Below are 118,550 nucleotides of genomic sequence, written 5' to 3' on the forward strand. Positions count from 1 at the left end.
CTTACCACTGGGCACGAGAGTTGGAAGTGGATACTCTGGACTAGCTTCTTTTCCTCTAGTTTATTAGTTTAAAACTAGGAACGATTACGTACTGGTAGCCCTTTGTGTAACTCAACATTTTGATAAAGTTACTTAAACAAAATCACAAGAATGGACTGCGTTAAAAACAGCAAATCCAAACTTCTGACTAATTATATTAGTTTGTTATAACTTAAAACAACCCGAAACAAAAATAAATTGAACCAAAAACACCGCACTAATTGAAAAGATCTCAGGGTACAAACTATAGTGTGGAATTAAAAAATGTATACTAGGTTTTGGAGGTAACTTCAAAATTAGAACTCACATTGTGGTGGGGATAGCGCAAATAGCCCTTGTGTAGCTTTGCGCGAAATTCAAATTCAAAACAAACAAGCGGTGGGATAAACTGTCTATTAGTCTTAACCTCCATTCGCCAGTCTCACATAAGAAATAAAAAATAGCAACAGATATAGAAGTAGAAATTATGAGAGCGAGATGTGGGTGCTAAAGCCCACAATGTCCCACATTTATATCACACGTCATTGCCTGAACTATATATAGCAAGCGGTTTACAAATACTAAGGCGGAAATATTATTTTCGACACTGTTTATATGACAGTAAAACAATAAAATTTAATAATAAAGAGATACTGTTACGAGACTAAAGTTGTTTAAGATAAACAAATATTGTTTCTTGCTACAATTCGAAGTTATTCTAAATAGAAAGAAAAAACTAGTTTATAATTATATTAATTTTTTTTATGGTTACAAAGTTAGTCAAATTGACCAACCTCGTATAGAGTTACGGTACAGGAAATAACAAATAAAATATAAAATTTTACTAAAAACGCCTGCAATTTATGTAGGAGGTATTGGAAAATAATCTATAAAACTTGAGACTTTTTAGATAAAGAAAAGTATTTTAAAAGTATTTATAATCTTAAGAAGAAAATTACTTAGCACTCAGAGCAGTCAATACTTTTTCATGAAGAAACTTTTAGTGAAAAATTATTCATTAAGAATTCTTATTTTGTGTTTACAAATAATTCTTGATGATTGCTGAAAGATTGCTAAATTTCACGAAAAGAGAAAATACGTATTAAAAGTTATAGTACGAAAACTGTAAAGTTAACCTGTAGCAAATAAGTTGAAGTGTCTTGTTTACCAAATTCAAACAATCCAAGTGTATAAATAACAATAACTTATTTTAACTCATAACAAAAACCTTAACAAAATTTTGTTTACCGAACTGAAGCGCTTTAGAGTAAGTGTTATCAGTAATAATAAACTCATATCACCAAGTTATAAATGTTTGGTTCTTACACAAAGACTGAGGAATTGAAAATAACAAATCAAACATTTGGTTACTTAGATTTCCAAGACTTCTTCTAATTTCCTGTAATGTTGTTTGGTATTGTATTACTTTAGGTTATTACTTTAGACAACAGATTTACGAGCTACTACTTGTCTGTTAATCGATTTACTCTACGAGTTCTAAATTTAGATTATTTTTGATAGCGCCCACTAATAGATATAGAGGGATGTCACTACTGATACATTTGCGGTAATATTGAGTTATAATAAAACAATTTCAACATTCACCTTAAACAGCCTAATGTGGAAACTGTATTAAATATTCAACCATCATATCTGAAGGTCTTGCTGAAATCAACTCAAATGGCATAAAGTAAAAGAATGAAACGATTGAAAGATTTGTATTCTTACACCATGCGATTCTCTCTCACGTTTGTTGTCCGTGCTCACAACATCTCAAGATTATTTCTGTTTTTCAATGAAACATGAATGCCACATCCTGCTGAATATTTGCTATTCTTGTCTTGGTACAGTTAGCTCGTTCTCATAAATATAAGTGGTTGGGTTTTCTGTGTGATCTGTTACCAACTCTTAACCTTTCCAAATCTTTATATATACCTTCAACGATGGAAGACACTTTCATTCTTGTTTCATTTTCATGATCAGGAACCATGAAGGTGTTTTAGAAGTTAGGAATGAATAATTTCTAAATATACTAGATAAGATTAAGAACTCTCAGAAGATAAATAAAGATTACTGAAAGTTTCATAAGATAATATATATGAGTAAAAAGTTTAAATTTATCGAACATGAAAAATCTACATCTATATAAGAAATGTATGAATTACAGAAATAACTTTTAGGCATACTGGACACGACTATAAGGTCTTTCATATATACTAGACATGACCCTAACATCTTTCAGATATACTAGACATGGCTGCAACATCTTTCAGATATACTGTACATTACTCTAATATATTTCAGATATATTGGACATGACTCTAACATCTTTCAGGTATATTGTACATGACTCTAACATCTTTCATGTATATTGTACATGACTAACATTTTTCGAGGTTTACTAGTCATAACTAAGAGTTTTAGTACGATCGAGTTGCACTTGAAACAATACTATTCAATGTTATTCAATATTATTTTACGTGTCTTCGCAAATTTTCATCAAAACAGGCTATAAACATTTAAACTCACAGAAATATTAGGCCTGGCATGGCCGAGCGCGTAAGGCGTGCGACTCATAATTCGCGGGTTCGCGCCCACGTCGCGCTAAACATGCTCGCCCTCCCAGCCGTGGGGGTGTATAATGTTACGGTCAATCCCACTATTCGTTGGTGAAAGAGTAGCCCAAGTGTTGGCGGTGGGTGGTGATGACTAGCTGCCTTCCCTCTAGTCTTACACTGCTAAATTAGGGACGGCTAGCACAGATAGCCCTTGACTAGCTTTGTGCGAAATTCAAAAACAAACAAACAGAAATATTATGTTAGCACAACAAGCTACAACTCTAGATAAAACTTGGAAAAACCAACTATAAATTTTTTTAATTGTTTACAAGAAAATGTTACCTTTGGTGTTATGAAGTAAAATAATGGAATCTCTCCTAGTTCGTCTTGCATTAAATTATAAATCAATTAACAGAGAAAATAGAGCAAAGTACAAGTTTTACTTTTAACATACTACATGTATTTTCAATCTGACTTGTTACTTTGGATCTTAAATTTAAGGTAAATCTCACTGTCTCTCTTACGTTTCAAAATTTCTAATAAATAATATAATAATGGGCCAGTATGACAAACTGTTCTACAAACACGTTTATAGAAAGGTAAAGAGTCATACGACATGTTTACAGAAAGGTGGAGACTCATGCAACATGTTTACAGAAAGGTAAATATGTACAAAACTTATTTACAGGAAGGTACAGATACGTAAACCATTTTTACGGAAATGTAAAGATTTACACATGTTTATAGAGAGGTAGAAACACAATAAACATGCTTAAAGAAGGGGGAATATTCCTACATCATCTTTACGTAAATATAAGAATCCGTCCAAAAAATCCTTTACAGGAAGGTAAGATTCATATTACAATATATAAAACCAAGGATTCATAATTTAGACTTTTTAACGAAAAGTACAGATTCATACACCAACTGGTGGAAGTAATCGCAACTATTTTTTTTATTTTGTTGGAATGTTGTTGATGACAGCTTACATTAACTGAACCCGATAGGATGATTCCATGTTTATAGTGAAAGTTAACAATAATGTAATAAAGATCCTCTTATAGACGATAGCACAGTCATGTAAGGATGATACAAATACGCCAAGTTTTCTTTAGAAAATCACCATTTTTACATGAGTTCTGCCATAAATAATGACACAGGCCTGCAATGGCTTTATCTTCTTGAAGTATTTTCATGTTTTTCGGTAATTCAGAAAATGGTATCCATTTTACTCCATCACGTACAGTTTTCACAAAACGTCATAACGCAATACATAAAAGATTGTGCTTGTGCTTTTCTTAAAGCAAATCCACGTCTGGCTATCTGCTGTGTCCACCGCGGTGAATTGAACCCCTGATTTTAGCATTGTAAATCCGTAGACTTACCTCTGTCCCAGCGAGGAACCATAAAAGAAAGACCCCAACACGTAGTTTTGAAACCAAAACACAAAGATTTCACAAAATCAAGATGAAAGAGGTTACATATCCATATGACATAAATGTTCTTTCATTTTCTAGTTTGTTTCTATTTGCGTTAACAAACATAATAATTAAAAATGTTCATTGTGGTAAACATAATAATAATTTGATATAAATAAAAGTTTTTCCCCACGATTTGTAAAACAAAATATTTACGTGATAGAAAAAAAATGAATATTATTTTCTTAGTCTACGTAGTTGAATTATGGAAAATCCGTTAATAAAACCAAAACAACTTTTATGAAATTTAAATTCGCAGGCCTGTGATATCGTTATAGAAAAACAAACTTTATCGATTTCGACAAAAAAGATTTTATATATCAACATTACAAACTACGAGCATTTCAAAATTTAAACATATTTTATTTCAAAGCTTCGAGTATTAAAGTCTGAGCTAAGATTTTACACTTACGAAACAAGTTAAATAGGATTCATTGCTTTCGTAATGTCGTGAATCTGGGTTCAAGAAAGAAAAAAAAACATTTTAATTGGATTGAATTGTAGCTTTTCGACAAAAGTGGTTAAAAATAGAAGTTAGATTGTATACACCATCGCTGAAAGGAGTTACAAATCACGCGATAATGGTGCAAACTTAGCCCCAGATACTAAAAGTAATTTGTGTATAAAAGGTTGCAACCTAACAAAAGGAGAATCAGACCTGTGTGTTCTAGAAAGAAGGTTAAACACACGCGATATGTATTTATGTCTTTTATAAACTTCTTATGAGTGTTCATAAAGGTTGAACATGGAAGAGTCCAGAGAGCCATTTTTTTAATAGCTGGCTGGTATCTTTGCCAGCTGTCAACTTCTATATTTTTAAAACCATGTAAAGATATCTGTCTTTCTAAATATATGTTATCATGCAAGGACAGGTGGTTTTTCTTTAAATACAATGTAAGGATAGGTGTCTTTCTGAATACTTATAACCATGTAAGGATAGGCGTCTTTCTAAAAACGTTTAACCAAGGAAGGATGAGTATTTTTCTATATATTTGTAACCATGTAAAGATAACTATCTTTCTGAACAATTGTAACCATGCTAGGATTGGTACCTTTCCAAGTATTGTAGCCATGTAAATATGGGTGTGTTTCTAAGTACTTGCAACCAAGGAAGGATCGATGTAATTCTAAATGTAAAATTACAATTAGATTTTCATAAGATTTTCATATTAGGCCTATTACATTCTTAAACTGTACTTTCTTTATCTAGTTTGTGTTCGGCATGGCCAGGTGGCGCTCAACTCACAATCTAGGTCGTGGATTCGAATCCCCATCCCATTAAACATGCTCGCCCTTTCAACCATGGGTGCATTATAGTGTGACGGTCAATCCCACTACTATTGGTTAGAAAGTAGCCTAAGAGTTGGCGGTGGGTGGTGATGACTATTTGCCTTCCCTTTAGTCTTTCACTGCTAAATTAGGGACGGCTAGCGCAGATAGCCCTCGTGTATCTTTGCACAAAATTTAAACCAAACTTTACCTAGTTCCTTGAGGATTGCCCCTCCTTCAATTGCACAGCGGTATGTCTGCAGTTGTAAAATGTTAGAAATCGGGTTTCAATAATCGTGGTGGGCAGAGCACAGATAGCCCATTGAGGAGCTTTTTGTTTAACTACAAACAAACAAACACTTAGGGATTACGAAAATTAGAAGAGTGTGTTATATTTGTATTTCAGTACGCTGACTTCTTGAAAATTCCTATTATAGAAAAAATGTAAAGTTTAAAAATGTAATAGGAATGTTAAGACACAAGCATTACTGTAATAATTCTTCGCCAACTTGTAAAAGGTGTACACACCATAACTTCTATGTTTATTGTATTACTACTGGACTGAAGACCTCTGGATTAAGCATCGTCAGCTATGGATTTGACAAATACAGTGTTGGAGTACTATGACTATAAACCCTTTTTTTTCTTGAAATTCTCTAAGGAACTGGATTAGGAATACAGTTTCAGATGGGTCGCTAGATAATTAAAAGGTTCGGGGCTCGGGACTTGAACATGTGGAACATTCGGTGTTTTAGAATGATATCAATCATAAGTTCCTATTCTGATTTTTCAAGACAACAGATGGGAATTCAGAGCACAAGCCCCATGTACCAGCGCCGCTTCTGGTAGTGTTTAAAAATATAATATGTCTAGTACTAATGTCTTACGATAAGTGTTATTCGCCAGCCTTTAATAGGAGTACACACCATAAGAAATGTGAAATTCTTTTCATAACGAATAACTTTCTTATAAAGAGTACTAAGTCCCATTCTTGATGTGTTGTTCTTGGTAAAAACTTAACAATCATGTAACAATGGAATTGTAAAAGGACATCTTGAACAGAGACTTGTTAGTAGAAGACAAACAAAAAGATAATCAGAAACGTTGCTTTTCCTGGTATGAACTCTGATATTTGTAATAAACACTGCCCTCTAATATCAGGCTTTAAAAAAAAAACTGTGTTATCCTTTTAATTAGTATTTTCCAGTCCTGGATAAACGGATCAATTTTAATTGACTTGTTTGAACTGTAAGTCAGATTAGCTATGTCCACTTCTTAACCCGTTGGCTCCCACACGACTCACCGGTGGGTCCAGTAATTCGTGCTGTGTTTTCTTTTTAAAGAGCCACTTATTGGCTGGGACACAACGGCTATATATACACTCTTCCTAAAAAATAATTGTAAAATGACTAGTGAGACTCTGGAAAGTATCAGCAAAATAGGCTTAGCAGCCAACGTGTTAATTAATTAATACATATTAAGTGATTTAATTAGAACAATTACCTTAATCATAGCTTTTCCGAGTAGATTTATTAGTTGAAAACTATAAATGTAAACGAGAGAATAAAATAACTTAACAATTACGAACTGTTTAATTAGATGATTAAAGAGTTGAAAAGCTGAGGGCATTCTAATGTGTCAGTCAATCCCATTAATCGTTAGTGAAGAGTCGATGTTGTTAGCTAGCTACCTTCCCTCCAGCCTGTTACATCTAAATTAGGGAGGGCTAGCTTAGATAGCCCTCGCGTAGTTTGGAGAGAAATTCAAAAACGAAAGATTGCACCTGTTCTGCAAAAAAGAAAATTATTTTACTCTAAAATCAAGTTATTCGGTTATGATCGTAAAAACACTTAAATACACACACCCTTTTAAGTCTCTTCCCTTTTGGGCGGTGTGCTCGGAATGGCAGGTTTGTTGATTTTGTTCTAAGAAAGAGAAAATTGGTTATCTATTTTCGCAACTATCTTCCCTCTATATTAAAGTTTAATAACGTTGGTAGTTCAACCAAGTAATGAGAGACAAGTCTGCGATGTTTTTAGAAGAACAGCGTAAGATAAGAAAGTAAACACCCAACAACAAGATCAAAGAAAGACGCCAGCACGCGCAACTTTCACGTGAACTTCTAAATTCACGATCCTTACTACGCAGACTCCAAAATTATCTATTTTATTCTGGATCGTGTAGTTTACGTGTTACTCAGCCCGTTTCGATCAAAGCAGTGTCAAATGGCGAGTAACGCTTCTTTCGTAAGTAAATTTTTTTTTCATAATATATCGTATTTTTGTCGAGGTAAAAATGTCTACACTGACAACTTTTTGACGGTCGATGTTAATATGAATTATTATGTCTTCTCACACAGATAGACATGCTGTGTTTCTATTGTGTTCTTCTTCCAAACACTTTTTAATCAACCGCTATTCCTTCCTTTCTCGGCTGATTGTCTTGAAACTAGGTAGGGTTAAACCTTTGTCCAAGGCCCGTCATGGCCAGGTGGTTAAGACACTCGACTCGCAATCCGGAAATCGAGGGTTCGAATACCCGTCGCACCAAACATGCTCGCTCTTTCAGGCGTAGGGGCGTTATATAATGTGATAGTCAATCCCACTATTCGTTGGCAAAAGTTGGCGGTGGGTGGTGATGACTTCCCTTTCGTCTTGCACTGCTAAATTACGGCTAGTACAGATAGCCCTCGTGTAACTTTGCGCAAAATTCAAACCTCTTTCATTTTTTTATTTAGTTTTTTTTAAGTATTTCATGGGGTCAATGGTAAAACAACCAAAAACTGTATATTTTGAGCTTCTATGTGGTCATAATTAAAACAGTGAAGATGAAAACTGGCACAAATATAAGTTTTCTTTTGCCTAATACATTGACTTACAAAAAAAAAAAAGTGTTTCCATTTTTGAACCTTTTTGGAAGGATCAGAGCTCACAAAAAATATAATTTTGGGGTTTTGGTTCAATTAATAGGCAGCATTTTGACCAATTTACATGGAATTGAGTACAAGAGTACTGTTTTTTATAGGTCCCAAACAAAGATATAGACATTTTTTTCTCTTTTATTTAATTTTTCAGCAAGGAAAGTAAAATTTAAGGTTTTCGTGAACTATTCATGTTTTTGTCAGCAAATTACTTACAAGGTATTTTATACAATCTTTCTGCTGTTAAAGTTGGCCATTTGGGATTGTGTGACGGAAACATGTTGACCTCTTTAATTTCACTTGATGTAAAACCTGATATCCTACACAGTTGATGGAAGCAAAGAAATCACATCAATCTCATTTGTATTTTTAAATTATTGTTAAGTTCATTGACAATTTTTCTCTGATGACCAAAATTTCAATTTACGTTAGGGTTAGAGCTCTTGTTTACTCTAGCTTGGTGAACCCCAAAAAATGTGTTCAGAAAACAATAGACTATGCTACACAGTTCGAAGCAGCGAAGTTCCGTGTGGATTCTCACATACCGTCATTTCCTATGATGTTCCTCATTTATATTACAATAACATAGTTAATTACAGATTTTTTTAATAGCGTGACATGTTGCAATACCTTGACCCATTTACCTGATCACAGGGAATATATGGACCTTTCGAATATAGTATCTTTGAACATCTAGACCCATTTACGTCATCACAATATCCTTAGAGCATCTACACCCATTTACATAATCATACGGGCCACAGTACTCTGGAAATACTTGGTCCCTTTTACATGATCATGTCGGTCATAGGCCCTAGGAACAAAAAACAAAAACAAGCGAAATATTAGCACGTAGATTCAATACTGTTCAGTTGGTAAGACAACAACTTAGCCTGGAATAAAATTCTGCCAGTAGAACTTGGTGCTGATTCTGTATTGAAATTTCAAGTGGAGAACCGGATCCTAATGGAGGGCGGCCCGTTATTATTGTTAATATTTTTGTGTTTTCGGCAGTTCAATTTTAATAGTTTACGAGAAGGTACAGTTAACTTGTATAAAACGTGATAATTCACACTGAAAAACCAGGTATTCTTTTACAAGTACAGCTTGACCAACTACTTTAGCTCGTTAGACTACAATGGTACATTCATCATTTGTCTCATTATTTATCTCACGTAGTGACGAACAACAAATGTTTTGGAAATTTGCATATCTCATAATATATAAATTAAAAAGTGTATCTATAAGGATGTGTATGAGAGTTAACGAGAGTTTAATAGCAAATATTAGTTGGAATAATTTAAACCACGAAATTCTAGGAATTAGAAAAACTGTGTGAAAGTGTACATGATTGATTTCACAACAAAAATATTTGCAAAAAGTGTCATACAACCTCCTTTGAAAATCTAATTCCATACCTGTATATAACATGTCTAAAAATTTAAGAAATAATCAGAACACAAATTCAACCAACAGAAGGCGGGAAATGTACAATGGATTAGTTTCGTAAAGTTCCTTATATTATTTTGTTCGGTAAGACTTGTTGCAGGTCTCTTACTGAATTATCCTGATACCCCAAGTTGTTCCATATTATTTTGTTTTCCAAATCTATTACGTACAAAAGATATCCCCTTGGATATTCTAAATCCACAATCTGAACACTTCTTTACGACATAAGCATATGAATATCGTGCACTGGAAAGGACTTTAATTACCCCTCCTAAAAGGGGTCAAATATTGGTGATGTCACAGTATGAAGGAATACTAAACATACTCTCGCGACTTTATATTCAGTGTGGTTGTCACGTGACATATTAGTACTTTTGCTTATTCATGTTGTTTAATCTAAACGTTTGATAGTTTGTACTCACGTTTATGCATGACTGTATATATTTTATCAGTGCTTTTAATATAATGTCCTTCCAAGTTCATATGTTGGCATTCATGTTTAAAATTTCTGTTAACTTTGCCCACATTAACCAGCAGTCCCGAAATATGTGGTGGTTACAGTATTTTGTCTACCCATTTGTACGTGTGTGTTTCCGGGACTAGATGTCACAGTTCGTCTAGATCCAGAATAACATGTTTCCAAACTTTTCATGTTCTTTTCCGTTCACTGGAAAATAACAACAAACCTCGTTTGTTTGTTTTGTAAATATCACTGGTGAATCTTTTGTATTTATGTCTTCTAATTCTTATTTGTTCAAACAATCCGTTCCAGTTTATACTAAATGAATCGTCCTATTTCAAAGCGATGCCAGAAAGCTAACTACAGAGAACGTTTTCTTTGTGAACCAATGTTTTACGTTATGACCCTATTCATTGTGGAAACTATACAGCCATAACGGAACCCTGGTGTAGTTTAAATAATAATTTGTGTACACGTTATAATGACTTCTCTAATGGAATAATTTATTGAATAATGTTTCTTAAGAAAGATTCGACTTTATTCTAGTATTTCAAGCAATATAACTAACTAACCCTTGAGTTTTTCAGTTATAAATAACGTTATAAACTTTTCGCCCCCTGCCGTGCAGTTTATGAACTATTATCGATTTCTACTCTGACGTTTCAGTGCTAATGAGGTTGTGAAGTTTATCATAGTTTTATTTGTTTATTTTTCGTTGGTCCTAATTGCTCACTTATTACAGTGTACCCTGCAGTTATATGATTAACTTCAGAGAGATTACTTTTACCTATCTTTATTGGAGCAATCGTTCGGATATTAGCTTGAGTATGACAGTTTTAACTCGCGTATTTTATCTGATAGTCACAATTTATTTTTCGAATGAATTAAGATTTTTTTTTTTTTTTTTAATGTGCGGCTAATCGCATTTTAGTTCAGCTACTACATGAAAATAACGTTATTTTCCTATCCATCGAAGACATAGTCGATTATTTATTACTAATTCATTTTTAGTGTTTTATTGGGTTTTTATCCATTACCATGGAACCTTTGACCTTAATGATGTGTCTCGAACTTCCACTTTAAATCTTGTCAACCGCATGCTCTTTATGAAAATCTGAAGTCTGAAAACGTAAAAAAAAAAATTATGAATTAGGTCTGAAAATGTGAAAATAAATGTAGAGCTATGCGTGAAACTATGAGAATGAAATGAAGATTTAGATACGAAACTATGAATATGAAATGAAGTACCTACATAACCGATTCACATTTTAAAACAACCTTCAACGTTCCACTGAGTAACAAACAGGGGTAGCCGATTCTTGTTTTGTACACTTCCTATTGGAACGCCAATTTAACGTGTACTTGAGATTGATTTGGTGATTGGCTACCTAGAATGTTACAATATTCAATCTAGCGCTGACAGTTAGTATTTTTAAGTACTGTTTTCCTAGTGAAAGTTATCTATCATAAATTAGTTGTTAGCATGCCTAGAAGCTTATCGAAGGGCCCAAGGCTCGAGTTGCGCTGCCACCAAATATGTTCCTCATTTTGATTTGTGGGTGCATTATATGGAAGTGATGGTGAGTGCTGTTGACCGACCACCCTATACCGCTAAATAGTTCAAAATTAAACACGCCTACATTTATGAGCCTTGGGAGTTTTTAACCTGTTTATTTTGGACATGTGCGTCCGGTTAGGTGCCATTCAGGTTGAAAGTGCCAATTCTTCTCAGGAAGAGAATATTAATAAACAAATATAATTAATAAATATAAAACCTACTAAAGCAGTTTGCTCCTGAAGAACAGATGTATATCTTTCGAAAGTGCTCAGGTTATAGGGTATTTCATTTCTATCAAGACTTCTTGAACCTACGTGTTTTTCTAAAATCATGAACACCAAACATACTTTATGTTTGTTGTTACATTTCGTTTTTCACAGTTATAAAGAAAAAAAAAGCTTTCATTATGTATCCTGAAGTGCATCAAGATAGTTTCCTGATGACGTTTTATAAAAATTTTATTTTAACCCAGTCTTATAAAAACGTCACCCCAGCACGGACAGCGATAAATTTATGGATTTACAACCTTAAAATCAGGGGGTCGATTCACCTCGGTAAACAAAGCAGATAGCCCGATGTAGCTTTGCTATATAACAACACACATACACTTATAACATATATGTTCAACAGTTCTTTAGTTACATAAATTAATTGTTTAGTAACGCTGTTTTGTGGATATTTTCTTATATCACATGATGCGATGTTTTCGTCACTTCTTTCTTATATTATCTCATGCAATTGTCTCTCCGCTTTTCCCCACGAGCATCGTGATGTAGTTTTTTTTTATCTTTCCCTGTATGATGTAATTCAGTTCTCTCTTCACTTTTCCCCGTGTCACCTCATTTTTTTTCTCTCTCTGTTTTTTCCTGTATCACTTTGTGCAGTTTTCTCTCCACTTTTTCCCTGTATCACGGCCTGGATATAGCCAGGTGGTTAGGGCGCTCGGCTCTTAATTTGCAGGTCGCAGGTTCGAATCCCCGTCACACGGAACATACTCGCTTTCTCAAGGCAGGGGTCAATCGTACTATTTGTTTGTAAAAGAGTAGCCCAATAATTGGTGGTGAGTGACGTTGACTAGTTTCCTTTCCTCTAGTCTATCACTGCTAAATTTCCTTGTATCATTCAACGCACATTTTTTATCCTTATATTTCCTGATGATTTTTTTTCGTTATTTTCCCCTGTGTCTCCTATTTTAGTTTTCTCTCCATTTCCTTCCTCTATCATTGGTGCTGTTTTCTTTCATATTTCTTGCTGTATACAATTTAAGTGTTTTTATACTCTTTTACCCTGTGTCACATGATGTAGTTTTCTCTCCATTTTATTCCGTGTCGAACCTGGCATGGCCAGGTAGTTAGGGCGTTAGACTCGTAATCTAAGAATCGCAGGTTTGAATCCTCGTCACACCAAACATGTTCGTCCTGTCAGCCTTTGGGACATTATAGTGTTATGGTCAGTCCCGCTATTCGTTGGTAAAGGGATAGCCCAAGAGTTGGCGGTGGATGGTGATGACTAGCTGACTTCCCTTTGGTCTTCAACTGTTAAATTAGGGACGGCTAGTACAGATAACAGTCGTGTAGTTTGCGCGAAATTCAATAACAAACAATTATTCTGCGTCTCCTACTTCAGTTTTTTCTACATTAAGATTATCATGAGAAACATTGGGTTTACTGTCTTAGTCGGTTGTTATACATGGCCAGGTGGTTAGGGTACTCGAATCGCACTCTGAAAGTCGCGGGTACGAATCCCTGTCACACCAAACACACTCGCCCTTTCAGCCGTGGGAAGTTATAAAGTTACAATCAATCCCACTATGCGTTGGTGAAAGAGTAGCCCAAGAGTCGGTGGTGGGTGGTGATTACTAGCTGCCTTCCCTTTAGTCTCACATTGCTACATTAGGGACAGCTAGCGCAGATATCCTTCGTGTAGTTTTGCACAAAATTCAAAACAAACAAACTGTTGTTACATAAGACAGGAATAAATTCGGAAAACGTTGTTAAATTTAGATATCTTTCTTTCTTTACTTTTTTACGTGACTTAGGCTAAATCTGACATAAAATATATGAACTCAGAAGTTGTAAAATCATTCAAATTAAACGGAACAGCGTAGCGTCCAGATGTTATCACTTGATAGAGGGAGATACTGTATGTTTTATTTTCTTGAACTGTTTTTTAAGAGTGGAACAAAGATGCCCTTGTTACATTTACATGTAATTTGTAACGGATCTAAGTTTCATTCTTTTAAGTTCTGTCTCTTGATTGAAAGTAAAATGGTTTAAATTTAGTGTTTGAGCGGGTTTGCACATTCACACAGTGAAACACAGCACTGTAAATATTTAACATCCTTTCAGACGATGTTCCTCAGGACATCTCTTTTGCTTTTGAAAGTGAAAAAGAACCGTTATAACGTATTCTGCGTGGACGATGATATAAAACTAGCTAAACTTTGTCTGTTAGAATACCACTTACCCACAACTTAAAACTGTCGTGTTACCTCCAAAATATGTAAGTAAGAACTTTTCAAGTATCACACTTTCTGAAACGTTGGGTTTACTGTCTATTAGATTAAACTTTCAACCAAAACAAACTCTATGCTTACTACACATTAACTATGACAATGAAAAACGAATTTTGTATGTCACTGAACTTTACACAATACACGTAACTAAATGTACGTTATACATATATACACACCAAGGCCGGATTAAGGGCTTTGTTGGTCCAAGGCTTTTCAACTTATAGAGACTCTCTCGAGACATAACCTCTACATGCAATACACTTATAGCCTTAACCTGAGACCCCTAATTAGTGTGAGGCCATGGGCTTCAGCCCGGTTAGCACATGTCTTAATTCGGAGTTGTGCATAGTCTAAATTCTTGAAGGTGTAATCGCATAGACATGTAAAGAAATATCACTGTTGTCCATTTTACAGTTTGGACAGTGTTTTAACTTTTATCACAGAGACACTTTCCTCTGATAACCTGATAACCATTGATATTTACAAATAACACGAACTGAAATATGTATGGATTACCAAGATTAAATGAACTTTCACAATTACGGTACATTTAATTTACTGTAAATTATCGTTATACTTTTATTGTTATAATATTTATAAAAATTTAGTAAAGTTCACTGTAGTAACAAGAATGAATTAAAGTTTTGTTTTGTTTTTATTTTTGTTTCTTGCACAAAGCTACTCGAGGGCTATCTGCGCTAGCTGTCCCTAATTTAGCAGTGTAAGACTAGAGGAAAGGCAGCTAGTCATCACCACCCACCGCCAACTCTTGAGCTATTCTTTTACCAACGAATAGTGGGATTAATTGTAACGTTATAACGCCCCAACGGCTGAAAGGGCGAGCATGTTTGGTGCGACGGGGATTCGAACCCGCGACCCTCAGATTACGAGTCGAACGCCTTAACCCACCTGGCCATGCTGGGCGCGAATTAAAGTCATCACATACAATCACTCGGTTCTCATTAAGTTACAGGTGCCTATGTTCAGTGATTACAGAATGTTATACAATTTTAAAATCGTCTTGTGGTAATCGATAAAACTATTCTAAGTTAATAAATGCACACCAGGCTTGTATTCTTTGAATTATATATGTTATCATATTAAGCAACTCGAAGATGTAAGATAACGCTCACTGGGAGATCACAACAAGATGAGGTTTTGTAATTAAGAACTACAAGCAGTGATAAGGGATAGGGGAAGCTCGTTTGGAGAAAAGATTACATAAAAGATTAAATTTGTTTTTAAATTTCGCGCAAACCTACACGAGGGCTATCTCTCTCCGCTATCCATCCCTACGTAAGCAGTGTAATACTAGAAGGAAAGTAACTAGTTATCACTACCCACCGCCAACTCTTTGGCTACGTTTTTACCAACGAATAGTGGGATTGGCCGTCACATAATAACACTTTCACGACTGAAAAGGCGAGCTTCTTTGGTGTGACGAGAATTCGAACCCGCAACTCATAGATTACGAGTTGAGCGTGCTGACCATTTGGCCATGCTGGACCAATTAAACTTGTTTATGAAATCATGATCCTGGATATCAAATCTGTTAGTGGAAAAGCTGAAGTGATAATCAGACATAGTAGACAACAGACAATTATCAAATCCGCTGAGTCTATTGAGGAAAAATTACTGTAGCCTTATTTCAAATACGATTTGTGAGAGAATTAAATAACGACATTTCCACACAATCGAGGGCCTTCAGTCAATAAGGATGCTCTCTCCAACATGCCAATGTAGCCAGATGCCGTTTGACGCCCCTGTATAAACTGAAGTTCCTTTGTTCCATGGAAGGAGAAAGCACCCCAGATCATGATGGAACCTCTTCCAATGTGTCGTGTAGAAAATGTCTCCGGTGGGATATCCTTATTGCGCCAGTAACGTTGGAAACCATCTGGACCATCAGAGAACAAAACCTTCGTCCACTTTTCTACGTCCCATGTTTGGTACTTCTCAGCAAAGTTTAACAGAGCTGTATCATGGAGTGGAAGGAGGCGTGGCCTTTGAGGACGTTTACGGTTTTTAAAGCCTTTCTCTCGTAGATGCCGTCTTATTATTCTTGAGCTGCATTTTGCGTCCGTAAGGGCCTTAATCTGGTTCGCCGATCGGCTGGTGTCTTGCCGGACAACCCATTGAATCCTCCTGCTCAACGCCAGCGAAATTTTCTTGGGCCGACCACTTGAAATTCTTGTTCCATATCCCTCAGGGTCTTTTAAAAATTTTGCAACAGCAGTTTCACTACGCGCAATCTCACCAGCGATGACACGTTGAGAGAGACCTTGCTTTTGCAGCTCAACAATTCTGCCACGTTCAAACTCTGTCAACGTTTTAGCGTTTGCCATGTTTTTACCCAATGTAACACAGGAGATGCCAGTGGGAGATGTTGATAACGCTAATGCTTGAACAAAAATGACTAAATTTCGTTACGTGTTTACCAATTAACGCTTCGTTTCAGTATGGTCTTAAACTTTTGACCAGCTAGTATTTAGGCTAATTTCATAGTGTTCACATTTTCCCTATTAAATGCTAAAAAGGTTTTTTATTTTTATTTTCCCTTTTCTTATTTTCATCTTTCGAAGCTTTACTCAAATAAGTGGTTGAGTCTAACAACGCAAAATTCATATTTTTTACTTTATGTTCATTGGCCTTAAGATTTTGGCCAACAGTGTATAATTCAGAACAAATTCAGTATAGCTCAGCACAAACATCTTTTCCAATATCATCAATACCTATGTTCAGTGATTACAGAATGTTATACAATTTTAAAATCGTCTTGTGGTAATCGATAAAACTATTCTTTTGATGATAAATCGGTATACAACTCTAATATTTTGACGGCAGTCTTGAAGATTCATGCCGGGCAAAAATTGCAAATGAACATCGAAATAATACGAGTTTCCCCTCGTACACATCTAGAAAAACTTACACGTAATCGATATTAAACATACGACGAATTTCTTAGGTTACGTCAGAACATGTCAACCTGTTGTTGATGGAGGACGAGACCCAATGTAAAGCACTCGAGTTCGTGGGTCGGCTGGAAATGTCAAATCTAAATTTAAATATATCATTAAATGAGGTAACATTAATAAGTGATACAGTATTTTGACTTATACTTTGATTCCGAAGGGAATCCAACCCCTGATTTTAGCGTTGTAAATTCGGAGACATACCGCTGTACTAGCGGGGGGCTTGAAAATGTAAATCAGCAAGTAACGTAATAAACACAGACGATATAAAGTTCTTGTGAAATGGTATCAGTCGGAACTACATTCGATATTGGTGTCCACCAGATGGTATGATGGCATCGAAAATAATCTCGTTCGGGAATGATATGTAACAGAACTTTTGAGGACAGTATCAAGGCTATAATACCTCATATTTAGAAGAGACAACCGTGGTCTGTTTTAAGCTTACCGGTCTGTGTATTCGAGGATTTGTGGTTCACATATCGTTGTCGCAAAACTATGCACTGCGCTTGGAGAGGTAGGTCCGTTGTAAATTCCAATATTTAATTAAAGTTGTCCAACAGTTGGCAGTGGGTGCGTAGATACGACTCTTCAGGACTCAAATTTTAAATTTAACACTTACTAAACCTGAAAAAAATAGTTAGTTTATTCGAACAACTTTTAACTTAGAAAAAATATTTCTGTCTTCATTCGTTTGTTGTTAAGCGCAAAGCTACATATCAAAGGTATCGAAATCGGGTTTTTAGTGTCATGAGCCCTAAGACTTATCCCTGAGCCATTGGAGGGGGGTATTGGTAAAATGCTAGATAAATTAAAATGTAGTGCAACTGTATTACTAAAACGTTGTGAGATTCTAGGCTGTGGTTTTAAACAAAGATCTCAGGACAGAAGTTCAAAGGTCGTCCTGTTTCTTCTAGAAACAAACAGAATTAATTTAAGCTCTGCTTTGTTAAAGATGTTTAATGTGATTTTCGTTATTGTGAATCAATATATTAAGCCTGCTGTAATATAGTCTACAATACAGACGAAATGTGTAAGATGACATGGTAAACAGGCAGTATAAATGTGCTTTTCACCTTCTTTCAGACAATAAAATAATTTGTATTCAACTAATACATAGTGAGAGTCGGCACACTATGACTTTGTGAAGGACAAAGAAATTCTCGCTCTTAAGGTAACCAATTTTACATAGCTTAGAAGCGTTATAACTTTGAATAACGACGGTTTCTGTCTGAAGTAGCATTGTTACTATTTAAAACACAACAATATTATAGTCTTAACCTAAAGGTAAGCCTTGTTACTATGTAGAACACAACAATATTACAGTTTTAACATAAAGGTAAGCCTTGTTACTATGTAGAACACAACAATATTACAGTTTTAATCTAAAGGTAAGTCTTCTTACTGTGTAAAAGAGAACAATATTATTGTTTTAACATAAAGGTAAGCCTTGTTACTGTGTAAAACACAACAATATTATAGTTTTAACCCTCAAGGCAACGAGGATAACAGTGATTATTACCTTTGAGAATTTTTTTAAATTTCATTATATCATTATTACAGTATTCTTGCCTTATTTGTCCGTACAACATCGTTTCGTTACTTTATTTTGACTTATATATTTGTAGGAGAAGTATCCATAAGGCAGACCACAAACAGTAGGATGATCGTCGATCACTATTTGCAAGTTTTACACGTGAAATGAAATTCAAATTCTATCTCATAACTTGTTGCATCTAAAATTCCACCTTACGTCTAAGTAGTTGTCGTTCTTTGTGAAACAACAAACAAGTAGGACTTTAAAATATATCAATAAATGTGAGTCTAAGTTTTTGCTTAAAGTGTGAACATTGTGTAAAAATGCAGCTGATAGTTAATAGTTGAAAGTTAATTTCAACTAATTGTTTAACTAAATAAGCAGTTTGATAATATAAAAATTTACATAAATAAATTATTTCCTCTCATATGTACCATATGTTAAATAAACAGTTGGATAATCTAACTCTGTGAACCACGCAGCAGGTAGTTAATTTTTGAAAGTCAAGTCCAAATTCTTGCTTAATGTGTGAACCACGCATCTGGGAGTTAGTAATTTAACACATTCCATGGAAGTATTCAACCACAACTCTTAACTCTTTGTTACCTTAAAGTTAGATCTCTTAACCTTGGCTAGATATAACTTAATGGTTTACGTGCCAGGCTGCGTATCAAAAAGTCCAAGGTTTAAAACCACCAAATGGCGCTAAATACATTTCACATTTTCAACTGTTTGCGCATTATATAAATGACAGTCAGTTCGGATGTTACTAACAAGCTGCTTTTCCTCTAGTTGGTAGTTAAAAATGAGGAACGGCTATGCCTAAGCCCTGGGGTCTGTCTTGCTCATAAGTCGCATCTGATGCTTTTCGAGATTAAAAATACTAGATATTCAATCTAAATTAACAGCTTATTATCGTGCTGAAAAATATATTTGTCTTGTTAAAGGTGAAAGTGTCCGAAGACGACTTACAACAACACTACATGGATCAACAAGCAAAACTGGAGGAGAAGAGGATGCAGTGTGAAGCAAAGATGATTAAGATGTTCCCGCTAGATGGCGGTACGTTAGTCATTAAAATTAGGTTAGGATTTAACCTCAAATCTGCACCATCAACGCCGTGCTCATTGCAGGAGTAAAACCCCGAATGTTTGTGTTATAAGCAGCGAAATTTTCCGCTGAGCGACCAGGGTGGTGTTAATAAAAGAAATGATCAAGGGATGCCAAGCTAAATACTTAACAAAATAGATAGCACGATTTTCTATCCATGTCCTATAGATATTGACACAGGTTGATCCACTGGTACAGGTCTGGATTTCAAAAAAGGCGAACTAGGATTGAATCTATATGATACTATAATATATTCCATGTACTTTAAGCTGGCAAGGTGCTGTTGATTGGTCAATTAGTCAAATTTAGAGACGGCAACAGTTACTTCTAGTAGCTTTGCTGTATATATAAAATAATATACTTATGTAGACAAAATTAAAACAAATTTTGCTTAATAAATTCTGTATCGCTGCCATGGTTTGTTGACATTTATAATGATATATGAAGAAAAACTGAGAGGCCTTTTGTTTGGATAATTTTTATTTTATCGTAGGCTTTTAGTTGAGAACGATTGACTGGCTCGAATTCAAATTTATGATCATATTCGTACTTATAAAGATGAACAAAACAGCTAGTCCAGAAAAGCATAACGGCAAACAGATTGTTACATTAAAAAAAAGTCGCAACTAGAAGCGATGTTATTATAACAAATCAAAAGTTCAGGGGCTGTATAGGAACGATCAAACATCAACTAAAACCTTTTTGTTTAAACTGTTACAAAAACTGTAATTTAAAAGCCATTCTTTACTTTCTATTAGTTCATTACAGCTCCAGCGGGGAAAAATAAAATATTCGCCAGTCTTAATGATTCTAAGGTTGCTAAAACGGTTTCTTAATTTTACCAAACTATTTCGGCCTAATGATACCAAGGTTTTTAAAAAAAAAACAATTTTTTTCATTATGCTAGGAAAACTGAAAACAGTTTCTTATCAATATAACCAAAGTTACAAAAACTTATTTTTTTCTTAATGGTTGGTTGGTAAAACAGTTTATGAAAATGTAAGATCTTTCTCTTGAAAACGTATTATATGACACGTTTTTTTAATTCACTCACCGGTGACCTTGAAGAAAGACGTTCTTGGATTTTGATAAACTTGCATTTAGTGGCCATTTTGATAAGATAAAGGGAAAATATTCTTAGATTAAAGTCTGTTTAAGCGATAATCAGTGGTATATAAAAAATTATTTTATGAGTAATAAATTTGAACAACATAGTTGTAACACAATTCGCACAATTAAATACTACCAAGTCTGTGAGTATCGATTAATATGATACACAAAACGTAAGACATGGATCTGTGGTCCGTGTATTATTATATCAGAAAATGACAGAAATAAATTTAAGCAAATTTTTTTTATTGAATATACATAGTTTTACAGAAACCATATTGTAATAGCGTTTCAACTGCACATTTTATGTGTCGTACATCGCTGGTAGGCACATAGCCTCGATATTAGTTTGCAATTCATCAATATTGTAAAGAAATCTTGAGCAAAAAGACATGTATAGCATTAATTATCTCAAAACCTCTCAGCTCTAAAATAAAACGATATGGAAAATATCTTAAGCCCATAAAAAAAGCTTTGAGAAAGGTTTATTTGTTTTAAAACGAGCACAGTGAAAAATATCTAAGGTCAAGGATAATGTACTGTAAAAGAAGCAAAAATCATTTTATAATAGTAAAAACGAAAACCCAGCGTTAACAAACGTTATAGTAGAACACAGCTAATAAGATGTCAAGAAACTGGAAGAATGGAAAGCAGAAGAAAACGTTGAGGAAAGGAAAGTATCGATTGAAAAAAAACAGCTATTGGCGCAAGGACACTGAGGTTATATACTACTAATCGTGCTAAGCCGTTCAGATCCAGACGTAAAGAAGGACAAACATTACCATGTAATAACATTTAGTAAACAATGTCCACGCAGACTTCAATCATGCTAGAGCGTCGCTAAACCACCATGTCTTCATCTCCGTAGGAGATATTTTATTAAGACTTCGACAGTAATGAGGTTTGAGGAGTGAAGGCCTTTAAGGTAACCCTTGAAACACAATAGTTATCTTCCATCACACGCATCCATAGGCCATTTTCTCCATAAATTGACTTCCGCAATTACTTTATTTTAATAATAATTTACACGACCTCAATTTTCTAGAAAATTTCCCAAAGTGTTTGTGACAAAAATACTGCTTCAAAAACAATTTCACGGGTTTAATGAACACATGACGCTGGAAAGATTAGGTGACAAGTATAATATCGTGCCTGAGGTAATTTACAGAGAGAGCAGTTACAAGTTTCTTGCCAATCCGAACTTTACTAATAATCGCCTACTCGTTATTAAGAGCTAAATGACTTATAGAATAGATGGAGAAAAGTCAAATGTCTCGCAAATATCACAAGTTTGACTAGAAATACAACACACCATACAATTACTTTACAAATATACATTTCAAGAATGATTAAATTATGCAAGGTTTTTCAAAACGATTAAGTGATGCAAGGTTTTCAAAACGATTCAATGATTAAAGGTTTTATTGGTGCAATGTTTTCGTAATTACAACCTCATAAGTTTTCATAAATTCAAGTTATTTTTTTTTACTTAAAATTTTGATAAAAACATTAAAGATATTTCTTACGCTATTCTTTTTTGCCATAACTTTTATTGTAACTTTTATTCTTCAGCCAGTGGTAATAAACAAATACAAGTTTACCCTTTGGCTACTTTTTCCCATGCTATATATTTCCAAACATTAAAAAAAACAAACAAATGTATGATGCTTATCATTGATTGTATTTTCTGTAAGCAGTTTGACAGAGGGCTGTATTCAGTTACTTCTGATAAGGGAAGAACACATTGTCCTCTCACGATATACCTTTTCCTTTCTATAATGCAACTGTAACTTTGTACATATTCTCATGTCATAACAATCCTACGTTTCTTATAAACTTGGCGCCATTCAGAGTTTCACCGGTAAGTCTCAGGGCTTATAACACGAAAATCTGGTCTCAATACCCGTAGTGTGCGCAACAAAGATAAACTATTCTGTAGGTTTTTACTTAACCAAAAACAAACAATTTACCTACTTTGGTTTTATTCATCTGTTTTTCAGGTCTTTACTGTCCAATGATTTGGGATGGCGCCATCTGCTGGCCATATACTCCAGCAGGAACCCTCCATGAAATATCTTGTCCTTCCTACGTGCATGGATTTAATACAGAAGGTGAATTAGAACATTTATCATGTTTTATCTACAACTGAGTTCATTATTTCTTGCTCATAGTTACTGTCTATTAAGCAGCATTACAATATATATACATATATCTGTTCGAAAGTTAATATCCTAATTAATAATAACTGTCTTGTGAAAACAAACAGCTTTGTGTTTAGCCACCGTTTCTCAAACTTCATACTTACTAAACAAATTATTTTTAAATTTATAAAAGTAAAACAAAGAAATATATGAGAAATCTTAAAACAGCAATCGAACTTTTGTTATGTACGACGCTTGTTAACATAAAATGGCCGTGTGTGCACTATAGTTCACAGACCATCATACATCCTGCAACTCATGTCTTTAACGAAGCCAATTCTGAGAATATTTTCGAATTTTTTTAATCGCCAGTCACGTAGCTGAGTTAAGATAATGATTATATACGCAGCGTTTGTTACCGCTTAAGTAACTGGTTTGTTTGTTTTGGATTTCGAGAAAAGCTACTCGAGGGCTATCTGTGCTAGCCGTCCCTAATTTAGCAGTGTAAGACTTGAGGGAAGACAGCTAGTCATTACCACCCACCGCCAACTCTTGGGCTACTCTTTTACCAGGGAATAGTGGAATTGACTGACACATTATAACGCTCCTACGGCTGAAAGGGCGAGCATGTTTAGTGTGACGGGGATTCAAACCCGCGACCCTCGGATTACGAGTCGAGTGCCTTAACCATCTGGTCATGTTGGGCATAAGTAACTAGTGGGACACCATTAACCAGTGTTTCTATTAGAATCGATCTTCACCCCTTCCTTTGCTGATCAGCTGCTTCTATCTTCCTTGCCCCGCGCCATTTCTTCATCTTCCATCTGGGCTCTTTCTGCTTGGAAGTCGTATTTTCCTTTCCTTATAACACGAGCCTATCAAATATCCCCTGCCGCATTTAATTCTGCAATGTTCCTTCTCTTCTGATTTCTTTATCTCTACCCACCCTAAGTCGCAATCTATCCAGCTTCGAATATTAAACATCCGAATAAAGCACACTAGTATTTAAATTATCATTCTCTGTTACGTTAACAAAGTCGAAGGTTAGAGTCACAACTGTAGAACTAGGACTAGTTAAAAACGTAAATGGTCCCTACATGGTCAGGTGACTAGGGTGCCCTCGACTCGTAATCTGAGGGCCGCAAGGTCTAATCCCCGTCACGCCAAACATGCTCGCCCTTTCAACCGTGGGGTCATTATAATGTTTCGGTCAATCCCACTATTTATTGGCAAAAGAGTAGTTCAAGAGTTGGTTGTGGGTGGTGGTGACTAGCTGCCTTTTCTCTAGTCCTACACTGCCAAATTAGGAACGGCTAGCGCAGATAGCCCTCGTGTAGCTTTGTGTGAACTTACACACAGATAATAACGTAAATTGTTATTAATAATTCACTAAGACCTTTATTTATCAAGTAAGATTCAAACTAGGCAATTCAAATCCAAAGAGGATTAAAAGAACCACCATGCTCTAAATACAATATTTGTAGATATATCTTTAGTTTGTTAGAAGAGTCTTCACAGTTTACAGCTGTTTCAGTCAATATAATTAAATACAATATACAATAGTTTCTGTTAAACAAAGTCAAAATGATTATACAATAAATACATCCGATAAAACAATATAAAATGAAATTTGTTATTTATAATCCATAAATAGCGTAATCTTATACATAGTATATATATATTATTTAATATTCATAAAATAACCTGTAACGTAACTAAATAGTTAAAAAAATTCACAAGTTATTCAGGTAAAGGTAAAATTACTTCCATGTTTAATAATAAATAAACTTAGTATTCTGAAAATTGTTTAATTTCAAAGTCTAAGATCAAGGATGGTCCAGTTCCATCTACACTTTGATCAACGTGTGTTATTGGTTATAATAGTTTAGTAGAATTCCAGTCCTCATCGGTAAACCTAAACACAAGTTAACCAGAGATAACTTGGACCTATATCATAGTGAAAACTATCAAACATATGGTTGGTGTGAACATGCTTTGTAGTCACTATGAAGAAAACCTAAACAATGGATATATGAAGTGAAGAAAAATTACATTCACATCAACAGTATGTGATACTTCCAAGTTGTTTACGAAGTAGCTTCCCTACATTCCCCTAATGGCACAGTGGTATGTCTCGGGACTCAAACCGCTAGGAACCGGTTTTCGATACCCGTGGTGGGCAGAGCACAGATGGCCCATGGCGTAGCAATGTGCTTAATTCCAAACAAACAAAAGTTTTCATATAATAATATCCTCTTTATTATTATCACAAGACCAAAATGAAAAACACGAAAAGAAAGATTCTTACAATATACCATAGACACTTAAGATACAATTGTAGAAATATTCAAAGTATGCTAATGGACTCTAAAATGGGGATTTTAACCAGAAACATGTGTTAATTCATTCTATATCTTAAATTTTTCACTTTTGCTAGTATAACTTTCAGAGCATACTGTATATTTTAATCTATAGAAACAATTCTTATAACTACAAGAAAAAGTCTTTTGACTTTAAACATAATGATTTTATATATGTTTTTAACAATAATATAGCCTACATGTTATATCTTAACACTGACTGATATCTCTTTGAGTATTTTCAGTTTTGTATTTATAACAAAATCAACGATTCATATATTTCAGTCGTCTGTAAGCTACAACAATGACATTACTTACGGCTAGAGACGTACAATGACTGATGACACGTTTACACCGCTTGACAACTGGTATGATTTCTGTGTTATTAATACCCTATGATCTATAAAATTTGGCGTGAAATATACAGCTGTCAATTAGTTCGGTGAATAATTTCTATTTAAGCAAAATACTATTAATTTATGCAATTTAGTGTTTATGCAGATTTGAAACCTGCTATCGTCACTATTAACCACAATTGTAGGGTTATTTTGTAACAGCTTTTGCAAGTAAGCTGTGTACGAATGACGGCACCTGGTGGTTGAAGAAAGAATTTAACCAGACTTGGACGAACTTCTCCATGTGTGTGACTCACTTCGTCGACCAACAAGGAGAGACTGAAGACTTGGAGCTGAACGTGTACAGCAATGGATTCTTTGAGGTAAGAGTGGCTCACAATGAATTATTTGAAGTAAGAATGACTAACAATGGATTTTGGGGGTAAGAGTAACTAAAAATGGATTCTTTGGGGTTAAAGTGACTAACAATGAATTCTTTCAAGTAAGAATGACTAAAAATGAATTATTTGAAGTAAGAGTGACTAACAATGAACTCTTTCAAGTAAGAATGATTAAAAATGAATTATTTGAAGTAAGAGTGGCTAACAATGAATTCTTTGAAGTAAGAGTGGCTAACAATGAATTCTTTGAAGTAAGAGTGACTAACAATGAATTCTTTGAAGTATGAGTGACTAACAATGGGTTCTTTGGGGTAAGAGTGACTAACAATGGGTTCTTTGAAGTAAGAGTGACTAACAATGGGTTCTTTGGGGTAAGAGTGACTAACAATGAATTATTTGGGGTAAAAGTGACTAACAATGAGTTCTTTAGGGTAAGAGTAACTAACAATGCATTCTTTGAAGAGAGTGACTAACAATTGATTCTTTTGGGGTAAGAATGACAAACAATGCATTGTTTGAAGTAAGAGTGACTAACAATGGATTTTTGGGGTAAGAGTGACTAACAATGGGTTCTTTGGGGCAAGAGTAACTAACAATGGGTTCTTTGGGGTAAGAGTAACTAACAATGCATTCTTTGAAGAGAGTGACTAACAATGGATTTTTGGAGTAAGAGTGACTAACAATGAATTCTTTGGGGTAAGAATAACTAACAATGAATTCTTTGGGATAAGAGTGACTAACAATGAATTATTTTGGGGTAAGAGTGACTAACAATCCATTATTTGAAGTAATAGTGATTAACAATAGATTTTTTTAGATTAGAATGGTTCACAATGAATTTTGTGAGGTAAAAATGGCTCATAATGCATTATTTGAGGAAAGAATGGCTCATAATGCATTGTTTGAAGTAAGAGTGACTTACAATGCTTTTGTTTTACATAAAACAAGATGGTGTCTTTAATTGCTACAGAACTTATAATTTTTTAGACAGGATTAAAGTAAGTTAATCTATGAGTGGAGCACTCATTTATCTGGTTCAATTTTATTTCTTATCCGAATTTTTACTAGGCTACCCTCAAACTGAAATTCTTTTAGACAGGATTTGAGTAAATTAATCTGTGAGATCTTGGGCGTGGTCACATACATGAACTGAAAGGGTTTAACTTCCCAAGTCCAAAAGTGTAATTATATCTGAAATCGGTCAAGAGATGAAGGAGTTATGATCTAAAGTCTAAACGTTTGTACTCGAAACAATAACAACAGCTTAGAGCCTATTTATGAGCCACTGTGTCGAGGCGGAAAATACTTTGGTTTTAAACTGAAATATGATGTCGTAATGATATATATATCAACAGATGTTTCTTTATGAGTGCTTGTGTACCTCAGACTACACGTATGAAATATGATGTCGTAATGATATATATATCAACAGATGTTTCTTTATGAGTGCTTGTGTACCTCAGATTACACGTATGAAATATGATGTCGTAATGATATATATATCAACAGATGTTTCTTTATGAGTGCTTGTGACTACACGTATGAAATATGATGTCGTAATGATATATATATCAACAGATGTTTCTTTATGAGTGCTTGTGTACCTCAGATTACACGTATGACTCCCATAAGCTGACTTTGCTTCTCTTTGTTATTGAGCAAGAACAGCTTTTAAGATCTGAAAGACAAACATACTGAGTGTCTTTTCGAATTATGTACTAAAATTCAAGCCTTAGCTAGTTAAAACTGATACTACTGGTTCCATAGTAGCTGTTGTAAAGTTTTTAGGTACGAAGTTTCTATTATTGTTTCAGTTCTTGATATTACGTTTCGTAGAAGAGTAAGTTTTTGTCATGTGTACGATTTAAGTAATAGTCAGTTGCGGTTTAACATAAGAAGTTTTTGTAATTGGATTTTCATTCCGTACAAAATAATATATATATATATACATATATATTTGCATGTTTTAGTAGTCCATATAAATTGGTTACTTATTGATCGTTTCACTAGTTAAACTGTGCAGAATAAATATATCGTAGCTAGTCAATGTGTCTTCTCATTTAGAAATGAATAAAAGCATTATAACCCGACCGCTTTCGAAAGGTGGACCTTTCTTCTTCAGGGGCAAACTGGGATTCTTCTTTTTTAGTTAGTCCTCTCCATTGTAAATTTGACAAATCGCACACTATGTTACAGGATTATTAGAAATTGTTAATTTAAAAAGAAGGCTATACGAATATTAAAAACAGAAACAAGATGGGTAGCTTAAAGTGAAAATGGAATCATGAAAAATTAAATAAACAAGTATAATGTCTTTTTAAGCTACTAACATACATGCAGCCTTTATAGTTTTTTAATTGTAAAGCTGTGTGAATTTTTTAAGTTTATTGGTGTACACACATGCATTGCTGGCCAAGATCTTAAGGGCAATGAACATAAAGAAAAAATATGCATTTTGCGTTGTTAGACTTAACCACTTATTTGAGTCGAGCTTCGAAAGATGAAAATAAGAAAAGGGAAAATAAAAATAAAAAACGTTTTAAGAATTTAACAGGGAAACTGTGAACACTATGAAATTAGACTAAATTCTAGCTGGTCAAAAGTTTAAGACCATACTGAAAATCCACTCAACTACTGTTGATGTTGATGCCCTTTTTAATTTGCCATTAGGTGTCAAAGCATAATGGTCTTTATTCAGCCAAACATCATAATACTTACGGATGCAATCTTTGAATGACTTGTTAATGGATACATCAAGAGGTTGCAACTGACCTGTCATTCCACCAGGAATTATCACCAACTCACTGCTTATGTTCCTCAACCTACTCTTGATTGTATCGGAGAGATGGCTACGAAATGCATCCATTACAAGCATGCTCAGTTGCTATAATAATGTTGAATGCTGACGTTCCCATATGCATCTCAGCCACTCTTCCATTAACTCTGATGTCATCCATGTATTTTCTGTGCAGGAACTATTACATCTTTGCAAACATTTTCTTTTGGCAATGTTCCTCTGTTTGATATGACATACGGTGGTAATTTATCTCCATCTGCAGTTACACATAACATGATACTAACTTTTAACTTTCATAACAAGTGTTTGGCATTTACAGTGTAGTTGCGCGCGGCATGTCGAAAAAAACTGCTGTTTCATCTACGTTACATTAGGGAATATTGTTTCCTTTGTCGTAGATCAATAACGTAACGTTGATGTTTAATAAGTTTTGTTTCAAAATCTGGCGTCAATATTTGATTAACTGTTATCTTTCGTTGTAATGATAAATCATCTCTTTTAATAAATTTCTCACACCAGTCACGACTAGCCTTGAAAAAAATATCATTATTTCCTGCACATTCTTTTACTTTTAACATTAAGACTTCTCTTGTTGAAGGCAGTTCTTTATTTCATAACTCTCTGAAATACGTTAAAACAGCGGCGTCAAATTCAAGATGTCTTCCTTTTCTTGGGCCAGAAAATGACTTTGTACTTTTCTTGCAAGAAAACAAGTTGGTTTTCATACCACGCCAACGACATACATTTGCCTTACTCACTGTGTACTTTTTACTGGCTGCACGATTCCCATTTCTGTTTGGCGCACAAAATAACTTTTCTTTTAAATTCGACATCGTTCGTAAAACACTTTTCCATGAGTAAAAATGCAGTAAAAATAACACAATAAAATAGCATCTCAACAACAGGAAAGTGAGACAAAGACTAGAGACGGTGATATCCAATTATACCGCTATAGGCGCTCACATCAACAAGTTCGACGTTTTGTAAGTGTTTTTTGTCTTTCTAAACTAAGTTATCTTTAAAATATTTTCCAATCTGTTTAGAAACTTAGTTTAGAAAGACAAAAAAACACGTATAAAACGTCGAATTTGCTGATGTCAGCGCCTATAGCGGGGCAGATAGATATCACCGTCTTTAGTCTTTGTCTCACTTTGCTGTTGTTGAGATGCTATTTTATTGTAATCCTAGAGGGAAGGCAGCTGGTCAATCATCACCCATCGCCAACTCTTTAGCTGTTCTTTTATCAGCGAATAGTGGGATAGAGCGTAGATTTATAACATCTCCACGGCGGAAAGGGCGAGCATGTTTGGTGTGGAGGGATTTGAACTTATTCTTATGACTGAATATTTACCTTATTGCCCAGAATTAAAGTGTGTAAACCCTGTTTATTATATAAATACCAGTGAATTCGATTCAAACGAATTATTAAAATGTTTTTTTTTAAGTGAGTCTTTCTAGTTTGTCATGAATGTCTTCACTTATAAAAAAATATTAAATATTTTTATCTTTAATACATTTTACACTGTTTTTCTTAATTTAGATACTTGATTACAACAAGTTTTTTTACGATTCGGATAAATATATTTACACGAAATTGTAAATTATTAAATGTGTTTTATGAAATATAGAGTTAAATAATTACATGAAACTTGGTCAGTTTAAAAATTTCTAAACTAATGTTTGTTTGTTTTTCTTAGCCACATATATCCACCATCAAATTGATATCTAAAGTCGGCTACACCATATCATTCTCTGCCTTGGTTGTTGCGTTTCTCATTTTGGCGTTCCTGAGGTAAGTTGAACCAACTGACATCGTAAGATCTCTATTACGACCGTTGCGTCCCTGAGTTGAGTTGAACCTACAGAAATAGTAAGATCTTTGTTATGCCCATTACGTTCCTGAGGCAGGTTGAACCTACATAAAGATTATAAAATATGATCTGTGTGAATAATCGGACCTTGAATACCAAAAATTAGATTTTTAATTCTGTGGTTTCTTGCTGGTAGCAATATTGTTGCTCATTTTTCTTGTTGCTAATAATATTGTTACTCTTTTTGCTGGTAACAATATTGTTGTTTATTCTTCTTGTTGCTAACAATATGGCCTGGCATGGCCAAGCGTGTTAAGGCGTGCGACTCGTAATCTGAGGGTCGCGGGTTCGTATCCCCGTCGCGCCGAACATGCTCGCCCTCCCAGTCGTAGGGGCGTTATAATGTGACGGTCAACCCCACTATTCGTTGGTAAAAGAGTAGCCCAAGAGTTAGCGGTGGGTGGTGATAACTACCTGCCTTCCCTTTAGTCTTACACTGCTTAATTAGGGACGGCTAGCACAGATAGCACTCAAATAGCTTTGTGCGAAATTCAAAACAAACAAACAAACAACTAACAATATTGTTGTTTATTCTTCTTGCTGTTAACAATATTGTTGTTTATTCTTCTTGTTGCTAACAATATTATTGTTGTTAAACTTCTTGTATCAAAGTTTTTTTTTTGTTTGTTTTTAATTTCGCACAAAGCTACTCTACTACTGTTAGAGTTGTCGACAAAACAATACAGTAAGTACTGACAGTCGAGTTCTTTGTTATTTCATGTTGAACCGTAGAAAGTACTAATAATACATTTGTTTCTTTTAATACTCCTAAATATTCTCATGCTGATAACACGAAGAGAGTAAGTACTAACAATTTATTTCTCTGTTTTTACAAACATTCGTTTAACGTGTGACACTTTCCTTTCAGGAAAATCCGTTGTCCAAGAAACAAGTTGCACATGCAACTGTTTTTGTCGTTCATTATGAGAGCCTTGATGTTTCTCTTGAAAGATTCCCTATTCATCACCGGGATGGGACTCCAAAGTAACGTGAAAGTTTCTATAGGTGGCGTTACTAAGTTCATGCAGTCTAGAAGTGTACGTTTTACTTGGTTGTGTTTTGAACCATTTCTTAGTATGAAGAAACATTAATATTGCTTTGATTTTTATTGACTCGGCCAGTTAAGGAAATATTAGATATTTTACTATAATTAAAATATCTGTTTACAATTCAATAAGACGGTGTTCTGTTATTGGTTGTTTTTGTTTTGTTTTTCAGTTTGTAATGGCCACAAATAGAAATGCAATACCATTGATAATTATTCTGCGTACACTTTGTAATCTGAAACGTATACTTTTATAGATACTGTGGACAAAATCGGTTTTCACTGAATTCTTGTAGATTATTTAAATTACTACAAGGAAAACCTCAGTGGAAAAGATATTTCTATGAAAGTTATAAGTGACAGAAAGCTTCTAGTTTGAATTGAATTCTTTATATTATTGTAAAGTGCTTGTGGATGGATAGACGTGCCTATAACTTGTAGACATAAAACATCTGTTATAAAATTAAAAACTTCGCTAATTTTTAGAAAGATCTTGAAGGTTTGCGAAAGTTGTGGGTTGAAAATAGTTTATAAACCGTGTAGCCCCCTTCCCCCAGTGGCATAGCGGCAAGTCTGCGGACTTACAACGCTATAAACCGGGTTTTCGATACAAGTGGTGGGCATAGCAGGGTTAGCCCATTGTGTAGCTTTGTGCTTAATTTAAAAAAACAAAACAATCCATTTAATATATCAACATCGTTATTATTATTTTAGGTGTATTTTTAGATCAAAGATTCTGAAATGAAAATTTAATTGTTATATATCTGTAAGAAAGGAAAAAAAAATGGAACCAAACAGCTGCTAGGTGGTGCTGTTAAAAAACAAAACAACGAAAAACTTTTCCAAAAATGTTCCCAAATCGAAGCTTTCTTGTGTTTGTTATTCCATTACGTCACTGACTGATGTAATTAATTAAATTTACAAATAATATTAAGGTCTTGGATGCTGTTGATTTACAAAGTAACTTAGGTCATTTAATGAGTTGGGTAAATAAATGTCAGATGGGTTTTAATTATGATAAATGCAATATATTGCATGTTGGTTATCATAATTTGAATTATAAGTATAATTTGGATGGAAATAAACTGAACAATGTCATGTAAAAGGATTTGGTGTAATAGTTGATCAGTCTTAGGCCAAAAAATCACTGTTGCTAGTGGTAAAGTAAATAGGATTTTAAAATGTACCTACAGAAATGTTGAATACAAATTTAATGAGAATGTAATTTCATTGTATAGGTCACTGGTTAGGCCACATTTGGAATATTTTGTCCAGTCTTAGGCTCTTTACGTTAGGAAAGATTGAATTGCTGGAAAGAGTTCAAAGAAGAGTTGATAAAAATGGTACCTGAGATGGAGGGATTGTCATATGAGGACAGATTAAGATCCTTAAAATTGTTTTTTCTTGAAAAAAGAAGGGTTAGCGTGGATCTTATTGAAGTGTTTAAGATTGTAAAAGGAATTGATAAAGTTGATGCATCAATAATTTTCACACTTAACAGCGAGAATTATAGAACTAGGGAACACAAATACAGATTTAGGCAAGGAAGAAGATATCTTCAGCTAAGACATTTTTTTTTTGTATGTAGAATGGTTCGCCAACCAAATGGGTTGTTTTCAGATGCTGTGGAGGTAGTAAATGTGAATGATTTGAAAAGAAAGTTTGATAAATATATGAATGATAATATACAAATATGAGTTATTTGTTGAAGCTACCAGTTCACTGGCAGCTAATAAACTAAATACATTTTAGTAACTGGTGTTATAAACTCGTCGAATATATGCGCATAACTTATGGAGGTATTTATAATATGTGTATAAAAAACCAAAACAGAGTTCTAGTGCGAAATGCAACATTGTTACTCAGAGCATATTTCAACTGGTTTAATCGCCTATACAAAGTTGATGCAGTTTATAGTGTTAAGCCTTGCTTTTTATTTCAAATAAAGCTAAATTCTTTGAAAAAGAATGAGCATTTGTGATTGATCAACGAATCACTCAAACTGACCGCAAAATAACTTAACGAAAATTACACACGTACTGAATTTGAATAATTTACAAATAGTATCTTTTAATTTTAAATGAAAACAAGCTGTAATGTATAGTTTCGTAATACTGTGTGTGTGTGTGATGCGCATGAGCGAAAAGACGTTTTCTTTTTTTTTAAAGGATTTTATATTTTATCAAATTCTGTTATCAGATTTGGCAAGCCTAAATACGTCACTTACAGAAAACCTGTAGACGCACTAAACTGGTAAAAGGCTTAGTTTATTCTCACAATTCGACCGAAAAGTCTTAAATGTTAGGGTTATTGCGACTTGTACCTTAATTACGAGGGCTGTTCAAAAAATACGCGGACTGTTTGAATTGCGCGGCTCCAGTTGGTTCCAGGGGAATCTGCTTGGTGTCGCTAGGTTCGCACAGATCAGCTGTTTACGACGCCGTTTCCCGATTGCAGATATCTTCATTTGTGTATTAGCTACGCAGTTTTAAGTGAAGTGCGATTTTTTCGTTTGGCGGATTTCAGAATGAATGACCTGAAGGAGCAACGACTTGCTGTGAAATTTTGTGTTAAACTTGGAAAATATGCGACTGAAACTTTTGCTATGCTTAACACGGCTTACGGTTATGTTGCTATGAATCGTATGGCATGTTTCAAGTGGCATGAACATTTTAAGGATGGTCGACAGTCCATTGAAGATTATGAGCGTCCTGGACGTCCTTCCACGTCAACTGACGACCCACACGTCGACAAAATCAACACCCTGGTGCGGGCAACTCGACGTCTGACTGTCAGGGAGCTTGCTGAAGAGTGTGGGATATCAGTTGGATCTTGTTACGAGATTTTGACCGAAAAAATTGCAGATGCACCGCGCTGCTGCAAAATTTGTGCCTCAGAACTCGTGAGTTTTTGGCCAAACACTTGATCACTGTTCTTCCCCACCCCCCTACTCACCTGACCTTGCTCCTTGCGATTTTTTCTTGTTCCCCAAACTCAAAAGACCCTTGAAAGGAAGAAGATTTGAGACGATTCCCGAGATTAAGGCAAATGCGACGAAGGAGCTGGAGGACATTACAAAAGAAGCGTACCAGGACTGTTTCAACAAGTGGAAACACCGTTGGGATAAGTGTGTGCGTTGGGAAGGAGAGTACTTTGAAGGGGTCCCAGACCCGTAACTTCTAAATAAAGTACATTTTGTTTTATGACGTCAGTCCGCGTATTTTTTTAACAGGCCTCGTAAAAACAAAATACTAACATTTAATATAAAGATAGAGAAAATGTAATAAGACATTGTTACAGAATATAAACTGTTCAGCAGTTTTTTGGAACTATTTTCTAATGGTTAAATGCCCTATTATTACAGAATATAGACTGTAAATTGTTCACCAGTTTCTGGCACTATTTTCTGATGGCTAATTACAGTTGGATCCTCATGGAAGGACTTTACCTTCACAATCTCATATTTTTGGCTATGTTTACCGACAACAATGGTATCACCATCTACGTCGTAATGGGATGGGGTAAGTATATCAATCAAACCAATATCACATTATGAAACGTTTCATCATGTAAGATAAATCTTAACATACGCCTAGGGCAGCTAAAACATTTCCAACTATTTGAGAAATTCATGAAGAAAATAAATTATATTATCCAACCTTTCTCAACACAAAAAAATCTGTTTAGTTTCTTACTTTGTAGGCGAAAAATAAACTGTTAATCCTAACCCAACATATAGTAACATCATTACGTAATTCGCAAAATATAGGTTTTCCTTAATAATGACTTAAATTGAAAAGTGTTCTCTATAGAATCGCAACGCTACAGTTTTAGTCACTAGGGGTGGTGTCTTTATGAAAATGCATTATTTATTTCACATGTAATATCTGTATATTTACTTTGTGCTAAGCTAATGCTAGAAATATAAAAAAAACAACTCATTTCGTCAACAACATTTAAAACACCCAGCAGTCACTAGCTATGAGGATTAGCATGATAAAAATCGGGTTTTCATACTTGTGGTGACCGCAGTGCAGATAGTACATTGTGTATCCATTATTTATTTTAAAAATTGAAATAAATAAAAGATCTATCGCATCATCATTCCCATCAGTGTTTCGATATTTGGATAACGTCAGACGTTTCGATTTTTAAAGATAATTTTTTTTTAACTGATACTGATTTCAGAATACTCAAAAACGTCATAAAAAAAACAACAAAGCAGACCACCTTAGTATAACACTACGGAAAATAGCAAACAACCACAACTTACTTTACACAAATTATCGAACAACCACTGCTCACTTTACACGAACTATCAAACATTAAAAACTTACATGGGATATTGTTATTAAGATGCATCACCTTCTTTGATTTGTGTAGGCTGTATATTTGCGGAAGAATTTATATTTCTTCAGAACCTCTATACTTATTGTAGGAGAAATCAAATAACTAAAACAAATTCGGGAATATCGTAAGTCAAAAGATATATGTACATATATATATATGTGTGTGTGTGTGTTATAGAAACAGCTTCCAATAGAAAGTTACTATATATATATATATATTTATATATTGTCATAAAAACAAAATAACTACAAGTTTTTCTGCATTCTTTATCATAATTCTAATGTAACTCAAGATTAGAGGTGTGTAAGAATATATAATATTTCATTTATCTTTTGCCTCCCATACGTCAGTGCTCAAGAAGCCTTTCATGTAATGCCAGAACCCATCATCTGAGATGACGAAGATTGCAAACGATTTTTTTTTAAATGCTACTTACATATGAATGTAATATAACGCTTTAACAATTACTCTTTTAATGCCAGAAGTTGTCCAAATGTTGGGAATGGGCTTCCAATATGATGGTACAATGGAAAATTTAAGAGGAATGTATATATACATATATATAAACACCACCTGTAACTGATTTTTAATCCTATTGGTTTTCCAATATTTTGTCGTTTAGCTAAGTTACACCAGGGTTTATAATATGTACCTTTTTGTTGTTGTTTTAACAGGTCTTCCGATTCTATTTATCATTCCATGGGTTGTAGTACGCGTACTACTGGAAGACACCTTGTAAGTTGTCGTCCTTTCTTTGAATATTTCATTTAGTTTCAGATTATTATACTTAAAAACAAACAAGGCTTACGTATAAAATTCATGCTAAAAATGTTTCTTTATTAATCACCTCAAAAGCATGAAACGTTTGACACATTTAACTTTCTCTGAGCTGAGTTCAATCAATTATTGGATTATGGTTCAAATATATCACAACTGCTAAGGTTCTTTGAACAAATTTACATGGCGCCTAACTTTAAGTTCCTTCCTCTAGGTGTTGGACAACCAATGATAATCTTGGATATTTTTGGATCATCCGGGCACCTATCACGACGACAATTATTGTAAGTTTGTTTCTTTGGGACTAATGAACTCTCATTGGAGATACATCATGTTTGGGAATGTCAGTGTTCACTCTTTCTTTTGTCATCTCAAAGTTGATTAAATGTAATTTTCTTTTCATAGACTGATGATGATAACATGTTTCCAGGTCTAAAGTTACTATTCATTGTCTGTAGCTCACAACGTCTCAGATCTAAAGTTATTATTCACTGTCTGTAGTTCACAACGTCTCAGATCTAAAGTTCATCATCTTTTAACCTCAAGACAACCTAAGAAGGTCGAAAATTGTTCTCTGATTTACTAGTAAAAGTATTAACACCCATACCTGCCGTTTTGAGATACATGTTTTCCAATTAGTTTCCAGAGATCAACCCCAATCATAAGCATGTTTTATATTATTTCAGAGTTCTCTTATCTCTTACATATTGGTATGATAGATTTTAAAGAGGTTTTTCTAATACGTAGTATTCCTCTGGTGAGGATGCCTGATACATATGAATCTCAAAATATATTGTTATCACCTCTAAGGATGTAATGTTATTTTTTACAATGTCAGATGCGCCATTGATAACACTATGTAACAAAATTTTTACTTTTTCTTATTCCTGGATAGAAAGTGTTATTTCTCAGTTGCTTATGCCTAAAGTAAATGGAAAAACATATTTTTCTCTTCAAACTTTGCTTTTCTGACATGGGTAATAAAATTTTCAAATTTACCCATTTTCCAGAACATACCAGGTAGATTCAGTGCTGAGTAGCTGATAGAGAATTTTCTAGAACCTTTTAGAATTTTCTAGAACTTTCCATAGTAATGTATATAGAGGGGCTCACCACTTCAATTTAGTTCTACCTGCTTAAGTGAACGTATAGACCTATTTGATTTTATGAGAGATAGCACCAAGAAGCTGCAAGCATTCTCCAGACGCATTCTGCTATATATGTGGCCAATTTATCAAGACAAGAGCGAAAAAGTACTCTGTGACAGTATCTGCTAAAATGTGTGAAGCCTACAAGGCATGCCCGTCGGGGATCTTGGCAAACCCTGGGCACCTCATTTTACTTGCGAGCACTGCAAAAAAAAACAAAACACAACACACAACAACAAAAAAACTAGAAGGTAAGACAGACAATCTTTGCTTGTTTGAATAGCAATATTTTATATTATACAAATTTTAGACCTTTTTAAAATTTAAATATCTTTTAATTTGTTTTTTTATTTCCAATAGTATAGAAAAAATATCACATATAAAATATTTTGCATGAACCTCTTACACATTAGTTGTGGATGAAATAAATTTATTCTTCATAATAACAATTTTATTTTGCTCTTTTGCAGGATTGTACAGAGGGGAAAATAAAGCCACGAAGTTCACTATTTCAAGAACTTGGCGTGAACTCACTGACCACTAAAGCAATTGCTACTTCTGCATGATGGACCATTTCAAACATTTAGCTGGCAAGAATGCATCTGCTATCATGCATCCGGACATTCCATCATCCATCGCTCCAGTGCTACACTGCCCTGAGCTCCCTGTATTCACTCCACCAGAGAGAAAGCAGCCATCCTCAGAAGAGAGCAGCATATCAGAAGAGGAGGTAGACGTTGAAGATCCAGATTACAATTTCAGAGGTGCAGCTGGTGAGAGAAACCCATACTACCCCAACCAAAGAGACTTCAATGACTTGATCAGAGATCTTGGTCTAACAAAGTCGAATGCAGAGCTTTTGATATCTAGGCTCAAGGAGTGAGATTTTTTAGATGAAAGCGTGCAAGTCGCAAGTCAGAGGAAGCGTCATCGACATTTTTCAAGCTTCTTCACTCGTCAAAATGGGTTCTGCTCCTGCCACAATGTATCCGGTCTGTGCGAGGCAATTGAGTTGCCTGTAATCCGAACGAGTGGCGTCTCTTCATTGATAGCTCATCCATAAGCCTCAAAGCTGTGCTGCTCTATAATGGGAATGAGCCGCAAATCTTGAAAATCTACTCACTTCTAAACATTTTTGTATAACTTTAGTACAAATACATGTAAATCTTGATTCATATGTTGTTTTATTCAGACCATATGTAAAGGAAAATTTGCAAATTTGCCCGTTTTTACATAGAAAATAGGTTAATTTCTAAATTTCATTATTTAGGTCACAAAAGCAAAGTTTGAAGGGAATTATGGCCATTTTCTGTACTTTTACAACATAAGCAATTGAATAATAATAACATACGCTCTCCAGGAACAAAATTTGTGTTACATAGTGTAATCGGAGCTAAAAACAAACATATTATCGTTTACGTTATTAAAATCTATAATATTTTAAGATAGTTCAAATAAATCCAACAGAAACACAAGTGTCTCTTCCAAAATGTATGTAGTTAAATTCCTACTTGCCTCGTACCCACGAACACGCTGCATCAATGACTATTTCATTATGTTCTTTCAGTGATTAATATTGACCACACATTTTTAAACTGGCAACGACTTTATTTAACCACAACAGTCCATTCAGTTTTAATTTTACACTTGTAATTTAGACAACGACAATAGTTACAGAAATTCAGACGAAACACCCAAAGCAGAAAATGTAGAAACGTCATGAGTTACTTATTAATGATAAAATGAAGTAAGTCTTTATAGTTATCGACAAGTTTTGCAACAGATTATTCAAAACTTGATTCAATTAAAAAATTCAGAACAGTATTGGACTGCCTGTGTTGTGTCCTGTGACTTCTACGGTTCGTATAATCCAAACCCTTGTCATAGCAAAATGTAATGCAACCTGGCATTGGGTGGAAGGTTTAACAATGTGGTTGTTAGTCCACATAAGAACAATCCTACACACATGTATGCAAACAGGTGTAAGGTAAAGCAAGTATTAAGCAAGCTGTGCTAATTTTTTTTCATATAGACCACTACGCTTAAGCATATATTTGGCAATACCGTATTCTTCCTCGATTTAAGATTATGTTGTTATTGTTTATAAACAGGTGAACTTCATATTTTTTGTGAACGTTACTCGTGTCTTGTTTCTGAAGATATTCGTGACGTTAAGATCCCAGCCTAACAGATACGGATACCGGTGAGTCAAGTTACAAAAAAAGATTTGCAATAACTTGTTAAGTGTGTGTGTTGTGGGAATGCGAAGACTTTATATGTCTGTAGTTGTGATGGGAGATGTAGAGAAGACTTGCTATGTGTCTGTCCTGGTAGAAGCGTGTGGAAAGGACTTTTCCTTATGTGTCTGTAATGTTGAGGGGTGTGGAGAAAACTTGGTATGTGTATGTAATGGTGGGGGATGTGGAGAAGACTTGGTATGTGTCTGTAATGGTGGGGAATGTATGTGGAGAAGACTTGGTATGTGTATGTAGTGGTAGTGGGTGGATGTGGAGAAGACTTGGTATGTGTCTGTAGTGGTAGTGGGGGATGTGGAGAAGAGTTGGTATGTGTATGTAATGGTGGGGGATGTGGAGAAGACTTGGTATGTGTCTGTAGTGGTAGTGGGGATGTGGAGAAAACTGGTATGTGTATGTAATGGTGGGGGATGTGAGAAAGACCTGGTATGTGTCCGTAGTAGTAGTGGGGATGTGAGAAAGATCCGGTATGCGTACGTAATGGTAGTGGGACGTGAGAAAACCGGGTATGTGTCCGTAGTGGTAGGGGGATGTGGAGAAAACTTGGTATGTGTCCGTAGTAGTAGTAGGGATGTGAGAAGACCTGGTATGCGTCCGTAGTAGTAGTAGGACGTGAGAAAGACCTGGTATATGTCTATAGTAGTAGTAGTGGGGACGTGAAAAAAAAGCCTGGTATGCGTATGTAATAGTAGGGGATGTGAGAAAGACCTGGTATGTGTCCGTAGTAGTAGTGAGGGACGTGTAGAAGAACTTAGTATGTGTCCGTAGTAGTAGTAGGGGATGTGAGAAAGAGCCTGGTATGTGTATGTAATAGTGGGGATGTGAGAAAGACTTGGTGTGTGTCTGTAGTGGTAGTGGGGGATGTGGAGAAGAGTTGGTACGTGTATGTAATGGTGGGGGATGTGGAGAAAACTTGGTATGTGTCTGTAGTGGTAGGGGATGTGGAGAAGACTTGGTATGTGTCTGTAGTGGTAGTGGGTGGATGTGGAGAAGACTTGGTATGTGTCTGTGGTGGTAGTGGGTAATGTGGAGAATGGTGGTAGTGGGGAATGTGGAGAAGAGTTGGTATGTGTATGTAGTGGTAGTGGGTGGATGTGAAGAAGATAATATTAGACTTATATTTTGATACTATATTGAAACTGTAGAACAGTAAGAGGCTTGTGTCAATCAATTGCCACTTGTGGTGATAAAAACTGGTTCACTATCTAGGATCATCCCATTAGAAATCTGTAAGTGATCGAATTGCTTTAATGTCCATTTTCTCTGGACAGGAAGTGGTTCCGATCCACTTTGGTGCTAGTTCCGCTGTTTGGTGTGCATTATGCTGTGTTGCTGGGGATGTCCTTCTCTGCTGATGTCAACAGGACAGTAGAGGTCATCTGGCTCTACATCGATATGCTGTTCTCTTCATTCCAGGTGAGTCTTGGCTGCAATGGATGAACAGCTTGAGTCAAGATTCTAATTGTATAGTAGACAGAAACTGAAAGTGAAAACAGATTTAATATGTGAATTTATCATTTCAAACACATACCATCAACAATGCCAAATTTATAAACACTCTCTTATTTGACTAGCACTCTCCTACTTAATTGAAACCATGCTTTTTATTGACACTCTGCTTTTATATTGACACTCCTGTTTTATACTGTTTTTCACTGGCACTCTTCTGTTATATTGACACTCTTCTGTTATACTGACACTCTCCTATATTATTGACACTCTTCTGTTATACTGACGCTCTCCTATATTATTGATACTTTGCTGTAAAATTTGCTCTCTCTTCTTTTATTGACACCTTACTGTTATATTGACACTCTCCTGTATTATTAACATTTTTCTGTAATATTGACACTCTCCTGTATTACTGACACTCTCCTATATTACTGACACTTTTCTGTTATACTGACATTCTCCTATATTATTGATACTTTGCTGTAATATTTGCTCTCTCTTTATTGACACCTTGCTGTTATATTGACACTTCTGTATTATTGATACTCGGGTGTAATATTTGCTCTCTCTTGTTTTATCGACACCTTGCTGTTTTGTTGTTGACACTCTACTGATTTACTGCTCGTCCTTCATAACAAAAATGTTCCAAGACATTCTGCAATAATATTATGAAAAAATATCATTTGCGACACGTTAAAGTATTTTCCCGGTCACACCAAACATGCTTGCCCTTTCAGTCGTGAGGGCGTTATAATGTAACCGTCAATCCCACTATTCGTTGGTAAAAGAGTAGCCCAAGAGTTGGCGGTGGGTGGTGATGACTAGCTGCCTTCCCTCTAGTCTTACACTGCTAAATTATGGACGGCCAGCGCAGATAGCCCTCGAGTAGCTTTACGCGAAATTAAAAAACAACAACAAACAAATAATAAACTATTTTATTTGATTCTGTTTTTCATAATTTCAACACACTATCTTTGTTTATTATAGGGATTCTTCGTTGGTCTGCTGTATTGTTTCTGTAATGGAGAGGTAAGTTGTTTAGACAAACATATGTAATGTAGCTACGATTATTACCGGAGAAGAGAGTAAGTGGTTATGTGACTACGTGAAGTAAACCTTGGGGTATCGATTCTCTAACGAAGAGTTGATTTAAGATCTGTTGATATTTTGTATTCTCACTGTGTACTGACGACACTTTAATAGTAGTATCACCACTTGAAGGTACTTTACTGAGAACTGACTGATGTACGGGAAAGATCTAGCTAGGATATAACGGGTTCTGATCCGAACACTATCCCTCATGCCATTCTAGGTTTGTTGACAATCGGTTTAGCAGTTCACAAGATATAAGCAGACACCATAGTCAAGATATTTGTTAAATAATAGTTTTTCATGCGGTAAACAAGTAAGTAAACAGTTCTGTTACCGTTTCTTTATGGCAGAGAACTAATAGGAGTTTTACTCCACATGTATGTATTAGTATGTGATAAACAGGTTAACTTGGTCTTTATCAACTGATGGTCATTAATTACAGGTTATTCAATATTAATGTTATCTGTTTATACAATTATTGAAATACCAAGGCGTCAAACCTGATTTTAATCAAATGTTAAACAATTTACATACCTGCAGCAAATGGACTATCTTTACTTATTACATCTACTTGTGTATATAAAATATATAGGGAAAGTTTTATGTTCTATTTTATGTTGTATTTGTTAATTTCATAAAGGTACAGCAAGAGCTACGTAAACTATGGCATCATTGGTGGATCGAAAACAGTCATTCAATTCGTTCGCACCAGTCCATCCTAACACAGTCACTTACGTATCTTAGCCGAGGTCGGAGTTCAGTCCAGTCCTTTCACTCTTGTTCTGGTAAAGTTTAGTTTTAGCTGTGTTTGATTGTCAGTAATGCATTACTTTTTGTGTGATACACTCATGTCATAGTAGTCATCTATTTTAGTTGTCATTAATATTCGGAATCAACGTCGTTGCCCTATGAAACACCAAAATAAAAATTAAAATATTCAGACCCTTTGATTTAGAAGGCTTCGTAAAAGTATACATATATATTTATTTATGTATAAGTTAAAATGCCAAGAACGGTTGTTCTTATAGAATATATATATATATAAAGTTATTTTCACTGCAACGTTGGTGGATCAGAAACCATCTAAAAATATTTACTCGTAATTTGTTTATCCTAAACATCCCGATATTATTGGGCATGAGATATAGATTTTTAAATTACGACTTTCAAAACTTAGTGTTGATAACTAACGAATATTTATGGAACATCTCGAAAGAACACTTGATGCTCTTATGATGTTTAAAACCTGAAATATTGTATATACTGTAAAGACAACAAGGGTTTTGTTGCTCCCACTAGGCCTCCTTTCACTATACTAAATTTTAAAATGAAATACAAAATATTCAAACCCAGCCCTTATCATTCAAGTATTTCTTTAAAATCCCTTAGATTTTCCGCATATAACACATATGAAGACAACCCAACCACCATGTTAGAAAAATAAAGCTGCCTCATATGAAAATGGCATATATAATTCTAAAATATATTTATGTCCCATAGTCGTACTATTCTTACCATTAAGCACAAAATTAAAAACAAATATGATGCATCAATACTATCGATTCATTTAGCAATCTTACGTATCTCAATCATATAACCTTCACAACTTTCCTGGTAGCTTTTCTATGAACCCTTTCTAACATTTCAGTTCCTTCATGATTGTACAACTATATAACATTGAATTATACTTTATGTTGTACAAAATTACCTGCGGTAATAGCGGTCTTCTTTCGTTTTATGACATAACAAAGCTATGCATGCTAGACTTAACCTATGTCATCATAATTAATTTGACTACATTATTTTACGGTACTTTTTCCAAGGATAAGGAGCCCAGTACTGAATACAGTACTCCAGATATGGCCCTACTATTAACCTATACAATTTATTATAACCTCTTTAATGTTTGAAAAAATGTTCTCCTAGAATAAGGAGTTCTTTAAAATAGAACGTTTGCGTAGAAAGTTTACCTTAACGGAGAAAGTTGTTTATTATGTTCATCTGTACGCTTAAAACAGAGTAAGTTTCTTGCAATTACCCAAAACATTTAATTATTTTTTATATATATTTTCATCTTCCTGTCATTTCACAGCTAATATCAAACTAGAATACGTTCATTTTATTTCATTTGTCAGCTATACAAAATTATATTGATATAGTAGTGGTATCCTCTTTCGTTTAATGGCATAACTATACAATGTACGTTAGGCTTAACCTTTGTTATCAAGACCAATTTCTTACGGTTCTTACGTTATCTTACGGTACTTTTCATCTCTTTATGAGTATGCCAAAGTACAAAACCTGATGATAAATTTCATCTCTTCCTGGTCGTACGAAAATTTAATAAAATGACCTCCATGATTGTACAAATATATATTTAGTTATACTTTATCTTATTTCACAACTAGAGCAAACAGCACAATATAAAACTCTTCTAAACCTTTATCTAGAAAAAAATCATAATTGTTCTTATTTTATCTTTCACCATAGTAATAACAATGAAAAGTTTTATTTTTATATTATGATTTAAATATGCATAAACGTTTAAGTACAAAGTATGAGTATATTCGGTAAAGTATCTGATAATGCAAGATTACTTGGAAACATGCATAATTTTGTGATCCATTCCGCGTTTTAATTCTACAGCAAGGAATGGCTTTCGATGTGATAAAGAACAACAAGTTATCAAATGTTTTGTTATTATTTCATCTTCATAATTTCTGATTAAAAGTAAGACTAATAGAGCTAATTATACAGAGATTTGGGTATATTATATTAAAATGATTCTATATATGTAAATCAACAAGTCCATGTGACAACTACAGCTGATATAAAGTCGCGGTAGAGCGGAATGTATCGGAACAACATTTTGACATTGTGATACCACTGAAATTAATCGCTTTTATGAAAGGTGTGTAACAGTTATTTACAGTGCAAAATATTCATACTCTCAGACCGTAAAGATATGCTCAGATTGGAGATTTATAATTTCCAACTTGGGAATATATCTTCTATTTAAAAGCATTGGACAACAAAGGAATATGGATCAACGTGCGATACGAAGGCCTTCCAGAAAGAGACCTGCAACAAGTCGTACACTAATCATGATGAACGAGGTGTGACATCCTGTTACAGATGAGAATCAACAAATACAAAGACCAATGGCGAAAGCTGCCCACAGGGTCATGGCAATTGTATACAACATAGTCAAGAGGGATCTCCATGTGAAAACAAGGCCAACAGGCTCACCAAGATAAAGATTTGTAGTCATGCCTTTCTTTTAACCATTACATACCTCAAACATGTGAATAATAAAATGAATATTCATGCTCTTTTATGAGAAAATATACAATCAAGTCATTAATGTATTTTTATGTGATTGTTAAAGTGAGCGCTTGAAAAAACCACCGTCCTCGTACACGAGATGGATTATAGAAAACATGCAGATAGGATTGGTGTGTGTGTGTTTTAGATATGATAGTCTTACGAAATGGAAATTACGATACAAGACTATTGTCAAAATGCACAACAATCAGATAGAGCATGATTGGCAATGACGACATGAACTGTAATGATGTGGTCAGGCACCAAAATCATCATAATATAATGTATTTAATCTCTCTATATAAAAGTTATTTAAAACTAACTTACTTAAAGAAAATTTCATAAATCAAGATACAAGAAAATTGTAATCATTTGAAGAAACGACGTCCTACTTAAGGCGGCTGTTTGTTTCAGCAATTACTAATCGTAGTATTCATATATCATTAAAAAGTAGAAAAGATGGACACTGTAACAAGTGTCCAGATTGTACCATTTAGCCATTATATCACAATGATTCAATGTACGGAACTGATATAACCTGTGATGTTTTTATATATTAAAAGTTGTAGCATTTATTGCAAAAAAATTTAAAAATAACTCCAGTTTCTCAGTACTACATTTAAAATTACATAATATAATTAAACCTTTGGGTATAGTCGTAGTGAAAGTCGCGTTCTTGTTATGGGGAGAGTACATTTATTTAAATTTGTGTTCTATTATAAAGAAATGGTTGGTGCACATACTATAGCTATTTTTATAGTCGTCTGAATCTTGAATATACAAACTGTGAATTTTTTCACGAATTTTTGCTTTTAGTATCATTCAATAAATGACACGTGAGGTTCGGTTACATACATACATATATATATATATATATATACTGACATACACACTACGTCCATTACAGTAAGACTACATTGATTCTTCAACTTTCTACGTTCACTATAAATGACATTATCCGCCTTAATCCAAATAGTACCTCACGAAAGATTTAGACTAGTCTTAAGTTCAAATACTGAGCTAATAATGCATAATAAATAATCTTTATTATGAGTGTAAGACAACGATAAAAACATTTTTCTTTGTTGTTACTCTCCCAGAACTAGCTTTTTTTTTCCAGTCAAATGTATGATTAGGATTGTTGTCTTCTCTCACGATCAGTTGACAAACGAGACATCATCCAGAGTACAACCCCCTCACCACTTATCCCACGTAAAGACCACCACGGAAAGACCACGCCTCACCTGATTCACAGTTTTACGTTTCAAGACAGCAAGACACTAACCTATCCAACTCAACCCAGCTCCAGTTGTAAACCTTGTGGCTCCTTGCACACTTCGCTATTGGATGTCAATTTCAAATGTAAAGAAACTCCAGATTCGACGAAACCGAAGTATGACTCGCCAGATCAACAAGAAAGTTGCCTGTGACGAGCATCAGTAACTAGATTGACCTGTCGTATTAACGTGCATGTTTTCGAGATATGGTTAATTTATTGAAAATACTGTTAATAATTATTATAAGCAACAGAACATTGTATTCAAACCATTTATAGTTACATCTTAGATAACTGTTGTTATTAATAGAACAAGTTGTCGTTTTGAAAAGTTGTATATTTAACAAGGAAAAGGCTTTATCATGAAACATTCTGGTTGTTTCGGACGGCCCGGCATGGCCAAGCGTGTTAAGGCGTGCGACTCATAATCTGAGGGTCGCGGATTCGCATTTTCGTCGCGCCAAACATTTTCGCCCTTTCAGCCATGGGAGCGTTATAATGTGATGGTCAATCCCACTATTCGTTGGTAAAAGAGTAGCCCCAGAGTTGGCGGTGGGTGGTGATGACTAGCTGCCTTCCCTCTAGTCTTACACTACTAAATTAGGGACGGCTAGCACAGATAGCCCTCGAGTAGCTTTGTGCGAAATTCAAAACAAACATGTTTCGGATACTCGCTCAGAGTTATACAATGTTTATTTCTGCTTGTCTTCCCTGATATTGTCCTGATAGACTACACTGAAGGCAGTTGGTAAACAGACTTAAAGAACGTGACATTTTGTACGCGTTATATTGTAAAACCTGATATTTCAGCCCATACGTTACACGATTTTTTCACTAAATTTTCCAGTAATATTGTGTGTCGTTTATTACGTATAAGGTCTGATGATCTAAAGTTTCTTCTTTTTTCTTTTGCGTTAGCCGCCCCTAATTTATAAGTGTAAGACTAGAGGGAAGACAGCTAGTCATCACCCACCACTAACTCTTGGGCTGCTCTTTTACCAATGATTATAATGCTTTACAGCTGAAAGGGCGAGCATGTTTGGTGTGACTGGGATTCGAACCCGCGATCCTCAGATAGTTGAGCGCCCGAACCATCTAGCCATGCTATAAACTAAAACTACTCCTCGTGTCTAATTACACACACTCCCACAGCATAATGGCATCACATGATTTATAAAATAACGCATTCAAAGGTAAATAAGGTAAGAAACCCGTTACTGTATTTGGATTAAGGAATGTATCACTCCAATTCTAATTAATCCAGTTCACCGTTTTAAGTATTTTACCTAATTTAAGATGTGCAACAAGATTATTTGTAGGGGAGGAGGCTTATTTTTAAATCGCCATCTTCTGAATGATACAACTATACTTAATGTCTTTCCTGTTATAATGGCTATTGAACGGCTAACATAACAATAAACGTATTTCTTTATGTTAAACTAGTTCAGGTAGGAGATAAATATTCAGCTATTTAAATGCGAGTTTTCCTACTATTAGTTGTTTTGCACACAATTTAAAAGGTTGTGGTTAAGGGAAGCATTCAAGGCTTTGTTACGGGAATCGTTAATTGTCAAGTTAACCGCCTATGTTCATTTTTGGATGACACATGGTGATGTCAGAAAGTCCCCGTCGACCCTAACTATGGCATATATGTGTGTGGTGTTTAACATTGTTTTATATATTCTATTTCACTCTATGTTTTTAGAATTATTTACAGTGAAGTAGACACAGATATACAACATATATATAGCCATTATTATTATGTTGTATGTGATGGTCAGCGTACACGGGCTCAAAGTTCGAGGTTCGCGTCCTTTGGTGCAAAAAATGTTCTGTAATTTTGACCACGCGCTGTAAGTGATTATCAATTCATAAGATCTCTCAAACAGGTGGCACTGTGAGCTGTTGATTAGTTTTAAACATCAGTTTAAATCAGGAGCGGATAAAAAAAGACAGCCCTTCTGTAAATTTGCGCAAAAATTCTAAAACAAGTAAAGAATTACGTTTCATTTGAATATCAAAAATTTACCAAGTAAAGCATACCTACTGGTTGACCACAAGAACTCTTACAAAATAAACAAGTATTGGAAAGATTGGAGCCGCGGTTTGTTGCAGAAGTGAAATCAAACTGAATACTTCCTTATGGTTTATACGCATGGTTGGCAAATGTGAGATATTTGAATAGCTCTATTGCAAATATAACGAAATGCGAATAAATAAAGAGGATTAAAGAGTATTTTTATAACTAAGAACAGAATGGCTTTTATTTGTTGAGCACAAAACTACTGAACAGGCTACCTGTGTGCTATTCACTGCAGGTATCGAAATCCAAGTTTTAGCTTTATAAGCTGAGCCACTGAGAGGGGGTGGGGTGGGGTAAATGTAATCATTTGGTTAAGAAAGGATAGCAGTATCACGTTACAACACGTTCTTGCTCTATCAGATAAAACAAAAACGAACCACCTTCCTCAAACGTTTAAATGAATTGGATATGGGAACGTGGCTAAACTACACATAACCTGTTGTGCTCATCTCAACCTTATTAAATATCATCTTGAGCACATGAGGGCTAAATAGGCGTTTTACAATTCCGATACAGCCATCTTTAATTTGAAGTAATGACAAGAGAAGGCAGCGAGCAAGCAGAACCCTAAGCTATAAAGGGCTGACTGTTACTTTTATAACATAACAGCCGAAGGTGTGGAGTATATTCAGCGGTGTCATGATTCTAGAATTCTGGACTGTAGCCCAACACGCTAACCACCAGGCCACGTTTAGCTCAAGTTGTACAAGTATGGTAGACAGTATTAAAATGAAACAAACTCTGTGTCGAAATTCTGAAGTTTATTGAAATTTGATCAAACTGTCATCCATACAAAAGCACTAGTAAAACTTTATTAAGACCCCGCTGTAAATTGAAGGAAGAAGATTATTAGTGAAAGAATACTATAGCCTAAAACTATTAAAGACCTTACTTTATTAAATGCTCTTTATATAAAGATTAAAAAAAAACCAACTTCATCACAGCTATAATAAAATATCTCAATTGCACTAATCTGTATATTAGGCCTAATTTTAAAATGGCACGTATAAAGTCAATGACAGTGATTTCTTGGAATCTTGTAATAGTTTTATTATTAAATAAAATCAAAGCATATAGCTTAAAAAACCACTAAGTGTTGATAATATGGAATGTCTATGCTTTACACTTCCTGTATTTGGAAACACTTAACTAAAGAATGTAATAGTTTGTGTAGTAATGAAACTTTTCAATGTGAATTTGAATAACTTTGATACAAATCAGGTAGATGTTTTAAATATATTTACAGTACTTATAACATCAGTATAAAATCAAAAGTCATTTCAAATAATCTCAATTAGATTTGTTTAATTCCAGATTAAAAAAAAAATTATCAGGGGTACTCTGTTTCAGGTTAAAGCAGAGATCCTGAAAACTATTACCATGGCAACCACATAACTCAACTCCTATAACTCTGCTAGTACAGAGTGAAGAAGGAAATAAACTGTGGTCACGAAGATTTTCCATATTGTCCATTCTAAGCCTCTGTTCCATTTAACTAACTAGCTAGACTGTGTAAACCAAATTTGTTAACTGAGGGTCCCAGACATTTACATACAAAATGACTGCAATATGTCAGAAATTTAGAATGTACATCAGTTTTAAAACTTTCAAAAATAACTTGAAATCGTATTCATTCCAATTGTACATACATGATGTTACCATACTTGAAGGTTTTCATCTTATAAATTATGTTTTCAATAGATATTTAAACAAGATAATATAATAAATTCGTACAGACTGAGTTAGAAGTAAACATTATTTAGAAACAGAAAATTTCGTTTTATATCCACAGAATATGGCACAAGTCACTTAATTCTTGTATCAAAAATACTCAACTTTTTTATTATTAAAGCCCATATCGACACACAACTCAGCCCAATTTCTATAAAGTGCTTCCTAAAGTTACAATTTGTACCCTCACAAACTTCACTAAAAAAAAAAAGTTAGATGTACATATACACAAAAAAGACAGAGAGATCCATACAACTAATACATAGTTTATATACAACCCAGTCAGTTTAACAGAAGTAACAGAATTTGGCTATCTCAGTTAAACTGGTTGGAATCTATCAACAAAAGCCAACACAAATATTTTGCTCAAACAGTAGTTTGTAGTACAGAATTTTAGCTACATAATGAAATAACCACATCAAATAATATCCAAATGCAGAAAGATATTAAATATGAAGATGCCATGAGAATGTTAACCTATATAAATTAGAGTACTAGTAATAAAAAATGTTATTACTTGCACTACTTTTAACGAAGAAAACACATTTTTTTTAAAAGAGTAAAAAATTTCTTTCTTGATGTGATTACATGTACAAGCATATAGAAGCATTTCATTTACTTTCTAAAACAAATTTGATGCCATAAAACAGCTACAAGTTGGTTGTGATAAAACCCTGAATTTTATCTTCATGTCTACTTACTGAACCAAATGCTAATATTTTAAAAAACAGTCCACTAAACTACTAACCACTTTGAACACTTATTAAAAAAAACCCTTTCCATACAAATGTAATTTGTAAAGATGACTGACAGTATCACCCTTACAGAACATTAACAAATGTTTCTTTTTTATTAAATATGGTAATGATTTTACACTAATATCTGTAAATATTTTATCCCAAAATATTATCTACTGCTTATTGTAAACTACAGCCAGAAATAAAATTTACAAATTTGAAATCAAAATAAAATATTTGGTTAGTGAAAATCTTGTGATGCAACAGTATTTTACTACAATATTATGCCAAACTAATTTAACAGATTACATATTCATTCTTCCACAACGAATGGAATAAGACAGGACAGTCCGTGATTCTCCTGAATCTGTTGTTTTTGTCTTATCCTGTAACACTTTTAATAATTAAATAGCTATAACACAATAATACATATATTTTACACAAAATAAAACCACGTCTAATATAACAAGATTCTGAATTCATAAATGTGTATTTTACAAGACATAATAAAGCACGTGTGTCAAGGAAATATCAGTGCTTACCTTATGTAATAAGAAAACAGAGCACAACACATAACAAAATTATCTGGGAATGTAAACAGCAAAGTCATAATAAGGAAATATTATTTACTAGAAACGTTAATAGAAAGTGAATATAAATGTTTTAGCAATAATGGAAAGTCATAAGAAACAAATCATAATTCTGTGGTCATTACAGTGCGATGATGGAGTCTCTCGCTCTCTCGTCGTGTCATGCTCTCACCAGTGGAAACATGCCAAGGTGAAAGAACACTAGAATTGGAAGAGGAAGGTGTCTTCTTCAATAATGCAACATTGCGAGAACTGGCAGACGACACAGATCTAGTTATAGGGTTTGCTGCAGCAAAGGACGTCTCCTATAATAAGAAGTTGAAAAATAAGTGAAACTACTGTTACAAAAATGAGCCACTCCTGTCTTTGAGTCTGTTCCTTTTCCTCTATTTTTTTTTGTGTATAAACTTTACACACAGTAAAAGTCTATAATCTATTAATGTCACATCATTTTACTGAAGTGTTTTTACTGACTTTGAAAATTAAATTCTCAAATCTGAATAAGATGACAAACTACACTGAATTTCTGTAATTGATTACATTTAACTGTTAAAATACAGTCATAGTTGGTACTCTCTTACTTGCCATACATTTATATCAAATTAAGTGATTACAGTTTTTGTGAACACCTTAATACCAATGAAACATTACTCTATGGCTACATCAACATCTGAAATTATAAAAAATTTCAGTTTTATAACATTTGCAAGTTCTTGTCTAATTTAATATTTTACTCTAACATCAACTGGTCTAAGGCTTTAAACTAAATGTAAAGCATATTAAACTGGCAATTCAGAGAGTGTTTTAATGTATCTTCAGTTTTCCCTCACTCTTTGAATTAACACCATTAAACTTTGTCCGTCTTCTCATTTTCGATAAAGTCTAGATTTCAAGATACCTGTATTAGTTAACTGACAAAAGTGTGTGAAAAAACAAGCTTAGAAAAACCTAAATTATTTCATTATCATCAAGAAAGTCTTATCTAAATCAGCTACAAATTATGTTTATAAAAATCTACTGTTCAGTTATGATGATAACCACCAAGTAAACAAACAAAGTAACCACGGCAAATTAACAGAACATTCTTTGACATCAATCATGTCTTGCATCAAGTACTAAATAATTATTGTAAAAGTAATTTTTACAAACAATTAGTGATATTAATTAGATTCAATACATGCAACTAGAAAAACAGAGAGACAAGCAGGGATATAAAAATCATGCAACTTTCAAGCTATAAATAATTTATTCTACTACCAATACAACTTGTTTATAAAGTAACCAAGCTGAAATACAACAAATAAAAGTACTGTGCAGCTGAAAGAACCTAAAAATGATAATTCAATTAATTTCTTTTAAATCATTTCTCACATACAAGCAATTTTATAAATAAAAAAATTACTACACCTTAACACATAATAAATCATCTTGTCCAAATGTTAAGTCATTTAAACCAGTTAATGGAAAACAAAACCAATAATATAAGCCCCACTGTGTTTTACTGTAACTCATACACCATGAAATTAGAATAATTTTTGTCCATTTTCTGCTTTTGTTTTTGCAATAATGTGAAAACTCGACACTTTTTTATTCCTTGTTGTACATGTGCAAATGCCACTTTTCCTACATTAACATTTAATCATTAACAAGATATTCTAACAAACTACACTAAAAGTGATACTATTAATAGTTTCTTTTGTGATAGTTGTACAACTAGAATTTATACACAATATTTTTATGCCTAACATGTTCATACATTTAAGTAAAATAACTTTTTCCTATCTCCCCCCAAAAAAAGAGAATGACCATTTTAAAACAAATTTTAATGATAATTTTAAACAAATTGAGCTCAAATAGTTTATATGTGTAATAATCACTGAGTGATAATGTTCATTAATGTATGGAAACAAACTGTATCATAACAGTTTCTGATAAAAGTAGCAATCAGACAACCAACAGAAACATTATGGTAAAGGTAACAAGAATGTAGGTTATTTTCATTCCTTAAAGAACTGAGTTGATTACAGTGTTTACAGCAAAGAGGGTTAATGGCAAAGTGTTATGCTCTTGGTCAGTTGCAGATACCCAGCGAGAATGTTAGTGAGGAAGTTTTCCCGTGTTAGAGATGGACAGATCACACCACTTACAGTCAGCACTTTAGTTTGTATCCCATCTTCCTCAGAGTCAGATCCACCTTTTTCTGCCCCAGCAGAAGTTATCTGGTTGCAAGCATTATCTTGGGGTTTAGGCCTTGTACCACAATGGGGACTTTTATGTTCGTGCAACTGCTGGGGAATCTCACTATCTTCAAGGGTTGAGATTACAACTTTAGGAATGAGGTTCTTGGTAAACGAACACTTCTCTTCATGTGAACCAGAAACAGGGACAATGGTGATATTAGTGATGTAAGAAGGACTTACAGAGGATGATGCAGGGCTACTAGGACAACTACCCAACAACGGAACAGTATCATCATTTTCAGATAGCCTATTTTCTGAGGCATGATTTAAAATTAATGGAATGGTACAAGGTCTAGCATCAGGAGATCTAGTGGTAGTAGTAGCTGTACTCAAAGTCTGATCCTGTGAAGGTGGTGGTACAGAGAATTTTGATCTTGAATCATACATTAACTAAACCTTTGCTATATTTTACTAATCTGTTAACAACAATGACTTCTTACTACTTAAGAATATTCTTAATAGCACTATGAAATGTTTAGAAACAAACTAATTCATAACAACAATTCTACAAAAACTTGTAATTATAAACAAGTACACATGGACAACAACCAACATATTACTGTTCTATCCTATAACAGTCATTATGTATACATATTTCACACAAGACCAATACCAACCAGAAGATGTATAGATATCTGTTTACACATCTGGTGTTATACCTGTTCATTCACAATTACATTTATATTTTCTTGATTCAAAATGTCAACATATAAAACAATTCAAGTTGATTTTTCCTAAGAGGGGTTTAAGAAACAAAATAGTGAATAATTACATTCTTTTGTTCATGTACAAGTCCATGATTCAAGTGGTTTTGCATTAACATTCATTCTAGTAAGAAAATAAAAATGTTTTTTTTTGGATCCCTAACAATTTTATCTTTACAGGAAGTTGTTAAAATTTCCTTTTGAATCTACACCATCTCTGCTCTCATAATAAGGTTTGATTAGCTAAAATAAATGTTGATACATCAATATTACTTCAGTAATTGCAATATATCATCCTGCTTGTACACAAGTTCCACAGTACCCGAAAGTAAATAACTTTCAATTCACGTGTTTTCTCCATTGTAGTCAAATTGATTAAAAATGAATTACTTAGTAATTCTATAATAATTTTCTTATTATCATTGTCTGAAATAAAAATTTATTAAACAGTACAATGCTTTTAATTTTTTAACTATAAGTCTTGATTTAAAGTATTAACACAAGCTTTTTCATTTGTAGAAAAACAATTCTTAAATGAAAATAAAGAAAGTATGGGTTTTCATCAATCATACTAGGTTTTCACAGCAGTAGATGGAAGATAAAAATAAAGTTTCCAGTACTAACAAAAAATGAAACCTTGTTCCAATCCTTAGCCTTACAATCCATGTTACATTAAATTAACTTAAGACTTGTTCTACTTCATACCATCTTGTCAGCAATAATTACTTATCTTCAACATTTGTTTACTGTTTCCTCTTATCTGCTTTCAAGGTGAGTTTGATGTAAGCTGATACTACCAGAAAATAATCCACAAACAGCAACACAAACCTAAATGTAGATTTTTTTATCTACAACTTTGGGGCTAGATATACAAATAGCATCTTTCTAGAGTTAAGTAGCAAATATTATATCCATTTTTTTTTCTCAAAACTTGAATTACTTGAACAAGAAATAAATTCCTGTTGACGGAGTAAAATATTTTTAAAAAATCACTTTAAAACAAGAGTTACATACTGTTTATAGTCTAAATTATTTAATAAAATACACAATATAACAAGAGGTAGATTACTGTTCATAGTCTACATTCTTTAATAAAATTCACAATATAAGAAGAGGTAGATTACTGTTTATAGTCTAAATCATTTAATAAAATTCACATTAGAACATGAGGTAGATTACTGTTGAAAGCAGGGGTGGCCAAGCCACACCTTGTAAGACACATGCAGCTCTTCAACATATAACGTGCAGCTCATGGAAATGTATCGGATGAACTCCTTTTTGCATCACAATTAATATAAAAAGTAAATAAAAACTTTAAGCTTTATAATTATTTATCAGCTATAAACCGAGAGTCCAATGGATTAAAATGTACATTTAATGTTCATGGTGAGTAAATATAGTTAAGAATCTAAATCCTAATTTTATTGCTAGATTTGAATCAGGGAAAAAAGAAATTTTGGATCAGCAAGGATTACAGAGGAATTGTGCTGGAGAATCAGTAAGCAAACAAGCAGGTGCTGACAATGTCAGTTTTGGTGGGCGTGTGGATGTGTTGCGGGTAGTGAATTAGCAGAGTGTAAGTGATATCGGGTGCTGTAAAGGATTAATTGTACTTATGAGAAAGTGATCTCAGCTTTCCAGAGTTTCTCCCTGTTTGTTGCATTATTCATCATGAACACCTGGCAGCCAGATACTTCAAGCATGAAAATGTTATGAAATTTTTTTTGAAATTGTTAATTTCATATGCTTAAATGGGAAGACCCACTGACAGGTCACAAATTTTATTGAAGAACTGGAGCTATAAGATAAACCCAGTTATATCTCTTTCTACTGCATTGTGAGATGGCTGTCAACCAGCAATATCTTAAATAGGTTTGAGCATCTGTTAGAGCCCATAATTACTTTTCTTGAATAAAAGAAAAGATTCTATGCTAAACTGTGAAATGATGAATGGATGCAAGATATAATGTTCCTTACTGATATAATGAATCATCTACAAACTCTCAACTTGGCAATCCAGGGGAAGGATTGTTTCTAATCTTACTCATACAATTTTCAGCTTTCATAATAAAATAAAACTTTTTCAAAGAGACATATTGTCAAGAAACTTCAGTTACTTTCCCAATCTCAAAAGAAGAGTAAATACATTCCCTGATATTGAAATAAAAGACCACAAACTGGAAGAATACAAAAATTAAATTACAAAAACTGCTCGATAACTTCCTAGACAGGTTTGAGGACTTGCAGAAGCTGAAGCCCTGCTTTGTTTTTCTTTTAAATCCATTCATGGTTGATGTGATAAATGATGGTTGTCCAATTCATGAACTTCTGGTTACAGAATCATCTGCTGTGGAAATGGAACTAACAGAACTACAGGAGGACCTGGGTTTAAAAATTGAGTTCTGGAAGCAAGTTTCAGAAATAAAATATCCTGAACTGAAGATAACCAGTGTGCAACTCATCTCAATTTTCAGCACAACATACTGCTGTGAATCACTGTACTCTGTAACGAAGTTTGTGAAGTCGAAGTATCGTGCAATCCTTACACATCAACACCTGATGGAGCTATTTCGTACAGCCTTGACAACATATCAGCTGGAATTTCGACGACTCACAACCAAGATGAAAACTCACAAGCCTTCTACTAGCAGTAAATAGCCTAATAATTGTATCAATGTCTGTTTGTGTTAGAAAAATATTATGATAAGACTAAAATTTTGTAAGGTGGTATCCAATTAAAATATCTCTAATTTTATTATTTTACATATTTTGCTCCATGTTTTGACCAGATATTTACTAAGACAAATTTATATCATTAAAAATATTGGTTTTTACCCCTTATTTTTATTTTTGGCAGTCTCATTTAACCTTAATGAAATGCAAATTTCTTAGATGTTTCATAGTTCATTTTCGTATTAAATACACACAATATAGTTAAACAATAATCAGCCAGGATTTTGAAAACATTTGGTATACATGTGTACTTTGCAATTATTGAAACTAATACAAATTAACAGTTTAAAAACTACATACATGAATAAATATTACATACATGTAATTATTAATATTTATATAACAAAATATACATGTAACAATAAAACTGTATGTGTAACATCTGTTCATGTTTTGTGGCTCTCAAACATCTGAAGTTTATTGTATATGGTTCTTATGCTAAGCAAGTTTGGCCACCCCTGATTTACAGCCTACATTCTTTTATAAAATTCACTATACAACAAGAGATAGATTTTTCTTTTGAGTTTAAATTATTTAATAAAATTCACATTAAAACAAGAGGTAGATTACTGTTTACAGTCTAAGTTATTTAATAAAATTCACAATATAACAAGAGGTAGATTACTGTTTACAGTCTAAGTTATTTAATAAAATTCACATTAAAAGAAGAGGTAGATTACTGTTTGATAAAATTCAGAGTACAAATCTTAAACATACAAATATGTTGTTCTACATATTTAGTAATCCAACGTGAGATGTCCATCTTGAATGAAATGATGTAACTTGTATGTTTTATTCATTCAAGTAACTTCCAGGGTTATTCTTCATATGTACCTAATGTTACTGCACCGAAACATTCCAAGTTTATTCACTACTTGTGGCTTTACAAAAGCCCATATTTAACCATAATTTGTATTAAAAAAACAAACAAACTTCACATTACTTTCCAAATTTAATAAACAAAAACACATTATTAATTACAAGACTATGAAAATTAATAAATCCTAGAACAAATGGTGCGTAGATCAGTTCGAACAGGTAGAAGAAAATAAATACATTGCAGTGCCTTGTTTTAAAAATTTGCTTTTATGCTTTTATATATCATGTACTGTGACCATAATGTCATAAGAACTTGCATATGACTGTGTAGGTTATCTTCCATAGGTTCAAACTGATCTACCTACAGTTTCAGAACATTGTATCAGTTAATTTTGTGAATAAAATCTCCTGATCAGTAGAAATAACTATTTAAACATCTGGTATTACAATGTTAGATAAATTAAACACAACTAATTATGTGCACAGTTTTCTTTCACACATAATTCAAGTTTGTTTTAACAGTATATCAACTAAATAAATTACCAGTAAAACAAGTACACCATTCTTGACACAATGAACAACAAAATCTTCATTAGATAATTCAACCAACTAGTTTATTACTAGTAAAACAGGCACCATCTTTGTGACAAGTGAGGACCATGTTGCAAAAAATAATCAGCTGAAATGCATGTCAAGATGCTGGTATGGGTGTTAAAACTTTTATTAAAATATAGTACTAAACAATGTTTCTAACTTCTGAGGTCACCTTCAGGTTAACCAGCTGTCTTGAGATGCATTTTTACTTCAAGTGGGTTACTCATCATCATGATTTAAATAAAATATCTTATGATGAGTTTATCTTTCGTTGTGCCACACAAAAAACAAAGCAACTTTTTGTGTTCTTTGTTCTTAATAGCCTAATGTGCCTGAAAGGACAGTACAACCATAGAAATGTTCATATACTGATTCATTAGCAGATTATATTATAGTAATTATTTCATGGCTAAAACAAAATCAATCTAAATTTACCAGAATTATCACAAACGTTAACATAATGTCAAAAAAAATTCCAAATATAATCTAATTTATATGAGAAAATACTGAAGATTAGATAAGTTATTAATATTTTTATATGACATAAGTACAGTACAAAAACACAGAGAAACAGAGATTTTAATGTGTAAGAAAAGTTTGTGTGGATATACTAACAAATAATACCCACCATAGAAAAGAAAGGGTTGGAGTTCGACAAGTCTTCTCCAATACTAGAACATCCATTCCTATTGTAAAACATATGGATATAAACAGTACAAAAATGTATGTAATACAAGTAACAGAAAAAGTTCAAAAATTACATAGCACTTTAAACATGTGTAGCAAAATACACAAACAGCATAAACTTAAGTGTAGCAGTAAGTGTTAAACAAATTTCACTGTTAAAACCATGTAAAAGAGCAAATGTAAACATCAAAAATTTGTTAACAAGTTTACAAAAAAACAAATACCTTTAAAAATTAAAACAAAATTTACAGTGCAGTAGAAAATATAAATAGATATACAGACAAGTTTGTATAATACTGCATAATTAAATTAACCAAGAAACCTCTTTTAATGAATACATCATTAAACAAGCATATATATTAAATACATTTAAGACAAAACAAACCTGAAGACATTCACCAGCAAAGGTGACCTTCTACAAATTATTATCTGAAATAACACAGACACACTCCACATTTAAAAAAAATATCTGCCCAAGCTAATTTAGACAAATTATTTCTCATCATAGTTTTAATTATTTACCCAAATTTATTCATGTTATCATGCATTAGCATCAGTGTTCCATTGATGGTATTGGAAAAGATGTTTGTGCTGAGCTATATTGAATTTGTTCTGAATTATACACTGCTGACCAAAATCTTAAGGCCAATGAACATAAAGTAAAAAATATGAATTTTGCGTTGTTAGACTCAACCACTTATTTGAGTAAATCTTCGAAAGATGAAAATAAGAAAAGGGAACAAAAGTAAAAAAACCTTTTTAGCATTTATTAGGGAAAATGTGATCACTATGAAATTAGCCTAAATACTAGCTGGTCAAAAGTTTAAGACCATACTGAAACGAAGCGTTAATCGGTAAACACGTAACGAAATTTAGTCATCTGTGTTCAAGCAATAGCGTTGTCAACATCTCCCACTGACATCTCCTGTGTTACATTGGGTAAAAATATGGCAAAGACTAAAAAGGACTTTTTCATGGTGAATAATGTGATTCATTTGGACCATCCAGTGTGTTCGCCCAAACTGAACCCCACTGAAAATGTTTGGGGTTGGATGGCAAGGGAAGTCTATAGAGATGGACATCAATTCCAAACAGTGCATGATCTTATGAAGCCATTTTAACCATTTGGAATAACATTCGAGCCAAAGCAAATGTTTGAAGTTATTCGCAATGATGGCCATGCAACTCACTACTGAGACCTATTTTTGGGCATTTCCTACCCTGTTTAGGACTTTTTTGGTATGGTTTTAAACTTTTGACCAGCTAATATTTTGGCTAATTTCATAGTGTTTACATTTTCCCTATTAAATACTAAAAAAATTTTTTTTTTATTTTCCCTTTTTTTATTTTCATCTTTTGAAGCTCTACTCAAATAAATGGTTGAGTCTAACAATGTGAAATGCATATTTTTTCTTTATGTTCATTGGCCTTAAAATTTTGGCCAGCAGTGTATTTCATAAACATTGAACAAACACATTCCTAGTATTCATGATGAAACTTAGCTGAATGGACAGCAACTGTCTGTCATAGAAATGCAAGTGTAGAAGATAACATTTCAAAAGTCTTCCATCTTCAGTTTAGTGTGTGTATGGTGTTGTTTGTTCTTGGGGAGAGCACATTATGACTGGTTGGTATATTCCTGTTTCTGATTGATGGAGATACTTCCTGCAGATTCAACCAATGGTAACCAAAGAGCTGAAAAATACCTTTGGCCAAAGTCCTCTGCACTTGTGTTTCTACAACAGTTGCCATCCATTCAATTAAGTTTCATCAAAAGGATTCTGATTTTTACCTGTAGTTTTCTGAAAATAATATGTATTACGTATAAATCCAGATACATAACATTTATTCCTTAAGTAGATACTATTCAGAAATATAATAAAAGATCATAAAATAATGGTTGTTTCATTAATATATATGTATAGGCTACCAAAAATCGAAATAAAAAATACAACAACATGCCTTTTCTGTACCTCATTTCCATTAAAACCTGACATGGAAAGAGTTGATCAAACAAATGCACACAACTTACTGCCACAGAATATAGACTTGTATTCTTCAAACTGTTTAACTTATAATATTAAAAGAAACACAAAAGACTGTAATGTTCATGAAAGAAATACCAGAGAGCAAAACTCCCCATGCACGAACAACCACGTGCCCCTTAATGTATACATTCTATTATCAAAATAGTCATCGGTGGTAATGGTCTCTTTCAAGTCACCACATCTTTACTTATTTATATCACTTTGTTCTTTTCTCTAATACCTGCACCATTAATTCACAAAACTCATTGGGGACAAAATAAGTGTTTAGCAACTTCTTTTTAACCAACTGTTTGCAATTTAACTTTCAGTAAAACTAATTTTACTAAAGAAAAGTCTAAACAATTCTCAAGCCTACAGACATTTTGTATTCTTCTAGTTACATTGAGACCAAGTATTTCCAAACAAAATGTTTTGAACTGATCAAGAAAGATTTCAAACTAACACATAACACAACAACATTTAAAAAGTATTATTGACTTTGATACATACTGTTTTTGGATATCTTCAGTTACCAGATCACTGTTTTTTAGTTTTCCATTGCATCTGCTATCACTGAAAATGTTCAAATTTAAAAACAAGTGAAATATTTTCTTCAATATACAGAAAATAGAAAGAAAAAGTTAGTTAATATACATATATCCTGGTTTGCAACCATTAATAAAAGACAGCAAGTTCATAATTTCAAAACAGCACTAAATCCATGGTTGCCAGCAATATCCAATTTGTTTATATATCAAATATAGATGATTTATATACAAATATTGATTTCTTTGTTAAAACTCAAACTCATTAGATTATTAAATGGATCATACAAAAAGAGCCATACACAAAACTGTTTGGTCAATTATGAATAATTATGTTCCCAGTCTGCTCGTAATCTTATTCTAACTTGAAGAATGTACATTTATTTTGTGATGTGTAAAGACAGTTAGTCTAGACCGGAAAATCAGTAAATTGAGAGTTACTCATTTTTAGAACTTTGCTTTCTATTATAAACACTTTTCTTCTTTCACAGTTAAACAATGATTTAGGTACCATTCTCATTCATCCGGTTACTACGAAGTGGAAGGTTGATAAAACAGTTTTAATCAAGACATACTTTCACATAAACAGTTGAAAATTACATTCAAATTCAGTAACAATAACTTATAGCTCACAAACCCTAGCTCAAATTTTGTTTTTAAAATCCAACTTTTATAATATGAACAATCACTCACCTATTTAACAAAACAATTGTTTTGGAGTCTTTTGTTGTCAGTACTGTTTCTTTATTTAATGAAGAATACAGATTTTCATCTTTATCAGACATTTCAGCTGAAAAACAAACAAGTTGAACATACAGTTACATTTCATAAACACTTAATATCCATGTTGTGTGTACTAACAATATAAAGTATAAATTGTTTTATTAAAAACAAAAAGGTTAGTGAACAGTAGATTTAATATTTAAAAATAGCATCTACACAAACTTTAGCTATTATAGTCACTACATCTTACCAGCTTGTAATCTACACACTCTTTAACTGTTATAGTCACTACATCTTACCAGCTTGTAATCTACACACTCTTTAACTGTTATAGTCACTACATCTTACCAGCTTGTAATCTACACACTCTTTAACAGTTATAGCGACTACAACTTACCAACTTATAATCTACACAAACTTCATTGACTCTTATAAGGACTAAATCTTATTTCACACAAACTTATTTAATTTTATCCAGAAAAGTAATATTTATTATCTGTTGACCTAGTACTACTTTATTATTAAACCTTACTTCAGTGATATCTTCTGACAAAATTCAACACAACATCAGATACTATTAAATTTGAAACACATTCTAACAAAGTGCTAAAGAATCAACTGATTATCATACATATCCCTATGTTTCTAATGGATTATCATATGTACATTTGTTCGTGCGTATGGTGTTCTGTTAGAAATCACACAGGCGTGCGTATGGTGTTCTGTTAGAAATCACACAGGCGTGCGTATGGTGTTCTGTTAGAAATCACACAGGCGTGAGTATGGTGTTCTGTTAGAAATCACACAGGCGTGCGTATGGTGTTCTGTTAGAAATCACACAGGCGTGCGTATGGTGTTCTGTTAGAATCACACAGGCGTACGTATGGTAATGTATTAGAAACACACAGGTGTACATATGATAATCCATTATAAGCACACAGGTGTATGTATGGTAATCCATTAGAAACACACAGGTGTACATATGATAATCCATTATAAGCACACAGGTGTACATATGATAATCTATTATAAACACACAGGTGTACGTATGATAATCCATTATAAGCACACAGGTGTACATATGATAATCCATTATAAGCACACAGGTGTACATATGATAATCCATTATAAGCACACAGGTGTATGTATGGTAATCCATAACAAATACACACGGATGCATATGATAATCAGTTAATTCTTTAGCACTTTGTTAGAAAGTATGATTCAAAATCCTAGGTTTGAACACATACAAAAAATTATTCCAAACACATACCTTTGCTTCTTTCCTCATCAGCTTTAGCCTTAAGAATGTTGCATTTCATCTGATCTGGAGGGATAGGTCGAGCACCACCACTGCTAGGCCACATCTGGTTATTTTTTAGAATGCTCCCATCTTTAGTAACAGAGCTAGCAGCACTTGAACTGCTGGCATTAGACACAGATCGCTTGGACTGAGGAGAACTTGTGGAATCTAAACCTTTCATCTTGGCTGCTAAAATCTCGGATTCTGTCACAATCGAACAAAGAAATATTTTAATTACAACAAATTAATTATTTTAAAAACATTTTAAAGTACAATGCCATTATTTGACAGGGTAATCCAAACTCTAATGTTCTTTACTTACTGATTTAAGAAACTGTATTCATAAATAAGTCATTCTCTATTTGTCTATGACCCCAATGAGTATCAAACACAAACTTTATTTCAAATTTTTGTTAAATATGTAAAATAAATTGAAACTAGAAACATTCCATAGCAGTTACAGTGCAACTATACGTAGCAATAAATGGATGTATGTGTACTAGGAGACTAAGTAGCATCCAGTGCCATGCATCATTAGCCTGACAGTTTAATTTTCACAAGAATATCAAACCTCCTGGTCTACACAGAATGTTAAAACACTTTGCACCTGAGGCAGATTGTATAGTTTCAATTGTTAAAATTATAATAACAAACCTAACTGTGTTTGTATTGTCTACAAACCTGACATCGTTGCTATGGTTATATCTTCATTCTTCCCAGAAACAGGAGATACTGCATACTCATTTTTTGTATCTCCTTTTACTTCAGTACCCTTCTCCTTAGATAAGGATTTGATAAGTGTGTCCAGCCTCTCCTCTGGAGAACTGTCCACTGTTACAGTACACATTGGAGCACTGCTGGTTATAGATGTGACCATGGATAGTGAGAGAGAACCAGAAGACACTGTGGTCAGAGTTGATGCTTGGTCTTCTGAGGCTTTAGTTACTGGTGATGGTGTTGTTGTAATTGGTGGGCTGTCAGTAGCAGCAGTAACCTCTGGCATTGAAGCAACATTAGTAGTAATAGTTGGAAAAACTGCAGTGACCTCTGGTGTTGAAGCAACATTAGCAGAAACAGTTGGAAAGACTCTAAATTTCAGAGAAAGTTGAGAAGATTCAACTGATCAAACACTACAACTGCTTTTAGTTTGTTATACATAAAAACATATACCTATAAGAAGGTTTAGTCAAATGTATGTTGCAGTGTCATTCATTTGGATTTAATACATTAGACAATATTTCAGGTTGTTCAACTGTTCTATAGTGGCCATTTGAAGTTTCATCCCTATACTGCTAAAGGTGAAAGATACTTACTACAATATCCAAAATTACATTTTTTTATGAATTTAGAAATAAAATAAACCATGCTTATATTTCAGAAACAGTTAAGATAGATGTAATTCATTTCACCTTTGTAACACCACATTATCCTTACCTTTCTAAACTATATTGAAACATATCACTTTACATTTAATTCGTGCAACGTAGAATGTTGTATGTACACACATTGATAATTTTGTAAATTGTGGACAAAAAGAAATAACACACCCTCTGTAGTACATTATATCAACAACTGCTCTTTGGACAAGGACTAACATCCTCTGTAGTACATATCAACAACAGCTCTTTGGACAAGGACTAACACATCCTCTGTAGTACATATCAACAACAGCTCTTTGGACAAGGACTAACACATCCTCTGTAGTACATATCAACAACAGCTCTTTGGACAAGGACTAACACATCCTCTGTAGTACATAATATCAACAACAGCTCTTTGGACAAGGACTAACACATCCTCTGTAGTACATAATATCAACAACAGCTCTTTGGACAAGGGCTAACACATACTCTGTAGTACAACAACAGTTCTTTGGACAAGGACTAACACACACCCTCTGTAGTACATAATTTCAACAACTGTTCAAGACTAGGAAAGTTTACACTTTCTATCATGACCTAATATTTTCCTGACAATTAATATTCAATACTATACTAGTCTATTACATGTGACAAGTGAAATGTACAAATTTTAAACAAAAGACTTAATGTAACAGGACATTATTAATTAGACCACTTGTTATAGTCACACTGGCACACAATTACAACAGTAAAATAATGCTTATGTTGTATCTGTCTAAAGTTAGGGCAAAAATACCAAGTCTTGGTATTGCTCTATACTTAGTAAAAAAAAAAGTCAATTTCAAACTGTGTCTACCCATATCAGACACCTTTCAGTTAATAACTGAACAGTCACACACCTAGAAAAATAAAATCTGTACATATGGCACAATAATGAAAACATGAATTTGAACCTGCTCTTTTCAGGTAAATAACCTAACCATGACACCACAAAGATATTCATACTTGATTTTAGGATTTCATGGGTAATATATCTTTTCATTATGCTCAGGAATCCCACAAAATAGACCACACTGGCTCTAATTAGCTGACCACCAATAATATGTGAGAAAAGGTATTCTGTAAAACATTCCTTCAGTGTCAGTGATGATTTTATTTTGTACATGTTGGATTTCCTTCAATCTCTGTATTCAAACATCATACCAAAACATGAAACATAAGGACTCCTGCTAATGAAACAAACACAGCCAGTATGTAAGCATACTTGTTGAATTCCTCATGATGAAACAAACACTGCCAGTAAGTAAGCGTACTTGTTGAATTCCTCGTGATGAAACAAACACTGCCAGTAAGTAAGTGTACTTCTAAAATTCCAGAGATGCCAACTATTTCAAATGACTGAGCGTAATGATTGTAGACAGAGCCCTTTATCATCTGCAGCTACTAGGCCTGGTCAATGTCTCTAAGTTGTTTATTATTATATTATTATTATAACTATTATTATTTATTACTGCCATAGATTGCTCATTTATGACTGTGTTTTGTGTATTTAATAAATAAATTTTTAAAAATTCTTTTGAAATTCTTTTTCATATTTTGAATTCTTACTCATAAATGTCATTATCTGCATCGTTTTTATCTTCGCCTCAGCCTTTTGTTGGTGAGATGCCGATTTCGTATGTCTGGAACAATCATTTATCCCGTCATGCACCACAGAAAACATCAATGTGACAAACTGTACAAAATGCACAACTGTCACTGACTTTTGATGCAATGACTGGATATGTTGCACTATACTCTTTCCTAAATTTTTGATTCACATTTTTAGTCCTTTTAGATTTGCCAGAAACAAGACAATCTGGTGAACGAGGCCTCTTTTTTCCATCTTGTAAACAATTGCATTGGTGTTTCTATGCTGCTTAGGAAATGAAAAATACCCATCTACGCAAGCTCTGATTGGCTGACAAGCACTGATGATGTAACTACAGATTCCCCCACGTACCCAGTATGAAGAAGCACCACACTCAAACTGTTGGTAGAAGTCAAAGATACAAATATTTTTTTTATTATTTCAAGCACAAACATGATTATTGCAAGTAGCCATTTGGACTATGTCTTTTATTTATTATCAAAATTTATTTGTATCTCACTAGAAATTTTCTTTTCACCCCTTTCAAGCCCTGGGGGAACAATTTATCACTTTACTGTATAGGCCTATATAATATATAATAATTTGGGAGTTGCAACAAGTCTTAATATTTGTTTGTTTAAGCGTATAGTCGTAATATATACACCAAAATCATAATGATTATGCTAAAATCTTAATGGTTGTCATCTCTGAAATTCCTTCTAATGAAACAAAACATCAACAGTAAGTAAGCGTACTTGTAGAATTCCTTGTAAAGAAACAAAACATCAACAGTAAGTAAGCGTACTTGTAGAATTCCTTGTAAAGAAACAAAAATTACCAGTAATTAACCATACTTGTAGAATTCCTCATAAAGAAACAAACACTATCAGTAAGTAAGCGTACTTGTAGAATTCCTCGTAATGAAACAAACACCACCAGTAAGTAAGCGTACTTGTAGAATTCCTCGTAATGAAACAAACACCACCAGTAAGTAAGCATACTTGTAGAATTCCTCGTAATGAAACAAACACCACCAGTAAGTAAGCATACTTGTAGAATTCCTCGTAATGAAACAAACACCACCAGTAAGTAAGCATACTTGTAGAATTCCTCGTAATGAAACAAACACCACCAGTAAGTAAGCTGCTTGTAGAATTCCTCAGAATGAAACAAACACCACCAGTAAGTAAGCATGCTTGTAGAATTCCTCAGAATGAAACAAACACCACCAGTAAGTAAGCATACTTGTAGAATTCCTCGTAATGAAACAAACACCACCAGTAAGTAAGCATACTTGTAGAATTCCTCATAATGAAACAAACACCACCAGTAAGTAAGCGTACTTGTAGAATTCCTTGTAATGAAACAAACACCACCAGTAAGTAAGCATACTTGTAGAATTCCTCGTAATGAAACAAACACCACCAGTAAGTAAGTGTACTTGTAGAATTCCTCATAATGAAACAAACACCACCAGTAAGTAAGCTGCCTGTAGAATTGTAGAATTCTCCAGTAATGAAACAAACACCACCAATAAGTAAGCGTACTTGTAGAATTCCTCATAATGAAACAAACACCAACAACAAGTGAGCGTACTTGTAGAATTCCTGCTAGTGAAACAAACACCAACAGTAAGTGAGTGTACCTGTAGAATTCTTGATTATAAAACAAACACCAGTAAGTAAGCATACTTCTAGAATTTTGCTAATGAAACAAACACCACCAGTAAGTAAACATACTTGTAGACTTCCTCATAATGAAACAAACACCAACAGCAAGTGAGCGTACTTGTAGAATTCCTGCTAGTGAAACAAACACCAACAGTAAGTGAGTGTACTTGTAGAATTGCTGCTAGTGAAACAAACATCAACAGTACATAAACGTAGTTGTAGAATTCCTGCTAATGAAACAAACATCAACAGTAAGTAGGCATACTTATAGAATTCCTCGTATTGAAACAAACATCAACAGTAAGTAGGCATACTTATAGAATTCCTCGTATTGAAACAAACATCAACAGTAAGTAAGCGTACCTGTAGAATTCTTGATTATAAAACAAACACCACCAGTAAGTAAGCGTACTTCTAGAATTTTGCTAATGAAACAAACACCACCAGTAAGTAGGTGTACTTGCACATTCTGCTCTCCAAATTAGTCTCTGTTGCATTATTCTATTGGCCAAATGCAAAGATATATTTAAATACAAATACAGTTTCTAATTCATTATAAATTTGTATAATAGATCTTAACACTAATGGCTGTATAAGTTAAGGAGACTGAGCTACAAACCACATAACTTCAACCAATACAGATAACTCTTACCCTCAGAGAATGGCAAATCAAGAGTGCTTTTCTTGACCTACATGTCACAAGTTTTTAAAATCACTATAAATAACTCACCTATTAGTCTTTGTTTCATTACTGTCTTTTAAATTTGCAGTTTCTCTACGGCGATCATGAGTAATTCGACGAGAATATCTTTGACTTGGACGACGTTCAAACTGTACAGTACGTCTAGCTCGATTTTGGGTAGCTTGTAACTCTGTTCTACCACTGAAAAAACATTAATAATGTTTTATCAAAACTCTATCTGACAAACACCAAAATTTAAAGTAGTAGTTGGAACAGTATAAGAACAAGAATGAAACTTAAACCTACACTTACGTTTTTTAAAATAAAATTTGAAACGAATGAAATAATTAGCTAAATTAGCATGAAACATTATAGAAAAGTTATATATCGTATAAAGTGATTTATAAATTTAAAAATAGCCTTAAAGATTTTTCGTTGGGTGTCATGCCATTTAAGAAACAGCTTGCAAGTAAATATTGTTTTGCCCTTATGTCATTTGACATGTGCGTGTTCTGTTATATAGCTGAAAGGAAGTTTGCTGTAATGACATTGTGATGGTCTTGATATCTTTAATTTTCTAAATAGTTTAAGAAACAATTTGACACATATACAGAAGATGTGCTAGGCTAAAGTTAAGTATTAAATTTGTTAATCAGTTACTAAGTAATCAGTACAAATTTAGTCAGACTTTTGAAAATAACCAATTAGACAGTTAGTTAAATGCTGTAAATATGACATTTCTGTTTAAGCAACACAGGAACACAAAAATACAGTTTTCATGTAAAATCTGGTTAAGAAAGCAGCACACAGGATCACACATAAGAATTGAAATGGTTTTCAGAAGAGACCAAAAACTCAAGCACTTGAGTTCGGTTCTTCTTCAAGAGAATAAAGGGTAAATGTTGGTTAACTGTTGTATCTGACTTCTAGAAACAGAACATTTTGCCACTGTTATGTACTCTGGTTTTTACATTATACATTTTACAAAGATGTTCAAAAAAACAAATCAAACATTAGAATTATTACAGCAATGTGTATTTATGAATATTAATATTGACTGTCACCATACTAATTAATGGTCATAGACAAGAAACAGTGGTAAAGGCATGAAAAAAAAAAGATTAAAAAAGCAAAAGTACTTAGCCATTTCCACTTAATTGGAATGAGGTTATTTGCACCTTGTCAACTGAGCAACATCTGATAAAACATTTCTATCAATTGCATTAATTGTACTTCATACATTTATTATGTAATTCCTGCTTAATACTTGTATTCTAAAATATTTTTGTTTGGTTTGAGATGAACTTCAGTGAAAAGTAAAAGCATACTAAAATATGTGTGTGCATGCATACATGTAAATAGTTTATTTTCATATAGAAGATATTTAAAGATCAACCTGTTAAATAGAAAAATACAAAACAAAATTACTGAATCCATCAATTATCATACAAATTTTATCACAGTTTCTTAAACTTCAGACATTAACTTAAAAAAAAAAAAAGTTAAATTTCATATTGACAAACATGGAAGTGAAATTTTTGGCACTTCTTAACAAATATTTCTCTTTTAAAGCCTAAGGTAATTAAGCAAGAAATCAGAAAATCACCAAGGTATGGGAAAAACTATGAAACAGTTGACTCCCTTCAGTAAACGTAATCCACAAGCTGGACCTTATGGCTGTAACAACTGGAAGATTTTCATACACTAATAAAATAAAACACTGCATTAGCAGTACGTTTCACCTTGTGCTAGTGCATTTAGTCCCATGTTCAATCAACTGTAAGTTCATCAGATAATGTTAGATCTACAAGACATCAATAACTGATAACATGTACTTTTTCCTCTATAAACATGGAAAACAAATTTAAAATACCCAATAATAATTACTGTCATATTCATTTCAAACAGAACATGTGTAATGGTATCTTATTCTTTGAACAATTTATAAGCAAGAGTTGCTCTCCAACTTAGCAGTACACATTTTACAGTGACTATTTCAATACAATTAAAATATATGAACATGCTGCAGATGAGTTTGAATGGTTTCAGAAATTTATATTTTCAATATAATGCTCTGCAGGAATGTTTACAAATGAAGCTATTTTAAAACTGTTTTGATGATTATCTTTTGTCATGTGAACTCAGAAACATCAAAAACAGATACAAATAAATAAGTGGTCCCTAATTACCTGTATCTAAATCTAGATCCCATCCTGAAAAAGTTCTGCCTTGTTGATATACTTTTAACAGGTCCCTTCAGCCTAAAGAAAGCATGATGTTCCACAGAACATTTCCATAGGTGTTTACAGGCTTTGCCATTATACAAACGAAAAACAAACGTGTGTTCCTGTTCATGACCCTAGGAGCAAAACCATCGTTTAATATCTTCCTACTTCGTATCTGTATAACCACAGGTTATTAATTTCACAAATCTAAAATCTGGTCTCAACATTTATAATATCCTAATTGGACTGAGGATATTAAATGTACATACTTACAAAAAATAATTTTGGCACTCATATTTTTGTTGTCTTTACTCTGACCTTCTTAAAAGTACATGGCTTGCATTGGTCAGAAATTAATACTAATTGCCATGTAATGAATTTCAAGTGAGGCTTTTCTAAAGTTCAAGTTTTGTTGTTTATCTTGATAAAATTAATACTTAATTAATTTCAAACACTCATACAATCAAAGTGACTACCAGCATCTTTCTGTAAACATAACTTTTTCAAATGACTTCACAGAACTTTGAGACATTTTTAATTTAAATTATTTTGCAAATATCTAAAAAATCAACTTGGACTACCAGTGGAGCTGTTTAATAAACAAAAACTCATTTTATTAGCGTATATTTTAAGTTTTATGACCCCACAATTTTTTATTAAATTTATTAAATAATTTTTCCTAGTGAAACAAAACTACAGAAATGATTACTTCTGACTAAAGATTTCAGTTATCGTCACTTACCTCATCATCATCCTCAACCACAACTAAGGTCAGTTTTTTACTCTTGAAATCCAGTCTTGTTATTTTAGGCCAAAAAAATAAACCAATTTTTGTAGAGTTTTCAAAAACAAGTATACCTGTAGGTGTTAGGCCTAATGAGTATTCATTCCCATCTTTACCCTATAAATAAACAGTTTCATGTATTAATGATGTCACACACATGAAACATTATTAATCTTCATAAAATTGCACATTATATACTCATAAATATATCGTACGTGTAGAAGTCAACTGATTTGACACAATCAGTAGCTTGTGTGAATTTCAATATTTCATACAATAAATTGTATTAATTAAACCAGTTCATAATCCCTTATCAACAACTGTTTTATTTATGTATAACATTCCATCTATTTGCAAATGTAATTTTGTAAAGTTGTTACTCAGTAGAGACAAAAGGAATTGCTTTATGTTTTCACAATTCTGTTGTGAGAGATAAAAAAACTATTACTTCTTTGTGCAAAGTGTAATAAGAATAAATTTTAAAACCAAAAAGTTATTATTTTACAAACTGTGTTAAATGCACTTATATTTGATTTTGATCACTAACATAATAAAATGATGAAATTTAAATTCATATATAGGCAGTGAGATAAGTTTTTAAAAACAATGCTTCATCACACAAACTCTGGAGGTTAGTATGTAAATATCTTACTTTCTTATTTCATATCTTCAAATTCGTAAAAGTTTTTTTTTTCCAAAATTCAATTTGGAACTTCCTAAATCTAGTTGAAGCCACATTAGACTTATTTTCAAGTGTTAAATTTTTGTATCTTAATTAGCTAAGTAACTTATCTGCTGTCTCATGTAATACCAGACTTACAGAGGAACAACTTATGACTTACACGAAATAAGGATATTTACATGTTTTGGTGCCTGCTTTCTAATTGATCAATTACAGTGAAAATGTATAGCATGACTCTCAAGAGAAAGACTCGCATTAACTTCTGAGTGAAACAGTTTGTTTTTCTGAGAAAGCCAAGATCTGTTGTGGAAATCCCATTTTTGATTAACTGTATTTCTACCTGCTCATTACATGTGTTACAGTTTACTACTTCTCATTGCTTTACAATTTATTTTATTTAACATTTCATTCAAATAATTGATTACAAATAAGTCTAATCTTCTTGATTTCAGCTTGATTTGGTCATTTCTAAAGATATTTCTAAACTAGCAATATAACAGACATCCCAGATATAACAGTTAAAATTGTTTTTTCAATCCTAAATTGTTGTACTGCACATTGTCCCACTGACAAGAAAGGTTTAAGTTAACTTATCAATTTAAATTATTTCATGGACTGTAATAAGGTTAACTGTGTTGTACTCTTGGTTTCACTCACAGCTACTTATATTGTCCACTATAAAAGTAATTGTTGAGCATTTAAGTCATGCTAAGAGCCACTCAACAATAACATGTGGTAAATCTACATTTTTACTGTTTAAGTTGGATCACATTTTGAAATATGAATGACAGTGCAATTTATTCCTAACAGTTTACTGTAGAATAACCTGCTTACAAATTTTTTTTTTTTCATCAACACTATTCATGTCTGTTCTCCTGTAATTTCAAAAGTGAGTGTTGAGCTTTGCCTGTGTCAATGGCTTTTCAAATACAGCATGGCAAATGGCCTCCAGAAATACAAGACAGACAACTGTTAGGACAAACACCATGGTTTGCAATACATGCAAGGTTAAACAGAAAGATACTTGTTCATGTAAATACATAAACAACTTACATGTATTCAATGTTGTCAGACAGTTATTAGTCCCTGTCTAACAATTTATGAAAAACATAGCTCAATAAGCAAGTTTTGAAGGAATAATGAATATTCACTTCCAACCAGTTCCTTTCTTTCATTAAAGCCATCTTACCCTAGGTAAAATTGATTATATTTATAGCTGGGAAAAAAATTGGCATAAAGATAAATTTGCCCTTTAATTTGGGCATACAAGGTAAACATGAACAACGGACATTGTTGCAGATATTTACTTAACTATTAGCCATTAAAAACACACCTCACGTTCATAAAATGTGTACAAAGGTGAATGCACGAAAACCATCACATACAATTGTACCAACAGAATTGGTAACAGCTAATATTCTAATTACTTAACAGATGTAATATTTGAAAACAGCAAATCAGAAACACACACTTTGTCTTTTGTATACAAAAAATATATACACATATACATAGTACCAAACTAATGTTGATTACTTTGATGAGCCCTGAAACTTGACTAAATCTAAATTAGTTGAAAATAATAAGAAATCAAAATAATTGAAAACAGTAACAAATGGAAACCGTAATTTCAAATAACAGATTAAACATAATTTTTGTTAACAGATTACTTTACACGACATCAACAGATGTAACAGATTATCATAGGTAAATGAATGCATCCATTAATCAAGCTAATTAACCAGCTCTATGTGGCATCCATCATGGCTTTCCTTAATTCATTTTAGGATATAATCTATGCAATTAGATAGTGATTGATTTATTTTAGAGCAAAGCAACATTGGGCTATCTGTTGTATCCACTGTGGGGACAAACCCACAGATTTTAGAGCTGTAAGTCCATAAACATACCACTGTCTCACCACAGGACATGCTATTAGATTCCTCACAAATTACTAAAGTGAACAAAAACTTGAGATCTTGCATTTATGACTTTACTTCCTTATTTGGTTAGTAGTGTCCTAGTTATGATATAACTGAGTAAATATCCAATATATTACAATTAAAAATACATACAAGAAAATTTTCATAAAACTTCTATTCATTGTACTATAGTTCCTCAATTCACTTCACTATGTTGAAAAAAAAGAAAAGAAAAAATACATACCAGTACAGTGTGCATGTCAACACCATACATTTCTAACCACTTGGCTTTACTGAGGTAATTAAGTTCTGACTGAGCTGGTGTTTGATCCCTAAAATATTAAAATATCCACACTACACTGTTACCATAACATCAACAACCTATAGTTTATATTAAACTCTAACAATAAATAAGTTAACCAAACTTGAAGTTTTTTTATGATACATCCATATTACTATATCCCTTCTTTAAAAAAACAATTGCAAATTTAAATTGAACATTAAAAGAACTCACACAAAATTAAAGTTTACTATTACAATTAATTAAAGCATCCATTTTCATAATTAGTCCTTTATCATGGCTGAATTTTTTAAGCAAGCTTTAAATTTATTGGGCTAAATTTCAAATTACAGTGCATCTTACAAGTCTTTGGGAGGGTCATTAATCTAGAGTTACGATTGAGAAAACAAACACTGTATAAATCTTAACATGTTAAAAACTATAAAATAACACATGTGTTACTTCAGATTTTAAACCAAATGACTTACTTGCACATTTTGTACTGGTTCAATATGTCTAGTTCCATTTCTTCAGTTTGTTCAGGCACAAAACGAAACTCTGAAATGAAGCCAGGTGTGTGAACTTCTGGATCATAGTCTCCAAGTTCAGCTGGTGTGGAATTAAACACATTTTAAGAGACTAAAAGTCACATGCATCCTTAACATGTATTTTTCAAGCAGAATGCAGCACATTGTGTGTTACACACACTTCACACCGCACAAATATCACTAATAGCTAAAATGTTGTTAACTTAGTATGTATAATGTGATGCTAACTTATAAAAAGAAATAATTACCATAATGTAGCTACACTAGTATTAAGCCCATGAAGAGAGACAAGTAGGAATGTGTGTGTGTTATGTATACAAAGGAAAACAAGTCATACAGTTCCATGATCAAAACTGCTTTCCAAACATCTTTTACCGATTTTGATTAGTCGAGATAAACCAGGTAGATTAAGTGGCCACTAGGGTAAGAAAACTTGAAGGAATTATAAAATTGGTTAAAAACGTGGACAGGGGCAAAGTTAAATATACAATCAAGTAAAAGATAACAAACCATAAACAGATAAAAAAGAGTCACTCTTGTATCACTAGGTAAAAACAAATTCTCACAGAGAATTTAACCAACTTTCTCTGGTCATTCTAGAAACAATTACCTCTAACTGCTTTTGAAATAGTAGCTCTTTTAAGATTACTTGGTGGCTTTCACACAAGTCAGACTGGAACAAATACATATATAGTGTCTGACCACATTCTTATCATTCTTTATAACTAAAAGAATTAAACACCACAATACTTATTACAGTTAGCATTTCACACCTAACAAACACCAGAAAGGTTCAAAATAATTTCACTTCACCTTTGGATAAACTACTTTTTAAGACTGATGACACACAGAATCAAACATATATTTACATATTATGAAGTACAAATATAGCTAAGCAACAGCCTTAACAGCCATAGCATTAGTCCTGTATAAGACAGGTTGCTTTTAAACTATTTTAGAGGTTATAACACTGACACTGATAATTCTGTAATAATCAAACATGAATCACAAGTTGACCTAAATGTTTTAGTACACTTATTTGTAGATTATGACACTGTACTTGTGTTTTGAGAAGGTTTACCAGCAAAAGGTCCCAATACAGCTATATTTGTGTAAATATGTAAAAGCCTCAGTTAAATTTAAAGCCAACTAGTTTCAGAGATGGTCTGTTTGCAGAGCTGTGACTACTTTCCCCTTACATATTATACTACAATATACCTAAAAAAAATTATAAGCATTGTTCAGTGTGTTTCTCAAAGCATTCACCTTTTCAGAAGACCTTAGTCAAGTTCTTAATTAAAAGTTAAACTATTCCTGTCTATATATGATACTGAACTATAGGCATCTTTAATTCCAAAGACAGATAATATAAACTACATTAAAATATCTTTTGATGACATTCAAGGATTCAGGTAAAATACACCCAAAGTCACCTGTACTTTAACTCTTTCACTGCTAGATTTATATTTAGATACATGAAAACAAAGTGACATGTTCTAATATTTTATTATTGTACCATACTTGGAACTTGTTAATATTGTGCTTTTCAAAGTTAAAATAAAGGTTTAATAGCATGCCTCATACACGTGGCCATCACATTTATTCAACAGTTTCTCACTCAGAAACAAAGTTGAGGTACACATACAAACCTATCACTTAAGAATATTATAATAAATCAAATCAATTTTCTAACCTGATTTAAAACAAACTCTCAAAGTATCAGTGTCTTATAAAACATATCATTAATAATTTTAAACGCACGTAACAATTCAACTTAATTAAAACATCCTAAATCTATGTTAATATGGAAAGAGATGTTTCTCCACAAAAAATTAATATCAGTAATCGTTCTCAATAATTCATTCTTTTAACACGAGATGGCGTTTTCCACATTGTCTGGCACAACTATTATTTCTATTTTTTTTAAACAAATTATAGGTAGTAGTTACTGCACCTTCAGATTACATGGGATTCAACTGCTTGGTGTGGAATACACAACCACATTTACTAAGTTGAAATCTATGAAAAACTGTGTATCACTGGGTGTTTGTGATGTGCAAAAAACAAAGTTCACCTTCAAATATTTAATATTTTCGTCATAACATACTGCAATGTCGAATTTCACTTACACTGTAGAGCATAGGCGGCCAACTCGACGGCGGTCTGGTAGGGACAGGGTAATTTGCCCGACAGAATGTCCTGCTTTAGCTGAAGGAAGAACAAGTACCTGTGGGGTCAGAAGGTCAGCGTGGGAGCGTTAAACGAAGCGTGTCGTGTGAACAAAACAGACATCTAAGTTTTATCTATACACTGTACCGTCGTTGATATACTTGGTTACTCTCGTTTGTTACATGCGTAATAAAATAGTTCACATCATTTGGAAAAAAAAAAAATTTAGCTGTTAGAAGTGTCCAATAACACCTAAAGAAAAATCACTGAATTTTTATACTCGTCATATTATATATCTGGTCCAATTCGACATTTTATATTTACCACACTTTTCTGAATTTTTATGAATAGAAAGAAAGTTACCTTGTGAGCTCTTCTCGGAGAATATTTGGTTCGGAAGAATAAAACTTAACACGAAGTCGAAATGTGTACGGCGGTCCAACTTGTAAAAAAAAAATAAAAAAAAATTGGTGTATAAATATTTTTACACAACCTGTTTGGGAAAAACAACTGCTCCAAAAGACAAGTATCTGTGTACGTATTAATTTCTCGAATGCATGCCACCTTTACTAATAAAACATAACATACACAAGTTTGTGCAAAATAACGAAATTATACGTACGTTTTGATGGAGGAGAATTTCCCAGTTTCAAATGCAAAATATTTTTTGCAACAGTTGAAGAAATTTTGCAAATTTAAAATTTTTAGTCCGTATGAAACACGTCATTCACTTGTACCCCTTGTTTTATCTCCGAATTAGTTATAATATCAGTATAGTAACAGCCCAACTTCCGACGGAAGTAACTATATGTATATAACACATCCGGAAGCTATTATCTCTATTGTCATATATACATACTTATACAGTTGAACTAAACGTTAGAATGTCTATTTTGTTGATAGATGGTCATTCAGACAGTTCAAATTTATATGGATATTGGTGAAACTTGTTTTGCATTTTCCCTAAAATGTTTGTTATAGATAGCTAGCTATTCAGAAATGTCAGTTAGTGAACTGAGAAAGTTAGTCCCAAACCTTGTCAATAAATAATATTCTATGCTAAAATCTGTCACATATTACTATTTTTTTTAATGAAGTTTACTTTTTTGTTCTTGAGAATGTTACTTGGTTCCAATGTGATCATGTTTTTACATCACTCATTTACTTAACAACGATTTTTTCTTCTGACGCTCTCTTGTTTTTTACTTGTATGCCAGTTGAAACAATAGAGAATCGTGTATGGCCCTCACTAGCTGCGACGAACATGACCTACCCACAGCAGACGAAGCCAAGATATGTATCACCCAGGCGTGAAGTATAGCTGCAAGAAACATGTTTGGTTTCCTTCGTTAAGCCTTATCCTCAAAAACGCTTACGTGTGCATAAATACATACTGCAATACTGCAGATGTCTGATGAAAAGTGTTCGAGTACCTAGGCCTAAATATATCACACAACTGCCGGTGGCACAGCACTTTGAAACAAAGGTGTATTTAAAGTTTGACCCACTCTAGCCCCTAACTAAATACGCTACTGGATATATTATCAGTGCTTACAGATTACACGATCTGAGAAACTGGGGTCAAACTCAAGTGTTTTTACCCTAATTTCTATATATCACCTTGTGGAAGATATCGATGTATCGTTGAGTAAAGGTAGTGACATCTTTCTAGCCTTTATAAATTATGATCTACTCGACAAAATGGGCAACTTTAAACAATCTCGATGACAAATTTCTCATGACAATTCATCATTTTAGGAAAGAAGCAATTTAATATTTCCGGAAAAAGCTCTGCGAAAATTATAAACACATCGAACAAAAAACATTTGAATAAAATTATATATAAACCATTAAACAGACACAAACTAAGATGCATCAAAACCTATTTTAGCTTATTACATCAGCACGAAATCTGACTTTTGCTTATTTTAGAAAATTAAACTCTTAATGAAATATAATGTTTTATCTTAATCATTTTGTACTCATCGTGTTCTCGATACATAGAACTTCACTAACGTACATCATTTCCAACAGGTATTGCATTTACGAAATGTAGGTAAAAGTCAAATATTTGGATTTTTTTTTTCTTTCTTGGTAACGTTTTTGACATATTCAAATACTTCAAATTGAAAGTTATCTTAGAATATTTAGGAAAGTTCTCTCCCAGGTATTTTTAAGAATAATTTTTGACAATTTACATTAAAATAACTAGCTTGTTGTATACAGCAAAACCAATAGTATTAGGTTCTTTGAGGGCTGCGAATTACAGATGTCATGGCAAGCACATTATTTTCAATAATTATAAGCACAAAATTTTACCAGGTAAGATATTTATGAATTAATTATGAAATCGGACGTAGATCGAAATAATCTGTGTTGGTTAGACTGATATTTAAAATAAAAATAAAAATGTATAAGTAATATAACATTACAAAGTTTCTGAAGGGCAATGTAATAAAAACCAGGTAGTCTGAAGAACCAAACATATCTGTAAATTCATTTTAATTTTTCCTACGTTGTTTGTAACGAGGGAATTTGATAGTTACATCGTTCGTTGGTAACCAGCTAGTTTGATAGTTACATCGTTCGCTGGTAACCAGGTTGTTTGAAGAAACAAAAATACCTGCAAACTCATTTCATATCATATAAAGAGAATTACATGAAGTTATAAGGCTAAAGAAATTATATATAATACCAACTTACTTTTAACCTGTTTTCTGATCGTTTTTGTTGGATCCAACCAATGCTGAAAACAAATAAACAAAAATAAAGTTATGAGTGAAATTAATGATCGCCCGAGTGCACACGAGTAACAGTCGTCAGAGGAATCGCTAGGCACTGGTACACGGGGTCCGTGCCCCAAACTCCCAGTCAGTATAGTGAACAGTACACGGGGTCCGTGCCCCAAACTCCCAGTCAGTATAGTGAACAATCAGAATAGAAAAGCATGATCTTTTCATATTGAAATGACGAAAATTTCCATGCCGCCTATCGGCCCGAACCACGAATCTTTTAAGCCCCTAGCGACGCCTCTCGACATGATGATCATAAAAAAAATTATAATAAAACTCCAAATTGTAATTTGCATTTGTAAAAGATGAAACAAAGTGAAATACTTTAAATGTGGTTAAGAGACGTAACTAATTGCAACATGATTGACTCGTATATATGGGAGTTCGTTTGGCGTCGTAGGCGTGAGTAATTCAAACAAATATTGAAGAATATTTCTGAACTTCCGTATTTAATTTACTACATTGTCACTAGATACTTTGTACTGTCTTTATGTTTTACAAGTATTTTAAATACATAGGTATATATGTAATACTAAAAGTACTTACTCTAATTTGCTTACAAAAGAAACAACTTTTCATTTCTCCAAATTTTAATTCATTTCCGAAACCGGTATTAAAAACTACATTTTTTTAGCGCAGTGAATTGGAAAGATCCCCAAATATGTTGTACCAACCTCGAATCTAATGCTTTAAGTTAGTAATTCGACCACGTTACTTTCTGGCCATTTGTCGCCCATCATATACTTTATACTGCAAGTAAATAAGTAAATTGCATATAGAATTAACTTTTTAAACAACATATACAAATATACGTTCTGAGTTCAGTTACTTTTATAACCATCCCACTTACCACTCCCACTTCCCTATCCCCACTCATTAATTTTTTGTTATAATTTTGACAATTCACAGATATCAATGGATTAATTAAAACTTCCGTTCCAAATTTACTTTTACATTAAAAAATGTATATACTACTGTATTTTAGGTTACCTTTCAAATAAATTACAATTTGAATAAGGTTCTACATAATTAATATCAACGCCACCTACCGATACGTGGTTGGCATCAGTGAACTGGAGGCCAAAATAATCCTTTTCTATAAGATCCAGGTGGTACCAAACTTGCTCGTATAATTCTGATCCCACGGATTTTTTCTACAAATACAATTGAATATTTTTTACAGTTCCGTCTAGTTAACAAGTTATTTATTTTTTATATTGCTTAAAAGTTCCCACTTCTAACATTTTATGCAATAACGTTAACACGTACTCTGATCAGTAAACTGTTAGGTTTAATTCAGGTAAAAACTTGATGTTTTCAATTATTGGCCTTTCCTAACACCAGGATAAATCACTGTTGTGTGTTTTTGGAATTTCGCACAAAGTTACTCGAGGGCTATCTGTGCTAGCCGTCCCTAATTTAGCAGTGTAAGGCTAGAGGAAAGGCAGCTGGTCATCACCAACTACCGCCAACTCTTGGGCTACTCTTTTACAAACGAATAGTGATTGACCATCACATTATAAGATCCCCACGGCTGAAAGGGCGAGCATGTTTAGCGCGACGGGGATGCAAACCCGCGACCCTCAGATTACGAGTCGCACGCCTTAACACGCTGAAACCTTACTCCAACTTCAATGAAATGTCGTATTTACCGATTTACACAAAAACTTAGTTCGACTCGTAATCCGAGGGTCGAGGGTTCGAATTCCGATCGAACCAAACATGCATGCTCTTTCAACCGTGGGGACGTTATAATGTTACAGTCAATCCTACTATTCATTGGTAAAAGAGTTGCCCATTAGTTGGCGGTGGGTGGTGATGATTAGCTGCCTTCCCTCTAGTCTTACATTACTAAATTAGGGACAGCTAGCGCAGATAGCACTTGAGTAGCTTTGCGCGAAATTCAATATAACAATATAACAAAAACTTAGCTTACAAGGAAAAATTTACAAGGTACGAAATTACGTAAACCTCATTTAGTTTCTTACATCCTTATCAGTGATAATGCAGTTATATTCATTACTACTCGTGTTCGTTAATTGTTTATAAATTTTGTTAAGAAACGTTCATACTCAAGCTTGACTTTTCGTCTACAATGATATTTTGTTACTTATATATTAGTCATAAATTTCACCTACGTAATTTGGTCACACACACACACACACACACACACACATATATATATATATATATATATAGCTTGGTGAAATAGGTTTAAAGTTAGCAAAACCTTAATGTTGGTACAATAAAAAGTTACCAGTTTTTCAAATACCCGCATTAATTTAATTTTCTTGAATACAAAAAAATAACGAGCATTTCGAACACCACACAAGTTTTGCACACACTAATCACGGTGTTATTACCACATTTGTGTAACGGCGTGTATTCTCTCTAGTTCATTTTTAGCCAATAAGAGTTGTTTAAAGTTGAAAAAATCCGTTATACAGTTATACTGTATAAAGGACAATGTTAGATAGTGTTTTCCTTCCTTCTTTCTTTCATTAAATCCCTAACGACCTTATTATAAGTTAACTGCATAACCTGCTTTGTGGATGGTAATAACCGACTCATTTAGCTAATTAAAAGAAAGCCTAATAATAACTGGAGATGTGACCTGTTAAAGGATGTTTTTATCCTCATTCCTGAATAAAAACAAAAACAACATACAATCAAATAGTCCGTATACAGTGTTGGACAGTTTTCAATTGTCATCCAAAACATACGTTAATCGAACATGCTAACTTTCAGTGACGGGTGCTAGCACTCAGACACGTACATTATGTTTCTAAAAAGTTGATGTGTTACGATACTGTGTTTATTCGAATATTGGTGATGTGTTGTTCTTACGAAAATCTGTGAATATTTGAGGTGATATGCAATTGTTAAATTAACGATTAGTTACTTTAACCTGTCATGATCATGTCAAGCGCCTATCAAATCATCGCTTGAGAGACCATGCTAACAGCAAAGTTTGCTAAGCCTATCAAGCACGAAAGTTGACTTTGGTGACATAAAAATTCTCTGTAGCACAGATTTGCAAAAATGTTTAAAATGTTGTAAATTAATTTCAAAACGAAATCATAAATGATTAATCAAATCTGTCGTGAATTCGCTATTCACACTTCATTCAGTTACTAAACTGGGAATGAGCATGATGAACCTGCATTATTTCATTTTAACTAATTTTTATATTTTGTAATAAAAATTTATGTTATCAAACGTCAGGCAAAATTTTGAATACAATAAATTTTAAACGAATTAGTTTTTTATATAAACAGTGATTTGAAAAAGTAGTGCTTCTTCATGAATAATTTATTTCGAAATTTAGAGATAAAGTTCAGTGAAATGCCATCTACAGGCCATCCAGAACACGGTCAACCTGCGCTATAAACGAAACAAGGTGTAGTTAGCGCCCTCGTACGAAGGTTATTATCATTCAAGAGGTCAAAAAACAGCAACATCTGTTTGTAACATTACATTAAAACTCACTACAGTTTTGTAAAATGAAGAAAATAAAGTAAAAATGAGTCAAATATATAATACGTTTATTGCAAAATTTATCGTGGTTCTTAATAAATAGATATGATAAAACCACACGAGATCTTACAGAACTACACGTAAAATGTCAAAACAATCACTCTAGCAATTATCGTGTTCTCCCTTTAAACTGAGGTGTATTACACCTTTACAGCCGTTTGCTGAATCAATATAAAATATTGACATTTTAGTCACAAGTAAAATAACCACACTAGTCTTGAAATATCAAAGGGTTGTGTTTACCTGCATTTGGTATTTTCTAGTATATTTTTGTCTGAAGCGCTTGCCCAGAAAACGCCTTACAATATATATTTACCTTTCTGTAGTTACTATTTTCTGGCATTTTTGTCAACAGTACTTGCCTAGAATAACGCCTCACAATATCTATTTACATCCTTAGTTTCTATTTTCTGGTATATCTTTTTGTCTACAGTAATTGCACAAACATTACAAAGCCTTACGGGTTGTATTTACGCCCTCTAGTTACCCTTTTCTCCATCAAGTACTTCCCCAAAATGATATTTTTCTGACATTATCTAGGATTAGGTATTTTCAGCAGGCTAAACGGTTGAGGCTCTTCTGGCCCTAATTTAAAACTACTATTTGTGAACAAGTCGCAAGACAGCTGGTTACAGCAATGACATGCGTATTGACAGAATACAAATAAACATAAGAAAAATCAAGGTTTCAATTACCCCATTAATTACTGGTTCGATACATTATGTATTTTACAGAAAAAACTAGTTCTTTAACATACAGCGAGTGACATAAAAACTTGATAGCGTACGGATGAGAGTTGTGGTCGGTTTCGACGGTAAGTTAACGTCCCACAGATGTACGATAACAGCTAAACATTGATGTTCCCCAGTAAACAACAGGTAGGTTGTAAAACAGCCACTGCCCACTAAGAGTTATTTTCATCTTACCGATTAACCCTAGTGAAACATCACTTTACGATACTAGAGAACTACGATCAGTATCTTTATATGAGTTGGGAAGCTAAACTGGCATGATTTCCGGTATCAGTCAATTAATCCTGAAAGATACTTATACCCTCTCTTGGAAAAAGGCTTAGAAACTTTTTTACCGCTCAACGTTTAATGGTCACTTTCAAACTATATGCAACTCCATATTCACACTTGTCAGGCTTAGCTGCATATCTTCCATTTCCTCTTTGTCGCGGGAGGTGCACATCTGACCTTGTGTACTCTGAAGTTCAGGGTTGAACGTTACTCGGGGGACGGGGACATTCGTTTGCCATAATTTGAATGAATAATGTAGAAAAAACCCACCAGAAATGATTTAAATTGTTTTGAATTTCGTGCAAAGCAACTTGAGGGCTATCTGCGCTAGCCGTCCTTAATTTTGCAGTGCAAGACTAGAGGTAAGGCAGCTAGTCATCACCACCCACCGCCAACTCTTGGGCTACTCTTTTATCAACGAATAGTGGGATTGACTGTCACTATATAACGCTCCCACGGCTGAAAGGGCGAACATGTTTAGTGTGACGGTGATTGGAGCCCCCGACCTTCGGATTACGAGTCGAGCACCTTAACCACCTGGCCATGCTGCCCCTCCCCCAGAAATAACAATACGTTTGTTAATTGTAACAAAGCTTCTTTCGTTATCTATTAAAGTCGTCTCCAAACTTTATTTTCTAAAAGCGAGTTTCTCATTATGAAATGATTTTAGAACGTTAAAATTTTCTACAGGACTCTAACCCCATCTTCAACACAGTAACTTCTTAAAGATCCTAAATGCTGCTCACGCTACCACTTACTGTGGTTTTTAGGATAAGGTATACTCTTCCACTTTAAATTCACCGAATCAGACTGTTTGTTGTTAAGCCCAAGCTACGGACTATCTTTGTTGTGCCCACAACGTTTATCGAAAGCCTGTTTCTAATGTTAAAAGTCCGTAGACTACTACTATGGTGAACCTTTTCCACTGTACCATCACTACACTACTGAAGAGTCTCGTGAACAGACGTATCCCAAGTCTGACAGCACGTGCTTTAATCCCTGAAGATCCCATGATTCTCACAACTTTTCTTTTTTTAACAACAATGAAGCTCAGAGAATGAAAGTTCCACTAGCTTTTCAAAAACACTTGGTGAGGAAATAAAGAAGTACAAACAGTGTCCAATCATTCCTATTGGTAGTGTTAAGATGCGTTCAATCATCGATACATTCCAGTTCCGGTGCGGAATAAGTAACTCGTCACAATATTTTTGTTTTATTACTTTAGTCTGAAAGCTAGTTTGTAGTAGCCTTTTCTAGTCTAAAAGTAACAGTCAACACTTGGATTAGTTTGTCAAAGTCTCTGGTTTCTAAATCACATGTTCAAGTGGCATGTTCTATTTCTACCTGAAAGGATAATCCTATATAAATTAACACAAAAGAAGATGCACACTTGCAACATGCGAGTCAATCAAATAAGCCTTTTATTTTGAAAAGAAAAAAGGTATTTATAAAGTGTAAGCCATTTATGTCAACGGTGTTTGGCCCAGGACATAAAGGGTTATCCACTTAAGTGAATAATATAACACCAAACTTTAATGTATTCAAGAATACAGGGCCACTAAAAATGGCGAAAATTTCAAGTTAATTCCTATATATTCTGGTTATAGAGTACTTAAGTAGTCTTATAATTGTCAAAAGAATCGTCAAAACAATCTGGTTAGAAAATATGACTAAGGTTAACAGTCGTCTTACTGTAACAATAAACTTCTGGATTGGTCATGTTCATTACAGTAATAACGTTTTCAAACAATAGTTTTTGTTCGACTTCGCCCTAGAAACTATTTCCCCTGTAACTAACGTCTAGTGTTCATTTTATTACGCTCATGCTTTCCGCTGATAGCTCGTTGTCTTAGTGTTGATGGACAAACCGCATGTATGTCTTCATAATTACCATTAACTGAATCATTCCAATAACGGCACAGGATCTGGTATTTTCTCAAATACTCCAACTCCGCAGTTGTCACCTTAAAACAGTCCAAAGTGACAAAGTCATGTGAGCTTAATTTCTAGGCCATGTGGTGTGTAATATCAAACCGAGACGCTCTTTAGAAGTGTCTCGATTTCACTCATTTCTTCAATAACCACAATTCTCAAAAGTTACCTCTCTTAGCCGTTATCTGTTTCAATGACACTATTACCTAACAGTTGACCCTTGATGTCATAATAAAGGCTCTAATTATTTAGCTTCGTATTAGATCGGTTATTTCTTAACTCCACAAAACTTAAATGTTGTTGTACCGATGTTATCACTGTCCCTCCTAGATCCTAACAAAAGAATTTAAGTTGCGTTCCAGAAATCCACATTATTTATCTCCAATATTGTCATCACGTTTAGCTACACAAGGTGCCCTGACTTGAACGACTGAATGACCTTAACATGCCCCTTTAACCTCTTTCCATGCAGGTACCTTCATAAGTGGAAGCATTACAGCTTTATGCGAGTCCATACTTCAACACTCGCCCTAGTTTATAATCTCGTAACCACTCTGCTAATCCTAGATTTACCTGTTAAGTACACGATCTTGGATAATTTAAACTAAAGCTCCACATCTCCTTGAACGCGTAACAGTTAATTCTACAGCCTATATTTAAAGTCACAACTTTCCTTGTTTATCTTTTCATTACTGTTGAATATCCGTACATACACCTCAGGTAAGAAATCATATGCTTCCTGAATGAATTTTTTAAGCAGAGGTTAACGAGTTCCCTCAAGTATTTTTGGTTAACTAATGTACTTATTATCACTTGGACAAATTCTTTATCTAATCCCCTATTAAAATTAGTTCATGTTCTCTTTGACTACATTTTTCTTTAATCTATGTACCCATCTGTCATAATCACCACCCCCGTTTTACTAATGCAGTATTCCGACTTCTAGTTGAAAACTAAATTCCTTTAGTTCCCATGACTACTGACCTCATTACTTGCTCATCAACCCCTCAGCACTAATTTCACCTTCCCACTAGATACATCAACTTCCACAGACATCATAATTAATACCGCCAGGTTTCTCCTTTACACTAGACACATCAACTTCCACAGACATCATAATTAATACCGCCAGGTTTCACCTTTACACTAGACACATCAACTTCCACAGACATCATAATTAATACCGCCAGGTTTCACCTTCCCACTAGACACATCAACTTCCACAGACATCATAATTAATACCGCCAGGTTTCACCTTCCCACTAGACACATCAACTTCTACAGACATCATAATTAATACCGCCAGGTTTCACCTTCCACTAGACACATCAACTTCCACAGACATCATAATTAATACCGCCAGGTTTCACCTTTACACTAGACACATCAACTTCCACAGACATAATAATTAATACCGCCAGGTTTCACCTTCCCACTAGACACATCAACTTCCACAGACATCATAATTAATACCGCCAGGTTTCACCTTCCCACTAGACACATCAACTTCCACAGACATCATAATTAATACCGCCAGGTTTCTCCTTTACACTAGACACATCAACTTCCACAGACATCATAATTAATACCGCCAGGTTTCACCTTTACACTAGACACATCAACTTCCACAGACATCATAATTAATACCGCCAGGTTTCACCTTCCCACTAGACACATCAACTTCCACAGACATCATAATTAATACCGCCAGGTTTCACCTTCCCACTAGACACATCAACTTCTACAGACATCATAATTAATACCGCCAGGTTTCACCTTCCCACTAGACACATCAACTTCCACAGACATCATAATTAATACCGCCAGGTTTCACCTTTACACTAGACACATCAACTTCCACAGACATAATAATTAATACCGCCAGGTTTCACCTTCCCACTAGACACATCAACTTCCACAGACATCATAATTAATACCGCCAGGTTTCACCTTCCCACTAGACACATCAACTTCCACAGACATCATAATTAATACCGCCAGGTTTCTCCTTTACACTTAGCCGCACCCACAATTACGGAAATAAACAAACAGATCACATGACCAAAACTCACACATTTCTTGAACCATAACCTAAATACGGGTAATGACAAAAGTCTCTATTCTAACTTTTATTGTAAATTCTTTTACTGAAACCCTTATTTTTACAACGTGTTTCTATGACTTCTGTCAACGTACGGTCTGTATTGTGTATTGGTTCTCAATCGTTGAAAGTTGAAACATCCGATTATTTTTTACGTTACATTGTTTGTTCTATTCGAAAGGAATATCTTACTCTTGCGGTAATATTGATCTCCCCTACCCCGATTATGTAGTGGACACCTCTACTGCCGACAGAAGCACCTTCATATCAGCTTAGGTTGCTAGGGCACCGGGTCTGTTTTACTTAAAACTTTCCCAATTCTAATAACGTCCTAATTTTATCCGCGAACGTTTCTCAAATCTTTATATTCTCCAATGTTTTGGATTAAACTGCATCTTCATGATGTAAAATTAACTAGCAAATAATACAGTATGTAGAGGGGAGTTGCAAAATGGGGGTGCTTGGTTAGACATGTGGATTTTACTATGTGTTTGAAGATAGGAGTTGCCAAAAGCAGCTCGATATAGGGGACTGGGGGCATCCTCCCGAAAACACGAATACAATATCTTGCTATTCATATCAAAACATACGGTTTCAACGCCTCTGTGATATCAGCGGTGAAATATTTAATAAAGGGCAGAAACTTATCCACGACTTTGACTCAAGTAAAGTAAACCACGAGTTAATCAAATTGAACTACCGAGATAAACAAGTAATGAAATTTGGTTATTGTTTTGGCTTCATAAACAAATCTAATACCAAGTTGCGGTGAGTATCAGAAATGTATCCCTTGCCAATAGATGTTCATAACCACACACCCCGTCACCCACTTACAATGCGTGTTGGTTACTAGTGGTAACACTCAGTTACCACAATAAAAATGTCAACAGTCTAATGGGTACAGTCCAAAGGCAGCAACACAAAACTGGCGAAACGGTCAAGAAAACGTTTTCATCCGTAATTCAGAACTGATGACTAGAGGAAGGGTAACCTAGTGGTGACTAGCACCTTCCACCTGCACAGATTATCTTAACCGAACAATGGAAATGGCTGTCATTTTCATGATGCGTCCACAGTAGAAACGTGATGCGTAACAGCGGAGTCGAACCTTTGACCAACTGAAAAGCAGCTTGTCACATCAATCACTATATTATCCCTCACATAACATGGGGGGTCTACATAGTTTAAAACAGACCAAAAACTACTCAAACATATGTCTTCTTTTTAATAAAACAATACTTTGCATCATGGTTATAATGTACACAATTGGGGTATACACAGACCTAAATCAAGAGTCCGAGTGACGTGCAAAACCGGTGGCTCTATCCTCACATGCTCTCCCCCCAAGCTTTTCATACACTTTTAACAATCACAAACCTTGTGTATAACCATTTGATATGATATGCTAAAAATAATTTTCTTACTGTACCCCTCAACTAAAACTTAACTGAATTATGCCACTGCGCGAGAAATCGACTCACACTTATAAGCATCTATCTCCTTTTATTAAGACAAAAAATAAATAATGTAACAATTTTAATAATTTTATTTCCTATATTCTGACTAGAAGGAAGGCAGCTAACCATCACCACCCACTAACGTGAGCTACTCTTTCATCAACGAATAGTGGGATTGACTGTTACATTATAACGCTCCCTAAAGCTGAAAAGGCCAACATGTTTGCTATATGCTTCCATTAAACAAATGCGAGTTGTTAAAACTAAAACGCGTTGATATGTAGTCACGTGCAATAATTTATAAATACAAGTTTAAACTGCTTTTTGATGAAAATTTTAAAAACAGAATATATACACAAATAACCAAAATACTGTGTTCCACGTACATTCAAAAACATTCTCAACATGTGGTATAATCATACACAGTCCGTACATTGAAAAGGGTGGTGACGGCATGGTGTAGGAAACAAGTATACGTTAACAGATCCCTTAAGATATTCTGTTCCAATCGTTTTACAAGCATGTGTCGTATAAATATTAGCACCGTACTTCTAGAATCAACTACACTAGAATATGTGTATAATATACATTGTAAACAATAATTTGCAGTATATTTCACGAAAGTACAACACATATACTCTGTTAAATGCAAAGCTGGTGGAATTTTGTTTAAGTTTATCGGTGGATCAGAGAATAAGTTTACGACCTACAACACTAAAATCCGGGGTTCGATTCCACACAGAGGAAAATGTCCAGCTTTAGACAGTTAGTTGTTTGTAACTGACCCTCAAAAATGGATTGGCTATTTCATGATCCGAAGATCCAAAATTAATCCGGTTTTATAATTTGAAAACCTGGTTAACTTGTTTCAGAGATCGTTTTCAAATCGGTTATTTCCGTACTGTTGTCATGGTTCTGTTAAAACACATGGTCGTTGTGTTTTGTCGGTGTGTAGTTAAACACAAAACAGCGGTTCACGTGATTTATTGTGGTAGATATACATACTCCAGAAGTTCTGAACGTGTAGTCACAACAGTTTCTATAAAGTTTTTAATCATCCTTATTTTTTCACTTTTTTTTTTTTTTACAAACTTTGGTTTACATCTTTCGTAGCATTTTGTTTCTTCTACAGGTATTCTGTTTTTGGTTAGTTCAGGTTAAGTTGTTAGCACAAAGGATCAGCTACTAAAGTTGTAATATTTTCAAAACGAGACTCAAAACTCGAACGCTTTCGAATAGGTGACTGAAGAAGAATAACTATTCGAAAGAGCTCAAGTTTTATGTCTCGTTTTGAAAATATTACTGTTTTTGGTCAAATACTGTTAGACACACGATTTACTACGGGACTGCATACGGAATATGGTATTAAAAATGCAATAGGTCTAATACAAATGTCTTTTGACAAACGCAATTCATTATAATTAAAACATAGAAAAAGCGTTCATATCATGACAATAGACTCTGTTAGACCTTATGTTAGAGAAGGTAATAAACAATTTGTTCCAATACATAGATAAATAGCAATGAAGAAATATATAATACCGACAGGAATAATTGTTAAACAAACCATTACTTTAGTAGCATGGTTTTATATTATAAATATTAAATGAAAATGTATCAAAGTTTGTTTGTATTAATAAATTGCAAAATGTTTTTCCGATTTTCCATTCTAGAAATCTGCTAACTAGCCAAATATGACCGAACTGCAGGTTTCAACTCTTAAAAACCAAAATTCATTTATTTACAAATCAATGTGTGATCTTTTAGTCTTAAAATAACCTATTTCGTTGCATAACATTCATCGTGTTAACTGTTTTAAGTGGAACTTGGTGTTAATTGCTAACGTATCAACAGGATGGTGTAAAAATGGAAAAAAGTTTGACAGTTCAGAAACAACGACGTGAAAGCGCTGAACCAAAGGAACTAACCGGCGGACGAGAGACACGATAAGGAAAAATTCCAACAAAATTTTTTAACAAGAGGTTATTCTTACTGTATTATGTACTAGTTAAAATTCTGTTACACCCGGATTGTCCTAGTTTTTGTTTTGATTTTCTTACATCTCAGCTAGAGGGACTAACAACGCACATTGAAATTATTGTTATTACAGATAATGAATCAAGAGGGTAACAATGTTTGTGTATCTATTTAACAGTACATACATAGGTTCCTTTTGGTACCGTTACTACTGTACTTCAGTTGTGTATAACACTTACAATGTTTCAAGGCTTTCTTATGTGTGTATCAAAGGGTAATAAAAGAAGCGCACCATGGGACCCGATAACACCTTTTTCTACAGCATACCTTCTTCCTACGACGGACAGTGGAATATATTTCTCTTTCCTTGCCTGACAACAGTGTTTATTTAAATTTAGAATATAATAATTGTTGTGTTTTTCTGATACTGGTATATGGTATCACGACAAAATTTTCGTTCAATTCACCAAGTGCTCTCTTTCTATACAAGATCTCCTCGAAACGAGTCACGTGGTAAACCCGTTTGTCAGGTTGAGCGAACTCCCCACCCTAATTCATTTTCTCCTTTTCGTTAATGTACACAGGACTTCCAACAGGTTAGGAAAAGTATGCCCAGCTGTCCTTCCGAGAAATCCCAACTTTCATGCACGGTAACTCGCACCTAGTTTTTCAAAATAATCAAGGTTTGTGTACCAGTGCATTCAGTTATCACAGACCATCCAGTTTGTTTTTCTATGTGTGTGTGTTCACTAGTGATTCTGTCGTTCAGTGCGAGCTAACAAGTTTTATATTAAAATCGCCACTAACTTCTTGAGAAATTACATTTAAAGTTAAATTAACTGCATATTCTCAACTACAACTGTATAAAAGTTCTTATTATTGTTTAAATAAATTTCATATCACACACGCGATAAAAGCGTCAATAAACTTTCGTGAATATAGTAGGCACACACAGAAATTCGGTAATATCACTGACGTTAATACACGCGCTCCACTCTCCTAGCAACGACTGTAATCTTGAACCAATGAGAGGCGTGAACGATTTCAGTGGCAAACCGTTAACTTCCAAATCAGTCTCTCTCTCTCTCTCTGGTGTTTGGGTGTATATACCCAGGAGGGTCAGGTACACCAGACCTCTTCCTCCTTCCATTACATGGTCTGATTAATATGTAATAATATCAACATTAAACTGGTCCTTTTCAGGGCAATGTTCATTTATATTTTTCTTTCGTTTTTTTTAAGTCTAGTACGCAGGTGGCTGTTTTATTTTAGCACTATTTTATTAATTATTATTATTTAAATTTGATTTAATCTTAAAGTTCAGATGTACAAATTTAACGGGGAGAGGTGTTGGAAGCAATAGCACCCTGGTTATTGATGTGTAATACTGTGAATTTATCCATGTTTAACAGAGTTCATGATGTATGTTAACATTTGTAGTAGGTATTTTTCGATGTTTTTCATAATTATTTTAACGATTATGTCTGTTAGACTGTTTTCATTATTTGGATTTGTGTATTCTGTCAATATTTCATACAAGGTAGAACTAATGGCATTGGCTAGTGTATTATCAATATTCATAGGTGTGGTTTTGTGTGTGTCTTCAGTTGTTTTAAGTAAATCTTCATTACTTATTGATGGTTTTTCCTGCATGAATGATGTTTTCTTGATTACTGCAGCATATGAGTTTGTTTGTGTTTGTGTTTTCTGGTGTTTGAGTAGTTGATTTTGATTGTTCTTGGATTTTGTTTGTTTCATGTTTGAATTTTTGAGTTCGTATAAGTGTGCCTTAATAGATTTGTATTTTTGGCATCCTTTATAATTTGCTGTGTGTTCTTCCCTACAATTACAGCATTTAGGTTTGGGGTTTTGTTTGGTACATTGTGATATGTTTCCAAATCAGTTCATTTCTACTTGGTTCAGTTTGAATTTCCCGCAAAGCTACACGAGTGCTATCTGCGCAAGCCGTCTCTATTTTAGCAGTTTATGATTAGATGGAATGCAGCTAATCATCACCACTAACCGCCAACTCTTGGGCTACTCATTTACCAACGAATAATGGGACTGACCGTAACATTATAATGCCCCCCACGGCTGAAAGGGCGAGTATGTTTGGTGTGACGGCGATTGGAACCCGTGACCCTCGGATTACGAGTCGAGTGCCTTAACCACCTGGCCATGTTTTTACTTGGTACAAGATACAAGTTCAGTGCTATATGTCTTGTGTCAATGCTACCTGTTCTCGAGTTATCGTAAGCATAGGTAATAAACACCCTATTCACACTAGATACCGCTTGATAACTAACTATACTATTAAGATCACTCATATGAAATAGCTTATAAAACACTGTTCACTGCCAAAATAAACTGTGTGCTTAAAACATTAATTCCACGTTCTAAGTTTCGTTAAAGAACCCCTTGTTTATGAATGTCTTCCACGTCGAGGAACATGAGCACTTTACGTCACAACCAATCATTAACTTGTAAATAGTTTGTAACTAACTGGTGAAGAACTCGTATGCACATAATCCTACAACACCATTTGTTTTTTAATATGTGCCCAGTAAATAAACCCTAAACATTTCTTAAATGTTGCTACAAATACTCGAATTATATGAAACATTACGATTCAAGCTAAAATGACCGAGGGTTTGATTTTATAAACAAATAATTTAAAAAAACAAAACAGTTCCTGTAACACGTTAAACATTCTTCCTATGATCTTTCTTGCGATCAGGCAGTGTACCAAAGAAACCTACTCACGTGGGAGATAGCTGCCTGGGTCCGACATCAATAAATTATGAAGGTTGAGTTGAATGACCACTGTTGTAGCAAACTGTATGTCACATCATTCTTCGAGACAACAGTTTCTGAATGTCTACCATGTCGAGGAACATGAGCACTTTACGTTACAACCAATCATTAATTTGTAAATAGTTTGTTACTAACTGATGTAAGCACCCGTATGCACATAATCCTACAACACCATTTGTTTTTTAATATATGCCCTGTAAATAAACCCTAAACTGTTCGTTCACACATACACAAAACAGTTTTATTTTTACATATACAACACATTAAAAGTTTTAGACGAAAACATAGCCCTTGTTTAGTAGAAAGCTAGGACTGAGGTGACTGCACTCGATTAGAAACAATTAAGAACTGAACTGCTGTTGTGTTGAATACAACGTTTCGAACTATTGCACAGATGCAATCCCTAAAGGTTTCTAGCCCAGGACAGTAAAACATTTGTTTTCTTTTTTCCGTTTTGTAGTGTGGAGTGTTTTGCACACGTTTCACTTGTATCAAATTTTAATTACGACTAACTCTGTAAACAAATATTTTGCATTAACTGATAGGAAGGGCGCTCAACTGAATCTGTTGGTACTGGGATCGAAACACGTCGCAAACATGGAAGCGTTATAGCGTTAAAGTCTATCTCGCTGTTCGTTGATAAAAGAGTAGTCCAAGAGTTGGCAATGGGTGTTAAATAGACGCTTTTACAGTAGTTTATCGCTTCAAAATTATCAACAGCTAACGATCACAGCTTTCTAGTAGCAGTGAGTAAAATTCAAGAAAAAAAATCACACAAAACAGTGAATCATTTTAAAATATAACAAAACCTATACTTACACTGTATATAAATACTTTATTTCATCTATTTACTAATCTTCTCATTGAAACATTCTGATGTGTTACAAACAGTACAAACATCGCTATGAAGATAAATCATCGACAGTATCGATATTATTTAATAAACAGGATAATTTTTGATTTTATCCAGATAAACTTGCTCTAATCGGAAGCTAATGTTAATTAAATAATTAGTGTTGTTTCTGAGCTATATTGTCGATAAAACAACTCTTCACACTTATCGGCGTATTGTTTTACACACAGCATTTATAGTTTATACCGACGTTATGTACTCGCACAACGTTACAACATGTCTTGCGGACATATCGCCTCCATTCTATTTTGAAACACGATTTTGCACGTGCCTATGATCCGTCACGACTAGTTTTATCGAATAAACTAATTCTTTTGTTTCTACATATGCTAAATTAAGCCTTTACACATCAAAGAGACGATTCAGAACATATTTAACACGAAATGGCACCAGGTCATTTTTAGTTTTTATAATTACTGTATTTCCCATGCATAAGACAGGCTGCTTTACACACAAACACCAACAAATTCAAAATATTTCTACATAAACCAACTACATACTTTTGTAGTACGATATTTAACCTTATTAGTTCGAGTAATGTAGGGAAACATTCTGTGACGTAACATTATACTTTGTTTATGATCACGTGGGCGACTGAATATGATCAATTAACATAATCACGATGCAACGTACCGAAATAAAAAACAAACAAACATGACCCTGATAAACGAGTAACTTTTCTTCTTTGTAGTTAATGCAATAGGAAATTTAACAAACACTATCATTAGCGGATTTACATTAAACCCTAATTTTACCCCCTCTCTCTTCTTTTTTTACCGATGGGGCCAGTTAACTTTTTTCTTGCACACGTTGTAACACTTATCACAAAATATGAAGTTTTCCCACCACAACTAGAAAAATATTCAAAATCGTTTAAAACAAACTTTAAAGTTTGATTTTTCCTTTTGACCTAGATATAAATCCTAACATCTATAATCCACCTACATCTATTTATAACTTCACATGATAATTGTGCAAGTACGAGATAATTCTTGTCCAAGAAATAGATAAAAAAAAGCGGAAATACCAGTGGTTTGCACAAATCACAGTACAAACTAACACGTCATGTGGGTGTTTTAAAATATCCTTAAGTCCAGTGGTTACGTTCACATAGAATACACTAAACAGATATAAGGCCTCGCTAGCTACGTTTACAAAGCGAGTCTTTCGATTTATGTAATCTACAAATTTTACTATCTACAGAAACTAAAAATAGTTTAACAGTTTTACTTTAAAACAAATGAACACACAAAAACGACTCCTTTTCTTTAAACGATTCTTTAACTATACTTACGTACTTATGATGTATATACACATATACGCAATTACTAAAATGATAAAAGCAGAAGCAAACTTAAAATTGCATTTACGACGATAATAGCTAATTCCTAGAAAATAAAATAAATTAACATAAAAAGTACCGAAGTTGATTCTCAGGAGATTTTACCAAGGCATTCTCCGTGTTATGACACGTCCCCATACGAGACAGTGGCAAGTTTATGAATTTACCAAACTGGAATTAAATATCCTACGGTGAACACAACGGAAAGCAAAATACGACTTTGTTCCTCTACAAACAAACGAACGAATCGTTTTCTATCGTTCGGTGATCTTTCAGATTATTTGGTAAAAATAATGCGAATTTCTGGTGACGTAAAGACGACGAATTAATGTATTTCTTCACTAACCCTACCATCTAGCAAATGCTTCAATCGAAATTCCGAGTCTATATGCCTAATTCACAAGGCACGTACTTAATTGCTAGATTTATTCCGAGTCTATATGCCTAATTCACAAGGCACGTACTTAATTGCTAGATTTATTCCGAGTCTATATGCCTAATTCACAAGGCACGTACTTAATTGCTAGATTTATTCACTAATCGAACCATCTACAACAAACACGTTTACTTCCCAAAGTAGCTTATTAATTGTTTTGTTTCTTGGCTTTTGAATTTCGAGCAAAGATACACGAGGGCTATCTGCGTTAGCCGTCCCTAATTTAGCAGTGTAAGACTAGAGGGAATGCAGCTAGTCATCACCACCCACCGCCAACTCTTGGGTTACTCTTTTACCAACAAACAGTGTGATTGGCTGTAATTATAACATCCCCACGGCTGAAAGGGAAAGCATGTTTTAGTGTGACGGGAATTCGAACCCGTAACCTCAGATAACAGGTCAAGCGCCCTAAGCTTATTAATTAACTGAACCACAGACGGATAGCCTTACTACCATTCACTCACACAGTGTGGTCTTTTTTATTTTTTTACTATGCTAATTTTCTACCCATAACAGAAATCTTCCAGATTCTCGAGGCCTAGTTTTACGATTTTTAGGCAAAATAACTTTCACACGCATACAAAAATATTAACATAATACAAATACATCACACAACAACAGTAACCAATAAATCAAACTGCTGAATCATAAGTTTTAAAACACTAAAGATGAAATTAGGATAAAGTAGGTTTAATTTAGCTTAGAGGATAAACCAATTAGAAGATATAAAACCTTTACCAAGTAGAGTACATTAAGGCATACATTTATTTTTCTTACTTGTTAAATATAATATTAACTGATGAAAACTTTATATCTCCTAACTCCAGTACAAAGAAACTGTTTGATATTTTACGCCTAGACCTCCCTCGTGATTCCATTTCGTATTATTATGCGACGCCATCTACAAAAAACACGCAAATGGTATTGCAGCCCTAACTTCATGTAACAAGAATTAGAAATTAGTTGCAGTATTTATTTTATTTTTGCCTTTATGACTACAGAAAATTACAGATTATAAACTATAAAAAAACAATATTTTTCTTGTGCATAATAAAAACCGGTGCAAAAACGTAGTACAATTATTATTTAGTTCTGAATACGTGCGAATAAAATGTGTTTATAATGACAATGTATGTTCAGGTTACCTAAATTTTCAAGCCTTGTATTAATTGTGGATCACAAACTCCTAAAGTATTACAAAATATATGGTTGTTTTGTTTGTTTGTTTTACAACTGTTTATACAATTTTTGTACTTTTTTCTAGGATTATCCAACACAACAATTGTGCTAAAACATATTAGAAAGATGCACGTCTTTAATTTAAGAAAAAAGGAAAGAAATATCAGGCAGAAATAATTTTTATATATCTTGTACAATAAATTACACAATACAGTATAAAATCATTTTGAATTAAATTTTTAAAACGTATAACCCAATTTTCACTAAAAAGAATGTGCACGTACGTTTTTATATGCAAATATAGATTATTGCTTTTCGAACTAGCAGGGCTGTTGAAATTAACAGTATAATATTTCACAAAGTAAAGGTTTTCAAGCTTTAAATTTGTTAGCATAAAAATTAATATAAACGTAAAACGAATCAAAAGCATTTATTATTTTTCATGAACGAGTGTCTTTTTCAGATTTGTATGTGTTAAAAGACAAGTATTATGAAAAATTTGAAAGTAACCAAAAAGGAGTTTTACGTTAATTCGTTTAAAACGGCCTAATCACGTATATTATACTATCAAGTAAGTACCTGAACAGGTTAAGTCAAATTAAATAATTTACTTTGTGCGTCTTCGAAATGGGATATTTTCTGGGTAAAAAGACTAAAATCTAACGTCTTCTTAAGATTTGTAATCAATATCTGAAAATTACAGCTTTGAAGTATTTTCAGATACGAGTTTCCTAGATGTCACTAAGACCAGTTGATAACTCCATACAGTTACGGGATTCTTTTTAATATTACTAAAATGTCAGCAGGCATAATATCTAATGTTACAGTAAAATATATAAATTTTATTTCCGACTTTGCATTTGATTTTATTATATTATTTGGCTTACGTCCTTATGGCCATTAACGAGAAAAAGTACGAGATAATATTCGATGTTTGCAGTATCCAAAACAATATTTTGCCAATCAAGAAACAAACAATGATAACAGTACGTCAACACTAACTTCGACGGATAACATTTTGTACTTCTACCGAGGAGTTAAAGGTTTACTGGTTAGGATATTCCACCTTATCAGCAAACTTCGATCTGTGTATTCCTAAGGAGTGAAGAAAATCAGTTTCGACAATGGAAGGTTTCTAGGGTATAAGGTTGAGGTATTTTTTAGCCTCAACTAATTTTTGATGATACTATCAAAGGCCAGTGACCGCTGCAGAATCACCTAATAAAGAGAGGCTTTCGAAACACAATAGACAACGTTTGTGGGTAGAACACGGTTACACATTATACATATACTTCGTGAACAATGAAAGCTAAATAACGTATGTTTAATTTTCATTATTTCTAGATTAAACAACCACAACAAACCAACCATATTTGTACACTCAACGCGTTTCGATACGTAAAAGTACTACCTGCCCTGGTTTTACTTTATTATTATTATTGTAAAACACCAAACAAAGCAAAAACCTTTCCTCGCGAGGTTTTAAAACTATTGTTGCAAGAATATTTTATGACGTCAGCAAGCATGTTCCAGGAAAAACGTTAGAATTACTGATATATATTTTGAATAATTAATATTGGTATTCAAGGAGGACAGAGGATAAATTATAATTTATACAATTACAAAAAAAATTGGTACTTAAGATTAAATCTCTTAATTAGCTAATTTTATAAAATACCTATTATGTTGTTTTGTAATGAAATACCTTTGGTTTTCTGGCTAGGGTTAAGTCAGTAAGACAAGGACTCGCATATCTCGTTCATACCAAGCGTGTTAATTAAGTAGATCTAAGATTTCTGTACTTTTTATTGAATACTTATACTGTGCCACATAAAACATAAGGAAAAAACAATCTGTACACTAAAATAAAATATTTTCAACTTCAAAGCAAAGAACAGCTCACGAGAGTTAAGCAATAGTTTTGACAAAACAAATGACACCTTAGGGTTAATTTTGATTAAGTTTTCCAAGCACAATTCACTGAAAAGTTAACACTGTCACTAGCCTGCGATTTAAAGCATGGTATGTATATCACAATTAAAATTACAGTTAATGAAGCCAACTATTCATAACAACCAGACTAAAAGTACACAATAAAAGTCATCATGACAAGAACAAAAATGAATGATCAGTTGATTCTTTCTATTAACATTTTCAGTCTCTGCTTAAAATTTGTTTCACAAAATATTATGATTTATGATGATGCACTTGTTCACACAACTGTGGGACCAGTTACTGATATTTCTATGCAAATGTAGTCCTATTTTATATCAGAATAACAATTTGGACCAGATATAAAAAATAACAAGAAACTATTATATGTTATGGATTTCGTCACTAGATGTCAAATCTGAAATTTAACCATCTGGGTAGTGAGGTCATCGAATCAAAGAACAATCTAACTGCACAATATTAACTTCCAAGTAAAACTGCTTATACTTCTAACAATTACTGTCACCTTCAATATATTACATAAAGATAAGTTCGTGTCGAACTAAATGTATATACATAGTTTCGAGTCTTGGTGTGAAGATTGGCTTAGAGGAAGAAATGCAGGATATGAGGAACTGTTATAAAACAGATGCTTAGCTTTAACGTAAAGATTACAAAGTTCCGACTCCGAGAGATAAACTAAGAAAAACATGTTCTCGAATTTACAGCAAAGCTGTTAGTTGTACACAGACAATGATGTAGCTAGTGTAGTTTTTTATTTATGCAAATTTTAACTTTATCTTAAACTTAACTGTATCTAGGAAATTTAAAACTAGAGTTTGAAACTAATAACAATCATTTATTCCTCAGATAAACGAGTAATTAATGTAACACTGTCATATTATTCTTCATAAATTAAAACCTACCACAGGATGAAGAGTACTGCCGGCAGAGGGCCACCATCAACAGCGTGCATTCCATTGAGCATTACGTAACAAGAATTCTGAGTATGTGTTCGCACGTGAATACATCTATACTCGTCTCATATTTTAAAAATCACTAAACATGCGCATCTTCAGCTAGAATTAAAAATTCATTATCAAATATACGTTTAATTAATTTATTTTTTTTTACTTTTTAAACAAATTAGAGACCTAAATATATTCTCAAGGCGGCTGGTATCGGTATTAAAACTTTTAATTAAAATAAAATACAGAACAACCTTTTAGTTTAGGTCATCTTCAGATTAAGATGTAAGAAGGTCGAAACACTGTTCTGTACTTTATTTTAAAGTTTTAATGCCCATACCAGCCGTCTTGAAAATACACTTTCACTTCAAATGGGTTTCTTTTCTTCATGGAAAATTAAAGGGCCTTCAAAAAAATTTAAAACAGGTGCAAAGGGCAGTACGAAAATAAAAATTATTGCTTCGTTTTAGAGAGATAACTTATCAAGCAAGAAATCGGATAATATCTGATGATAAGGTAAATCGGTAATCTTTATTATTTTCTTGGCTGCTTTTTAATTATTTATTGTTACTTTTTAATTATAATAAAAGATATGTCGTTTTATATTATGAAAATAAACTAATGCTTTTTGAAGCAAGCTCTAAGTGAAAATACGCAATAAAAGTGAAATCAAGACAATAGTTGCAATATAAAACTATCTTTATTATAATCAGTTATTATGACAAAGGTAACAAAGTAACATGGTGCTTAAACAGCTAATAATAAAGAAAACGTAGTTTCGCACCATCACTATCTCGCCATGTATGTTGTTGCGGTATTAAAAAGAAAGTGAGATTGTGCAGTTTTTTCTAATAAAAAAAAGCCGACATACACGTATTTTCGATAAAGTAACAAACATAACTGAAGTTCCTGTTTTAACAAAAATCCTGAAAACAATAACTTGCAATTCTCTCGTTAATCACCGCAAACATTCACCAATTTTTGTTTCCCTCACCCCCAATTAAAACTATATCGCCTAGTCGTGAAATAGGAGAAACGGAGATCATGTGACACAGTTGCAAAACTTCTTAAGTCACCCTAGCAACAATATTTTTGTCCTTCGAATTAAATTTGTACGCTAAAACTACAGACAATCTCTACTTGTTATGTACGACTTTTTAAGAGAAGAAACCAATAGCCATAATTCTATATAAGCAAACTAGTTAAACTACATTAAATCTTTTTTATAGATTAACATCAAATAGAATATTTGGTGTGTTTGCTAAGTGTAACACGATAAAATTTCGTAAAACATTACATACTACTAACACTAACATGGCGACAAAGTCCTTACAAATCAAAGTAATTCAAAAACATAATATACATACATCTCACACAATATTGGTGTAGCAACACAAAAAGTATATACACAATAAAAAAGTACGTTTAACACAAAGTTAAAGTGTGCCTTTAATATGAACAAAAAAATCAATGAAATACATTCTAGTTCCATGTCGCACACACGCACGAAGTTCTATAACAGCTGTCAATTTTTAGCAAAACTAGCGTGAAAAAAACAACTGGACAACACCAAACACATGCAATGCCGCGTACGTACTGGCATCATAGAGGTCAGCACCTCCCTTCCCCCTGCCCTCGTGCCAGCTGGGGAAAGGGATGAGTGATGTGTATTAGATCGTGTTCTTAAGGCACGGTTTCAAGTATCAGTTTCCGGTAAAAACTCCCATTTTAAACTAAAATTTATCCCAACAAGTTTTATGGAAAACTTTTCTGACTTTTTATTTGCCATTTATTTGGCTAAACACATTTCTTATGGAAATAAGAATTAGGTTTGTTTTTATTTTAAAAAATAGCATTGAGATATTATTTGACAAATATACATGATTTAATAACTTTGGAGTTTTGCTTCAAAATATTTACGTTAATTTGAAAATGCTATATATATATATATATATATATATATACACACACACACACACACACGCGTACGTATCAGTTCCTAACTTTGAACTGATATAACTACAAAAATGCAGATAGCTTACAGCACCATGGGCCAACATTTGAGTGGGACTTGACTACCATTATAACAGTGCTGAGAAAGTTTGGGTGACAACGATGTCCGTATCATAAATCCTCCGATGTATATATTGGGTTCCACTAACCAACGTCAGTCCAATATGAAACATATAATGTGATTTGTTTTAATTTCAACAGTGCACGTGGTCTTTCCTTAACGTAGTTACAAAAAAAAATATAAGCAGTATAAATATTTATGTGTAAACGTATTTTAATTCTTTCAGTTTGGACACCATCTGGTGTTCCCTGTAATTACAAGTTTTTCTTCTTAAGCTTTATTATGAGAATTATGAGAATACAGCACTGCTATCAAGCAACTTTTACTAAGTGGCTAAATTAATGTCAAAACTAAAAGTATTTGTTTATTTCAACTTTCACTTTGCTAGCCTTATTAAACCCCAAAATATAAGACAAGATTCAATTAGTTTTGCCCTCAGAAGTGCATGCACCTGGCGACTGACACCTATAACAACCGAAATAAAATTATTTGGTTGTACTCTAACAATTGACGTCAGATGGAAACCAAACCAACAAGACAAGTTCTGGAGTTACGTACACTCCAGTTTTATGTGGTTATAAACCATGCTAACAATGGCTGTATTATAGAAAGTAGTTTTATTTACCTCTTTTTATTAAATTATTCAAACATTCAATTGGTTTTTATTATGTGTAATTATATTTGTATAATATTTTTTATCAAAAGCATTCATAGAATGTCCTCTAGCTTATCGGTATAGCTTCTGTGGTTTTAGACTAATTAACTTGGAGATGAAAATGGTTGACATGGCAATGATTAGCAGTTTTAAATGATTAATAAAGATTAAACGGCCCCGTTCTTCATCAGCCTAACGTACGACGCTTGGAAATTTTACAACTGTGAGAGATATTAAAACTAAAATACAACAAAGCACATCATATTTTTAGCATTTAATCTATAAAATGTTATAATGGATTTAATATTATATATTTATTTCAATATCTATGTTAGTTTCAGTTTAATATATATTGAGAAATGCATGCAACTTTTATTATTAAATGTGTATCATGAAAGTCCTGCCTGTTCTCTAAATCTGTAGAACACTGTCAAGAGCAAGAAGCAACAATATGTTTTACATTGTTGGCAACTGAACTTTCAAGAAGTTCGCGTACTGATTAGAAAAGGTAGCCATAGCAACATGCAGAGATAGTTTCATGCTGTTTTTAAAGTATAACTCTTAATAAACGCTTATCAGTCAGGAAACTACATATATCTGACCAGGAACGTTTACAGATTTCGAGCATTATAAAGCTTTAACTTTAGTAAATTAACTTCCGACGTTAGTATTTCTACGAAGACATTGTATTACCTTCGGTTGTGAAAAAGTCTCGTGAAACCAGCCAAGAACAGAGCTGTTAAATGAACTGTATCGATATCAAATCGAAAGTAACTCGTTTATCGTGAACCGTCAATAAAATATTTAGTTTCAGACCAGACAGAAGGGTCACTATTGTCTGTAGGTTTGCAAAATATTTGCATATAAATCATTATTTGAAATAACCGTTATTATAAATCGTATTGTTCTGTGTATATCAAAACTTCTGGCTAGTTGAAATCGCAACACATAACATAATCGAATACTCGTCCGGGATAAATTATAAAGCGTAACAATATAGATTATTCAAAATGCACTTTATATTATTGTAGCAGTTTGTAGGCGGTTGGTGTTTCCGATTCGATTTATATCACATTATTTTGGCACCCAGGAGAGTTCAAGTTTGTCACGCAGAGGTTTTCTTTTCATAATGTAGGGGGTTGAGAAGCTTCCCAAACCACGAAAAACTCACCCACCATAGATATTTTGGAAAAATAAGGGTTTTAAATCTTAAATACAACTTCTTGTGCAAAAAGAGAAAAAGCTGAATAACATTAAAACTGTTTCATCCTAGTCATACTTATAAAAGAATCTTACTGTAATATAACCTGATGTTACTTACAAAACTAATTGGCGCTTCTGGCATTTGAATGCCCTGAGCCAAGTCCCCAAATAAAATACCTCATACAACCCGCTTCTAGAAAGTTCTTTAGTAGAACGCTTGTTATCGTGGAAATTTGCTAATGCGTTACGCATATTATTTACTCACAATAAGATACCACATGGAAGGTTTTCATCTTCCGTAAACACATAAGGCTTTCCACCAGCTAGGGATATACAAAATATTTTTATGTCACAGGACGGATGTCGTTTTCTCTTCTAAATTTAAAATTTTAATTGTTGTAAGTAGCGTGTTGAGAATCCTAACTCAGAACAATATTGTATTTAAATTAACGTTTTCAACTACCTTGTTTACGAACACACTTTACTGATGAACGTAATAGTGACGTAATTATTGCAAGAGTTATTAACTCTTGACTAAGGCCGTTATTAGAATACGTTATGTATTGTCTGTTCAAAGTTACGCATTAAGCACAATATTACACAATGGGCTATAGGTGATCTGTCCACTGTAGTTTCTAACGCTGTTAACTGGCAGAGGAAACGCTAGCAAGATAGAAGTTTGTATTATGATTATAAAAAAACTGGACGCCTGATTCATCTCTACTTTTAATATCAAAACTTCTGACAATGTCCTCTGGTGCACTACTGCAGTCGAAGATTATTAGATGTTATATAAACATAACTTTGTGTTTTTTATTTGTAAACTATTTGAATAAATAGTTCAATATTTTTACAGAACAACAATTAATTTCATTTAGTTTAAATTTTAATGCCTGCCCATATACTGTACAAGAGCAGCTAAAATTACAAAACCATCTCTAAAAATTGGTACGTTTTAATACTTCCTGACGTTTCATATAGTGCTGTTTAAGTTTTATATATTACTTGTGTCAGTGAATGGGCTATTATTAAATAAACACATTTAATAATTAGAAAACTGAAGACAATATATCACAATCAATATTTGAAATATACATAAAATTACTTATTCTGTATTTAAATATTGCTTGCTATGGGTCAGTAAAACATTCATTCGATTGTTTAAGAGAGAGAGGGTTTGATTAGTTGTACATACACTAAATTATTCTGATAAAAAGTTTCTCATTTCTAGACATTTTAAAAATATCTCAATACTTTCCTCTGTTAATATTGGTGTTATAACCTACATACACGACATTATTAACATTATTAGTATTTTGGTATATCCAGTAGTAGTAATACACTCATCCATTTAAACTACTTTTATACGACACATAAAATGGCTACTACACTAAAAATACGCTGCTTTTGAAATCGAAGGTTGAAACGAAGTGTATTACTCAGTGTATCGAATACATATTCTAGTGTATACAAAACATGGGAAATTATCTAAAGACAATATTCCAAAAATTAATGATCCTTAAATTTGAAACGTTTAAGTGTTTACAAACATAACAGAAAAATAATACTTACAGGTACATCTATTGATATATCCGTTTCGTCCAACAATATAACTTTACAAAGTAGCACATGTTTATTTGGCTTTGCATGCTGTGATGTCTCGCGAGTAGGGCTTTTAGCAGCTCGAGACGCCCTACCAAAACGTTTACTCAGAAATCGTAACATTTTTCAGTCTTTTACAGTAACGCAATTATTTCTGCCAACATGAGTGACACGCAACGTTATTCAATGTCAAGAACCAATAACCAACATCCTTCATACCTGATTAGTAGTATCTTAATATTCAATCGACTACTAATACGTCGTTCTCTTCCCTTAATTTAAATTGAAGACGAAGTTTGAACGACTTTCTCATTTCATAGACCTAATCTGCTCTACGCGTGCGCCAAAATGAGGTATTCACCTATTTTTGGATTATAGCCCCATCTTGTGATATACTTTCTAACTAACCAAAATATGAACTAAAGTAAATTTTTGTGTTGGTAAATCATCTTTAAAGTGCTTACAGTGCCACAAAGTAAAAAAAAAACAGTTGTTTGTTTATTTTTTGCGGGAAAGTAAATATTTTTAAGTTATCTCGAATGAAATTTCAGTTGAGTTTTCAATAAAAATAATAAAACAGGGTTGTCTTTGTGAAACAATGCGATAAAATAAAAATCTTTAGGCCTACTTGTTACAAGACAAAAGTGAATATACTAAAACGTAGCGTTGAGAGAACTGTGTGATGTTTAAAGTATTTGTAAAAGTAGCAAGCAAAAATTAACCACTAATGAAGTTTCTTGATTTTGTTGAATGTAGTGACACAGTAGATAAAGTGAAACCTGGAGTGTGTGTAACTAGTGCTCAACCCCCAGATGAGGTTTTTCAGATTGTGGTCATTGGAAAAGTTTATTATTATTAAAACTTAAGTTTATTAGTTTAATTTGAGATTCCCACGTCGATACAGTACTGTGGAAAAGTTTTAGGACAAACTCAGGAATTATATGGCTACTTTCAAGGAACAGTGGAAGGTAAGTCACCCAAATGTTATTAATCTTTATGATTAGCACAACAAAACTCAGTGGAAGCGCTTGAGTTAAGCAAATGTTCAATATTTTGTGTGTCCATTTTTTGTTTTAATAATTGCAGACAGTCTTTCAGTCATTGTTGCAACATGTTTAATCAAAATATCTTTTGGGATTTTACTCCAAATGTCTCTAACACACCCCCATAAAGTTTCTTTGTAAATAACTTTTGTTTTGTCAAGTTTTTGATCTATCAAATCCCAGATCTGCTCAGTTGGATTGAGATCGGGGCTCCGTGGGAACTATTGCATCATTTGAATGACTCCAGCAGTTTTTTTCATAGCTAAGTAATTTCTACACAGGTTGGATGAGTATTTGAGGTCATTATCTTCCTGGTAGTAGAATCTTTTAACGATAATACTCAAATATATACCGGGTATATATATACCACGACGGATCAGTACCTCATGGTACTTCCGCTATCTATTATTTTACCTACTTTGCAAATACCCCCTTGTCGATTCAGTCGGAAAACATCCCCAAACTATCACAGTGCGTCTCCCATGTTTCATGGTAGGTGCTATGCATTGAGATAGGCATATTCCACCTTTCTTTCGCTGGACGTAGATCTACGCTTTGAACCAGGTATTTCAAACTTTTCCAATCATTAGCTGTACAGTGGCACTAAAAGAAAAAACTCCTGGTGTTGACATCAAAAATGCTATTGACAGAGCCTTAATAAATGCTAATATTCCACTGGATAAATTCGTCAGCGTTGCAACAGACGGAGCACCTGCAATGGTGGGGAAAGATACAGGATTAATTGCACTTATGAAAAGTGATCCCAGCATTCCAGAGTTTTTCCCTGTTAATTGCATTATTCATCGTGAACACCTGACAGCCAGGTACTTCAAGTATGAAGATGTTATGAAATTTGTTCTTGAAATTGTGGATTTCATTCGGAGAAGACCCACCGACAGTTCAAAAAATTTTTAGAAGAAATGGAGCTTGAAGATAAACCCAGTGATGTCTCTTTCTATTACATTATGAGATGGCTGTCAACCAGCAATGTCTTAAATTGGTTTGTGAATTTGTTGGAGCCTATTACTACTTCTCTTGAAGAAAAGAATAGATTCTATCTTCAACTGGGAAATAATGAATGGATGGATGCAAGATCTAATGTTCATTACTGACTTAATGAATCATCTGTAGATGGCACTCCAGGGGAAGGATAAGATTGTTTCTGATCTTACTCAGACAATTTTCAGCTTTCAGAATAAGATGAGACTTTTTCAAAGAGACATATTATTAAGAAACTTCAGTTACTTTTCCAATCTCAAAAGGAAAGTAAATACATTCCCTGATATTGAAATAAAAGACCACAAACTGAAAAAATACAAATATAAATTACAACTGCTTGATAATTTCCCAGACAGGTATGAAAACTTGCAGAAGCTGAAGCTGCATGACGTCACGTGCATAACATCTATAACGGTTTCGATTGGTTTGTTTAGAATTTTGCGTAAAGCTACACGAGGACTTTCTTTGCTAGCCGTCCTTAATTTAGCTGTGTAAGACTAGAGGGAAGGCATCTAGTCATCACCACTCACCACCAGCTCTTGGACTACTCTTTTACTAATGGATAATGGGATTGGCCATATCGTTATTACACCCCCATGGCTGAAAGGGCGGGCATATGTGTTGTGACAGGGATTCGAATCCACGACCCTCAGATTACGATCCGGGCCGGCTAAGCACTAAAACATGTCAAATCAAAAATTGAAATAACAATAATGAAATACTACAATTAAAAAGTCAGACCAAGATTGTAGCTCAGTATCCTACAGTCCTTAAATTACTGACACCAAGGACTATTCGGATTAACATATATAAAAGAGTGAATTTTTAACTCATACTAACGTGTGCAAGTGTCTGTGTCACTCCATCAAATGAGCTTTTTTTACCTAAGGTAAAGGCATATACACAAAGCCAAGATGATACAAGCTTCTTTGGATAATCATTGCAATAGCAACCTTTACCTAAGCAACAGAACTAGTATATTTTTACAAATTTTGGACGTCCGATTTATCTGGAAAGTCCTGACTGCATGAAAAATACCTGTATACAAATTTAGAGAATTACCTGGATATGTCTGAATTGTATACTCGTTAGGAAGTGGTAAAAGTAAAAGTCGTTTTTACGACAACATTACATAGAAAGTTCAGGATTAGTCTTCTCATAATTTTAACAACAAATCGAAAAGAAACACCCATTATTACCAGAACATTTATATTTCTTTAGACCAATAATGGTATTGGCCATAACTTATGTAATGTTTCTATAACTGAAAGTCTGAACTGTGCTCAGCAGCATATCATCTCGAACCTTAAAACTTTTGATATACACTACCAACAGCCCACACCCGACCCTTATTCTATTAAACATCAATGAGAACCAAATAATAAAGACCAGCATTCTCAAGGTGTGCAGAGTGTTTCGTGATGTTGCAACCCATAACAGTTCTTCACATCTGAAGTAGCTTGGTTTTATTTCCCATGATACCTCAAGTGTAGAAACTAAGTTAAGAATCTACAAATCTCCATCAGGTGAAAAAGTTAATTCAGATACTTATTATTTGTTTAAAATGGGCAAGTCTGTGTTTATAGTAACTTTCATCATACCAGTTGTCAAATTTGATGGGGGTAGTAGACTAAAGCTCTGTACAATGTTGATGGAGCTATAAATGTCTTACCGATTGGAATATCATGATTAATGCTTGGATTTGTTGATGGAATTACATCAAAAAGGAAATATCTTTCTAAGCATGTTAATGCAATATACCATATCGAATATTGTATTCCGCAATATAAAAATTTACTTTGGCTATCCAAGAGTCTCAACTTTAGTTCAGTTGAGCAACTCCAAAATGCTTTGTAACACAATCTGAAGAACAGAAGAAGCAGATTCATTGTATTTAAAGCTGATTTGCAACAGAAGGGGCTCTCTATTTAAAATGATATATGCCAATAGATGGTGGCAACTGTAGTAACAAAGTTTAGACCATGGATTCTCAACCGGGGTCCATGGAATATTTCTGTGGGTCCACAATGATATTTTGGTGGTCCATGAAGAAAACCAACTCAGAATGGTTTTTATTATTAAAAATTCAATTTCTACTGTAATTTTGGTTGGACGTGAAAAAAGCTGAAGTAGACATTCAAACGAATTTGGATTATTTTCTAGATTTTGAAAAATTTCCAGAAAATTGCCTTGAAAGCAATAAAAAAAAGAAAAAAATAAGTGATAAGAGCTGGTTTTAAATATGCGCCTCAGGCAGTCGGTTCTTTTCCTATTATATTGTCTGTCTGACCTTCGCCCTCCCATACTAATCTCCTTAGGGAATTTATTCCAGAAATACTTCAATCTGTCAAACCCTTCTAGGGGAAAATCTATTAAAATGTCGACTTGACCCAAGCAGTTCACTTCAGTTTAACGTTGAACTCCATCGTGAAAAGGTAAGAGATATTAAAAGTTCCTAGTACAGACATTCTTTCGTATTTTTTTTTTAATTTCTGCATTTCAATAATGAAAAAATTATTTCCCAGCATAAAAGTATAAAAAGACTGAAGAGAAAAATGGCAAATTTTACCCATTTTGATACAAATTTCAAATATCAATTCATATCTTGGCAGTTATCTGATATAATTATCAGTTAAAAATGTCAATGGTGACCCTAATGATAATAATGAATGGCTTGTATAGTTTTTTTAATCATTCAAGTTATTTTAACTATAACATTTCTATTTACCAGTTTTACCTCGAACATTTACCATGCACTCTGTTTCTGAATATGTGTTTTATTTGTCGAAAAATTTCTAAAAATGAATAGCAATATATATAGTTAGATATTATGAAATGCAATAATTGTATTACCAGCTGTATATATATTAATTATATATATATATATGTATGTACGTATGTATGTATATATATATATACATTTTTTTTTTCAGACATCCCATGGCTGCTCCAAGTAAAAAGAAGTGCCGACAGTACTCCGTTGAATATTTGTCTTACGGATTTATTCCAACACCACATAATGAAACGAAACCAATGTGCCTCATATGTATGGATGTACTTTCAAATGATAGTATGAAACCTTGTAAACTAAAAATCCATCTAGAAAAGAAGCACACAGGAGAGAAAGATAAACCAGTAGAATACTTTAAAAAACTTCGTGATGATTTCCAAGCTAGAAAAACAGTGTCTCAATTGTTTAATAACAAAGTGTATAAAATGAGTGATGGTTTACTGGCATCATATGAAATTAGCAAAATAATAGCAAAGGCAGGAAAACCCCATAATGTTGGTGAAACAGTAATTCTATCAGCAGTGTCTGTTATAATTTCGTCAGTTATGAAACAAAATGCAAGTGAAATTACTAATTCCATCCCTTTAAGCAACTCTTCTGTGTCACGACGCATTGATGAAATGGCAGAGGATGTAGAAAAACAATTGATAGCCCATTTGCAAGTGAAACAGTTTGCCCTTCAACTTGATGAATCCACTTTAAGAGATAATGAGGCCATTTTATTAGCATATGTTAGATTTAACAATGATGAAGGACCCAAGGAGGAAATGCTTTTTTGCTAGAAGCCTTGTGACAGACACAAAAGGTGAAACAATTTTTAATGAAGTTGTTACTTATTTCCAGGAAAACAATATTCCACTCAAAAATATAATCGCTTGTGCTACTGATGGTGCACCATCTATGACAGGCAGATACAAAGGTTTTATTGCACATTTAAAAAAAGCTGTCCCGGAAGTATTTTGTGTTCACTACGTGATACACCGTCAACACTTAGTTGCAAAGAAAATGAGTGCACGTTTGCATGATGCCCTTACTGTCGTAATACAAGTAGTTAACCATATTAAATCAAATTCTCTCCGAGACCGCCTTTTTTCATGAATTATGTAAGCAAAATGAAGAAGAGTTTGAGCGGCTTGTATTACATACAGAGGTGAGATGGCTATCAAAGGGGAATTGTCTTCAGCGTTTCATTGCACTTTGGGATTCTATTGTTTCCTTTCTTGCTAACACACAACTTGGAGAACAGCTGCTTGCAAATAAATGTGATGTGTTTTACTTATCAGATATATTTGAAAAATTGAATTCACTTAATAAACAGCTACAAGGAAAAGATTCTGATCTGATATCTAGTAAAAGTGCTATTGCTGCTTTTCTGAGGAAACTACAGTTGTATAAGAATAATATCAGGCGTCGTGCATTTGAACAGTTTCCTTGTTTGGCCTCTGTTAGCAGCGATTTGCAAGATGAAGATCTTGCATTATATGGTGAATATATGGAAAATATGCATGAAGATATGCAAACTCGGTTTAGTGACCTACTCATGATGGTTATACCGACCTGGGTTTCAATTCCTTTCGAAGTTAATGTTGCCGATATAGACATATCTTTGCAAGAGCCTCTCATCGAATTACAAAGTGATGAAATAATGCGTGCACAATTCAAAGATGGAAAGTACAATGTATGGAAGACAAATGATGTTGCTACAAAGTTCCCTTTGCTCTGGGATAAAGCACAGCTCTACGTTATTGCTTTTCCAACATCTTATCTTGTTGAATCGGGATTCAGTCGTGTTTCTCAACTGTTATCAAAAGCTCGCAATAGACTTGACATTGTGAAAAGAGGTGATCTTCGACTATCATTAACATCGATGGAACCAGATATAAAGAAACTCGCCGCGCAGCATCAACCACAGGGATCTCATTGAATAAATATGCCTATCTCTTTTTTTTTTTTTTCTTATCACACACTTAACTTTAACTGGTTTATCAAAAATTTTAACCAGTGTACATAAATAAATGATGCAGTGAATTCAATTGCCTGAAGAGCTCTGATCTCCATGGGCTTGACCATGGAAGAAACATTATAATATTGTAATACAAGATATTGGTAAAGAATTATTATCACAATAATTTTGATTATTATTATTATTACTAATTATCATTATTATTATAATTGTTGTAGAATACTTTATTTGCATTAGATTAGTTTTCATTTAAAAATAAAGCTTAATTATATATTATTTCTTTGATTATTAAAACCTCAAAATTTATATTAGTGAATATAGAACATTGTCTTCTTATGACCAATAGTTATGAAGGGGTCCACCAAGAAAAAAAGAAGGGAAAAGGGGATCATGGGTAAAAAAAGGTTGAGAACCACTGGTTTAGACTGAGATAATGCAAAGGTGGAGCTACTCCTTTCTGAAATAAGGTTTTGGTGATGAAATACGACATTTTTGTTTTCAAGATGGATTTTTCTTAATGCTTTTGTGAAAAGGCTTTCACGAGTACCGCTACATCATCACGAGTCTTATAAAAGTAATTGAGTTTATAAGTAATCATTTATCTCAGAAATAAATTCCATCTTTCAAACGAAGTTTATCTTACATCATAAACACTAATTGGCTATTATTTGAATTAGGTTCCAGTTCAGTAAAACTGTGTTAAAGTTTGTAAAAATCAAGCAGTAACATTTATGAGCTCAAATATCTATTACAAAATTAGTTGTTTTTTTCTGTGTTGGAAATGTCCTCCATGATTTTTTTTTCAGTGCTTCATCATTTTGCTATGAAATTATATTTTACTTATTATGTAGACCAATTAAAATGATCAATATATTGAACAGTAAATGATTTATTATGATAGAATTAAAAATAACAGGAACTGGAAGAAGAAAGTACAACATTTTGTACTGTTTTGTTAATGTCGCGCAGAGCTACTCGAGGGCTATCTGCGTTATCTGCCCATAATTTAGCAGTGAAAAACTACAGGAAAGAGGGCTATCCATCACTTCCCACCGCCAACTGTCGGGTGTCTCTTTTAATAACAAAATGTGTGATTAATTGAACATTATAACATCCTCACAGTTGAAGGGGCGGGTACTTTCGGTGACAGGGATTGGAATCCGAAGATTGCGAATTGACCATCATAACCACCAGGCCAACATTCTACAAATTTTAACAACGTTATGTGCCAGCTGTGAGGAGAGGAGTTGAATTAAGTTAAAACATTTTCTTAAAATGAAAAGTTTGTCATGTAAATACAAAATTTTAAAAATATTTTATATGTGTAAATGATTTTGGATATATTTGTATATATATATTGTGGGAATGCAAAAATGATAAACATATAGGAATTACAAACAATGAATATTGGAAATTAAATAGTGAAATGGACTATTAGTATGATACGTTATTACATAAAATGCAAAATAAAAGCGAATAATGTGTTTGTTTGTTTTGAATTTCGCGAAAAGCTACGCAAGGGCTATCTGCGCTAACCGTCCCTAATTTAGCAGTGTAAGACTAGAGAGAAGGCAGCTAGTCATCACCACCCACCGTCAACTTTTGGACTACTCTTTTACCAACAAATAGTTCGGTTGTCCGTCACATTATAACGCCCCCACGGCTGAAAGGGTGAGCATGTTTGGTGTGACGGGGATTCGAACCCGTGACCCTCGAATGGCGAGTTGAGCGCCTTAACCACTTGGCCATCCCGTGTCCACAAATATAAACATGACACTAGAATTATATAAGGTCCATAAAATCATCAGCGTAAAACCATGCTTTGTATCCTTTTGGTGTCACTATGCCTGAAATGATATGTGAACTTCTGAGTTTTAGGGATTTCAGATTCATATGGTATTGATTAAAGACATATTCAACATATGGGTAGTTTAGCCAAGAGACTGTACTTTATACCTACATAAGTAAATCAGAATGATATAATGAAGATCCAAGATGTTTTGATCCCCTATCGGATGTTATGAAAAACACAAAGTGGTAATCGTTGATATTTGTTTGTTTAGGCATGGATTATATAACAACAAATCTGAAAAGTTTAAATAGATAATTGGATTTGTTCTACAGTCAGTCATTCACTTAGAAAAAGACATTTGAGAAAGTATAATATTAGTGCCACTATATTTAGTATAGTAAAATGTTTATATAACATTTAGCAATTTATGTGTAAAAGCAGAAATAAGAACTAAAAATAAGTCATAACAAATAGAATAGAGACTTCGCTAAACGTAATTATTTTTCAGATCTTTGAGAAAGTTATTCCTCTAAGTGGCTAAAAAGGTAATATTGATGTCGGCTTGAGGAAATGTCTTTTTAAAAAAAGGTAGGACTAGTATGGTGAGTACACAAACCATGTGTTTTCTACGTTATTGTAGTAATATAAGAAAATTTCTATATTTGTTACTCACACAGGTATGTGCAATTTTCACATAACACATTGTTCAAGAATGTTTTAAGTTACTGTCAGTCTCTATCCTTTTCCAAGGGTAGCATCTTTTATCTTCCATGGTTAAATAATTGTAAGGGCACTTGTAGTATACGAAATTAGGCAGCTATCTTTTCTATTGGTAATCAAGCACCCTCTTAAGGTAATAATCTCTTTTATATTTCTTTGAGAATAACCATCATGAGGGTAACGCTAGATATTCTGAACACGTTTTATCTTCGTCAGTTTACTAAAAAACAAAAAATAAATTCACTTTTGAACAGGATTTCAA

At 33.6% G+C, this 118,550-nt stretch overlaps 3 protein-coding genes across 9 annotated transcripts; 2 read left to right on the forward strand and 1 right to left on the reverse strand.

Moving 5' to 3' along the window:
* The first annotated feature begins 7,228 nt into the window (after positions 1-7,228).
* Positions 7,229-53,024, forward strand: LOC143252460 (parathyroid hormone/parathyroid hormone-related peptide receptor-like). 2 transcript variants are annotated; one of them, XM_076504622.1, is made up of 14 exons: positions 7,229-7,569; positions 19,682-19,796; positions 22,955-23,065; positions 26,013-26,173; positions 30,686-30,780; positions 31,728-31,896; positions 35,269-35,425; positions 36,929-36,989; positions 37,246-37,315; positions 40,291-40,382; positions 41,706-41,850; positions 42,874-42,915; positions 43,619-43,763; positions 47,464-53,024. In XM_076504622.1, the coding sequence occupies exons 1-14, from the start codon at positions 7,549-7,551 to the stop codon at positions 47,730-47,732; spliced, it is 1,653 nt and encodes a 550-aa protein (XP_076360737.1). In that variant the 5' UTR covers positions 7,229-7,548; the 3' UTR covers positions 47,733-53,024. The 2 variants fall into 2 exon arrangements, with proteins under 2 accessions (XP_076360737.1, XP_076360738.1); XM_076504623.1 differs by lacking the exon at positions 47,464-53,024 and adding an exon at positions 46,001-46,710.
* Positions 50,402-109,324, reverse strand: LOC143252459 (uncharacterized). Of its 6 annotated transcripts, XM_076504618.1 has the most exons (18): positions 108,951-109,072; positions 107,556-107,701; positions 82,886-82,990; positions 81,748-81,790; positions 79,408-79,486; positions 79,005-79,102; positions 76,816-76,936; positions 76,292-76,379; positions 73,405-73,563; positions 72,627-72,796; positions 70,486-70,638; positions 65,776-66,182; positions 65,065-65,298; positions 63,762-63,858; positions 63,032-63,096; positions 60,438-60,505; positions 54,867-55,301; positions 50,402-53,024 (listed from the first exon to the last, which is right to left on the reverse strand). In XM_076504618.1, exons 2-18 carry the CDS (start codon positions 107,628-107,630, stop codon positions 52,824-52,826), a joined length of 2,598 nt encoding a protein of 865 aa, XP_076360733.1. In that variant the 5' UTR covers positions 107,631-107,701; positions 108,951-109,072; the 3' UTR covers positions 50,402-52,823. The 6 variants fall into 6 exon arrangements, with proteins under 6 accessions (XP_076360733.1, XP_076360732.1, XP_076360731.1 ...); XM_076504617.1 differs by lacking the exon at positions 107,556-107,701 and having other exon boundaries at positions 60,438-60,495; positions 63,034-63,096; positions 108,951-109,324; XM_076504616.1 differs by lacking the exon at positions 107,556-107,701 and having other exon boundaries at positions 108,951-109,324.
* A 4,914-nt stretch (positions 109,325-114,238) lies between these two features.
* LOC143251608 (SCAN domain-containing protein 3-like) lies at positions 114,239-115,737 on the forward strand. Its single transcript, XM_076502878.1, has 3 exons — positions 114,239-114,544; positions 114,657-114,851; positions 115,132-115,737. The coding sequence occupies exons 1-3, from the start codon at positions 114,239-114,241 to the stop codon at positions 115,735-115,737; spliced, it is 1,107 nt and encodes a 368-aa protein (XP_076358993.1).
* The last annotated feature ends 2,813 nt before the right edge of the window (positions 115,738-118,550 follow it).

This window comes from Tachypleus tridentatus, chromosome 6 (assembly GCF_004210375.1).
Source record: "Tachypleus tridentatus isolate NWPU-2018 chromosome 6, ASM421037v1, whole genome shotgun sequence".
Lineage (NCBI taxonomy): Eukaryota > Metazoa > Arthropoda > Merostomata > Xiphosura > Limulidae > Tachypleus > Tachypleus tridentatus.

Bases quoted from the DNA above. Each gene is read 5' to 3' on its own strand.
- LOC143252459 (XM_076504616.1), bottom strand. From the start codon at position 109,103: ATGTTACGATTTCTGAGTAAACGTTTTGGTAGGGCGTCTCGAGCTGCT. The intron at 73,564-76,291 runs GTATGTATTTTT...GTTTATTTATAG, and splicing joins TTGACATGCACACTGTACTG to GGTAAAGATGGGAATGAATA. The intron at 72,797-73,404 runs GTAAGTGACGAT...TTTTGCTCCTAG, and splicing joins TGGTTGAGGATGATGATGAG to GGTCATGAACAGGAACACAC.
- LOC143252460 (XM_076504622.1), top strand. From the start codon at position 7,549: ATGGCGAGTAACGCTTCTTTC. The intron at 30,781-31,727 runs GTAAGTTGAACC...CTTTCCTTTCAG, and splicing joins CTCATTTTGGCGTTCCTGAG to GAAAATCCGTTGTCCAAGAA. The intron at 42,916-43,618 runs GTAAGTTGTTTA...AATTTCATAAAG, and splicing joins ATTGTTTCTGTAATGGAGAG to GTACAGCAAGAGCTACGTAA.
- LOC143251608 (XM_076502878.1), top strand. From the start codon at position 114,239: ATGAGTGATGGTTTACTGGCATCATATGAAATTAGCAAAATAATAGCA. The intron at 114,545-114,656 runs GTTAGATTTAAC...ACTTATTTCCAG, and splicing joins AGGCCATTTTATTAGCATAT to GAAAACAATATTCCACTCAA. The intron at 114,852-115,131 runs GTAATACAAGTA...CTTAATAAACAG, and splicing joins TGCATGATGCCCTTACTGTC to CTACAAGGAAAAGATTCTGA.